The 142,243-nt window shown below is 45.8% G+C and overlaps 5 protein-coding genes across 6 annotated transcripts; 3 read left to right on the top strand and 2 right to left on the bottom strand.

Moving 5' to 3' along the window:
- Positions 1–5,240: 5,240 nt before the first annotated feature.
- Positions 5,241–9,880, top strand: LOC132080741 (LIM domain and actin-binding protein 1-like). The gene is made up of 3 exons (XM_059484015.1): positions 5,241–5,347; positions 6,754–7,045; positions 9,710–9,880. The coding sequence occupies exons 1-3, from the start codon at positions 5,271–5,273 to the stop codon at positions 9,878–9,880; spliced, it is 540 nt and encodes a 179-aa protein (XP_059339998.1). The 5' UTR covers positions 5,241–5,270.
- A 1,697-nt stretch (positions 9,881–11,577) lies between these two features.
- Positions 11,578–24,608, top strand: LOC132080703 (solute carrier family 22 member 13-like). The gene is made up of 10 exons (XM_059483956.1): positions 11,578–11,949; positions 13,398–13,501; positions 13,939–14,093; positions 14,196–14,364; positions 14,795–14,915; positions 15,548–15,642; positions 16,143–16,357; positions 24,030–24,138; positions 24,254–24,464; positions 24,582–24,608. The coding sequence occupies exons 1-10, from the start codon at positions 11,578–11,580 to the stop codon at positions 24,606–24,608; spliced, it is 1,578 nt and encodes a 525-aa protein (XP_059339939.1).
- Positions 24,609–28,036: 3,428 nt separating this feature from the next.
- Positions 28,037–35,730, top strand: LOC132080197 (solute carrier family 22 member 13-like). Its single transcript, XM_059483229.1, has 10 exons — positions 28,037–28,408; positions 29,859–29,962; positions 30,400–30,554; positions 30,658–30,826; positions 31,877–31,997; positions 32,630–32,724; positions 33,232–33,446; positions 34,196–34,304; positions 35,033–35,243; positions 35,368–35,730. The coding sequence occupies exons 1-10, from the start codon at positions 28,037–28,039 to the stop codon at positions 35,392–35,394; spliced, it is 1,578 nt and encodes a 525-aa protein (XP_059339212.1). The 3' UTR covers positions 35,395–35,730.
- Positions 35,731–42,281: 6,551 nt separating this feature from the next.
- Positions 42,282–49,770, bottom strand: LOC132077462 (solute carrier family 22 member 13-like). The gene is made up of 10 exons (XM_059479207.1): positions 49,399–49,770; positions 48,307–48,410; positions 47,815–47,969; positions 47,322–47,490; positions 46,771–46,891; positions 45,985–46,079; positions 45,474–45,688; positions 44,907–45,015; positions 44,571–44,781; positions 42,282–43,827 (listed from the first exon to the last, which is right to left on the bottom strand). Exons 1-10 carry the CDS (start codon positions 49,768–49,770, stop codon positions 43,732–43,734), a joined length of 1,647 nt encoding a protein of 548 aa, XP_059335190.1. The 3' UTR covers positions 42,282–43,731.
- Positions 49,771–51,099: 1,329 nt separating this feature from the next.
- On the bottom strand, positions 51,100–138,361 carry OXSR1 (oxidative stress responsive kinase 1). Of its 2 annotated transcripts, XM_059478654.1 has the most exons (18): positions 138,179–138,361; positions 119,368–119,480; positions 109,982–110,090; positions 99,312–99,453; positions 84,785–84,840; positions 75,614–75,723; positions 72,141–72,242; positions 69,456–69,589; positions 67,586–67,634; positions 64,944–65,009; positions 64,581–64,703; positions 60,016–60,051; positions 58,299–58,466; positions 56,755–56,831; positions 55,857–55,909; positions 55,468–55,536; positions 54,533–54,597; positions 51,100–53,758 (listed from the first exon to the last, which is right to left on the bottom strand). In XM_059478654.1, the coding sequence occupies exons 1-18, from the start codon at positions 138,246–138,248 to the stop codon at positions 53,684–53,686; spliced, it is 1,617 nt and encodes a 538-aa protein (XP_059334637.1). In that variant the 5' UTR covers positions 138,249–138,361; the 3' UTR covers positions 51,100–53,683. The 2 variants fall into 2 exon arrangements, with proteins under 2 accessions (XP_059334637.1, XP_059334644.1); XM_059478661.1 differs by lacking the exon at positions 138,179–138,361 and having other exon boundaries at positions 109,982–110,086; positions 119,368–119,422.
- Between the last annotated feature and the right edge of the window lie 3,882 nt (positions 138,362–142,243).

Genomic DNA, 142,243 nt, shown 5'->3' with positions numbered 1-142,243 from the left:
GTCACACAGAGGGAGATCAGTGTCTGCCCCTCCTCCCCACAAGGAAGTTGTAACTGCAATGAGGTCTCCCTTCAGTCTCCTCTGCTCCAGGCTGAACTGACCAAGTGTCCCAAGTGGTGTTCATAGGGTCCGAGGATGAGGGAAGAGATGAGAATGTTGACTCCATGTTTCAGAAGGCTTGATTTATTATTTTATTAATTATATTATATTAGAGCTATACTAAAAGAATAGAACAAAGGATTTCATCAGAAGGCTAGCTAAGAATAGAAAAGGAATGATAACAAAGGCTTGTGACTGACCGTGACAGTCGGGACAGCTGGGCTGTGATTAGCCATTAATTAGAAACCAATCTAATGAGACCAATCACAGATCCCCCTGTTGCATTCCACAGCAGCAGATAATCAATGTTTACATTTTGTTCCTAGGGCCTCTCAGCTTCTCAGGAGAAAAAATCCTAAGGAAAGGATTTTTCATAAAAGATGTCTGTGACAAGTGTCCTCAGCTGCTCCTCACACAGCTTCTCCTCAAGGCCCTTCACCTTCTTTGTTGCCCTCCTTTGGACATTCTCTAATAGTTTCATGTCCTTCTTGTGTTGTGGTGACCAAAACTGCCCACAGGACTCCAAATGAGGCTGTGGAGCTGTGTCCTAGAGCCTGGCTCAGACTTAGGCTGCCAGCCTCTGGGTCTGACTGGAGGTCTCCTGATTGATCTACAGGCAGACAGCTCATTGCTCAGTCCATCAGTTTATCTGAGAATCAGACGATAATTTCATTTTAAAAAATAAGTTGTTACAGTTAATGTTTGCCTTTTTTCCTCTGAGGAAAAAGAGCCGCCAGTAATGAATTAGGAGCAGGACACTGGAGAGGAAGGGACAGTTCAGAGTCTACCGCTCCACATCTCTAAGCCCATAGTTAGGTTTTAAATAGCAGCTGTCATCTTGCATTATTAACACCTTGTCTGAGGTGCTCCAGACCATGTTGGAGTTCTGCTTCCTCCCCAGAAAAGAGGTTATGCATTGCCAGAATGCACTGATTTACATCTAGAACCCCATGAATTTGAATGACATGCCAAAAGAAGAATAGGGACATAATTTTCAGTTCCACACTGAAGGCTAAGCTGGAACAGCAGATCATAATAAACTGAGCAGATCTATTTTCAGGCAATGAGAAAAAATAACTACTTAGACCTTTCTCATTCCTTTAGTAGGACAGTTGCAAAAATAAGGGAGACTTTGTCATCTGGAGATCAACTACAAAATTTTTTCAACACTCCTTTCTTCTCCCTGTTTGTTTCCATCTCAGCTTCCATCATAGGTTTGTTTCATTTCTCTTGAAGGACAGCTGTGGAGCAATTTTAGTAAGCTGCAAACAGGTTATTTGGGTAATGAAAATTACTCCACATAAACTCAAATAAACCCAAATATCCTGCACTGCCACTGCTTAAAAATGCCAATCCTATTGTTTGTGTTTCTGGTTTTACAGGGTTTCTAAATGTCTCAAAGAGCCATTTATGAGGCTAAAATCATTTAAGACATGTTTCTTTCATGGTATTTCCATCAGCTAGGAACTGAAATATGATGAGGAGACAGATGCTGCATTATTTCAGCACCATACATGGCTACTTGAGACACTGAAAGAGCTGAAGAGAAAAAACAAATGCAAAGATTTGAAATTCAAACACAAGCTGAAGGATCAGTTCACATTCCCTGCACTTCAGACTTTGCAATAATAAACCAGCAGAGCACATACAAACTTTCAGATCCCAAATGAGTTGTCGCAGGTTTTATGTGATTTTGGGGTACAAGACATGACATTGTTCACTGTTCTTTGCCCTGGTGGGTCTCTGCATTCTCACACAGCAGATATTTTCAAAAGTAAGCAGGATGGGAGAGTTGTCTGCACCAGGCAGAGGACAGCTGTTATTGTCAGAACTGTACCTCCTTGAAGGCTCAAAGGACAAGTTCAGCTCCAGGTTTGGTTCTTTTGCAGCAGTGGACAGGAAACAGGGTTCATTTGAAGTGCCCACCATAAGCACTGCCCTTCCCAGCTCTGTCGGTCACTGAGGGCCTCCCTGAGGGCATTCAGCCTTCAGTCTGAAGGATTCATGCTCACCACAGAATCACAGAATCACTGAGGCTGGGAAAGCTCTCTAAGACTATGGAATCCAACCATTAACCCAGCACTACCAATGTCCCACTAAATTCTGTCCCCAGGTGCCACATCTACACATCCTTTAAATCCCTCCAGGCATGGTGACTCCACCACTGCCCTGAACAGCCTGTTCTGATGCCTGGCAAACCTTTCTGTGAGGAAATATCTTCCAACACCCAATCCAAACCTCCCCTGGTACAACTTCAGGCCATTTCCTTTGATCCTATCACTTTTTACTTGGGAGAAGAGACAAGCCCCACCAGGCTGCACCCTCCTGTCAGGGAGCTGTAGAGAGTGAAAAGGTGCCCCTTGAGCCTCCTCTTCTCCAGGCTGAGCCTCCCCAGCTCCCTCAGCTGCTCCTCACAAGCCCTGTGCTCCTGACCCTTCCCCAACCTCGCCCCTTATCAATAACACAGGCATTTTCAGGCTGACCTCCACTGCTATTTAAAGGTTTTCAGTCACACAAGGAAAAAAAGGCAACAGCTGATAAACCACAATCCAGCTGTAACTTTCAGCACTGCAGTAATCAGCAGTGTGCTGGAAGAGCCTTCCAGGAACGCCCTGTAAATGATTTCCACAGAAGCCTTAGGATAATTTCCTTGCCCACAGTGCCATTCAATTGCTTCCAATCACCTCTCTATCTTCCAGACCATTGACAAGCTCTGAAGAGCAGGAGTGTTTGCCACATGCCAGACAAGGATCATTGAAGATAAATCCCCCTGTGAAAGAGACCAGTATCCCCTAAAAAGGTTACCCCACTTTGGAAAGACACTCCAGGGGTTCAGACCTTCATTCCCAGTTCAAAGGAGAGATCCTGCTTGTTTGCTAAACAGCTCTGCTTCCTTCTTTGCTCATGAGTAAAGGAAAGCACTTTTTTTTTGTGTTATATAACACAGACATGTTAATTTACTCTTCTCTGCCAGGGCACAGCCGCTTGTGCTGGGTGAGAGCTCATCACCAGCAGAGGAAGTTGTGCAGTCACATTGGTGAAATTCACCTTGCAAGCAGATCAGTTTTGTACAACTACATGGGCCTGGTTCAGGGTAGATGTTTTAGATTCTTTAGAATCTTTGGATTCCCTTAACTGGACCTCCACTGAGAATAGTGGGAGTTTAGACACCCATTACTTCTGTATTCACTTACACACCTATGGTCTGCTCTCTGCAAAGGACTGGAAGAGCAAAGGGGTGCTGGGATCATTTCAGACTGAAGGCAAGACAGGGATTATGTTTACATGTTTCCTTCCTCAAGATGTTAAACTCATCTTCTTGAAAATGTTGTCACAGGAAAACAAAGATGACTTGGTCTTAATGGCATGTTCAGACAAATAGAAGTTGAAAGTTAAAAAGTTAAAAAGTTAAAAATTGGTTCTCCAGGTGTCTGTTGCAAGTAAAAGATGAGGTTTTGTTCCCTGTCTCATTCTTGTTCATGTCCACTCATCTCTTGAGATACAGAAACATCTTTCCTGTTTCATAGAAACACAGAGCCAGAGAATGTTTTAGATTGGAAGGGACCTTAAAGATCATCTAATTTCAAAGCCCTGCCATGAGCAGGGACACTTTCCAGTGGATCAGGTTGCTCAGGGTCCATCCAATCTAGCCTTGAACATTTCCAGGGAAGGGGCACCCACAGCTTCTCTGGATGACAACTTGTTTACTCTGGTCACAGCTCAAATCTGGCCATCAGCCCTTCCACATGAGGGCAGAAAGTGAACTTGTCTTTTCTTTGAGCTGAAAATGCTGCAAACCAGGGTAGGAACATATGGGGAAAAAACAGAGGGATCAGAGAGCCCCAGCAAAACTGTGGCAAATAAGCTCCCTACGAAGAGGCAGAGCTGTCCTCATGTGAGGGAGTGTCAGTATGCGGCATTCACATTCTCTGATAAAATCCCTTCATCCAGGATTTTTCGCCTGGGAAGTTGAGAAGCCTCAGAGAAAAGGAAAACAATTCTTATCTCATTTGCTTCTCCTCTGTTTTGCTTATGTGGAATGTGTTTGGAGATTGTTTACCCACCGGTGATTGTTTCATTGGATTCTGCTGTGAGATGTTTTGACTCATTGGCCAATCAGGGCCAAGCTGTGTTGAGACTCTAGAAAGAGTCACAAGTTTCATTATTATCTTTTTAGCATTCTGTAAGTATCTTCATTGTATTCTTTAATATAATATAGTATTATAAAGTAATAAATTAGCCTTCTGAGGACATGGAGTCAGATTCATCATTCCTGCCTTCATCAGGACATTCCCTGCAAATACAAAATCAGTACTTAGAGCATTGATCTGTCAGAGTTAGGCTGGGCCCAGCTGTGCTCTTCTGGGGCTTTGGAAAGACCTGCACTTCAGATTAACCCACCAGCTGAGCCTCTGCTTTGCACCACAGTGAGGGGTGCACAGAGACATCCCCACTGCCACCTGCCTGCTCTGGCTCACTTGGCCGTGCAGAATACCTGGAGCTATTTCTACAGCTGGGCTGACAGCCAAGATTCTTTTTCCCCTCTCTCTCTCCACTAGTGTGGCTGGTGCTGGCAATGAGTTCCAGAGATATTCTCTGGGCTTTTCACATAAAGAGATGTTTGGGGAATCAGGCTGTGGCACACAACACAATCCAGAGAGTAAACACAGTGCAGTAAAACACCAGATCCATGGAGCTGTGGAAGCTTTACACTGTAATGAGCTTGCCTTTCCAGGGTTTAGACTATGTCTGTGTAGCAGCCATGAGATACCAGTGATTCCAGGAACTGCACAGAGTTTTTGAGTCAGAGCAACATTTCTCACCTTGCTCAAGGTTTTAAAATAATTCAACTGAATGAATCATTTACTCTCAATCAAATGAACATATTTTTTTTCATCAGAGATGCAAGGGTGTTCTGTCTTTCTGTTCTGACTGAAAATCAATACTGGCCCATCGAAGATGACAGGCAATTAGAGTCAGACAGGAATCTCAACTCTCCCAATAGATCTGCAAGAGAACAACAAGAAAACTCAACGGAAGCAGGAGATTCAGTAAATTACCTCGCAGATGCACTTCCAGCTGGTCATGACTCAGTTATTTAACCTCAGTCTCTCCTTCCTCAGCCTGTGCTGAAAGAAATGTGTGCCTCCTGCCTGAAGCCTGTGTACCCCATGGAGCGTGTGGGCACTGACCAGCTCTGTGTGCACCGCTCATGTTTCTGCTGCCGCATCTGCGGGAGGAACCTGAGGTGAGTGGTCAGAGCATTTCTTTCTAAGGGATGCCCAAGTAGCTCCCATCAAATTTGTCCAAGGGTGGTTCTGACAGAGCAGGACTCAGGAAATGAGGAAAAGGGCCAGGCAGTTTCCCTGATTCCATCTGCCTCTGCATCGTGGAGGCTGAAGTATGCCCACCTCTGGATCAGGAATCTGCATGGATGGTGGTGCAAGGGTGAGCTGGAACTACAATAAATACTCACAGTTTGGGAATACTGACAGGAGATGTAGTTGGAGGAGTCATTTGGGTGCCTCCTATGTTCATAGAATCATTAAGGTTGGAAAAGACCTCTAAGATCATTGAGTCCGACCATTTACCCAGCATTGTCCAGCACCAAATCACGTCCCCAAGCTTCACATCAAGCCAGGTAGGTTGGAAGGCACCTCTGGAAGCCTGCACCCAGACTTCTCAGGCCCAAGGAGAGCAGGAGCTCAGGAGCATGCCCAGGAAAGTGTGAATGGCTTCAAGGCTGGAGGTTACACAATCTCATTTGGGGGCCCCTTTGAACATCTGACCACCAGAGAAAATGGCTTTTCTTGCATCTCATCTCAACTCCCTGTGTCACAACTTGTTCCCATTGTCTCTCAACCTGTCACTGCCCCCCTCCAAGATCACTCCACCCCCGTCTTCTCTATAACCTCCCATAAAACAGACACACACAGCTGTGAGTTTCTCCCTCCTAACCTTCTCCTGCCTAACCCAGCTCTCAGCCTCTCCTCAGGTCACACAGGTCCCTCACCACTTCAGTGGCTTTTTGCTGGATTCCTTCCAGTACAGCAGTCTTTTTTGCTGTGAAGAGCCCAAAACTGGATGAAGTACTCCACATGGAATCCTACAAAAGTCAAATATAGAGGAACATTCACTTCTCTTTGCCATGCAGCTCAGGATGATTGGCTTCCCTATCCCCAGGGCACAAAGCTGACTTGTTTTAGCTTGTCAGTGGCTGACACAGCCACCCCTGTGAGGCTGCTTGAAATCCTGCTGCCCCCAGCTCTGCAGACACTTCCTCCCATCCTGCAGTTGTTGTAACATGGGAGGCCTGGGCACTTTTACCCATAAGGTTCACTCTGTGCATACAGGGGCAGAGATGAAGTGCTGGTGTGTACCCTGGCCTATAAATGAGAAGGGGATTGCACACAACCTGGGCTACAGCCCCCAGAGGTATTGCAAGGAAATGTTTAATTTTTCACGTTGTTTTGGTGTTTGAAAGAAAAATCAAACATATCCTGAGAAAGCCAACACCACTTTTGAAAGGTTTCATTCTTCAACCCCCTCCCTCCCTTCCCCAGTGAGAAATGGCTTTGCTGAAAGCCTGTCCATCAGAGCCACAGCTCCCCTCCCTCACGGCCACTGACAGCTGTGCCAATTTGTGTTTTCCAGCTTGCAAAACTATGCTGCCCTCCATGGGGTGTTCTACTGCCAAGTCCACTACAAGCTGATGGCTGGGGCTGGAAGCAGAGGAGAGATGGAAAGGCTGGAGCACCACAAGGTTCAGCATGGACCACAGCCCCAGGACTGGTGTAACAGGGCCAAAAGGACTGAAACAAGAGAGAAACCCACATCCTTCAGTGCACAGTGTGACCTGCAGCTGGCTGAGCACAGGAACAGCAGGGCTGTCCTGACAGGGAACAAGCTCAGAGCAGTCTGGCCACCTTCAGAACCAGCCTTGGCTGTAGGTGGGAAAGCTGGAAATGGAGTGTGCTCCTGGAAGAAGCCTGCACTGAGCCTGCAATCCTCCCAGGCTGCAGGCAGGATGGTGCTCAGGGGTCAGGAGGGAGCAGTGGAGAAGGGAAGATTCTTACCTGGAATCACCTACACCAAGGAAAGAGAGCAGGGCTGTTCCTGGCCCAAGAACAGAGAGCTGAGAGGCCCTGCAGAGGCTGAGGATGGGGATGTGCCTGAAGGGAAGCAGGGTGGGAAGGTGTCCCAGAGAGTGGCTGCAATCCAGCAGGGCCAAGCCCAGCTGAAGACAGGACCTGCCTGTGCCTCCCTCCCTCCCATCCTGGAGCCTGTGAAAGCCCTGCCTGGTGCCTCACTGGCTCCCCACCCCACACAGCAAAGCACCAAACCCATCCCCAGGATGTACCTGGGGGGCACAGGGGGCTGCACTCTGCCTGCCACAGAGGTGCCAGTGACACAAAACAAGGTCTGTGGGTCACTGAGCACACCCAGTGAAGGAGGCACAATCACAGGTGACAAACCGGAGCTGACCACAGCCACCCCAGATACTGCAGGGGCCAAGCATCACCCTGGAAAGGGGATGAATAGCACACAAGCCACTCATGTGCCAGGAGAGCCCAAAACCAGAAACACCACAAATACAGAGGTAAAATATACAGCTGAGGATGCTGATCCCCCTGAAGATGAAGCTGAAGAAGCCCATTCCCCCTCTGGAGTTCTGAGGACCTCTTTTGTATCTCCTGGTTCCCTGGAGCCAGGAGGGCCAGGTGTGTCACCTGAGATGTCTGAAATGCTGAATGAGAAATCAAAGACAAACACCAGAGAAATCCCTGGCAAACAGATGCCATTAACTCTGGGGGAAGCTCTGCAGCCATCCAGCAGAAGTGATTTGCCTGGAATTGAGAGCAAAGGGGCAGAATTTGAGAAGACAAAAGAAGAGAAACCAGTAACTATGTCAGCTTCTCTGGAAGAGCCTAGTCCTGAGCATACACCTCAGGAAAATGAAGCTGAAAAGAGCATAGTCTCCTCAGCTGGTTGTCCAGATAGGACAGATGATCATAATGCATCCTCTTTACAAGAAACAGAACCCAAGGACACGTTTGGCCCACTGAAAAGTGACACCCATGAGGGTATTTGGAGACATGATACCAAATCATCTGGCAAGGATTTTCTAGTGTCAACAGACACACCTCTGAAAGGAACTCGTGCCCCTTGCCCCTCACATGATGAAGTCAACAAGTCCAAGTCAAAGGAATCCAGGGAAGTTCTTAGTGAAAAGACCTTGCACATTTCAGAGCAACCAGACAAGACATCAGAATATTCCAAACCAAATACATCCTTGGACAAATGCAGAGGCCATCCAGTAGGTGAAGAAAAAGTGGATCTGAAACCTCCAAGGGAAAGCACTGGGCCTGTGTCACAGGCTGGGGCCCAGAGCAAGGAGGCCAGAAACAGCCAAGCCTGTAGAGAGACACCAGGTAAAGGTTTCAGGCTTGGGAAAAACCCCTTCATTACCCTTTTTGGCTCTGAAGACAAAGGCAGAACTCCCAGGAAAGAAGCAAAAACCCCAAGGAAACCCACAAAACCCCAATCAGCCCTTGCCACTTTGTTTGGTCACTCCTTAGAGAAGAAGCAGAGTCCACCAGAAAAACCTGCAGGATCCTCAGAACCAGCAAATGTTGATGGCAGCACAGAAAAGGTCCAGGGCCTCCTCAGCTCCTCCAGCCAAGCAAAGCAAAATGCCTCCAAGAATGATCAGCTGCCACAGCCTGGAAAGGTGGAGGTGTTCCCTAAACACACCCAGGAGGGCTCTGGAGGATCCTCAGGTTCTGCTGATGTCCTGTTGTCAGCTCCCATGTCATGTGATGATGAATGTGAGAGAACTGAACTTGACATTCATGACCAAGAGTCTTTAAATAGTCAGGTTTGGCAGCAACACGACAGCTCTTGGCCCCCTCTCATGCCAGCACAGAAGAGTCAGAAAGAATCTGCAGGAAGCTCAAACCATGGACCAAATCCTCTACAGCTTCCTCCAGAGCTTGTGCCTGCAGCTGACAACAGCAAAAATCTCACTGGGGAAGGGAATCACCATGGTGCTCATATGCCAGGAACCCAGAACCTGGTGAGCTTGGATGTCCAGGACACAGGGGCACAGGACAGGATATTTTTTTCACCCGGAAATTCAGAAGAGTTACCCAAGGATGCTGAGATTCATTTTGGCAACATGGATTTTCTGGGGGGCAGTAACTTATTCTTTCCTGGACAACAAGATTTCCCCAGTGTAGCAAATGAAACTCCAAATTCAGATATGCAAAACTCAGAGACAGAAACTCCACCTTTCTTTGATCCAAATCCTTTTGATTTATTCCAGGAAATCTCATCAGACACAAACACCTCACTCGAGCTCTGGGACACCTCCAGCCTCTCGCTTCTTGATGGGCAGGATGAGATTAATATGAGAGACCTGGAAGGGATTCAGGGCTGTGAACTCCTGCTGCAGGTGGATCCACAACGCCAGGCTCCAAAGGCAGCAGAAGAAATGTTTGGGATGGGTCCCAGTGCTGAAGGCTCCACAAAAAAGCATCTCCCTCCACAGGATGACAATTGTCCCTCAACATACATGTTCAGCAGCTGTGCTTCTGAAATCTCCAATCAGGGTGTCCTTGATAATTTTCATGTTGATTCCACCAAAACAGACCAGGATGCTTCTGAAAAAATGAACAGGGGCAGAAAAACATTGGGAGACAAAGAAGATTATGACAGTCTGTCTTCTGAAGACTTGGAGATGTTAAACTATGACCTTTCAGAGAAGGAGTTCTTTATATAGGTGAAAAAAAAAATTATAAAAAAACCACACAACCCTCCCTGCAGCACAAGTTTTCTGATACAGGACCAAAAGTGATTCTTGAAATCAGCTGTACAATGATAAGCAAAGAAAAGTGAAATGAGTTTGCCAAGGTCGGAAGGGCAGAGGAGGGAAATGAACCCTGGTGTCCTGAAGTCTTGGGGTGTGGGGACATTGCTAAATCTGCTCTCCCTGTGCCCCTGCACTCTGCTCCTCCCTGAGTGCCCTTTGCATAAATATTACATGACATAAATGTTATAGGAGTTAACAATTATACTCATGATAAACAAGCTCAGGAGAAACCCCAGAGGGCCACAGCATGAACATGTGCACACTGAAAAGTGCCATAAAGCATATCAGTTCACATGTTTTAATCAGATGTCTGTAAAAAAAAGATAAATGTATTAAAATTATTACTTTTTAAAACAGACGAAATGAAATGAAATGAAATGAAATGAAATGAAATGAAATGAAATGAAATGAAATGAATAAAATAAAATAAAATAAAATAAAGTATAATAAAATTATAAAATAGCCCAATAATCTCCCTGCCCCACCAGTGCCAAAAGGAGGAATGGGAGGGGACACCATGAGCCGCACACAACAGGGTGAGCCTGGAGACTTGAGATTGATGCAGAGAAGGCAGGACAAGGACAAATGTCTCTGCCAGAGCAGATCTCCCCAGCCAAGTCATCCCACCAAGAAGCCAGAGATGCATTCAGGGTTAAAGGAATCTCTGGAAGTTGTGTAGCTCAGCCTCCTGCTCAGGAAATGTCTCTGAATAACACCAAGTCCACTCATCCAAGGATGTGCATGCAGAGCTGAGTGATGTTTGGCTGTGTGGTGTGTGCAGATGATAAATGCACAGCACTGGTGTGATTTTACACAACTCTACATAACATTTACTCCTCTCTTCTTTTATTCTGAACAGCACTAACCATTGGGATCTCACTCTCTCACTCCAGCTTAGGGATGATGCTTTCAAATAAAATATTCTTCTCCTTTACTGACTCTCATAAGCACAACAGAGCTATTCCCACTCCTGAAACACCAATCCAGGTTGTGTGACCCAGGAGTAGTTTAGATCTAGTTTTATGACTAACCAGGGTTTCTACAAATGAAAACAGAGAGCTTGGGACACAGCTGTCAAGAGCAAGTCTATTGGATTACCAGGCATATTTCCTGCTCCAGAGCTCTTCTGCTTCTCTTCCATGTTCTCTCACATATCTCTGTCTCCAGGATGCGCTCTATAGTCATTAAACCATTAATGGGAGCAGCAAATTTACTCTGTCTCCATCCCCACCCCCAGAAAAATTAAACCCTCATTTGTAGAATCCTACCTTCATGCCTCAGACACAAACCCTGAGCTGCAGCACAGCTGCATTCAGGAGGCCTTGTGGCACTTGTCAGGCTGGAGAAGGACAAGATGTCCCTATACCATCCCCAAGAGTGACAGTGCTCTGGCACCTTTGATCTACTCTCTAGAGCAGGGAGGGAATGGCTGGTGACAAAGTGCAGCCTGCAGCACTGCACTGTATCATCAGAATGGACTGGTGTGCCAGTGCAGGTGCTCATTTTATCACACTGGATTAGGGCTTTAGTGCTCACACAGTTTAAACATTAATATTTGCCTATTTAAGCCATAGGCACCGGCACAGCCTGGCCACAGAGGTGCTGCCATGGCTGAGTTTGGGGACTTTTTAAAGGCTCTGGGGGAGTTTGGGCTCTATCAGAAACTGCTGATCCTGCTCCTCTCCCTCCCACTCCTTCTCAACCCTTTCCAAATGGTTGGCCAAGTGTTCATGGTGGTGGAAGTGCCTCACCACTGTGACACCAGCTGGATCCTCGCCGTGGGCCCCAACCTGACAGAGGAAGAGCAGCTGAACCTCACCCTGCCCCGGGGCCCCGACGGGCACTTTGAGCAGTGCTCCATGTTCTCCCCGGTGGACTGGGACCTGGATTCCATCCTGGCCTATGGGCTGAACCACACTGAGAAGTGCAGCAGTGGCTGGGTGTACCCCTCCGAGCAGCCACCGTCCCTGCTGACCGAGGTCTGTACCTGCTGCTGCATCTGCTGGGTGTGGAAGGGATGGGAATATCCTGGGCTGTGCTTTGGTCAGCCAGTGCCAGCTGTGGTGCAGAAGAGCTGTGGGTGAGACTTTCAGAATAATGTCTTTAGTCAAAAGTTCTTCAGCATTTTTCCCTTACATCTATGGTTATCCAGCTTTCTTTAGTCAAAAGTTCTTTAGCCTTTTTGCCTTCCCTCTATGTTTCTCCAGCTTTCTTTAGTCAAAATTCTTCAGCCTTATGCCCTTCCCTCTATGGTTATCCAGCTTACTTTCTGCAGCTCTAAAATACCTGAATGGTGTTATATCAGTGGTTCCAGTAATTTCTCCACTGTAAATGTCTTGATCTGCAGATTCCGGAGATCCATTTTCAGTTTGATGTTTGGCACTGTTTTTGACATTTCACCTGGGTACAAATCAAGACAAGTGCAATAAGCCAACATTAACCATGACCACAAGCCTCATTGCCTTCTGGGAGGGGGTGGAATATCCTGGCCCATGCTTTGGCCAACCCATGCCAGCTGTGGGGCGGTCAGGTTGAGATTTACTGCACGGCTTTGCCTCCATCACACAGATGGCAGCTGGAATCCCTGGGAGCTTGTTGCAGCAAGGCTATGGTGAGGATGCCTGGGGAGGGCACAAGCAGGGATTATGGGGGTGTGAGTCCAGCACATGTTCTGCCCATCACTTGTCCCTTTTCCACTCTCCAGACCCTTGACTTCATGATGTAGCTGCCTGGAGTGACCTTCTGGGCATCCCGGCCACAGTACCCTCTGTTCTTCTGCCTGCTTCTACTCACAGCATCTCCGTAAAAGACATTTACCTTCCACGTGCTTGTCATTGATATTTCTTGGGCCTCCAGGAACCCTCAGTAAGGCAACAAGACATGCCAGGGCATCGCAGTTGAGAAAAAGCCTTGTTTATCAGCATCCTCAACTTCTCCATTCTGCCTTTCTCCCACCTTCTAGTTTACATGGTCGTGGTCTGTCAAACACTGTACTTGATGCTCTTGGAGGTCTTTCCCACCTTAATGATTCCATGATTCTGTGGAATCATATAGGTTGGAAAAGACCTCCAAGAATATCAAGTTTGCTCTCTCTGTGGACCTTTGCTCCTTTCTCACTTTCCCTCATCCCTCCTCCCTCCTTTCCTACCTGCCAGCTCCAGCACTTTCTCACAAGTACCTTCCATGCAGCTGGGACACACGACAAAGTCCAGCTTCTGGCATTTGCAAAAGCTCCTTGGTGTCCCTGGAGCACCAAGTCCATTCCAGACAAGGCTTCTCTGCAGGTGTCAGCAGCTGCATCCCTTCCCATTCCTCCTTTATCAGTAAAAAGCACTGCTCTCCTCTTTCCACCCAGAAAGGCTGCCCAAGCCCAGAGAGCAGCTGGGGTCTGTCTAAAGCAACAGCTTCTGTGTTTTCCTTCCTCCAGTTTGACCTGGTGTGTGACAGGGCGGTCCTGAATGATGTCTCCCAGTCCATCTACATGGCTGGCCTTCTCATTGGAGCCATGGTCTTTGGGATGCTGAGTGACAGGTGAGGAAACACAACTCCTTCCCACAGACACTGCCCAGCACCCAGGGACAGCCCAGATCAGGGGGCAGACTGTCCATGCACTGAACCTTCACAGGATGCAATCCCCTTGCCTGAGATTGGGCATCTAGGCTCACATGAGAGCTCTGGAAATGTCTGAGGGTTGAAAAGAGAGGCAGATACAGCATTGTGGGGGGCTTCTTCAGCAATCACAAGTTTAGCCCCTACTGGTGTCTCAGGCTTTGCCAGAACCATGATGGGTCAACACTGGAGACACTGATTTTTCTGCACATTGTTTCTTGAGGTGTAAAGAGGAGCTATGTTCACATGGGTGTCAAATCTCCTCTGGTTCTCAAATGACTTTGCATCCCTCCTGGGCTCTTCCCTCTCCCCTTGGGGTCTCTCCCAGTACTGACTGATTCTTCCCTCTCCTTCCACAGGATAGGCAGGCGGCCAGTCTTTCTCATCTGCATCCTCCTGCAGGCCGTCTTTGGCCTGGCAACTGCCTTTGTGCCCCACTTCTATGTGTTCATGGCCTTCAGGTGTGTCGTGGGAGCTGCCGTGTCAGGAATTATGATTGTAGTCGTGTCCCTGGGTGAGTGGGACGCCCTTGCCCTGAGGGAGCAGATGTCACCTCACAAGACACAGTAACAAAAGAGAAACCAAAAAAACCCTGAACCTTGGTTTTTCCTTTCAGCTACAGAATGGGTTGGTGTCTCCCACCGGACAAAAGCGCTGCTCATCACTCACACGGCTGCCGCTATCGGGGACATGTTGGTGGCTGGTTTGACTTATGGAATTCGCCATTGGAGGCTGCTGGAGATTGCAGGATCTGCTCCTATGTTTGCGCTTTTCTTCTATATTTGGTAAGGAGGAGCAGGACAGAGATTGTGGAAGACTCAAGGAAGATGTGAGGACGTGAGTGAGGAGGAGGCAGCAGCTCAGAACCAAGCTGGGTCTTTCCCATCGGAGTGCAGGTGCTGGAGGAGCTGCTGCAGAGCTCAGCACATCTCCCTGGCACTGCACTGCTGAGAGCAGCAGCTGCTCTGCTTCAGGTCCCCACATGTGGCCTTTGGAGCCTAAATTTAGGGTGTTTAGACCCATTGATCCCTGGTCCATTCACTTTAGAGTGGGGCTTGATGATCCTTGTGGGTCTCTCCCAAGGCTGAAGGTTCTGTGGTTCTGGGATCTGATCCTGTGGTGATTCCAAGGCTTGCTGGACATGGTGCCAGAGGAAGGGGCTGTGGGGGATCTCAGCAGGACACAGCAGCATGTGCTGGCCTCCTCTCATGGCAGGGTGCTCCCAGAGTCAGCTCGCTGGCTGGTGACCAAGGGCAGAATTGAGGAAGCCAAGAAGGTGCTGCAGAAGGCGGCAGCCACCAACAAGCGCAGCCTCCCACCAGAGCTCCTGGAGCAGGTACTGGGGGGTCCCGGCCTCAGACACTGCCCTGGGCCTGGCAGCAGCTCCTGGAGCAGGGACTGGGGGGTCCTGGCCTCAGACACTGCCCTGGGCCTGGCAGCAGCCCCTGGGGCTCAGCTCATCCCAGAAACATCTCTGCATTCCCACTGGGGCTGCTCGGGCCATGGGCTCTGGGGAACTACAGCTCCAGCTGAGTTCCACAGGGACCAGGTCAGGCAAGAGGCCCAGCCTCTGCTGAGGCTCCGCCTGGAGCTTTCTGGGCTCCCCCTGGGCATGTGGGAAGGACTGAAATGCTTCCCTGGCTTTTCTCCTGTGAGCATTCCAGGAGTGTCACTGATGAGCACAGAGTCTCTCTTTAGTCTCTGGGTTTGCACGCAGAAATGCCTGAAGGGGAGTTCCCTCCTTGCCCACCCCAAAGTCCCCACACTGGGGAGATGTTCATCCTGAGGAACCTCTCAGTCACCACCCCCTGTGCTGGGCACACAGAGGGCAGTGGGGCTGCCCTCCCTGCCACAGCACTGGGGTCACAGGCCTGCCCCACTGAGGCTTTCCCTGGTCTGCAGGTGGAAAAGGAGCTGGACATGGGTTTCTTTTTGTTGCTCTGACTCCTTGTCTTCGGTGTTTTGAAGTTGAAGCCTGAGAAAGAGGTCAAGTCTGGAAGTTTCCTGGATCTCTTCAGGACAAAGAACCTGCTGAAGGTGACTTTAATCATGCCGTGTGTCTGGTAAGCCATTCCCTGGTCCCCTCTGTCAAAACTAGTAGGTGAAAGAAAAGAATTTGATGATTGACAGGAACCATAAATTAAAACGATATTTTTGTAGTATATATGTGAATGTCTTCATCTGCTATCTTTCTACCTCCACATACTGGACCATATTTACCATGTCTGGGCATGGGAAAAAGATGATTATCCATGATACTGTGGGTTTTGTTAGAAAGGCTTGAGTAATTCCAGCTTTGGCAATCCCTGGGCCCTGGAGGACTTTTGCACCTATCTAGGAGCTTTGGGTTCAATCTAGAATTTGCTGACCATATGGAGATCCATTCTGCTTTATCTCGTGCTACTATGACCCATACAACTGTCAAAGGAGGTGACTAGAACCAAAACAGAGATTGCTGGGAATTTAAGTAATTTGCATGTGTTCTAACCTTTCTAATATTTGGTGATAAACCCCCAGAAAACCATTTGATGACATGTTCTATCCTGCTTTACTTGAATTTCAGGTTTGCAGACAGCATTGTCTACTATGGGCTGAGCCTCAGCGTGACAGATTTTGGCCTGGACATCTACCTGACACAGCTGGCCTTTGGGGCAGTGGAACTTCCAGCTCGAATTTCCTGCATTTTCCTGCTGGAATGGTTTGGGAGGAAGAAAGTGCAGGGCATTCTCCTGCTGCTGGCTGGCACAATATGCCTCATCCTCACTGGCATCCCTGAAGGTGAACCTTCCCAGCCTGTGAGCAGGGCTGGGCAGTGCCCTGAACATCCCTACCCTTGCTCAGAGCCATCCTCCCACCCTGGTAGCCCCCCCCCTCAGCTGCCCCCACTGTCACAGCCCAGGCTGCTTCATCCCCAGCATTCTGGCTTCCCTCACCTTGGATTCCTTCTCGCTCGGGGCTGTGCTGGTTCTCCACAGCTCCTGGCCCTTGGCAGGCAGTGTCCATTGCCCACCACCCACCCACAGGACGCTACCACCCCCTGGCAGATAGCTATAGCAGAAGGAGTGCTTTGAAAGCCACCATGTCTCCCTTTCTCAGATGAAGATAAAAAGCAAATGCCCACTCCCCCTCATCAGTTTGCATCTGTTTGTGCCCTAATCCATGTAGATATCCCCTGCTACTGTGCCAGGGCTGTGAGTGAGACTGCAGATAACAGTGGGGCTTTGTCAGGGCGGTCGCTGTTCAAAGACTTGTGACCGTCCCAAAGAAGTGTCTTGAAAAAGACATCTCAGGAGCACCGGCATGTCTGTGCTCATGCTGAGTGATTTCAGAACTTTTGTGATCTGGGAAACGCAAATGGAGAAATGGGGTCTTTGTGCAGGGTTCTAAGAAGAACCTTTATTGAGCTTCTTCCTCAAAATAATGCAGGGATGAAGAGCCTTTCAGTCAGGGAAAGCAGGGATTTATATTTGGATTTTGAGGGGCGGGGCAGAACACCAGGCCCAATGGGATGAGGGCACAGAGGTGGAGCAAGGGGGAACAGCCAATGGGATACAGTGAATCTGCCTGTCACAGCAAGGCATGCTGGGTGAAGCCTTTTTCTTCACCCTAACCAGGTGGTTATAGCTTGAGGGGTTTACCCTCCAGGGGAGCATTGTGGGCTTCTCCCCTGTTGGCCCACCAGCCTCCACAACTCCCCCTTCTTTATTTAATAAAAAGCCTTGCGGGAGGAGGTGAGAAATTAGTATGGGGAGGAGGTTATGGAAAACAGGGAAAAAACTGGGAAGGAGGAAGACAGAGGAGGGGACATGGTACCAAGATAAGTATGAAGGTAAGTGTGATTCTGGGGAAATAACTTGTTTAAACTTGTCTGGTACTTTGCGTCGTCTGTTATCTGGTGATGGGAAGGTTGACTTGGTGTTGTAGTTGATGACGCCATCTTCGTCGCCAAGTGCTGTTCCTCTGGTCTTCTGGTAGACCTGTATTTGTCTCAGAACTTTTGTTATTGTCCGTGGAGGTGGTGTTTGCTGTGCCTAAGTTTTTGGCATTTTTGGGAGCCATCTTGGGCTTGATGGTGTTGAGACACAGGCATAGTCTCTTCCCCAGGTAATCAGTTAGAAAGGTCCAGATATTTGCTGGGTTTCAGGATCCTTAATCAGCACCAGCGGTTTCTCTTCAAGCTTAGCTCTGGCCAAATTTGAGAAATGCTGAGGTACGGGGGATGTTTGGCTCTGAGAAGGAACAATTTAGAAAATTAATAACGTAAAGAGCCTTACAGAGCCTCTCAATGGGAGCTATAATCTCTGTTCCTCCCCACTGCTGATTGAGGACCCTTTTAAGGGTGCCATGAGTCCTTTCTACAATTGATTGCCCTGTGAGAGATTGTGGTATGCCTGTACTGTGCTTTACACCCCATTGGTTGAAGAACTCTTAGCTTGTTGGAGACATAAGAAGGGAAATTATCTGTCTTGATGCTTTCTGGGACTCCCAGAGTTGTGAGCGCCAGGAGGAAGCGCCTGATGTTGAACACTATGTTTAGCATTCTCTCCTGCGTATGCTGAGGCAAACACCACACCAGAAAAGGTATCTATGGATACATGAACATATTTTAACCTCCCAAAAGATAGGAAGTGGGTCACATCGGTCTGCAACAATTGGCAACTCTCGAGGTCTCTGGGGTTGACCTGAAGCCGACGATAGAATTTGATAGGCTTGACAATTTGAGCAAGTGGCTACCACAGCTCTTGCTTGCTCTCCGCACAGGTGAAACATCCTCATGAGAGCTGGGATATTTTGATGATAGAAACCATGTGACAACTTTGCCTGGGCGAAGGTGTCAGGAACATTGGCAGTTTTAGCAGACATGGCTAGTGAGTCTGCCTTCTTGTTTCCCTCCATGATGGCCCCTGGGAGGTCAGTGTATGACCTCACATGCATTTTGTGGTATGGTTGCTTTCTGTGGGAGATGAGATATATTAATTTAGAAAGTATGCGGTACATATTTGGGTTGGAGAACTGTTTTAAAAGAGTATGTTCTGCCCTCATAGCTACTCTGGTTATGTAGGCCAAATCTGTTACCAGATTAAAAGGTTCTTGGAATTTCTCAAAAGCTCTGACGATGGCAGTTCATTCTGCAATTTGTGGGGATCCTTCCACCATTTGGACATCAGACTGCCACTTCTGTGTCCTGGGATCCATCCAAGTCATTACTGACTTGTGGGATCCTCCTAAGTTGTCAGTAAAAACCATTAGAGCTTTGAGAGATGTTCTACTATGCGTTAGTTTAGGGACCAGACTGACAGCCAAATTGAACAGTTTGTGTTTTGGAAGATGAATAGAAATCTAGCCCATGAAGCTATCTAGGGTGAACTGGAAGATCTCATTGATTCCCAGTCATCAATGGAAGGTAAATGTATGTGAACTCACACCCCACAAGCATGCAGAGGTGAGTCCTAGCCTTTTTGATTAGATTTGCCATAATTTCTTGAGGAGTGGTATTGGTCTTAGTAGGTTGATTATGGGGAAAGACCCACTCACTAATTAAAAGGGGGGTCTTTCAAACTTGCATCCCATTGAAAAATTAGGGCATGGAACCTTGGGGCCTTACCTAAGACAATCAGTTGGAAAGGCAGGCTGGCTCGTAATGGTGGGCTTGACACGAAGACAGGGCCTCCTGGACCTTGATGACGGGTTCCCAGGCCTCCGGCGTGAGGATGCATGGCAAATCCAGGTCCTCACTGCCACAGAGCAGGTTGAAGAGTGGTGCAAGGACCTCCATCATTATCCCCAGCAGGGGACGTACCCAGTTGATGGACCTGCAGAGCTGGTGTAGGTCTCACAGGGTTTTCAGGTCATTCTGGATGGCCAGTTGCTGGGGCACAATGGTCCACTCATGGATCCAGAGTCCCTGGTTAGTCCAGAGGCAGGCATGCTGGATTTTGTCTTCATGGATCTCTAACTCAGCCTCCTCAATGGCTCTGATAGTTCTTTTTAAAGTTACTTTAAGGCAATTTTCTTCAGGTGGGCAGATGAGGATGTCATCTATGTAGTGAGAGAAGACCGCATCAGGGAACAGGCCCCTCATGGGCAACAGGGTTTGGACTACATACCACTGGCATATAGTCAGGGAGTTTTTCATTCCTTGAGGGAGGACCAGCTAGTGGCCCCTTTTTAGAGGGGCCTGCCTGTTTGAGGATGAGATCAAAAACGCAAACTTGAGGGCATCTCAAGGATGGAGGGGGATATTAAAGAAACAGTCTTTAATATCAGTGATAGCAAGTTTCCAGTCCTAGGGCAGCATAGAAGGTGAGGGCAAACTGGGCTGCAGGGGACCCATGTCTTCAGCCGTGTCATTTGTTTTCCTGAGTTCAGAGAGGAGCCTCCACCTATCTTTGCCAGGTTTTTTCAAAACAAAGATAGGGGAATTCCCAGTGCTGTTGGTCTCAGTGATGTGGCCCTTGGCAAGCTGCTCCTCCACAAGGGCCTCTAGTGTGCTCAACTTTTCATTAGAGATGGGCCACTGATAAACCCTCACCAGACAATTTTGTCTCCAGATGAGTTGAGGGATGGTAGGACTGGTGTACTTGCCAGTGGCCCCAACTAAAAAATCTCTACTGGATTTTTAGAGAGGCTGCCCACTGGGATATGAGGTGCCTGCCCCGAAGGGTGGTTGGTGTCCTCACTATAAATGGCCTGATGGTCTCCATCTTGCCCACAGGACCTTCTACGACAATATTTATTTTATTTCTCATGGAAGCTGCTGCACCTCCAATCCCCAAGGTCATCCCCACCATGGGCTGTAGTTCCTAATTTGCTGGCCACTCAGAGCAGGCAATGATGGTGACATAAGCCCCAGGGTCCAGCATGCCCAGCCGGTAGATCTTCTCCCCCTTGCAGAACAGGCCACACTCAATGATGGGTTTGTTTGAGCCCACAACCTGCACCCACATGATGGTGGGGTTGAGGGGAGCCTGTTCCAGGCAGTCTCTGGGTAATAGAAAAGCCTGTGCAATTGGCGTCACAGTGGAAAGGGGGAAAGGTGGTTCAGTGCAACAGATTGAGACCAAAATTTCATCTTCGGATTCTATAGTCTGTACTTCTGATATGACATGAATTTCATCCAGTCCGTTCAAAGTATGTCCTATGATTAGGATGTTCCAAGGACCAGTTTTTCCTGTAGGGATCTTATAAAGGCCCAGTTTTTCCTGTAGGGATCTTATAAATACCTTCACGGGTGAAGTCAATTGACAGCACAGTTACCAACTGGCGCTGGGTGCCCACCTGTATCTTTCTTTATGTTGAATCTCCTGCATGTGGGGTGGAACACTTAGAGGTGGTCCTTGCTTCTCCTGTTCTTCACAAGTGGTAGGGAGAGCAGGACGGGACAGCCTCTGATTTGATGCTGTAGCATGGGGCTGTCCCACGCTCTCCTTCAGTTTCCTGGACTCTGTTAGTAACATGGCTGATTCTGGAGCCACTGATGGCTTTTCCAGTTGTCCTTGATGAGTAGTCTCTCGGGGCAGTGCTTTAGAAATTGTCTGAAATCGCTGCAGTTGAAACATCTACAATTTTCTTTTGAAGCTATTGCTGCAAAGGCTCCTGATATGCCTTCTGCAATGCCCTTTGCAACGTCTTGGGCAACAGTGTTTTCCGTAGAATTGTGTTTGGTGCAGGCTTCCACCATTTGCTCAATGGATGGTTCAATGTCAAGGGAAAGGGCTCTTATGATTGCTTTGCACTCTATATTTGCATTGGCCATGACCAGTTTATTCAAAACCTCCTTTCAGGCTTCTGGACTTTTTATTTGTCTTTCAAGTGCAACCTTAAGTCTATCAACAAATTTTATGAAAGTCTCATTCGCTCCTTGTTTAATGTTCATGAAGCTCTGTGTTGGAATGGTGCCGTCGGGAGTGAGAAGCAGTGATGATTTGGCAGCTGTGGCAATATCATTAAGTGCAGCTTCTGGTAAGTCTTTTGCTTGGTCCATGAGTTTTTGGAAGTTACCTTCTCCTGCCATTTGTTCAATTGTTAAATTTGGTTTGTTCGCATCTTTGGAATATGTATCTGCCAATGACTTTAGATATTTTTTCCACTGGCTTTCCCACAGCATGTACTCGGCTGGGGAGAGGAGGTGGTTTATGATGCTTTTAATGTCCTGGGGTACTAAAACATGAGCACAGAATGTAGCTTCAAGTAGGTTCTTAAAGAAACGTGACCCCTGGCCATGCTCTTTGGCTGCCTCACAAAGCTCTTTAAGTTCCCTGTAGGGAAAGGTCTCCCAGAAGCTGGGTGATGTTGTCCTTCTCCCCAGTTTATACACAACTAGGAAGGCCAAGATTTTTTGGCCAGTTCTGGATTCTACTCCTAAGTGGCGTTGCTCTAGGTTTTGGCCCAGCAATACTCAGACCTGGGACTGGAATCTGAGTCTGAGGAATCGCTACTCATCCTCCAAGGAGGATGGAGGGCACTTTATGACTGCATGGGGCCTTCTTGGGCAACCAGAATCCTCCAGTTGGTGAGCAGCAATGGAGGCCAATATGGATTCCTTGTGGTCACTGTCATTGCTACTTCTGGCTCCAGTGTTGTAGGAACTGGAAGGGGAGTGACCATCTGGGGAGGAGCCAAAAACAGATGGGGTACAGGAAAGGATGGAGTCCAGGATGGGGAGGGAATTCCCAACAGAAGCTGAGTGTCCCAGCGCTGTTACACCCATCGATGCAGGGGGAACGGAGAAGCCGATCAAGTTGGAGAGCACAGAAAAAGGCAGAGGAGAGGCAGGAAAGTGGCCATTTTGGGGTGTGAGGGTGGGAAAAGTTGGGCAAGGAGAGGATAAAATGGCAGGGCTGGCCATGTTACCAGCACCATTTTGCAGGGTAACAACAACGAGAAGAGACAAAACAGGGTATGCAGGTATAGGAAGAAAGTTGAGGGGAAAGTCCAGAGCAGCATGGCCTGTGCCATCCTGGCAAGGGGAGGAGAGAGATGGGGAGGCATCAGGGAGACAGCAGCAACCCTCTGCTGAATAGTGACATCCGCCTGCCAATTGCCCCTCTGGCGGGGAAGAGGGTTTAGGGGCTTGGGGAGAGGATGAAGAAAAACTGGTTTTGAACTGGGGACCCAAAACTTTTCCCAAATCATTCCCCATTTTCTTCATTGACTAAACAATAATGTGAAACAAAGGGTAAAATTTCCAAAACTAATTAGAAAGAACAAAATCATGGTTAAGGTTATAAATCTCTTAAGATTCCCCATAGAAAACCTAAATTTCCCCGCTACATGGTCACCCACAACTTGGAAAAAGATATCTCTTTGAGAAGGGCTCAGCTTAGGGCAAGTAAGATTGCTGACCATCCTCAAACTTCTATCCCACATCCAGCAGCAAAAGAGAGAAAGAAAGGCAAAAGACCCCAACATAAATGCACAAACTTTTCTTTGGGCTAGCAGTGCCCAGGGGGCCAATGAAAACCTGCTGGATGGGTGGTCAGCCCATTGACCGGCCTCCAGCCTCTTCTTCGAGGTCTTCAGAGGGTCCCAGTCACCCCTCAGAGAGCCTTCACCAAAATGCAGGAGGTTCTCCTTGGGGAAGTGGCTGCACCAACAGCGACTTTTCTCCTGCAGCGGGAAGCTGCAGGAGGCGCATCTTCAGGGACATCTTTGCAAAGGCCTCACATTGGGCGCCACTACTCACAGAGGGCATTGTTCAGAGTGCCACAACCATCCCAAAGAATTGTCTTGAAAAAGACAACTCAGGAGCACAGGCACATCTGTGCTCACGCTGAGTAATCCAAGGTATGCAGATGGAGAAACAGGGTCTCTGTGTAGGGTTCCAAGGACAGTCCTTATTGAGCTTCTTCCTTGAAAGAAAACAGGAATGAAAAGCCTTTCAGGAAGGGAAAGCAGGGATTTATATATGGATTTTAAGGGGTGGGGCAGAACACCCAGCCCAATGGGATGAGGGCACAGGGGTGGAGCAAGGGAGAAGGGACAATGGGATACACTGAATCTTCATGTCACAGCAAGGCATGCTGGGAGAAGTCTTTTTCCGCACCCTAACCAGGTGGTCATAGCTTGAGCAGTTTTCTCACCAGGGGAGTGTTATGGACTTTTTCCCTGTTAGCCCACCAGACTCCACAAGGCTTCCCAATGCTTTCCAGGTCAGGGACGTGGCATTTGCAACTAAGCACTCCCAAACACCTATGCTGGCTCAGCAGCTCACTTCAGTGGTACATCTCGAAAATGCTCAAGGCCTCAGGAGAAATCTGGGTTCTCTTTGCCAGAGAGTATTTTCCAGGTAAGGGTATGCTGGAGATCACTTCCAATGGGTTAGGTGGTAGCTTTGCTTAGCAAGTCTATTAGAAAGGGCTGTCCCAAGAAATCCCACTTCAGAGAGTTCCGGACCCAAGTGAACCATTCCCCTGGAGATTACAGTGGTCATTTCTCCTCCTCCTTTCAGACCAGGCCGTGGTAATCACTGTCTTGGCCACCATCGGCAAGTTCACAGCCACGGCCGCTTTCTCCACCTCCTACGTCTACACTGCTGAGCTCTTCCCCACCATCCTCAGGTGAGATGTTCCCCCACATCAGAGCTTCCTTCTGCCATGGCTGGAGGTGCCCATGGGGCCACATTCAGTGCAGGAGTATTGACCCCTGCCCTCCCTGTGCCCCTCTCTCCTGCAGGCAGACGGGCGTGGGGCTGTGCTCGACCATGGCGAGGGTGGCCGGGATCCTGGCCCCCCTGATCATTCCCCTGGCCCAGTACCACCGGGCCATCCCCAAAGCGGTCTTTGGGAGCATCCCTGTGCTGGTGGCCCTGTTCTGCATCCTGCTGCCCGAGACCCGTGGCGTTGACCTGGCAGATGCCACAGGGAAACAACAACCTCTAGATGAGGTGGGTACAGGGATCTCTGAATTTAAGGGGAAAAAAAAAAACCAGCAAACTTAAGGCAAAGAAATTATCAGAATCAGGGATGAATACAGTCTCATCCTCTTTCTTTCCTATCTTCAGGAGCAGAAAACCGAAGTGTCTCTCTGAGACACCAGAGATGATGACAGAGACTTGGAGAAGGATGTCTGCAAATGCCCAGAGAGCAAGCAATGATGGGCCAGGCACCACTAACAGTCTAGTCTGAGTCCATCTTTCTTGCAGCAGACCAGGGAGGCATTGCTGCCTGGAAATTGGTCTTTCACATGGTGAACACAATATCCATGGGCACAGGGAGATGAGATCTATGTCACTCTGCCTTTGGAACAAATGCACTTCCAAGTGTCCCTGAAACCCAGTTTGGTCATGCCTGGCTGGCGTCCCAATGTGTTCCCCAGTCCTTTGCAAGCTGGTACCTGTGGAACCATCCCTGTCGTGTTTTACAGCAATAAAGAATCACCAGTAGAGTGGCTGTACTGGGCAAAAGCGGGTGCTGGGTTTGTCCCTCCTGCTCTCAATCCCTTGGGTCATCGGGCTGCACCTCAGCCCAAGCCTCAAAATCTGATCAGGATGTCACTGCACCCCTGTCACACACAGCTTTTCTTCTTTAGCTTTTCTTTCCATGCGGTGTTGAAGTTGAGTTTCTACATGAATAATATAAATTATACTCTGAGTTTGATAAGAGACACTTGTAATGCAATATATGAATAATAAATGGTGTTGACTTTTTTTTTTCCTACTGTTTCACAGTTGGCCTTTTTAACTGCTCTTGGCTCTGGAGTATGTTCCTGGAAAAAGCCTGCAATGAGCCTGCAATCCCACCAGGCTGCAGGCAGGATGGTGCTCAGGGGTCAGGAGGGAGCAGTGGAGAAGGGAAGATTCTTACCTGGAATCACCTACACCAAGGAAAGAGAGCAGGGCTGTTCCTGGCCCAAGAACAGAGAGCTGAGAGGCCCTGCAGAGGCTGAGGATGGGGATGTGCCTGAAGGGAAGCAGGGTGGGAAGGTGTCCCAGAGAGTGGCTGCAATCCAGCAGGGCCAAGCCCAGCTGAAGACAGGACCTGCCTGTGCCTCCCTCCCTCCCATCCTGGAGCCTGTGAAAGCCCTGCCTGGTGCCTCACTGGCTCCCCACCCCACACAGCAAAGCACCAAACCCATCCCCAGGATGTACCTGGGGGGCACAGGGGGCTGCACTCTGCCTGCCACAGAGGTGCCAGTGACACAAAACAAGGTCTGTGGGTCACTGAGCACACCAGAAACACCACACACCAACCTCACTAGAAACAAACACCTCACTAGAGCCCTGGGACACCTCCAGCCTCTTGCTTCTTGATAGGCAGGATGAGAATAATGGGAGAGACCTGGAAGGGATTCAGGGCTGTGAACTCCTGCTGCAGGTGGATCCACAACGCCAGGCTCCAAAGGCAGCAGAAGAAATGTTTGGGATGGGTCCCAGGGCTGAAGGCTCCACAAAAAAGCATCTCCCTCCACAGGATGACAATTGTCACTCAACATACATGTTCAGCAGCTGTGCTTCTGAAATCTCCAATCAGGGTGTCCTTGATAATTTTCATGTTGATTCCACCAAAACAGACCAGGATGCTTCTGAAAAAATGAACAGGGGCAGAAAAACATTGGGAGACAAAGAAGATTATGACAGTCTGTCTTCTGAAGATTGGGGATGTTAAATTATGATCTTTCAGAGAAAGAGTTCTTTATATAGGTGGAAAAAAAAAAGCCAACAGGGAGAGCTGTGTGGTTTTTTTAACCTTCTAAAATAAGCACAAGTTTTCTGATACAGGACCAAAAGTGATTCTTGAAATCAGCTGTACAATGATAAGCAAAGAAAAATGAAATGAGTTTGCCAAGGTCGGAAGGGCAGAGGAGGGAAATGAACCCTGGTGTCCTGAAGTCTTGGGGTGTGGGGACATGGCTAAATCTGCTCTCCCTGTGCCCCTGCACTCTGCTCCTCCCTGAGTGCCCTTTGCATAAATATTACATGACATAAATGTTATAGGAGTTAACAATTATACTCATGATAAACAAGCTCAGGAGAAACCCCAGAGGGCCACAGAATGAACACGTGCAAGCTGAAAAGGGACATAAATCATATCAGTTCACATGTTTTAATCAGCTGTCTGTAAAAAAAAGATAAAGGTGTTAAAATGATTAATTTTTGAAACAGAACAAAATGAAATGAAATTAACTAAATTAAATGAAATTATATGAAAACAAATGAAATGAAATGAAATTAAATTAAATAAATAAAATAAAATAAAATAAAATAAAATAAAATAAAATAAAATAAAATAAAATAAAATAAAATAAAATAAAATAAAATAAAATAAAATAAAATAAAATAAAATAAAAAAAAATGTAATAAAATTTTTAAATGGCCCAATAATCACCCTGCCCCACCAGTGCCAAAAGGAGGAATGGGAGGGGACACCATGAGCCGCACACAGAAGGGTGAGCCTGGAGACTTGAGATTGATGCAGAGAAGGCAGGACAAGGACAAATGTCTCTGCCAGAGCAGATCTCCTTGGACAAGCCATCCCACCAAGAAGCCAGAGATGCATTCAGGGTTAAAGGAATCTCTGGAAGTTGTGTAGCTCAGCCTCCTGCTCAGGAAATGTCTCTGAATAACACCAAGTCCACTCATCCAAGGATGTGCATGCAGAGCTGAGTGATGTTTGGCTGTGTGGTGTGTGCAGATGATAAATGCACAGCACTGGTGTGATTTTACACAACTCTACATAACATTTACTCCTCTCTTCTTTTATTCTGAACAGCACTAACCATTGGGATCTCACTCTCTCACTCCAGCTTAGGGATGATGCTTTCAAATAAAATATTCTTCTCCTTTACTGACTCTCATAAGCACAACAGAGCTATTCCCACTCCTGAAACACCAATCCAGGTTGTGTGACCCAGGAGTAGTTTAGATCTAGTTTTATGACTAACCAGGGTTTCTACAAATGAAAACAGAGAGCTTGGGACACAGCTGTCAAGAGCAAGTCTATTGGATTACCAGGCATATTTCCTGCTCCAGAGCTCTTCTGCTTCTCTTCCATATTCTCTCACATATCTCTGTCTCCAGGATGCGCTCTATAGTCATTAAACCATTAATGGGAGCAGCAAATTTACTCTGTCTCCATCCCCACCCCCAGAAAAATTAAACCCTCATTTGTAGAATCCTACCTTCATGCCTCAGACACAAACCCTGAGCTGCAGCACAGCTGCATTCAGGAGGCCTTGTGGCACTTGTCAGGCTGGAGAAGGACAAGATGTCCCTATACCATCCCCAAGAGTGACAGTGCTCTGGCACCTTTGATCTACTCTCTAGAGCAGGGAGGGAATGGCTGGTGACAAAGTGCAGCCTGCAGCACTGCACTGTATCATCAGAATGGACTGGTGTGCCAGTGCAGGTGCTCATTTTATCACACTGGATTAGGGCTTTAGTGCTCACACAGTTTAAACATTAATATTTGCCTATTTAAGCCATAGGCACCGGCACAGCCTGGCCACAGAGGTGCTGCCATGGCTGAGTTTGGGGACTTTTTAAAGGCTCTGGGGGAGTTTGGGCTCTATCAGAAACTGCTGATCCTGCTCCTCTCCCTCCCACTCCTTCTCAACCCTTTCCAAATGGTTGGCCAAGTGTTCATGGTGGTGGAAGTGCCTCACCACTGTGACACCAGCTGGATCCTCGCCGTGGGCCCCAACCTGACAGAGGAAGAGCAGCTGAACCTCACCCTGCCCCGGGGCCCCGACGGGCACTTTGAGCAGTGCTCCATGTTCTCCCCGGTGGACTGGGACCTGGATTCCATCCTGGCCTATGGGCTGAACCACACTGAGAAGTGCAGCAGTGGCTGGGTGTACCCCTCCGAGCAGCCACCGTCCCTGCTGACCGAGGTCTGTACCTGCTGCTGCATCTGCTGGGTGTGGAAGGGATGGGAATATCCTGGGCTGTGCTTTGGTCAGCCAGTGCCAGCTGTGGTGCAGAAGAGCTGTGGGTGAGACTTTCAGAATAATGTCTTTAGTCAAAAGTTCTTCAGCATTTTTCCCTTACATCTATGGTTATCCAGCTTTCTTTAGTCAAAAGTTCTTCAGCCTTTTTCCCTTCCCTCTATGTTTCTCCAGCTTTCTTTAGTCAAAAGTTCTTCAGCCTTATGGCCTTCCCTCTATGCTTCACCAGCTTACTTTCTGCAGCTCTAAAATACCTGAATGGTGTTATATCAGTGGCTCTAGTAATTTCTCCACTGTAAATGTCTTGATCTGCACATTCCGGAGATCCATTTTCAGTTTGATGTTTGGCACTGTTTTTGACATTTCACCTGGGTACAAATCAAGACAAGTGCAATAAGCCAACATTAACCATGACCACAAGCCTCATTGCCTTCTGGGAGGGGGTGGAATATCCTGGCCCATGCTTTGGCCAACCCATGCCAGCTGTGGGGCGGTCAGGTTGAGATTTACTGCACGGCTTTGCCTCCATCACACAGATGGCAGCTGGAATCCCTGGGAGCTTGTTGCAGCAAGGCTATGGTGAGGATGCCTGGGGAGGGCACAAGCAGGGATTATGGGGGTGTGAGTCCAGCACATGTTCTGCCCATCACTTGTCCCTTTTCCACTCTCCAGACCCTTGACTTCATGATGTAGCTGCCTGGAGTGACCTTCTGGGCATCCCGGCCACAGTACCCTCTGTTCTTCTGCCTGCTTCTACTCACAGCATCTCCGTAAAAGACATTTACCTTCCACGTGCTTGTCATTGATATTTCTTGGGCCTCCAGGAACCCTCAGTAAGGCAACAAGACATGCCAGGGCATCGCAGTTGAGAAAAAGCCTTGTTTATCAGCATCCTCAACTTCTCCATTCTGCCTTTCTCCCACCTTCTAGTTTACATGGTCATGGTCTGTCAAACACTGTACTTGATGCTCTTGGAGGTCTTTCCCAACCTAAATGATTCCACAGAATCATGGAATCATATAGGTTGGAAAAGACCTCCAAGAACATCAAGTTTGCTCTCTCTGTGGACCTTTGCTCCTTTCTCACTTTCCCTCATCCCTCCTCCCTCCTTTCCTACCTGCCAGCTCCAGCACTTTCTCACAAGTACCTTCCATGCAGCTGGGACACACGACAAAGTCCAGCTTCTGGCATTTGCAAAAGCTCCTTGGTGTCCCTGGAGCACCAAGTCCATTCCAGACAAGGCTTCTCTGCAGGTGTCAGCAGCTGCATCCCTTCCCATTCCTCCTTTATCAGTAAAAAGCACTGCTCTCCTCTTTCCACCCAGAAAGGCTGCCCAAGCCCAGAGAGCAGCTGGGGTCTGTCTAAAGCAACAGCTTCTGTGTTTTCCTTCCTCCAGTTTGACCTGGTGTGTGACAGGGCGGTCCTGAATGATGTCTCCCAGTCCATCTACATGGCTGGCCTTCTCATTGGAGCCATGGTCTTTGGGATGCTGAGTGACAGGTGAGGAAACACAACTCCTTCCCACAGACACTGCCCAGCACCCAGGGACAGCCCAGATCAGGGGGCAGACTGTCCATGCACTGAACCTTCACAGGATGCAATCCCCTTGCCTGAGATTGGGCATCTAGGCTCACATGAGAGCTCTGGAAATGTCTGAGGGTTGAAAAGAGGGGCAGACACAGCATTGTGGGGGGCTTCTTCAGCAATCACAAGTTTAGCCCCTGATGGTGTCTCAGGCTTTGCCAGAACCATGATGGGTCAACACTGGAGACACTGATTTTTCTGCACATTGTTTCTTGAGGTGTAAAGAGGAGCTATGTTCACATGGGTGTCAAATCTCCTCTGGTTCTCAAATGACTTTGCATCCCTCCTGGGCTCTTCCCTCTCCCCTTGGGGTCTCTCCCAGTACTGACTGATTCTTCCCTCTCCTTCCACAGGATAGGCAGGCGGCCAGTCTTTCTCATCTGCATCCTCCTGCAGGCCGTCTTTGGCCTGGCAACTGCCTTTGTGCCCCACTTCTATGTGTTCATGGCCTTCAGGTGTGTCGTGGGAGCTGCCGTGTCAGGAATTATGATTGTAGTCGTGTCCCTGGGTGAGTGGGACGCCCTTGCCCTGAGGGAGCAGATGTCACCTCACAAGACACAGTAACAAAAGAGAACCCAAAACAAACCCTGAACCTTTGATTTTCCTCTTAGCTACAGAATGGGTTGGTGTCACCCACCGGACAAAGGCGCTGCTCATCACTCACACAGCTTTTGCCATCGGGCAGGTGTCAGTGGCTGGTTTGAGTTACGGGATTCGCCACTGGAGGCTGCTGGAGATTGCAGGATCTGCTCCTATGTTTGCCCTTTTCTTCTACATTTGGTAAGGAGGAGAAGGGCAGAGCTTCTGGAAGACTCAATCCTGGGGGTTTAGCTGGTCAGAGTGACCCCGAGAGCTGTTAGAAAGTCTCTTTTCCCAGCCCGTGTGTCAAAGGAGTCAGAGCTCTTCATTTCTCGGTCTCAAGGTTGTTTATTGTATCTTATCTATTAAATTCTTTCTCCGGGCCTGATGATATCTGCTCAGCAGGACAGACAGAGGCACTCTGCCTGCCTGCAGGACAGTGTTATCTTTTTATACTAAAAATGACGTGTAAAATATTTACAATTATTGTCCAATACCTACCACCTATGTTAGACAGTGAGCTTCTACTCTAACCCAATCTAAAAGTGCCAACATCACAGCAGAAGATGGAGGATAAGAAGGAGAAAGGCTGGGAATGTCCAGATCCCTCCATCTTGCCCCCTGAACCCCCATCCTGAAAACCTCAAAAATCTATTTTTCGCCCCGCGACAAACTAATTGTTATTCTACTTATACTTTTGTGGCTTGCTGATCTTCATATAAGGTTGGCAACTTGCTACATGGGTCATAATCAAACCCACAGGAGTCTTGGGCTCTGTGCCAGGGCCTCTGAGGCCCCTGGCAGGGGTCCTAGAAATCCAGGACAGCCAGAGGGATGTCTTGAGTTCCGACAACATAGCCCTGATGTGAGGGTGTGAGACAGGAGGAGGCAGCAGCTCAGAACCAAGCTGGGTCTTTCCCATCGGAGTGCAGGTGCTGGAGGAGCTGCTGCAGAGCTCAGCACATCTCCCTGGCACTGCACTGCTGAGAGCAGCAGCTGCTCTGCTTCAGGTCCCCACATGTGGCCTTTGGAGCCTAAATTTAGGGTGTTTAGACCCATTGATCCCTGGTCCATTCACTTTAGAGTGGGGCTTGATGATCCTTGTGGGTCCCTTCGAACGCTGAAGGTTCTGTGGTTCTGGGATCTGATCCTGTGGTGATTCCAAGGCTTGCTGGACATGGTGCCAGAGAAAGGGGCTGTGGGGGATCTCAGCAGGACACAGCAGCATGTGCTGGCCTCCTCTCATGGCAGGGTGCTCCCAGAGTCAGCTCGCTGGCTGGTGACCAAGGGCAGAATCGAGGAAGCCAAGAAGGTGCTGCAGAAGGCGGCAGCCACCAACAAGCGCAGCCTCCCACCAGAGCTCCTGGAGCAGGTACTGGGGGGTCCCAGCCTCAGACACTGCCCTGGGCCTGGCAGCAGCTCCTGGAGCAGGGACTGGGGGGTCCTGGCCTCAGACACTGCCCTGGGCCTGGCAGCAGCCCCTGGGGCTCAGCTCATCCCAGAAACCTCCCTGCATTCCCACTGGGGCTGCTCGGGCCATGGGCTCTGGGGAACTTCAGCTCCAGCTGAGTTCCACAGGGACCAGGTCAGGCAAGAGGCCCAGCCTCTGCTGAGGCTCCACCTGGAGCTTTCTGGGCTCCCCCTGGGCATGTGGGAAGGACTGAAATGCTTCCCTGGCTTTTCTCCTGTGAGCATTCCAGGAGTGTCACTGATGAGCACAGAGTCTCTCTTTAGTCTCTGGGTTTGCACGCAGAAATGCCTGAAGGGGAGTTCCCTCCTTGCCCACCCCAAAGTCCCCACACTGGGGAGATGTTCATCCTGAGGAACCTCTCAGTCACCACCCCCTGTGCTGGGCACACAGAGGGCAGTGGGGCTGCCCTCCCTGCCACAGCACTGGGGTCACAGGCCTGCCCCACTGAGGCTTTCCCTGGTCTGCAGGTGGAAAAGGAGCTGGACGTGGGTTTCTTTTTGTTGCTCTGACTCCTTGTCTTCTGTGTTTTGAAGTTGAAGCCTGAGAAAGAGGTCAAGTCTGGAAGTTTCCTGGATCTCTTCAGGACAAAGAACCTGCTGAAGGTGACTTTAATCATGCCGTGTGTCTGGTAAGACATTCCCTGGTCCCCTCTGTTAAAACTAGTAGGTGAAAGAAAAGAAGTTGATGGTTGACAAGAACTGTAAATTAAAGTGATTTTTCTGGTAATACACCTGTGAATGTCTTGATCTGCTGTCATTCTATACTCCAAATACATGGTAAATACCGATTTACCATGTCTGGGCATGGGAAAAAGATGATTATCCATGATACTGTGGGTTTTGTTAGAAAGGCTTGAGTAATTCCAGCTTTGGCAATCCCTGGGCCCTGGAGGACTTTTGCACCTATCTAGGAGCTTTGGGTTCAATCTAGAATTTGCTGACCGTATGGAGATTCATTCTGCTTTATCTCGTGCTACTATGACCCATACAACTGTCAAAGGAGGTGACTAGAACCAAAACAGAGATTGCTGGGAATTTAAGTAATTTGCATGTGTTCTAACCTTTCTAATATTTGGTGATAAACCCCCAGAAAACCATCTGGTGACATGTTCTATCCTGCTTTACTTGAATTTCAGGTTTGCAGACAGCATTGTCTACTATGGGCTGAGCCTCAGCGTGACAGATTTTGGCCTGGACATCTACCTGACACAGCTGGCCTTTGGGGCAGTGGAACTTCCAGCTCGAATTTCCTGCATTTTCCTGCTGGAATGGTTTGGGAGGAAGAAAGTACAGGGCATTCTCCTGCTGCTGGCTGGCACAATATGCCTCATCCTCACTGGCATCCCTGAAGGTGAACCTTCCCAGCCTGTGAGCAGGGCTGGGCAGTGCCCTGAACATCCCTACCCTTGCTCAGAGCCATCCTCCCACCCTGGTAGCCCCCCCCCTCAGCTGCCCCCACTGTCACAGCCCAGGCTGCTTCATCCCCAGCATTCTGGCTTCCCTCACCTTGGATTCCTTCTCGCTTGGGGCTGTGCTGGTTCTCCACAGCTCCTGGCCCTTGGCAGGCAGTGTCCATTGCCCACCACCCACCCACTGGACACCACCACCCCCTGGCAGATAGCTATAGCAGAAGGAATGCTTTGAAATCCACCATGTTTCCCTTTCTTAGATGAAGAGAAAAAGCAAATGCCCACTCCCCTTCATGAGTTTGCATCTGTTTGTGCCCCAGTCCATACCCCATCCTGCTGCTTTGCCAGGGCTGTGAGTGAGACTGCAGATAACAGTGGGGCTTCCCAATGCTTTCCAGGTCAGGGACATGGCATTTCCAACCAAGCACTGAAGTGAGCTGACTCAGCAGCTCACTTCAATTGCACATCTAGAAAATGCTCAAGGCCTCAGGAGAAATCTGAGTTCTCTTTGCCAGAGAATATTTTCAAGGTATGGGTACACTGGGGATCATTTCCAATGGGTTAGGTGGTAGGTTTGCTTAGCAAGTCTATTAGAAAGGGCTGTCCCAAGAAATCCCACTTCAGAGAGTTCTGGTCCCAAGTGAACCATTCCCCTGGAGATTACATTGGTTGTTTGTCCTCTTCCCCTCAGAACAGCCCGTGGTAATCACTGTCCTGGCTGTCATCGGCAAGTTCACAGCCACGGCTGCTTTTTCCACCTCCTACGTATACGCCGCTGAGCTTTTCCCCACCATCCTCAGGTGAGATGTCCCCCCACATCAGAGCTTCCTTCTGCCATGGCTGGAGGTGGCCATGGGGCCACATTCAGTGCAGGAGTGTTGACCCCTTGTACGAACATCGGGGGCTAGGATGGTTGGGATGGACAGAGATGAGAGATCTCTGAAGCCAGGTCGTGGAACTTGTGGGTTTATTGCAAAGGGCCTGGGTGCAGGGCCCTGCTGGGAGCTGCCAGGCACAGCTCGGAGCAGGCCCGAGAGATGAGAGGGGTAGAGAGGATGAGAGGGTAAGAGAGTAAGAGGGTGAGAGAGAGAGGTTCCCATTACAATGCAATAAATCTTCTTCTGTGTTGAATATTCTAATTCTCACTAACCAATCTAGTATAAGATACAAATCCTATAGCATTTAGATACAGCCTATAAGAATCATTACATTACCATACTGTGTTACATTTTAAACCCTAAAAACTCCTCTTTGGGCCCCTTCTGCCAAGCTGGCAGGGTCTGCTCTGACCCTTGGGCCTGTCTGCAAGCAGAGGGTGTTGTTTCATCAAAAGGGGATTACCTTCAGCTGGCCACACCATTGTTTTTCAGTTGTTCAGTAACTGAGGGATCTCAAAGCTTGCTTTCATTTCAATCTCGCTTATAGTTTCCATATTCTCAAAATCTTTTGCCAGGCAATCATATTATAAAGCTTACCTGTTTCATCTTCCCCAACATCCCTGCCCTCCCTGTGCCCCTCTCTCCTGCAGGCAGACGGGCGTGGGGCTGTGCTCGACCATGGCGAGGGTGGCCGGGATCCTGGCCCCGCTGATCATTCCCCTGGCCCAGTACCACCGGGCCATCCCCAAAGCCATCTTTGGGAGTATCCCTGTGCTGGTGGCCCTGTTCTGCATCCTGCTGCCCGAGACCCGTGGCATTGACCTGGCAGATGACACAGGGAACAAAGAACCTCCAGATGAGGTGTGTACAGGAAACTCTGAATTTAAGCGAAAAAATATCCAAAACTGCAAATTTAAGGCAAAGAAATTATCAGAATCAGGGATGAATACAGTCTCATCTCATCCTCTTTCCTTCTTGTCTTCAGGAGCAGAAAACTGAAGTGTCTCTCTGAGACACCAGAGATGATGACAGAGACTTGGAGAAGGATGTCTGCAAATGCTCAGAGAGCAAGTGATGACGGGACAGGCGCCACTAGCAATCTAGTCTGAGTCCATCATTCTTGAAGCAGACCAGGGAGGCATTGCTGCCTGGAAACTGGTCTTTCACATGGTGAACGCAATATCCATGGGCACAGGGAGAGGAGATCTATGTCACTCTGCCTTTGGAACAGATGCACTTCCAAGTGTCCCTGAAACCCAGTTTGGTCATGCCTGGCTGGCGTCCCAATGTGTTCCCCAGTCCTTTGCAAGCTGGTACCGGTGGAACCATCCCTGTCGTGTTTTACAGCAATAAAAATCACTGTTGCAGTAAAGACACGTTTCTTCATCCACCATATCAAAACCTTATTCTTCACAGCTCATTCATATGATTTTCTAAAAGCATTGTGTTTAATTCTAATTGGTTAGTAACTTATTGCAACTCAGTTCATTGGTTTGTAGTTGCTCATGTCCGTGCATGATAAAGGCTTTCTTCTTTACAGATTTTTCCTTTTTTTCTTCACGGATTCTCACAAGTTCAGACTTCTTATTTTCACAGGTGTCAGATGGTTCTCACAGGTAAAGGCTGCCAGGCTGAATCTCACCTGTCAGACCAGCTGTTAGCTGTACCCATCAGAAGCAGTAGGCCTGAGCTATGATTTTACAAGGACTTTCTTTTGTAAGGTTTTACCCAAATGCAATAAAGAATCACCAGTAGAGTGGCTGTACTGGGCAAAAGCGGGCGCTGGGTTTGTCCCTCCTGCTCTCAATCCCTTGGGTCGTCGGGCTGCACCTCAGCCCAAGCCTTGACATCTGATCAGGATGTCACTGCACCCCTGTCACACACAGCTTTTCTTCTTTAGCTTTTCTTTCCATGTGGTGTTGAAGTTGAGTTTCTACATGAATAATATAAATTATGCTCTGAGTTTGATAAGAGACACTTGTAATGCAATATGTGAATAATAAATAGTATTGACTCTTTTTTTCCTACTGTTTCACAGTTGGCCTTTGTAACTGCTCTTGGCTCTGGAGTGTTTTCTACACAGAAGTTGTAAGTCTGTAATTTAACATGCAGATGGAAACGAGCTTTGTTTCAATCAGACACAAACAATGCAAAAACAGAGTGTTAAAGCAGAGTGGCTGAGTTTGATAAGGACTTTTTTCAAAGTCTTCCAATGATCAATCTGCATTTATTTTCTCTACTAGCAGCTGTAGAAGCTTTCTGGATTGCATGGGAATGCTGCAATTTGATGCCAAACTGTGTGGGCATTTGGGCAGTTTTCCTCAGTCACGGTGATCCTTTTACAGCGACCTTTGGTTGGCTGCTGCCAGCTCAGTCATGACATTTTAGTGTCATCTAGTGTCATGCAAAAGGAAGAGAAGGGTGGGCTCCTGTTCTCTGCTAATTTGTTTGCCAGCAGAGGACATATTTCAGTGCCCTCTGATGAATCCATCTCCTCAAGCACATCACTACTCTCAAAGGAGAAGGCTGCTCACTCAGATTTGCTGCACCCTTTGGTTTCCAGCCCCTTTGTGCTCTAGTAAATGGTGTTTTGAGGGCTGGGGTGTCCCAAGTCCAGGCCAGATGTGCCTGGAGCTGATATTCATTTTGTGCTTTGGCTTTGGTGCACAAAATCACCCCAATTATGTGGAACTTGGCCATGTGGAACTTGGTCTAGAGATGGGATCAGGTGTTTTGCAAGATCTGGGCTTTGGCACTGGAGGGAAAGGAAGTGGGGAAGGGGCTGGAGCACCAGGAGCAGCTGAGGGAGTTGGGGGAGCTCAGCCTGGAGAAAAGGAGGCTCGGGGAGGACCTTCTCACTCTTTTCAAATCCCTGGCAGGAGGATGCAGCCAGGTGGGGCTCAGTCTCTTCTCCCAAGTAACAAATAACAGGACAAGTGGAAATGGTCCCAAGTTGCACCACGGGAGGTTTAAATATGATAATAGGGAAAACTTCTTCTCCACAGGGTTGTCCAAGACTGGAACAGGCTTTCCAGGCCTCTGGTGGTGTCACCACCTTGGGGGTATGTAAAAGACACACAGCTGCATCATTTAGGGATGTGCTTTCATGGTGGGTCTGGGGCGATGGCTGGAGCTGGTGGTCTTAGAGGTCTTTTCCACCCTAAATGAACCAATGATTCTATGGCTTCTTGCTCAGTCAGGAGAGCAGCTTCAATGCTCACCTCCTCACCTGCTCAGCCATTCCCTGCTGGGTCCCTTTTTGCTTTCTCATGGACCTAGGGCTTCCCAGCATGGGGTCAGGTGAAAGGAGAGGGTGATGTCCTCTAGGTAAAGGGGAAGGTCCAGGATGCTGACACATCTGCCCCACAGCCAGGATTTCAGCACAATTTGTTGGTGTCATTGACACTGAAAATGTGTTGATTATCTCAGTGGTCCCCGTGGGGCTCCTCTGACAACAGGAGCTGGTTTGGTCCTGCTTCTCTGTCTGGGGGTGATTTTATGATGATACTCCGCTCTTGATCATCTCCTTTATGTCCAGAAATGGCTGCTGTACTTTAAGGTTGGTCTGGGGGATGAGTGTGAGCCCTGGGGGCTCCTGCACGGGCTTTGTTCAAAGACTCACTCAAGGGCATGCTGGGTGCAGTGCAGACTGGATGTCACTTTGCTGCTGTCTTGGTTTAGAGATAAATTTAGGAGAAAACACCTTGGAATTAATGTTTCCTCCAGAGAAGGGCTTCAGTAATTCCTTTTACCAATGAGAGAAATGGATACCAGTGGGTGAAAGTGAAAAAAAAAACCCCTCTTTATCAACAAAGCAAGGTGCCTGCAAGGCACAGAAAAAGATTGAATAAATGCTAGATATTTATTTTCATAACCTTACCCCTCCACACAACAAAAAACCTCAAAATGCCCAGGGAAGAAATAAACGGGCTGGGAAGGCAAAAATGGCAGTGGCCCCTTTGTCTCAGGGAAGGGAAAAAAAAATGAGTTCACGTAGCAGCCAGATGGGAACCTGCTGAACCTCTGGCATTGGTCTCCTCCTCACAGCAGAAGAAACTGGTGGATTTTGGTGTCCTTTGTCTTGTTGGTTCAGCTTTTTTTTCTGAGGTCTCGGGGTCAGAGTAGCTCCTGTCGGTCCCCTGCAGGTCCTGGTCCATCTCACTGATTGTCTGATTTCAGACCAAAAACCAAGCCAAAAGAGTTCAAGAATAAAAAATGGAGAATCGCTGCTGCAAATCAGGGAAAAGAGTAGGGAAATAAAAAAAGAAACTTCTTGCTTAAGCTACCAAAAGAAAAAAAAGTTAGCTAAGCAATAAAGTAGCTGCCAATGTCCACAGAGGGGCACTGAGCAGTTCTGGGAGTGAGCCTTAAATTGCAACACAAGATGTGGCTGGCATGTGTATTCTATTGCCATCTCTTAGTACCAGGTGGAGCAGTTCTCTTCTGTCCATGGGGCAGTTTTTTCTTTCTCTCTCCCACAGCCAACCCTCCCTGCAGGAGATCTCTGCTGTCCATGGCCACTGAGTGTCCCTGCAGGGCTGATCCAATCCCAGCATCCCATGGGGAGATGCTCCGCCCAGGGGAGGAGCCAAGCATTCCTACCTGGATCCAATCTGAGCCTGGCACAGCACAGCAGCCTTTGCCCCCTGCACTGCCAGAGGAGCAGCTTTCTGCTGCCCTGCATGGCCAGAGGGAGCCCAGGCCCATCTGCAGCAGCCCTGGAGCTGCAGAGGAAAACTCCCCCCTTGTGCAGGATCCCTGCTGCAGCAGAGCCACAGCTGGCACTGCAGGAGGGCTGAGCCCCCCTGGGATGGGGCTGGGACACCCCCTGACACACAGGGGGCAGGGACTGCTCTGACTCTGGCAGGGTTGTTTTGTATCATTGCATTTTTATTTTAATTTCCCTAATAAAGAACTGTTATTCCTACTCCCATATCTCTTAAAGGGCCTGAGAGCCCCTTAATTTCAAAATTATAATAATTCAGAGGGAGAGGGTTTACATTTTCCATTTCAGGGCAGGCTCCTGCCTTCCTCAGCAGACACCTGTCTGTTCAAACCAAGACAGTCTTTGAAAAAAGCCCTCACCGGGGCTCCCAGGCTCCTGATCCTCCCCCCAGATCCATCTTAAAGCTGCAATGCTTTATGCCATTTCTGGGCATAAAACAGACAGGAAATAGAGCATCATCATAAAATCACCCCAGGACTGTTGCTTGGCTAGCTTGGCTTTTTTGTTAACTTAAGCAAGAAAGTGGTGGGTTTTTTCTCTTTTCCTGGCCTGAAGAGACTGCAGCAGCAATCCTTCAGCAGCTTTTGGGTTTTTTTTTTAATTGTTCACCTTGGTTTTGGTCCAAGAACAGACAATCACCAGGAGCCAATCCGGCAGGAGCTGCTCTGCCTGGCCTGACACCTCAGGAAAAGCTGAACCAACAAGAGAAAAGACACCAAAATCCACCAGCTTCATTTGCTGTGAGGAAGAGACCAACACCAGAGGTTCCACAGGTTCCCATCTGCTTTGCCCAAGCTGCTGCATGAGCTTTTTGTCTTTCCCTGAGACAAAAAAGCTGGTGCCATTTTGTTCCCCCTGCCACACAGCTGGTCTATTTGTTTCTTTCCCCAGAATTTTGGGGTTTTTTGGTCTGCTGTGGGGTGGGTGCTTGTGTGTGTTGGGGGTAAGGTTCTGATGGTTAAATATCTAGCATTTGTTCAATTTTTTTCCTTTGCCACATGGGCACTTTGTCAATGAACAATTGGTTTTTTTCACTTTCACCCACTGGTATCCATTTTCTCATTGACAGCAAAAGGGATTACTGAAGCATTTTTTCTTTAGCAGAAACACTCATTCCAGAGCATTTTCTCCTAAATTTGTCTCTAAAATGAGAAAACCTCCTCTTCCCAGCTAAACCTCTCTACCCCCTTTTGTCCTCATCACCTTGTCAAATTTTTGGCTCCCTCCCTTCAATATGGAATCATTCTTAGTTTTTCCTTAGGTCCCATTTTACCCTTTGCCCATGGCCTCACAATCATGAGAGCCCAGAACTCCCCACTGTGTGCATGCAGAAGTGTATTTGCATTCCCACAGGTTTATGTTTGCATTCCCACATGCTGTTCCAGCACCCCTGGCTCCACTTTGTGCTGTCACCTCTGCTCATTTCAGTGCAAGGCCATGTGTGGGCTGGCTAGGAGTGCCATTGAGGCACTGCAAAAACATTGGACATCGTCCCACTTGTGCTGAGCTGGGCAAAACATGAGTCAGGCTGTTCAGGTGCTCTTCAAGTGCAGGGGTATTCAAACTCACAAGATTCAGTGATCCAGAGAAGAGCAGATAAAATACAATACAGAGCTGTTGGAGTGAGTCCAGAGGAGGCCACAAAGATGATTAGAGGGATTGAAGAACCTCTCCTATGAAGAATGTTTGGATTGTTCTGCCTGAAGAAGAGAAGGCTCCAGGGAGAGATTTTAGAGCCCCTTTCATTGCCTAAAGGGGCTCCAGGAGAGCTGGAGAGGGACTTGGGACAAGGGATGGAGTGACAGGACAAGGTGGAATGGCTTAAAACTGACAGAGGGAGATGCAGATTAGATTACAGAAAGAAATTCTTGCCTGTGAGGATGGTGATGCCCTGGCACAGTTTGCCCTGAGAAGCTGTGGCTGCCTGTCCTAGGGTGGCTTTACTGTCTGTTCTGTTTATGCTGGATATTAAGTTCTGCACCTTTAGACTGGTTCTGAGAGCAAAGAGGGAGAGAAGAAGAGCATAGTTTTTTATCAGAAATTGCACTTGCTCCCCCACATCCTTCTCCTGGACTGAGTCATCTGCAGCACAGACAGTGGCAGAGAGCTCTCTGTCATGGACATATTTTATGAAAAATCCTTTTGCTAGGATTTTTTCTCCTGAGAAGCTGAGAGGCCTCAGAAACAAAATGCAAACAATAATTATCTGCTGCTGTGGAATGCAACAGGGGCATCTTTGATTGGTCCGTGTTGATTGTTTCTAATTAATGGCCAATCACAGTCAGCTGGCTCGGACTCTCTGAGAGTCACGAGCTTTTGTTATTCATTCCTTTCCATTCCTTGCTATCCTTCTGATGAAATCCTTTCTTCTATTCTTTTAGTATAGTTTTAGTATATAATTTTCTTTTAATATAATATATATAATAAAATTATAAATCAGCCTTCTGAAACATGGAGTCAGGATTCTCATCTCTTCCCTCATCCTGGGATCCCTGCAAACATGACCACAGCTCTCCTTTGCTTTTAGTTAGTTTTTAGCTAGCTGTGGCAGAAATGGTTCCTCAGGCTGTGTTTTTTCTTTTTCTTGGAGCTGTTCAGCCCTTCTCTGGACTGAAAAAGAGCACTGGGAGCTCACACCTGTGGCCCACTGGAGCCCAGGATGTGGCATTTCCAGCACAGGAGGGACTGATAAGAGACTGAATGAGCCAAGTTACGCCCCACGACAAGGACTTTCTAAATTTGCCATCTCTTCAGAACAGTGAGAGGTTTTATTGTTTAAAATTATTCCATTTTTATGCTTGTGAATAGTTTGCTTGTTATAAAATCAGCTTTTTTCACTTTTCTCCAAGGAAATCTTTTCCTGAACCAGTTGTGGGAGGGGCCACTTGAATCTGCTTTGTAGAGGGACCCCTTCGGAAGTTTCCCGCCAAATTTGCCCTAAACCAGGACATTGCCCTGTCCCTGGAAGTGTCCAAAGCCAAGTTGGATGTGGCTTGGAGCAACCTGGGACAGTGGAGGGTGTCCCTGCATGTGGCAGGGAGGTAATGGAACGAGATGATCTTTAAGGTCCCTTCCCACCCAAACCATCCAAGATTCCACGAAATGGATCTTCAGCCCACTGGAGGCACAAATGAGCAGGACGCAGAAGTACATCAGCTGTGCTTGGATGCCTTTATTTATGAAATGAGCTAAAACAGAGAGTCTGAGTACAATTCCCAAAGTGGTTCCTCCAATAACTGCACATTTGGCTCCAAGCTCTTCCCTCAGCCTTTGCCCTCAATGCCTTGTTTTCCATAAAAGCCTGAAGGAGGCACTCCCCAGCCTTTTCCAAGGAAAGGACAAAGGACTGAACTCCTTTTTTCTCAGGGTACTGAAGATGAGCACCACAGCAAATCCTCTGAAAAGCAGGGCAGAGAAAAAACAGCACCACAGCCAGTCCCTCCTGGCAGGACAATGTCACTGGCACTGATTTTATCCAAAACTCTGTCTTGATCAAACTGAACATCCATGAGGTACTTTGGTCCATGGAAAACAGGTAGTCATGACAATGGAGAGAAGAAATACTGTGGTTTAACATTTCTTGACACTACCAGAAAATAACCTTTGAGTTTTACAGTCAAAGAGGAAGAACCACCATGTGCAGGTCCCAAGCTTCTTCTGTACCCATCCAGTGGGAAAAGAAAGTTGGATTGAGGGGCCTGAGATAATATGAAAGGAAGCACAGGAAAAACACTTTTTTTTTTCTTAACAGTATAAGACAAAAGCGGTCCTAAATCTCTTAAAGACAAAATGGGTCCAGCAAAAAATGAATAGATTAGAACAGAGTAGAAAAGACTTGACATTTCCCAGAAAGATTTGTACTTTTTTCTAAGAGACCAACTGCCACAGCATCCCTCGGTTTCCTGGAATGGACAAATCAATTTGGTCCCACACTGCAGCCCAACAGCACCATTTTCCATGCCCTAAGCATCATGACAGGCATCAATTCAAAGCCACCAGCACTGAAAGGAAAATTCTGCTGCCTGTTAGACATCCTTGCTCCCTGCATGCTGTTTCTTCCGTCACTTTTTTTTTCTTTTTCTCAGCTGAGTATCTCAAATTTACAAAAAAATAAAAAGGAGTGTTTTGATGAGAGAACGGGATGATGGGATGATCTTGCTAGACAGCCACAATAAATCACTCCTTGCAAGTGTGAGATTATTTTCAGTGCTGCATCTGCTCCAGCTCTCCTGTTAGTGAGCCCAGTTCTCTCTTGCAAGTTTATTCAATGCTCTAGTGGGTGTTTCACTGGACAAAGTTTACAGTCTCACCTTCCTGGAGACATAGCAGGAAAAATGAAGAGGAAGTGCCTCCATTCTAATTCTTGATTTCTTTCTCTTTTCCCCTCAAGTAAAAAGCACCTAATTTTCCCTAGTGAGAGCACAGTTGGACACCAGTGACAGCCTGCAGTGCCTGAGGACAAGCTACAGAGGGAGATACAGGAAGGCAAAAAAGACAAGGAAACCCAAGAATTGGCAGTGATGGCCCAGGCAAAGGTGGTGTCCTGTGGAGGAGACACCCTGCCTGTCCTCTGTGCCCACAGAGCACTGGGCTGCCTTTATCCACAGCCACCTGCAGACCCAGCTAGAAGTAGGTGGTCTTCGTGCTCTCATTGTCTTGGTCAGCACCTTTTCCTTTCACCTGCCCATTCTGAGAGCTGCTGGTGGCATTTTCACAGACCTGGTGAAAGGGAAAAGGGTGTGAAAGCAAGGAAAGGTGTGCCATGGGCTGATGGCAGCTGGCCCTGAGACAAGCAGCCTTCAGCAATTTGGATCCCATTCCTGACTGTCCCTGTGGACACCCTTCTCCCTGCAAGACAACAGAAGTATTGGGGTGCAATTCCAGCTGGCCCCATGGGGAATGAGGGCTGGGAGCTATGAGAGGGTGAAAGCCAGAGGATGGGGCTACAAGGCACTAGCACTTCCCTGAGGAGGGCAGAGGGAGGAAGCACTGGCTGTTGTATCCCATGGATGGGAATAAAGGGATGTGTCACACTGATTTTTTAAGATTTTCTAAGCCTTCTGATGTTTACATTCTTGTAATGAACTTTCTCACACACTGTCTGTAAATAACTTATTGCTTTGCATTTTTTTATGGAGGAGGAGAAATTTGACAGACTGTTGGTTTGTCCAGTGTCATTGGAGAGGTGGCACTTTCAGCCTCCAATCCACTGTCATTTTTGGGAAACTATAAATGTTGGAGTCAGAAAATAAACTTCCCTTTTTCTTCACCTTGAGAGCAGCGGTGTGCATGCTCATGTTGTTTCATGTCCTATAGCGACATGGATGACTTCGACATGCAGGAATGGGTGACTTCCACATGAATTCCCTCTGTAACTCCTAAAGAAACCCCCAGCACATCCAAGGGGCTCCCCCAGCGCTGGCTGCCCACGTCCCCACCCCAGAGGCAGCACCAGCACCCACCTGAGCTGGAGGGTGGCCATCCCCTGTGTCATCTGCCAGGTCGGTGCCACAGGTCTCGGGCAGCAGGATGCAGAGCAGCCCCCCCAGCACGGGGGCACTGCCAAAGACGGCCATGGGGATGGCCCGGTGGTGCTGGCCCAGCAGCCGGACCAGCGGGGCCAGGATCCCGGCCACCCGCGCCGACACGGAGCACAGCCCCACGCCCGTCTGCCTGTGGGACAGAGGGAGCTGTGGGCTGGGGTCAGCACCCCCAGGCCACCACGGGGATGAGCCATGGGGACAACTCCTGCCCCACCACCATTACTCCTGGTCACTCCAAATGTGGGGAGAGCTCACCTGACGACCGTGGGGAAGAGCTCAGCAGCGTAGACGTAGGAGGTGGAGAAGGAGGCCGAGGCAGCAAACTTGCCAATGGTGGCCAGGACGGTGGTTGCCACGGGCTGGTCTGAGGGGAGGAGGAGAGACGGCTGGTGTGGGATGGGGGAGGGCTCAGCACCACTCACAGATGGTGACTGGGGATTGCAGGGACAACTGTGTCACCTGCAGGGAGCTGTGGCCTCTGACAGTGTCTGAGCATGGGCCAGGCTGCTCTGGCCTGGTGGCCACTTTCAGTGTGCTCTGCACCCACCATCTCACCTCCCCAGAGGATTAATTTTCCCAGAGCACAGCTCTGTTGACAAGGGGCCCACTGGACTAAGTTCTGCCCTCTGCTGTGTGCTATCAACAGAAAAATTTTCGTTTGGGCCCTGTGGGTTCAGCCAGGCCCATGTGGCCAGGGTCAGCTGAGGCCTAGAGGGATGTGAGCCACCCTGGCTGGGAGGACAGAAGAGCAAGAGAAAGGTTGAGGCTCTGTGCCTCCCTGTCCCAGAGGATGTCCTCTCCGTGTGGGATGAGGTTGTTCACCTTCAGGGATGCCAGTGATGATCAGACACACCAGGCCACTCAGCACCAGGAGAACAGCCTGCGTCTTCCTCCTCCCGAACCTCTGCAGGGTGAAGATACAAGCAAAACGGGCTGGGATTTCCACTGCTCCAAAGGCCAGCTGAGTCAGGTAGATGTCCAGGCCAAAATTTGTCACATTCAGACTCAGCCCGTAGTAGACAAAGCTGTTCACAAACCTGAAAGCCAGGCAGGGTGGCACTGAGCAGGTGTCAGCCACGAGGAAATGCTGCATTGATCTCCAATTATTTGGACCAAGCATTTCCCAAGAGATATAAAATCAGAGGAATACCACAGGCCTGCCAAAGCTGAAAATGATATAACCTTTCCCACAAAGAATTTTAAACAGGCAGAAGAAGAAATATCCATCAAGTAACACTCAAAAGCCACAAGGTGAATTTCCTGATAACTAATTGTCAATCCCTTCTTTTCTTTCACCTAAAAGTTTGGAAGAATGCACCAGGGAGTGACTTACCAGGCACATGACATGATTAAAGTAACCTTCAGCAGGTGCTTCTTCCAAAAGAGATCCAGGAAACTTCCAGACTTGACCTCTTTCTCAGGCTTCAACTTCAAAACACAGAAGACAAGGAGTCAGAGCAGCAAAAAGAAACCCACGTCCAGCTCCTTTTCCACCTGCAGACCATAAAAAGCCTCAGTGGGGCAGGCCTGTGACCCCAGTGCTGTGGCAGGGAGGGCAGCCCCACTGCCCTCTGTGTGCCCAGCACAGGGGGTGGTGACTGAGAGGTTCCTCAGGATGAACATCTCCCCAGTGTGGGGACTTTGGGGTGGGCAAGGAGGGAACTCCCCTTCAGGCATTTCTGCGTGCAAACCCAGAGACTAAAGAGAGACTCTGTGCTCATCAGTGACACTCCTGGAATGCTCACAGGAGAAAAGCCAGGGAAGCATTTCAGTCCTTCCCACATGCCCAGGGGGAGCCCAGAAAGCTCCAGGCTGAGCCTCAGCAGAGGCTGGGCCTCTTGCCTGACCTGGTCCCTGTGGAACTCAGCTGGAGCTGAAGTTCCCCAGAGCCCATGGCCCGAGCAGCCCCAGTGGGAATACAGAGAGGTTTCTGGGATGAGCTGAGCCCCAGGGGCTGCTGCCAGGCCCAGGGCAGTGTCTGAGGCCAGGACCCCCCAGTACCTGCTCCAGGAGCTGCTGCCAGGCCCAGGGCAGTGTCTGAGGCCAGGACCCTCCAGTACCTGCTCCAGGAGCTGCTGCCAGGCCCAGGGCAGTGTCTGAGGCCAGGACCCCCCAGTACCTGCTCCAGGAGCTCTGGTGGGAGGCTGCGCTTGTTGGTGGCTGCCGCCTTCTGCAGCACCTTCTTGGCTTCCTCAATTCTGCCCTTGGTCACCAGCCAGCGAGCTGACTCTGGGAGCACCCTGCCACGAGAGGAAGCCAGCACATGCTGCTGTGTCCTGCTGAGATCCCCCACAGCCCCTTCCTCTGGCACCATGTCCAGCAAGCCTTGGAATCACCACAGGATCAGATCCCAGAACCACAGAACCTTCAGCCTTGGGAGAGACCCACAAGGATCATCAAGCCCCACTCTAAAGTGAATGGACCAGGGATCAATGGGTCTAAACACCCTAAATTTAGGCTCCAAAGGCCACATGTGGGGACCTGAAGCAGAGCAGCTGCTGCTCTCAGCAGTGCAGGGCCCAGGGAGATGTGCTGAGCTCTGCAGCAGCTCCTCCAGCACCTGCACTCCGATGGGAAAGACCCAGCTTGGTTCTGAGCTGCTGCCTCCTCCTCACTCATACCCTCACACTGCTGTCACATCTGCAGGAGCTCTGTCCACATCCTGCTTACCCCATGCAGAAGAAAAAGGCAAATATAAGAGCAGATCCTGCAATTTCCAGCAGCCTCCAGTTGCGAATCCCATAACTCAAACCAGCCAAAATCATCTGCCCGATGGCAAAGCAGCAGTGAGAGGTGAGCACTGCATTTGGCCGGGAGGAGACACCGATCCATTCTGTAGCTGAAAGGAAGAAGGAAGGCTCAGAGTCATCCAAATTATTTCCCCTGAGGCAAACAGGTATTTCCCTGGAGAAGAATTATTCTGGAGGTAAGGATTAGACTGACCTCCTGTTCTGGGACACTCCCATTGCCCTCCTCTGAGCACTGGCTGGAGAGAGATGCTCCCCAAAGCTCTAACTGTGGGCTGAGAAGTTGCCAAAGTACAGTGAAGATCAAGACCTGTCCTCACCATGTTGTTTTTCTTGTCAAACACGGATATTTTTATTTCTTTGAAGACTTATCTATTGCATCTTGAGATGCCCCAGTGCAAGGGCATCCTACTCACCTAAGGCCAGTAATGTCATGGTGATCCCTGACACGGAGGCCCCCACCACACACCTGAAGGCCATGTACACATAGAAATGGGGCACAAAGGCAATTCCCAGGCCAAACAAGCCCTGCAGGAAGACGGAGATCAGAACGACCGGGCGGCGGCCGATCCTGGGGAGAAACAGGGAACACAAAATCGGTGTCTGGAGAGACCCCATGGAGATGGCAAGGAGCCCAGCAAGTTAGACAGTGATTGTTATCACCCTGGTAAGGCTCAGAGTAGACTGTGGGGTAACAAGGGAAGCACTGTGCACACATGCTGTGTCTCTCTCCCTCCACCTCCCTGTGTGGCCATGTCCTCATGGGACCCGAGGACTTTGGTCAGTGTCCCTGCAGTGAGAAGCGGTAACAAAATGCACAGGGTGCACAGTCCAGATGGGCTCACACCACCTGGTCTGTGCTGTTCTGCCTTTGCACAGACCCTGGGCAGGAGCTTGTGGCTCCTCACCTGTCACTCAGAGGCCCAAAGATCATGGATCCCAGGAGCAGCCCTGCCATGTAGATGGCCTGGGCAATGTCATTGAGGTCCTTCCTGTCACACACCAGGTCAAACTGGAGAAAAGAGAAAGAGATGCTTTGGTAAACCCACTTCCAAGGATGTGAATCCCCACAGTATGCAGAGGGCACACAAGGCAGAGGTGGGACAAGCCCTTGGAGCACTCACTGGGGTCCCTCTCCCATGTACTGGGACCTGCAGGAGTCCCCCTTGTCCAGCCGAGCCAGCCCAGGGGAGCCTCCTGGTCAGCAAATTTTGCTTTAGGTGGGCCTGGGGACAGAAGCAGCAGCTTGCTTCCTCAGACCACCTGAGCTCCCAGAGGAGAAAAGATGCAATGCTGATTCATGGGACAAGCAGTTTCTGTTAAAGAGATGTCCTGCAATTGCCAGCACCCAGAGGGCATCAATGGAAGGAGTGACATAGGAAGGATCATAGAATCATAAAATGGTTTGGGCTGGAAGGGACATTAAGATCATCTAATTTGAACTCTCTTGCCATGGGCAGGGCACCTTACACTAGATCAGATAAATCAGACCCCATCCAACCTGGCCTTGAACATTTCCAGGGATGGGACAGCCACAGCTTCTCTGTGCAACCTGTGCCAGGGCTTTACCACCCTAACAGTGAAGAATTTCTTCCTAACATTTAGTCTAAATCTACTCACCTTTATGTTAATTTAGCATCTTTCTCAGCTAACAATTGTGATGCTGGGGGTTGGACTAGATGACTTTTAAAGGACCCTTCTGAGCCAAACCATTCCATGATATTAAATTGGAAAGGTTACTCCCTGGATGCAGAGGGATGGGGAATCCCAGGGGCAGGAGGTCCCTGCAGGAGTGATTCATCTCCCCACTGGCACCTCTGGCACAGCCTGCACCCTCTCCAGGATCACACCTGGGGCTTGCGTGGTGAAGCCAAGGTCCCCTACCCACACCTGCTGTAAATCCCAGCTGCACCATGGTCAGGCACCAGCTCTGGGGGAGCTGTGGCCATTTGGTGCCCCATCCCTTCCACAGCCCAGCAGATGCAGCAGCAGGTACAGACCTCGGTCAGCAGGGACGGTGGCTGCTCGGAGGGGTACACCCAGCCACTGCTGCACTTCTCAGTGTGGTTCAGCCCATAGGCCAGGATGGAATCCAGGTCCCAGTCCACCGGGGAGAACATGGAGCACTGCTCAAAGTGCCCGTCGGGGCCCCGGGGCAGGGTGAGGTTCAGCTGCTCTTCCTCTGTCAGGTTGGGGCCCACGGCGAGGATCCAGCTGGTGTCACAGTGGTGAGGCACTTCCACCACCATGAAAAGCTGGCAAAACTGGTGGAAAGCCACACTGAGGCAGGGGATCACAGAGAGCAGCACCAGGCATTTCTGGAATCGCCCAAAATCACCAACTGCTTTCAAAATTTCCCCAACACCTGACATTGGTGGCTGTGTCTGGGACAGGACAGTGCTGGGACAGACTTCTCAGAGGGCTGGAATTAATGTTTAAACCTCAGATAAGCTCTGCAGTAATAGGCAGTCACTAGAAGTACACCATGTAATATATTAATCATCCCTGTGCCACCCACAAACATCCAGTGCTGGCTGGGGCAGAAGGACCCCTGCTTCAGGGAACGTGGGCCAGCTGCTGTGCCAGGGCCAGGTGGCATGGACAGGGAACGGACTCTTCTCCACAGTCATTACAACAGCTGCATTTGCATTTGAGCCACTCAGGAAAGCCAGGTTCAGAGGGGCCAAAATGAGACCAGAGTGATGCAGAGCTGGCAACAAGCCCAGAGGAATAAAGGGAATTATGTTAATGATGGGCAGAACAAGAAATGAGGAAGGGCAGCCAGTTCATTGTGATTCCAGGGGATGGAGATGCCATTCCCTTCACCTTCTGCAGCTTCCCTTTGCAACACAAGAAAGCCAGGCACAGGATGTCCCCCCTTCCCACCAGTTCTGGGCCACCCTGCAGCTGCTGGGGGCTAAATGCAGAAAGGACTTGGGGAAAGGGCAAAGGGATGGAGAAATCTGAAACAGGGCAATGGTGCTTGAGGCTGAAATGCCTAAAATGATCATTGAGAACACAAATCCAGCACTGCTCAGCCCATCCCTTATGGAGGTAAAGCATTTGCCTGGGACCCCTTCGTAATGTCCACGAGGTGCCCAAAAGCCACCTGGATACTCCTGCTGCCCACAAATCCATGAGAAGGGCATTGTAAAGCATGCTGGAAAACACCACGGATGCCCCACTGGGGCTGACCAGGGCACCCACTAAGAACAATTATTGTGGAGGAGGGAGTGCAGTTCATGCTCTCACCACCTGTCAGGGTACAAATCCTCCCACTTTCACACCAGCCTGTGTCATCCTGAGGCTTTCCTGGACAGGGGAAGCTCATTCCCAGTTGCACAGGGCATGCAGAGCTTGAAGCAAACCTCTTGGCTACAGACAAGCTCTCAGGGCACCATCCTGAGTGCCCTCCAGGCTCCATTTCTGCACACAGCTGATGCACAGAGATGGAATGGTTTGGGTGGGAAGGCACCTTAAAACTCATCCAGTTCCACCTCTGCCATGGGCAGGGACACCTCCCACCAGACCACATTACTCAGAGCCCCATCCAGCCTGGACTTGATCTCCCTTTCCCTACAGAGTTTTCCTGGGGGCTGTCAAACCTCCCACCACCCCAACCAAACGCTCCAGGGGTTGCAGACATCACTCAGACAAACCAACCAACCCAGTGACAAGCAAACCACACATCACACACCTGGCAATGGACAATTTGTTCTTTATTGATTAAAAATTAGACACATGCAGTAAAATACAAAGTCCAAAAAAGGAAAAAAAGCCTGACTATTTTACATCTTTCATTATAATCTACAATACACCAAAGTTGTGAAGAGGATCCGTTTTCATTAACAGAGCATTGTCCTTAAAAGTAGGAACTAACTTAAAATTACCACCTGCTTCCAGGTTCAGATCAGAAATTTGCACAAAAACCAAATTCTTAATGACACTGGAAAACAATTATGAACAGCATTGGCACTTACTGGAACAACATCAGAAAAGACAGTTGTCTAGCACTGTAATAGCCCAAGTAAATATTCTGGATCCCTACCCAAAAGATCTGGAGATCCATAGAGCAAAACCCATCAGCTTCTTCCTCGCTTATTTTCTCCATTAAAGAACTACGGAACCTTGGCTTAGCGTGAGCTCAAGCTCTCTAAGTCCTGGCTTTGGGAAAATGGGGAATAACAATAAATAGATACTGCATTGTTCCATTTGAGCAGTTTGAGTCCTAACCTTCCTCAGCACCAGTACACAAATGAATGAGGAGGTCCCCAGGGCATGCAGGCAGAGGGAAAATAATACTGTACCACAACTACCTTGTCTCTGTATCCTAAAGGCTGCCAACACATCCACACTGAGCACAGGGTGATGGGAAAAACAAGGTGCCAGCCTGCTCTTCCCAAGCCAACAAGCTCAATGGGGGACACTGCAGGGAGTGCTTTGTGTCAGGGAATGGTGCCAACACACAGCTGCCAACCCAGCCACCACCACCAACCCCCTGCTATCGGGCACTTGCATCCTGGGTTCAGCACCCCAGGATGACCTCGCTCCCAAATTCTCATCTTCCTCTCCCTCCCCTTCATACTCAGCAGCCATGGGGCTGCAGACAGCCCATGGGGACACAGCCAATATCCACCCAGAGGCTACAAGCAACAGGGGCAGTAAAAAAAGAACATGCACAATTCAGGAAGCTTCCACAGCTGCTCATAGAGAACAAGATATAAATACAGATTGTTCATCTGAAGACTTGGAAATTTAAAAAAAAAAAAAAAAAGAAAAACAAAGAAACAGAACAAAAGTCCTAATTGAACCTAGTCATTCCGCTCTGTTTCTGCATTGTTTGTGTCTGATGGAAACAAAGCTCGTTTCCATCTGCATGTTAAATTACAGACTTACAACTTCTGTGTAGAAAACACTCCAGAGCCAAGAGCAGTTAAAAAGGCCAACTGTGAAACAGTAGGAAAAAAAAAGTCAACACCATTTATTATTCACATATTGCATTACAAGTGTCTCTTATCAAACTCAGAGCATAATTTATATTATTCATGTAGAAACTCAACTTCAACACTACATGGAAAGAAAAGCTAAATACGTGTGTGACAGGGGTGCAGTGACATCCTGATCAAACGTCGAGGCTTGGGCTGAGGTGCAGCCCGACGACCCAAGGGATTGAGAGCAGGAGGGACAAACCCAGCGCCCGCTTTTGCCCAGTACAGCCACTCTACTGGTGATTCTTTATTGCTGTAAAACACGACAGGGATGGTTCCACAGGTACCAGCTTGCAAAGGACTGGGGGACACATTGGGACACCAGCCAGGCATGACCAAACTGGGTTTCAGGGACACTTGGAAGTGCATCTGTTCCAAAGGCAGAGTGACATAGATCTCCTCTCCTTGTGACCATGGATATTGTGTTCACCATGTGAAAGACCAGTTTCCAGGCAGTAATGCCTCCCTGGTCTGCTTCAAGAACAGACTACACCTAAGATGCAGAATGAAAGCAGCAGGAAGGACTGCTAAATGTAAATTAAAAGGTTCAGCCCTCATGCCATGCCTGGCACTCATGTGGAGAGAACCAAAATGATAAAGAAAAAAGAAAAAAATTAAGGCAGTTTACATAGGGAAGCTGACTTCTAACACCGCAAAGTCAAGGAACTTCTCCAAAACACAAAAACAAGGGAAAGAAGCTCTCCCTCCTGTAGGTTAAGACTCTGCTTGCTTTCTCAGGTGCAAGCATTCAAACCAGCAGTTTTAAACACACAGCCAAAGAGAAGCAGATTTCTCAGCACTCCAGGTGACCCAAACAACACATACATTGGTGTTTCAGATAGAAGGAGAAGCAGGTAAAGAACCAAAAAAAAAAAAAGAAAAAAAATCCGTTCAGTATTAAAACTTGTGCAAAAACAGCAAGTGAAAAAAAAATGAAACCACATGTAAGCAAACACTTAGGCAAGATCATCAGAGCAGTGGAACCCCCTGCTTCGTACTCAGTAGTATTTTTCTTTAAAGTAAGGCAATAATAAAATGAACATGCAGGCAATGACGTGTTGGGTCTGCATGTTTGAGATGACAGATACAAAAACATGAGAGTTGTTTACAAAAGGTGTAAACGTCATCGGTAATTTCAGGAAGGTTTGTGATCCTATTAAGGAAAATGTTAAAGCTTCTAGGAAGGGGGCTGTAGTTCAATTCTTTGGCAGTAGTGGTTTTTTTTTTAGGCTAACAGAAGCATTACAAATATGCACATGTGGGTTCTCTGTTGGGAAACATCTCCTGGGACCAATGTTTAGCTGATGCTGAGCTGTGCAAATCCTATAAGTTTGCCATCATCCGGAATTTCGGAGCCGTCGACACCAGATGCCTGAAACAGGGAAGAGAGATCCAAATAGCAACACACATGCTCTACCTTCCAGCAGAAACCACAAGCAGGTGTATCAGACAGGCTGGGGGGAGGAAGCAGCCACAGGACAGCTTTGCACTGTATTCAGCAGCTTGCACTACCCAAAGTTAGAATTGAGTGCTTTTGTATTTTTGCCCTTTTTTTATTTTTTATGTATGAAGGGCCAGAACTGAAGTTTTGCCAATGTCTGCTCTAACTAGACATTATATGTGCAATAACTGGCATAAAACAAGTGAAAACTCCTTACAGGAAGAGTAAATAAGAGCACTTAATGCTTCACTCCCAATGACCTGGTTGCACCTTCGCTTTGCCACTGTAACTCCCCCTGAATTTCACCACCTCAGGTTTTGGCTCTCTTCTTTGGCCCACCACTCTTATTTTCCTTTTTTCTTCATTTCCCCATTTCCTCCTCAGGTACAATGTATCTGGACCCTCCCTCACTCTCTTCCTCCAAAAAAGAAGTCTGTGCAGGTGCACATCCCAAGCCCTAAAATACCCCTCTGCAACATTTACATATATTAATTAACACATCATCTCATGCTTATTTATTCAGGTGCTGCTCAGAGGATACAAGCAGGGAACCTGAAGTGCCTACAGTTACACAACCAGTAAGAAGCTTTGGGAAAGAAGGGAGGATTTAGAGTGCATACATCAGATGCCTGCAGTAAACATCTACATGCAATGCCTTCTCCTTGCAAGGGACAACTGGATCAATTAGGGAACAGGAATAAATACCAGTCTGAAAGTGATGGATCTGTTTGCCTGGGGCTCTTCCACAATTTTCTGCAAATTAGCTGCAACTGAAATCACAGACACAAAGAAAATGGGCAAATATTAGGGCAGGCTGGAGAAAAACATCCCAAAGTCATTAGTCCTCTTTCTATTACTTAACAAACTTTGAATTTTTACACTGATAAGGAAAGGTTTAGATCTCAATTAGACTCAGTCTACTTAAACCTACAGCTTTGAACTGTGAAATGCTGTTATTGTTATCACATTACTTTTTCAGAGGTAGTTATTTTTCCCAGGATGTGATGGGATCAATAGTAATAAATGCCCAACTGCATCTGGAAATTGAAGTAATTCTGCACTAGCAGCTGTTCCTGTGTACAAGGAGCAGCTTTGCTTGCTGCAATTGGAATACACAGGCAGTGCTGACAGTTTAAAAGTCTCACCTGCTGCACAAGAGGATTCATTTATTTATCAAACTGCTGTTTGAGGCAGCTGTTCTCCCATACAACGTGCTGCTGTCCCAGGGCACGTGCAACTCACACTTCCTTCCCCAGCCCTAATCAAACCCAAAAAGCCTGGCTGATTCCAGTCCCAGAACTCTCCTGCACAGGACCTGTGAGCAGCACAGGCTTGTGCAGCAGTTTGGTGATGCATCTCTGTCAGATGATAATGATTTGGCTAATGCATCAATTAGACTTCATTCTGCATTACAAGGAACATTTGCTTCACAATGTTACCAAGTAAAACATCTTCTTGTGAACTGGGGGTTGCCTACATGTTGGCACAGAACTGTCAGCAGAATTGACAGCAGTTGTGCAGGGCCACTGGGGTAGGGACAAGGCCAGAGGAAATTTTCCTATCACCCACTAATCAGGTCATTTTTAACATGCAAAAAATGACTGAAATGGTTAGAGCAGAAAAAATTAATTTGTAATTACCTATTACCAGATCTCTGCCATCAACAAGACCTGCTGAAATGAGCTCCTGAGACACACCATCTGCAGTATCTGTGGGGGAAAAACCCAAGAGCCATCACCACAGAGCAGAAATTGTCCAGCTGGTGAAGGCACCACACAGAACCTTAAAGAGCTTGTACAATCCAAACAGCAGAAGGGCCCTCTACAAAAGACAGATATCAGGTGCACACCAGGTGCTGTGAATTCACTGAAGGGCTGCACTTTAGGCATATCCATAAGTTTTACAGCAGTGCTCCAAGCCCAACCACAGCAAGCTCTTTAGGAAGGCACTGTGGACAGACACTCACACAACAGCACAACACCAAACACAAAACTTCCCCTTCACACACTGGAATTTCCCAGCAGCTCACCTTTCCCTGGGGTGAATTCAAACCGAATATCATGGAGCTCTTTATTTGAATTCCTGTGGAAAGAAGAGAATTTTATATGAAAAGAGACCATTTCATGGCATGATAGATGGCCAAAAGAGAGTGCTGTCATTGAATAACCAGTCTGTGAATCCATTGCATTCTACCCCCTCAAAGGCAGAAACTCATCACTCTGCTGTGCATGTGGAAGCAGCAGTGGGGCCTCCCAGCCTGACAGAGCCTGGGGCAGCCCAGGATAGGTGAGTGCCACCTCTCTGCTACAAGGCCATGCTGTTCCACTGTCTCAACAACTCAGATCCCTCAGCAGAGATATCCTTGGAGCACATGTCAGAGGGGGAAGTACTCACTGGCTGCAGGTGCACACACATAATGGAAGTGATGCTCAGAATCCCCGCTCCAATGCCCACCAACAGCCAGGATGCCTCCAGAGATGAGAGGCAGGTTTTTTAATAAGAAACAGCAGTGTGTGTGATGAGCATAGAAAGATTCTTTTTTCTGCCTGTTTCCAGTGACACAGACCAGAATCCACTCCCTGAACTGGGTAAAAGCTCTTCCCTCTCAGAACTGGCTGGAGTCTGAAGTTGTGCATGAAGATTAAGATGGACCAGCACAAGGCCAGAACCCCTGGATCTCTGAATCCTTTGAGGGAACCCAGCTAGTTCCTCTTTCCCACTCCATGAGAGTTTAGCAATGCTTACACAAATACCAAAACCTCTTTCAATACAGGTTTTGCCAAACCAAAGTGGATGTGATAAACTGCATTTCCAGGTCTCAGTTTCAGAAGAGCAGATGAAATCCAAGCTGACACACACAGAAGAGTGCCAATGGGCCTCTCTACAAAGGCTCACATTAACAGAACAGGTCAGTTTTGTGTCCTTACCTTAACCTTAATACAAGGTTGATGGGGACTCTCATATCTTCCTGTACCGGAGCTGCAGCAGGGGCTGTAGGTGGGGCCTGCAATAGGATTACATCATTTTAAGGCAGGTTAACAATATCTTGCTCTGGTTTTAAAACTAGAGATAACCTTGATAACTTTAGAGTTGATACAAGTAAGAGTTTGACTCATCATTGGAATCATGGCACTGCAGTAAGAAAGATAACAGATCAATGAACCAGGAAAACTCCACACTTAAACAGGAGGCTCTCTGCAATTGTCTTGGAAAGAGTAAAAGCTGCACAACTTTGAGAAATGCCAGGAGACTTCAGAATGTAAAAAGATTACTTGCTTTACATTAAAACTGAAGGTTTTTGGATATTCACGACAGCTTCAAGACCTCCTGTGTTTTAATCCCTGCCCCAAACATCTGATTTAAAAACCTGATACAACTGTATCAGGAAAAAATTGAATTGGCAGATTAGCATGTACTCTCAGTTACCTTTTTTTTCCCATGAAATCAAAGGCTTTAAGAGCATCTAGCAGCAATTTTATACTTGCCTTTTTAAATTCTAATTAAATTATACCTTTATTTTAAATTCTAAATTATTCTGAGTAACTATTGGAACATGTAATCAAATAATTTCATATTGGTTAGCAGCAGATTTCCAGTAGGGAGGATCCAGGAGTTGCCCTGCACTTGTTACAGCACTTGTGATATTTCCAGTAGAGAGCTAAGTGTTATTCAATCTCCACCACAAAAACCCAAATAAAACAGAGAGGGGTCAGTCACCTGTACTGCCCATGCTGAGGCAAGGGTTTTAGACCTGCAGCAACAAGACAGACACAACACCAGGCTGATAATTTAAGCATAGAAGTCTTGACCAAGTGTTTTTCATCTAGACCATTTGTTTTTTCACAAGAGAAAAGGAAAATAGCACTCTGTTTAAAACTAGCTTTTTACTCCAAGGTGCTTTTGGCCCAGCAATGCAGCTCAGGGCTTCTGATCACAACCTGGTTTCTGTTCAAGCTGAAAACCACCAGGTCAGTGAAAACAAACAAGGGTTCATGGAGAAGCCCAGAGCTCTGCAAAACAGTAACCAGTGAGCAACAAGAACCAGAGGAGAGCCACAAAGAATAACACACACTGACACAGAGCTGTGAGGAAGAATGAATGTAGAGCTATAAAAAAGAGCACATTGATACAAAGAGCTGTAGAGAAGAAGACACAGACACAAGTTCATGAAGTTCAGCTTAGGACAAGCTACCAATAAATAAGATATTGGGCACTAGTGGCAGATATTCTATTAGTGCATGTCCCAAGTGTCACTGACACCAACACTGCTCCAGCCTTCACTGCTGCTGGTGCTTCAACTGCTGCATAAAATTCAGGGATTAAATACTGGCCTTTTTAAAGAGATGTGAAGGGGGTTGATTTAAGTATCAAAGCTATTTTAATGTTGCCAATAATATGTCAAACTTCCACTGTTTCAGAGTGTTCTGGCACATCTGGAATTGAACAGGTAAGGAAGGGTGTCTGCTCTTACCTGGGCTGCTGCTGGGGCTGCTGCTGGGGCTGCTGGAGGAGCCTGGCTGGCTGGAGGTACAGCAGTTGGAGGTTGTGCAGGTGCTTGTCCTGCAGCCTGAGGTAGTTCAGTAGGTGCCTGTGCTGGAGCATTGAGTGAAGGACCTGGAGGTTCAGCTGATGGAAACAGCTGCAAGCAAAAAGGAGTTTTAGTGAGAAAAGGAACTCAAGAGTTTTGATTAAAGCACCAGCTTTCCCAGAAGTGCTTGTCTGCCACATAAACCACTTAGAGAAGTTCAGTTTAATGTGTCCATATGTCCAGGGACCCATTCTGTCCTGACATTTGCAAGTTCTACTCACCAGTAAACCAAGACACCAGCATGGCTGTGGATCTTGGACAAAAATTCCACTCTGTGGCAAGGCTGCATGTACACAGATATATCCAGCTGGGATGAGAGCACCCTGTCCTTCAGTCTCTCTCTTCCCTGGAATCTGAGTCCTACTTGTATTTTCAAGCAGCCATGCCCTCAGAGCAGAGGAGCCCTGCTTTGACTTGTGGTTCCTTTCAGAGAACAAACCCCAGCAAAGCACTGAGATAACTATTGACAACTGAGCCTTCCACTAAGCAAATGTGAGAGTAATTTGGGTGTCAATGGAAAGTGAATTTAGAGCTCTTCAAATCACACTAGAGAAGATTTAGGATTGGACTTAAGTCTCTTGCAAAAAACAAACCAAATCAAGCAAACAAAAAAATCCATATGAAATTAATTGGAGGGTGGGGAAAATGAGCTAAATGGAAATTTAATCTCTTTTTTATCTCTTGTTATTCAGTACAGAGAAACCAATTTTGGCACAGGAGCCAAAGAACTGTCAGCTTGATGGCACTTCAGTGTGCCCTCCAGCTTACTCTGGCAGGTTGTAGGAAATATAAATCACCTTCTGTGCTGGAAACCTGGACAGGAGACTTCCAATGGGAAAATTCATCCCAAAGGGATCCTGGTTTTCAGCTTTTTTTTTTAATTTAGAATTTATGTCAAATTACAGTGCCAGAACTGTAGTCTTTCTCAAAATCTCCCTTTATAAACACTTCTTGGAAACAAATAAAGGAAGAACAGGACAGCCCAACCCAAGACTAATTTCTAGGAGACAGCTCTGTTTATCTTTCAACACAGGTAGGAAAAAGACAGACACAGCACAGTCTCTGGCAGATAAGCTGTCCCTATCACTGAAAGATGAGACATAGTAATATTCCTAATGTTAGAAACAATTCAGAAGTGAAGAAAGATGATAAATTACAACTGAAGGTGTGTTTGCTATCAAATACTAGTGCAGAATTCTTTCACAGTTCTGAGCACAGGTTCCAAACCAGAGAATTAGACAATGCAAACCAGACATCCTAAAGTTGTGTTCTGCTGGGTTTGTGCAGTTTGCAGGTTTTTTTAAGGAGGAAATGAGAAGATACTTGTTTTGCTCAGATTATTATTGTGACCAATTAATTACCTTGCAACAAACAGACTTTTGCCTCAGCAAGACATACAACAAACTTACCTCAAGAAGAGCTCTTGGCACTACACAGCCAAGAATTCCTTTTATAGGAAGCTCTTCAAACAGAGCTCAGCTAGATACTGGCTTCTACTTCACACAATATTGCTTTCAAAGGCTAATAAAGCATGTTCCTTGAAACACCAGCAATAATTAGGAGTCATCTTTTCAAGAAGCCGTTTGCAATTATAACTTACCTCGGAATTCTGTACAGGTTCTTTCACTCTGGGAGACTGAAAAACAGAGAAAAAGATGTCATTGCCTGGACCACAGTGAAGCTTACTGACTAGGAGGACTTGTCAGAACCATACTGAACATGAGAAACCCACCTAATTGTTTGAAGTTACACATGTGTATTAAGATGCATGATAAAAGGGACACCAGACAATTTGTTGTCACATTGTACCACCCAGAAACACAGCCACATTTCAAACCCTGCAGTCATTATTTCCACAGAGGCACACAATACCCTAAGTTGCTGTCACTGTTACTCATTAGCAAAATCCAGGATTCTTGAAGATCACTCAGATTGGATCAAATTACTTAAGCATCAAGATGGGAAAATCTATTTTAAGCTACTCAAGTCTGGCAGAAAAAGATAAACACAGATCTGCCTGGCAGAATTCTGCTAGAAAACAAGTTCCCTTCACTTACTTAGGGAGGTAGTTTCCAAATCAACTTGCTTAAAACATACAGAACCTTTTTAGGGTGGGAGGGAGGAATCAGCCTTGCTTGTGCTGCTTTTTAGAAGGAAATCCCTGGCCTGCTTTCCCTGCTTTTGAACCCTGCATTCTGCTGTGCTCTTTGTGAGAGAAAGCAGAGAATTGACAGGTGGGTGCACACTCAGCAGTGAAACAGAGACCAGGGAACAATGGGGAAAGTGCAGGCAAAGCAACGTGACCAACTTTTGCTTATCAGTAAAACAGAGATAGCACTGCACCAGCTGTTTCACAAGAGCAGGGGGAATTGCCAAGTATTCCTGGAAAGCCCTGCAATTAAGAGAGCCTGCAACTTTGACTTCCAACAAGTCCAATTAGTGGAGATAGGTGGGATGGTTTGGTCCATGCTGGGAATAAGAAAACCCTGTTCCTTCTCCACATAAGGGTCTAGCAGGTTGCTGTTTGGACAGTACAAACTGGACAGCAGAACATAAAAGCTCATCAGGCCCCTTCTCTGAGAGAGTTTTTCCACTAACAGTGGCCACTATCTTAATGAGTGCAGATCAAAGCAATTTATAGCATATGACTCAAAGGCTTCTTGTGAGAAAAAGTCAAGAAGTCTTACTCTCAGAACAGCAAGTTTCAGAAAGGCCTCTGGACAGGGGGAGAAGGAACAGTTCCCTCAGCATAACTGTGTGCAGGCAGTGTCAGGGAAAAAGTCACACAGTCTGAAAAGTAAAGCCTGAAATCCATCTCAGTGTGCTCAGCCTTTACTTGACAGTTATCAGGTGGGATGAAAAACGTGTCATTGCTCCCAGAGAAACAGCCCTGCTCCACACCTGCAGGCCACAGGTGCTGCAGTGTTCTTCCAGGAACAAAGCTCACATCCAAGAGTACCTGGATGCCTCCAGGAATGACATAAAAGGAAAGATCAGTGTGCTAAGCACTGTGCAGATGAGTATGGGAACACTGGCCCTGCCCCTCAGCTGACAACTGATCCAGAGGAATGACCAACAGAAGTGGTGAGAACCAGCTGAGTATGAGCCAGCAAGTGCCCAGGTGGCCAAGAAGGCCAATGGCACCTGGCTCAGGAAGGGTGTGGCCAGCAGGAGCAGGGACTGTCCCTTGTACCCCGCACTGCTGAGGCACCCTGAGTGCTGTACTCAGTTTTGGGTCCCTCAGTACCAGAAGGACATTGAGGGGCTGGAGTGAGTCCAGAGAAAGACAACAGAGCTGGGAATGGCCCTGGAGCCCCAGGAGCAGCTGAGGGAGGTGAGGGGGGCTCAGCCTGGAGGAAAGGAGGCTCAGGGGGGACCTTCTCAGTCTCCACAACTCCCTGACAGGAGGGTGCAGGCAGGTGGGGATCAGGCTCTTTTCCCAGATAACAAGTGAAAAGAAGAAATGGCTTCAAGTTGCACCAGGGAAGGTTTGGATTGGATATCAGGAAAGATTTCTTCCCTGGGCACCCTTTCAGTAAAGTGGTAGAGTCACCACCTCTGGAGGTGCTCAGAAAATATGAAGAGGTGGCCCTTGGGAACAGGGTCAGTGGTGAGCATAGTGGCTCTGGGCTATCAACAATCCTGGAGGTCTTTTCCAACCTTAACAATTTTATTATTTTATTAAACACACGGACAGAAAGAAAACAGGACAAACATTAAAAACCATTTACCTAAGGCACAAATAGGATGACTTTGGAGATTAGTTCTAACTAATTTCTGCTTGTGTAATCAAAGATGATGTGAGTAAGCAGTGAAATGTGACCACACAACTCACCACTGCATAGACTGATCAGGTAACAGAAAGTGCACAATTTAAAAGCCCACAGAGCACAACTGCCTTAATTTCAATTCAAGGTTTTAAATGCAGGGAGGAAGTTCAGAAGGTCTTTATATCCAAAAAGTAATGTTGACCCAGCAAGTCACCATATTCAGTGAATTGAGGATATATTTTTGGCTTTGGGTATAATAAATATTTGCCTGTTTCAGGTGCAGTCCTAGGAAGAGACTTGTAGAATATATGTTTGCACATATTAAATTCACCCTTTTTTTTCTGTGAAATGGAAACAAGTAAAAAATACCAACACTTCCCATTTATGTAGATGATTTTATGCAGGTTAATACTCCAGTATTTTGGCACATTAAGTCAGTCTGAAGGGCCTCCTTTTACTGCAGTAAAATGCAGGTACAGACAAAATCACAAATTGTTTTGGGTTGGAAAGGACCTTTAAAAATCCTCTACTTCACCCCTACTGCAAGGGGCAGGAAAAAAAGGTGCCACCTAGTTAACACAAGTTATTCTCCCCAAGAACTTGGTTAAAATTGCAGAGGGATTTACAGACAGGTGGAATTTATACCAAGTGTTTGAAATATGACCAAAACCACAGGATAAACACTAATCCTCAATAACACCACTGTATTCATGGCAAAAAATTGGCAGTTTGGATACAAGTCTTAGGACTGCTTGAAAAGGAATCAAGTTCAAGTACCCAGGCAGACATGTAGAGAGGTCTGAGGTTCCACAGTGCCCTTCCTGACATCCTGGAACAGGCAGGAGTGCTGTGTTACACAGGGGGTGCCTCCAAAATTATAAAATACATCTACAAGGAGGTAACTGAATCAAGACCTACCACTCCAAAATCCTCCCTAAAGGTTTGCTGAATGAGGGACCTACAAGCAAGGGCCAAGCACAGCCCAAATGAGAGTGATCAGGACAGGCAGCAGTACAAGGAAAATATATCAAAGCATCAAAATAAAAACTGTCTTGAAAAGGAACTTGTAAACATGTGTGTCAATCTGCTTTTTCCTGCCTAGGAGGAATGAAACAAGTAAGTGCTGTTCAAAACACAGTAAACAGTGTTAAGCCATGGCAGCCTGAGCTTTGAGACAAGATACAAGTTCCAAATAATTTCTGGAACAGATTTAGGGTCTTTTATAATATTGCCTCCTAAAATTTGATAATATTCTAGCCTACAAAAGGAATTTAGAAGAATTCAGCTTGTATCTTACAGCTTATTCATCAAAGAATTTCAGTAGCAGCTACCTGGTGCCAAGAGATTTTCCTTGATCATGTATAATATGAAGCTGGACACAATAAGCTCTTTAAGAAATCACAAGAGTTGCTGTCACAAATAATGCATTTACTGTATCAAATGGCTTTTAAAAACCCCAAACATTTCAGAAGATGCTGAAAAGATGCAAAATATTGCATTTAATATTCAAGTGTCTATTCAGAACAGCAACAGATGCCAGACTAATGAAAGAAAAATGAGAGAAGTTGTAAAGGGATAAATGCTTCAAACCAATACTGCTTTTTTCCCTTTCACACTGAAAAGCTTCCTCTAAACATCCTTCACTGTCTCACTAATTTAATTACAGGATGATTAAAACACAGTCCACTTCCAGCCACCTGCTGTAGTGAAAAGAGACCAGGCAAACCATTATAGCCAAAACTCACACAGGTGGCTGCTGGGGGAAGACAACCTGACAATTCATTGTCATCTTTCAGCTGATCATCATGTATTATTTCTCTAAATTGTTGGTGGGCTTGTTATATGTGTTGGGAGGGGGAAGTGGTGCTTTCTTGAGGATTTTAAAGCACAAGACTAATCCCTCCTGTGACTTCAGGGATGCTGTGAGGTTTTCTACCAGGATTAATGGATTTCAGTGTAACTGGGGGGGCAGAACCAGGCCCTGCATGTTTCAGGAATCAGCCATAAGAACAGGCCCTATTGATTTCAGCTCCATCCTGGAGAGGGCAGTAGGATAAAACCTTTCCTGACACTTCCAGAAGAAAGCATCTCAAGCAGTCAGCACCCTTAATGTGAATATCCTAGCTGCAGTGTATTAGTATTCTGAGCTGGGAGCAGGCTGTCTGAATTAACATTTCCAATTATGCTGAACATTCCTAAATGAGAGCAGCTGTGCCCCACCACAATGACAGAACAGATCAATACAATTTCTTCAACCTTCAGTCTGCTTCCTTTGCTTCAGCTCCCAACTCCAGGGAAGGGATTACAGCTTGCTGTGTATCATGTGCTCCCCAAATATTTTTAGACCTACCACAACTGGACAACAAAACAGAGACAGTGGAGTTTGAGGACCCACCCTGAGCTGTGAAATTGCTGCTCTGCCTTCCTCACTTTCCTCATCAAGCTCATCATCACTCCATTCCCAGCCACCATCTTCAGTCTTATGAAGACGCCCACTGGAGCCTGGGACTCTCCGGACCTGCCCAGCACAAGAACACAGAATTTACATCTCAAGCAAACAATTTCTACAGCTGATTTTAGAAGAAATAGCACAGAACATCTTCAGTTTCCATCACCTGCCATGGTGTCTGATTATTTTATTGAAACTAACAGCTCTACCTAGAAAAAGCTGTACTGCAGTAGTTATTATTTAAAATGTGAATACAAGCTCAAAAAATAGTACAACTGTAACAGCAAGAGCCCAGGAGGTTTTCAGTACCTTTTTGGATCTTTCAGTGATTGTTGGTGCTCTCTGCAACATCTTCTCTTGTAAAAACTCTTTATTCTGCAAAGAAAAAAATAGCAAACATTTGCATTGCTGAAAATGCAGTTCTTTGATGCCTTCACTGTTTCTGATAAAGTAACTGTTAAGTTGTTTCTAGCAGAAAGTGGTTTACATGTTTCATCCCTACTCCCCCAAGGATATGAACCACTCCCCTACTTTGGGCTGCAGTATGTGATGTTTCATCTTAAATACCTTTTCAGTTAACAGTGGCACTCTCCTTATGCAAAGTGACATGGAATTAACAACTGAGGAGCTGGATATTATTCTGATTTATTTGGAAATACACATTTTACACTGCAGTATCTGGTACCCTGCTGAGGCATTTGGCATTCTTCCACTTGCAGCTACTACACCACCTGGATTCAACCTCTTTGCTTTATCTTACTCCTAAATTTATGCCTGTCCAACTGTCAAAGGCAAACCTCAGACAGGTTGGTATGCAGGAATCCCTCTGTGCTGGAGCAAACAGAAACTGGGACAGCAAGATTTAAAGTGGCTGAAAAAATGTACAGCATTTATGTTTAGAGAGGAAGTAAATGCAGTGATCACAACAGACTGAATACCGGGGAACTGCTATGGTGCTTTATTGTATTAAATTTCCTCTTCAGCAAGCTGCTCCTGCCTGGCCAGTGTGGGCTCCTGAGAATACAATTTTCTCACTGCTGAAGTGTGGGGCCAAACTTGTGGCAGCAGGGGAAGCAGGGCAGTCCAGGCCAGCATTCTGGCGTTTGGCTGGGTATGCCACACCACACCAGTGCAGTTGGAGAGCTCTGCTGTCCCTGCCCACGCAGAGCTCCCCCAGGATGGTTGCTTGCAGGAAGGATGGAGAGCCTCAAGACACACTGTCATTCCTGATAAGTGGCTCCCAGCATTATCAAACCACATTTTTACATAACCTAGATGGTATTTAAATATATGACTCAATATAGATGTATAGAAGCTGCACTCCTCAGCCCTCAAGCTGCAGCTGTCAGTTTGGCAGTGGCTGATGTGTGACAGTAATTTAACCCCAAGTGTGAAGTGGCACACTTTGCACTCCAGTGCTGGCTGGTTAAGCAGTGCCTCATTTACAATAATGTTAATTTTCTATCACCACCCATGCTAATATGTCTCCAGCAGCTTAATGAAAGCACGAAGGAGATTTAACACACAATGAAGTGTAACATGAACCAGAACTTGCAGAACCAAACGGAGAAAGGTCAGCAATGTGTAAACCATCTTGTCACTTTGGACACCAAGTGTGCATCCAGCATACAAATGCAGACTAATCAGCTGCCTAAAATCCCACTACAGGCAGTGAAACCCCAGTTAATACTGTCAAGAGCCCAGACATCAATTACACCTGCCCTAAAGCAAACTTCTGCATTTCATCAACTGGATCACCCTCCAGACTTCCCTGGTTCACAAAATTATCAAATCACACAATACCCTGAGTCAGAAGGGACCCACAAGGATCGAGTCCAACTCCTGCCCTGCACAGGACACCCCAACAACCCCACCTGAGAGTGTTGTCCAAATGCTCCTGGAGCTCTGGCAGCCTTGAGGTCATGACCATTTCCTGGGGAGCCTGTTCAGTGCCCCACCACCCTCTGGGGGAAGAACATTTCCCTAATATCCAAACTGAACATCCCCTGACACAGCTTCAGGCCATTCCCTCAGGTCCTGTCACTGGTCACCAAAGAGATCAGCACTTCATGATCTGATCCTCATGAAGAGGAAGTGCAGCTCTCCCTGGGTTGCACCTGTAAAGATTCCTGTCAGCTTTACCAGGGCATCCAGCTCCTGTACAGATACCTGGTGTGGCCAAATCCATTTAAGCATCTTAATCTGGGAGTTTAAAACTCCCAGATTAATTGGTGATGCTGCTGTGCTATGCCAAGCATGCAGTCTCTTTTTGACAGTTTAATCTGTATTCTGTATAAATCCTGTGCACTTTGATCACAAAAAAAAATAAGCAAACAGAAAACATTCCCCATGCTCATGGAAATGCAAATCCTGCCCTGTGCTGCTGCTGTCTGTCTCCCTCAGTAAGACCTTGCACGTTGCAGATGCACTAATCCCCAGGCAGTAATTACATAATGCTTGCTGGCACCTCTCTCCAAGGCTAGAAATGAGAGTTTCCCACTGGTTTGTATCACAGCATCTTCACTTTCCATAAGGCAACACAGGATGAAATATCTTTAGGTAGCTCTTGCACAGTGGGCCTCATTCAGCCCCTCACACACAGACTGATTGGAGAGTTCACTAAAATCTAAGTTACACTCATTGCAGCAGAGACCTTTGAGGTTGGACAGGCAGCCAGAGTGGCACCATTACAAAGGAAGGACAAACCCAAAAGGCACCGAATGCTCAAGAATTCCTAGATAATTTCTGTTAACAACAGCATACACAGGAGATACAGAAGGGGGATTTTATTCTGCTCCTTCACAATGGCCCATTCAACCCACTCAGCTCTGCTGGCTCCAAGTGAAAGAGCCCACACTCCTGCCAGTAAAGCTGTCACCCACACCTATCATGCTTCTGAAAAGTCCTTTCCACAGCCTCTGCACAAATCAGTTTGGGAAGTGTTTTCTTACCTTTGCTTTTGTGAAAAATTTGTGTCTTAGGAGTTCTGCTGCTGTTGGTCTGTCAATAAAAACAGATGTAGAAAAGACAATTATAAATGCTCCCTTTCAACCCAACGGTCTTCCAGGCTGCTGCAGCTTGTTGGCATCTCGTGAGGGCATCAGCTTCTCCTGTATAATTCCCCTAAAATCAATGTATTCCAAGTAAATTTTACACCAGCAATCTTTTAAATTACTCAGTGTATTCTGAACAAGGTTTATTCTGTTCAAAAGCAATTAATAACTTGGGACTGGTGGGGAGAATTTGCTCCCATTTTGATGCTGAACTTGAGACTCTTAGATAACAACAGAATCACAGAAAGAATTTGCTCAAAATGGAAATCACAGAATCATCACTGGAGTGCAGTACTCACCCTGTGCAAGTACCAGTTATTTCAGAGATACCTGATTAAATGTGTGTAGTTAGTTCTATTAAATACAGGCAGGATGATCAATCTGGGTCTAAAAGAACATGAACAAGTATAAACTATTTTCCCCTTTATGTCAGACTTCAGAATAAATACTGGAGAGACATCCCTTAGTTGGTTTAGGAGGAATTTGCTAAAGACTCAAGCCTGCATGAGAAAGTGGCAGCTTGCAGCATTTTTCACACTGCAAACAGTGCTTAAATAGTAACAGAGTTTAATCAGTGACTTGTAAAGACCATTCATCACAGGGTTTATTTCATCACAGACTACTCCAACAAAAGGCATCCACCTCAGAGCAAGGAGCCCCTAAAATAATGAAAAAGCAATTGCACTGAATTCACTCCCATGCAATATGCCAACCCCCTGCTCCCACAGTCAGGACAACACCAGTGGCTGCCAGAAGTGCTTGAGGAGAGCAGGGCTGTGCCACAATTCAGTGATTATGCATAACCTGACCAGCACACATCCTAACCTGCAAGGATAGGATATGCTTTAGAAAGGTGAAAAAATGTCATGCTGGGAAAAAAAAAAACCAGCTATCAACTTTTATCAAGCACTCCACTGGATTCATCATGCATTTCAAGTGCAATACTTGTTAGAAGAGAGAGACTCATTGCACAGTGCGTGAGAAGCCTGTGTTCCTGGATCTGACACAAGAGGGAACTGAAAAATGTCTTCATTATTATTATTTTATGAAAGCACTTTTTCCTTTCCAAAATTAAGTCTGCTTACTGAGGAGGAAAAAAAAACAACCTAAGAGGTATTAGAAAATGGCACAGCACACACAGCATCCCCTTGGTAATATTTCCTACGTCACTGAGCAGTCAAGATACTGTTCAAGGAAGGCTGAAAGTGTCATCAGGTCACTTAAGCAATCTGTATTGATGAAAACATGTTGGTAAAATTTGTCAGTGTTTTTCCTGATTTCCCATCCAAACCAAATATTACATATAATTAAACAAGTCAAAACTACACTGAAAGCCTTCTCTGCACTGCTAAAATGTAAAAAGTTTATTTATGTAGTTTTGCAAGTACACACACATTGCCCAACCTGTAATTTCTGATTTGTAAACACAAAGCAGTTTTGACTGGGAACAAAACATGAACTGAAGTCACCTGCTGGAGGTGGCCAAGGGAGAATGGCCCTACCCAGGCACTGGACTGGGATGCACTCTCATTAACCCAAATGGAAAATGTGTGCCCTGGCCAGGCACAGAGCCAGACATTTATCCATAAAAATAAGGACAGAATTTGTTGCCACACAGCAAGACTGCTGTGTTCCTTGTGACTGAAAGGTTGGAGGGGCACAGAGCATACCAACTTCAAAAAATAGGGAACAAAATGATGTTTCTGGGTTAGGGTTTTTTTTTGTTTGCTTGTTTATTTTAATTTATTTTGGTGTGATCCATTCTTACCTTTTTTCAGGGTCTTTTTGTAGGCAAGATGAAATCATCTTCCTAAATGATTTCCCATATTTCTTCAGCATCTCCTTGTCTTGCACACCAGTTTCCAAAGATGGAGGATCATTTTGTAGTGTCAGCATTAAAACCTGAAATAATTATTGCTATTGGCAATGAGATCTTTCTTGGGTTTTGTCAGAGACAGATCTTAGGGAAAATGTATTTTAGACAAGCACTTTCATCAAGCATCTGAGTCAACAAGGATGAGTAAACAACAAAGAACCACAATTTAAGTCACTGCATTCCATCCCATCTCTTGGCCCACACTGCAGTCTGTGGGTCAAACACAAGGCTGGAATGTCTTTTCAGGTCTGTTTTGTGGGATTAAAAGTGCAAGCAGAGCAGAATTTTACCAGTTTTCCTCATTCAGGATGAGCAGTTGTGCAAAGCTTTTGATTCAATGTACCTCCCTGAGGTATTTCTCAGCTAGAAATCAAATTAAAGACAGAGGAGCAACATAAAAAGATACATGAGTTCACTTCCATGTACCAATGTGACAGCAGGTGAAGACATTTCTCACATAAGCAGCTATCAAGGCAAACTGGTTCTTTCCCCCACATCACTTAAATATGCTGAGGGAAAGGAAGAAAATTACTCATTTCCATTTCCACTTGTCACCTACATACAGATGAATATCTATTTTTAGAAGAGGAAACAGCACATAGCACATTTAAATAGCTTTCAACAGCTACATTGCTTAGGGCAGCAAAAGCCCATTAATCTAGCTGAAATTACACAGCTCATGACAGAATTCCCTGCTTTCTTCCCCACTCCTTGAAGGGTCACTTAATGCATGAGTAATTTTGCTGCATAACAAAATTAATCTGCAGTGCAATAAAATTATATTCAATAAATAAAATAGAGAAGGCTTCTTGCGGGCTGCATGACTGCAACCAAACCTCACAGAACTGGGAATTCAATTCTATCCAGCATATGACAGCACTAAGTAGGTGCTGTTGATACTAAATACTTGATGTTGGTATTCAAAGCTCCATCCTGTGCATTCAAACCACAATAAATTGAAGTAAAAATTGCAGGAGCTGCTTCAAGATGCTACCAATAATCACAGCCCAGAAGGAAATATCAATAAAACCAGCAGCACCTAAACCAGCAGCACTTTCCCCTGAACTGCTCTCTGCTCTGCCACAGCCACTGATATTGTAGGAAATTTAATGGCATTTCTGAACTACTCAGCCTCTCAACAGTCCCTGCACATAGATGACAATTCTTAGAAGTAATTCTGTTTTGCAAGAGTTAACCCTGTGCAAAGTCCATCCATTTGGCATGGATGTGTCTGTTCTGAGTGAGGAGTAGCTGGATTTCCAAATGCCATTGTGATTGTGGTGTGGGAGGGGATGCACCCAGGCCCTGAAGAAGTGACACCCAACTCCCACAGCACTTCAGCAGGTAAGACTGAAAAAATGGGAGTTTGTCCACAGTGTCACTGAATGGTTTGGGTTGGAAGAGACCTCATTTAATTCCAATCCCCCTGCCATGCCCAGGGACACCTTCCACTAGGCCAGGCTGCTCCAATACCCACCCAGCCTAGCCTTGAACACCTCCAGGGATGGTGCATCCACAACTTCTCAACTCATTCCAGTGCCTAACCACCCTCACAATACAGAATTCCTTACATCTAATCTAAATCTCTCCTCTTTCAGCTTTCAGCCACTTCCCTTTGTCCCATCACTATGTGCCTGTGTGAAACATCACTGTTGCATTACCAACAATGGAGGGACTTGACACCCACAGGCCTGATATCCCAGGTCACTGCTCTAACCATGAGCCCTGGGGGTAGAACAGGTCTCCACATGCTCCTGTTTGATCCCAAGGACCACACATTTCAGGAGGGGAACCAAACTGGTCTTCAAGAGGATGGGCCAAAGAGTCTTAAAGTTTTGTGATCAAGACAAAGCCTCATCAGATATCACAAAGGAGATGAGCAGCAGGCTAAAAGCAGCTCCTGGTCCAAGAGTCACAAAACGAAGAGTTAGCCAAACTTATAAGGTGATCTAAGGCTCAAGGTATTTGAAAAAGAATTTTGGTGTGTCATGGTTTAAATAAGAACATTTAATTCATTTCAACCTTAATAAAATACTATTGTTGACAGCACCACAGTTTCATACTGATGTGGTACTTTGAACTGGATCAGTGATTGACAGGATTGTCAGTGTTAAACAAAATTAAACATTCTTTTGGATAACTGGTAACAGGAGAGGTATCAAGAGAATGTCTGACAGGCATTAAGAAGGATTATCAGTGCAAGAGAAAGAATGGCTAGCCAAGTGTCACTGAGTGCCCATAAAGCATTCTAGATCATTATTTACAACCCTAAAAACAACTGCTGACTTCAGAGGTTTAAAACACACAGCACTTTCCTTAAGAATGGTGAGACTCAGGATCTAAATAAAAACTGCAGGTTCAGATAATGCTGATGAAGGGGGGTATTTTTAAAAGGTGACTCGATACATCCCAGAACATCATGATCCACAAGTGCAGGTTGAAAGGACAAATTCTTCTATGCAATGTGCTAAGTTGAGAGGACAAACTCTTCTGTGCAACATGCTAGCCAAATTCCTGGAAACATCCAGAGAACACACTGATCCCTTATCTTCCACAAATATCTGGAGATCTGCTCACCTTCATCGGAGGGTATTTATGGTAAGGAGCTGCTCCTGTGGCCAGTTCAATAGCAGTGATCCCAAAGCTCCAGATGTCTGCCTTGAAATCATATCCTCTGACCTGAAAAATATTAGAGGATGTTATCATGTGCCTCTTGCTGTCCTTTCACACACCCTTTCCCCACGAATTTGGAAAGACCAGCACTACAGAGATGGAAACAACACTTTCTCCCTTCTCTCCCCCAGCTCCTCACACCTTCCAGGAGGTGTTTTAGAAGTCACAGTCTGATGAAAATCATGGCTGTGCATGGTACAACCAGGACTGCTCTGCCATAAACTCCACTGCAGAACATAAAGGGGCATTGGGCTAACCCAGGCTCTGACTTCTACACAGCCACAGAGATTCATTACACAGTGCAATAAAACTCTCATAGTTAATAGATGGACTGCTACCCCTTGGGACACCTGCCTCACTACACTTTTAATCAACCTGACTGCAAATATGCTCCATCCTGCAACTTCACAACACACCAGCCCAGTAAAAGCCCCTCATTCCTGCCTGCAGACTAATGTTTCCCTCCACTAATTAACAGTAGCTTCTGCACTTGACATTAAACACAGGCTTGTTCAGGAAAATTTATAGCATTTACTTCCCCTCCTGCACAGGAAAAAATATTTCATATGCCAAAGCAGTTACTTCCTCATTATCATTAGGTAATATTTTGGCACTTGCTTTCTCCTCTGCAGGGGAGAGACATTATGTACTAACTTCAAGAGCAGCTCTGAAAATCAAAGCATTTTGGTTGCTTAGGATGGTTTGTGTTTCTTCTAACTACACTATGGAAAAATGAAAATTGGATCAGAGCAGAGCTAACAGGGTACTGTGCTCAGCTAACCTAACAGGCTTCAGAAAGACACTCCTTGTGATGCAGCCAAAAAGCAATCCCCAAGCTACCTTAAAGAGGATCTTGAATCTTGGCAAACTAACAAAAACTCCTCCTGTACTATTTGTCATATAATACTAGAGTTGGACTGAAACTTGCAATAGAGACAGGAATTTATATCTTGCACTGATTTCTTCCACTCTTCAAGCACAATTTTCATGAGCCCTAAAAGTCTGAAATGTTTCTTCAAGTGCCTCAGTTTATGGATGCCATGACTTTGAACAGATTTCTAGTCAGTTAAATAAACAAGCAGATATCTAGTAACATTTAAAAGAGCACAGGACAAGAAGAAATACACTGTAAGAGTGGTTTGTTTTGTCTTCTCACACCAGTTTTAGGTTTGGAGAATAACTTTTGGGCATTTCTTAGCTCCATCTTTCATTTATTCTTGCAGCACACCAATACACTGTACATCTCTCCATTTGCTGATAAGATTTTAACAGTTCAGTGCAAGGGTTTTTTTCATTATTTCACATAATCCTGCTTGCAAGTGAAAACTAAAAAACTCAAAACTGTCTGCAGTAGTTCATCTTGACATCTGTCCTATACATTGGTCACCACCCTGCAGACAGTTTATACCAACAACATTCATTTTTCTCATCAACTTCTTTTTTTGCCATAAATCCATCGAGTGACCATACATTAGAAGACAATGTTGAGCAATCACACATTAACATTCTGGAGGAATTTAAAGATGCTGAAGTAAACCAGATGGAATTGGTGGATAATATCTACATGTGAAAGGCTAACTTAGAGCAAGCCCTCTGTCCCTCTTCCCAGCTGGATGCAGTGGCTCAGAGTGACACCTGCTGGAAGGCAGCAAGATCATCTCATGGACACTGAATGATTTCACTCCAGCATCATCAGCATCCCATTAAAATACTGCTTTAATTTGATATTTGCAACTGGTTACATGTGCACAGCCCTGGTGCAGGTACTGCGCTCTGTAAAAAACTTACCTCCTCCTTTGGAAACACATTTGTGGGGAACCACCCCTCATATTGTCCCTGAAATCTTCATTTCCCATTTTTAGCTCCCTCTTTAAGGCATTTTTTCCTTTTGTCCTGAGGACTGCAGCTGCAAAGAGCCTGAGCAGCACCATTAGGTCCTGGCCAGGCTGCTGAGCTCTGGGCACGACACACAGGACAGAAAAGCAAGGGACAGCTCTGATCTACCTTCAAAACCACCAAATACTCTATTTTAATTTTTTTTAACTAAGAATTAAATTTTAAAAATCCAGAAAAATATGACAGTGAGGCAGCTCAGAATCAAGTTTGCAAAGACAGCCCTGACTTGGGAAATGTTGCTTTATCCTGCTCTCCTGTTAGTCCTGCACTCTGAGGAAGCTGCAGCAGTGCTGGGATGCACTGGCCCCTCAGTCCCACCATGGGGAGCCACTGAAAAGGCCAAACATTGAACAAGCCTTCATCAATAATATATTTAAGCTACTCCAAAATTATCTCTATTCCTTAGGGAGTTTTAGATATTGGAAAAAATGCACTTTAATGCACTTGTGTTTAGCTGCATTTGATTTTAGATACAGATATACATGGGAGTCTTACTCAAGATCCTCCCAAGCTTCAAAATATTTTTCTGGAAACAACAGCAAGGAGCAATGTACCAGGGTGGATTTACTTTAATAAAACAAATCCTTAAATATTAAAAAAAAAATTTGAAAGAAAAATGGAAACCCATTTATAGCCAGTTATATTTCTGCTTAGCACACCTGTCAGAAACCCAGACCTCTGTCAAACTGATTTTAAGGGCATGAGGGATAATTTTGAGAATGTTCATGGCAGTGAACATCAATGCCATCGACAGCGACTGCAAATGCCTTGGTAAGACTGTGGTACAATTTTCTCTGTGAATCTTGCTCAGAAATGGGCAGCAATTTTACATTAAACAAAGTTTCCAGGTGTCATTCACCAGAAGTCACACAGACAAAGCTTCTGTAGTTCAGTCTAGAAGCAGTGGAGGACAAAAAGTGGCATTTCTCCATGCAAGGGGAAGAAGTATTACATCTTTTATGAGATGCAGAGGAAGAAGGGAGAGAGGCAAGCATTCCTCAGCATTTAAAAAGAAGTTAAAAACCTGAATGAAGTCAAATGCAGGTTATTATACTGAATTAACTCCCCACTCTGACATATCACAACTAACTACCCCAAATGTTATGTTTGCAGATGAAGAGCACATTACTGAGCTGTGTATGGCATATTTACCATGTTTCTATTTTCTATATTTCTATTCTACCTCACATGCATGCAAAAGGGAGGGGCAGGTTTATCTTCTTCATGCAACAACTGAGCTGTCTCATCCTCACCTTGGGCAGGAGCCTGAAGAGAAGCAATGGGGCAAAAATCTACTGAACACTTTACATTCCCCAGTAAGAGTCTGGCTGCAATAGGCAAGTCAAAGAAAATCCTATGTTTAAGAAAACCCTTCAGGGGTTTCAAATTATCATCTTAGTTAGAAATAAACATAGTCATTGCTGATAACAGGGAATTCCAGGGGCAGATCAGCTCAGAGGACACTGGGAAAAACAATTCACCTGTTCCATAACTTCTGGTGCCATCCAGCAAGGTGTGCCCACAAAGGTTTTCCTGACTTTATTCCTGGTAATGTCACCACCAGTGGCCAGGAACGCACTAACACCAAAGTCTGAAAAGAAAACAAAAGCAGAATTTTTTAAGAACACATCCTGAGCAAACTGAAGGGCTGTCCCCTCTTTCCCCTCATATTCCCAGCCACCCATTAAGTACCAGACCATGCAGTCATGCATGAGGGGTTTCCTAATAAAGGAGGAATGATCAACAGTTAGCTCTGAGTGCTGGTACATGAACTGCCATTCAGCAGTTCACCATTCAATTCCTGGGGACAGCAGAGCTTTCAGCCCTGGCTGGCAAAGAGGAAAATTCCACTTTCCATCACAGCCCACTGGTCACATTAGAGCCTGCCCAGAGTGCCCCAGCAGCCCTGCTGCTGTACAAACCTGCCCTGCCAGCCAGAGCTGGATTTGCATTTGCATACACACAGAACTGCTCTGAGCCTCCAGCAGCATCCTGTAACATCCACAGCAATCAAGCTGGGTGAGAAAAAGTCCCCTGAAAGCATTTAACTGTTCTAACTGAGCTATCAGCCCTTTATTCTGGATGTTTTATTGCCAGAACATGTTTTATTTGATAATCCTCCATGGCTGAAATGCTCAGTGCTTTAACAGGACCTCAGACTGATGATACTGAATGTGCCACAGACCAGCCTGAGCATCCCAGGGAAACCTCACAGACACTGATTCACACCCTGCACAGCATCACCCCACCTGAAACACCTTTCACAAACCAGGATGCCCTTTGTGCTCACTGGTAATTGCATTTCTTGGAACAAATCACTCTTTTATGTGAAAACTATGCTGTATAACCTCATGTTTTATGTAATTAAGAATGGCATGGAAAATAGAATCTGTTACCAGCAGCAGCATACAGGGACAGAATAAAGTATGCTTGTTCAGAGAAGAGCATTACCAAAGATCTGGCAACCAAGTCATTCAAGAGAGGATGGCACTTTGTTTGGAGAAAAAATAAAAATAAAAAGCAAGTGACAGAGAAACTGTTAACACAGAACTGCTCCAAACCACACTATTTATGTATTGCTGAGTTACAGGCCTGCAATGGGCCTGTAACTCAATATATAACTCAATTCCCCATAACTTTATCCACACACACACTTTTTTTTTTTAAACACAGTACAAGCAATCAAAATCTCAGATGCCATTTTTGAGATTGGTGACAGACTTGGAGGGCAAACTCTGAAATTCCAGGGCTATTTAACATAAAGCCAGAATGTTATTGGCCACAACTGGTTTGAAAATTCTTGAAACTCTGCTGACAATGCAAAATGTAAAAGCCTTTGCCTCTGTGGCCAGAGAAGCAAGAGTTACTCCATGGTGTAAGGATGTTAAATTGGAGAATTAACTGCAACGTAAGATCCCTCCTTACGATGTTTAAATCATGGTATCCATATGAGGACTGTCCCAAGTTCCCTCTGCATCACACCAGCAGTGCAGTGAGTCACTTCTCATTAGAATTTCAATATTTGAGAAACACCTCTGAAATTATCACTCAGAAGATGCTGCAAGCTTCCAGCTCACTTCAGCAGAGACTTCCAGGAGAGGAACTCAGTGCCCACTGAAGTACCAGACATGGTAACTGCAAGGTGACATTAAATAAAGTTGCATAGAAATCACAGGGCTAAAATAAGCACTAACAAAAGCCTATCATTAGGATTCAGCTCTTGCAGATGTGCTGACCTGTTTTTTTTCTATTCCCAAAGGTATTTTGGCTTCCTGCTATGCTTGGAGTTTTAGCACTCCTAGATGGATCACTGTCTCCATCAGTACTGTAATTTGAATCTTCTGGAAACCCTTTTTGCAATAATGATTTTTGCTTTGAGATCTTCCATGTGAGCATTTACCATTTTTGCTTTTCTCAGAAACTGCAGGAGCTCCCTAAAAGATTCAGAGTAAAGCTGCCTTTCACTGCTCATTACAGGAAGTCTCCCAAGATCTATTGTTCTAAACACAAGAGCAATCAGAAGTTCTTTTAAATAAGATAATACTAACAGAAACTTGTCCAAGTGCCATCAGCATTTTATTGTGATGTGCTGGATTTGAACTTGCACATATTATCTTACCTCAAGTTTCCATGCAGTCATTTTGAGGGGAAAGGAAATGCCATTCAAAGCAAAAGCATTCCAGCAGTAAAAACACAAGTCCTTCACACAGAATTCACCACATCTCACATCAAACCCGGGTTTATAAATTCCAGATGGAAATCAGGCCCTTACATCTGCCATCTGAAGAAAGCTTAAATGGAATTAAAGTTTATTTCATTACATGGTTGATTTATTTAATGTTTTCCCAATTAATTTCCCTCATTTCCAGTGGGGTAAAACAGCCTGTGCTACTCCCCTGTAAGGAATGACTTTGGGACCATCTTCTCAAATGTCATCTTACTAACTTTATCCAAGCCCCAGCTATTCAGATAACAATGTGCCTGCCCTCAGGAAATATCTGGAAAGCAATAAAACACAACTCCAACCACAAGTTCAGGTTAAATTCCTTCTTCTGAGCAGTTGGAACCATCTGTGCCTCAGTCTCTCTGCCCCCAGAAAGGTTAAAGCAGAACTGGGTTATTGCAAATGAACTGAACTCCAGAAAATGGGGAAATCCATGAAATTGAGGATAGCTCTGAAGTGTGTACACATTTGTACTCTTCCTTGGCAGCTCGTGGTTTACATTGGCTCACTAGGGGGATAACTGGCAAGGACTGAATCACCAGAGACAGGGAGGAATTGGAAACGCTTGGGGCTGGCTTGCAATACCAGCAACCACCACTGCTGGGGATCCACCGACTGTCAGCTATCCCAAAGGAGCCCAAAAACTACAGACTTCCAGCATCTGACAGCAAACAACAGTCTCCAGGGTGTCTGGATGGTCTGGATGGAAGCGGCCAGATCTTTTTTTTTTTTTCTATTTTTCTGAAGCAAAGTAGAAAAGATTCATCTGTTGGAGCTGTTTCAGTCATTTAAACCAAAGATTGCTAAAAAAACAATACCCATAAAGATGTATATTTCCAGACTTGCATATCACAGCAAAACCAATCCAGGATGGGATTTCAATCCTGCTGATGCAGGCTCTACACAAAATATGGCCATTTTTGTCTCTTCCAGCAGAAATGTGCTGCAAACCACATATCCTACAGGACACTCTACAGTGGCATTGAAGTTGCAGAGTAGTGTTTGAAAAGCATGCCATGAGGCAACAATTCCTGACACTATGGTATCCAAATTGTCAAAACTTAAAAACTACTCTGGCCACTCTGGAAATGTAGAAATTGAAAAGGAAGAGCCAGTACAAACAACTCAGAACATAAGAGTGCTGTGGCAGGACCACATCACAACAGGCACCACTGCAGGAAGGTGTCTGAGGAAGACACATTTCTACCATATTCTAGGTTGTTTCATCCAAATCTAGATGGCAGCTGTTTAAAATAATCTCTCCTTCACCCTCTCATATTGTAACATTACCTAAATCCTAAAAAGCCCAAGCTACTACATGTAGCTACCTACAAGGTGCATAGAAGGGAAAGAAAGGAAGAATGTGCACCAAGAGCCAGGACTAAAACCTGCTGACACCAGAGGGGCTCCTACAGAGTTTGGTGTGCTTGAATCAGACCCTAAAGCAGTTTTCAACTTCAACAGGGGCAGAAAAACAGAATAATTCAATTTTGACTTCAAACTCACTTTGAGTTGTCTTTAAACAAAAAGCACTTCAGAAGACAGCACTAGATGTTATTTTCACTGGTCACTTTCCTTCTTGTTCAGTTGTTCACCATCAGAAAATATCTGTAGTTTTACTTAGTGCTTTCCTGCAAACCCTAAAGCTTTTAGAGCACTGAAGATGAATGAAGCTGGCAGCAAGAAGAGGAAGGCAGTGATAAATAGCAATTTTGTGCTGAGAACGCAGCAGGTGGTAGGACACCAGATAAAAGGAAGATTACTGGAGAACAAGAATCAAAGGCTTCTTTCCTTTTAAAGTCTAGATTGATGCACAGTGGTGTTGGATCTGTAAATGCACACTTGTCCTCATGCTTCACAAAGGAACTTCAGGATGACAAATCCCAGGCTGGGTGACGCCACCCAGTGCCCTCAGAGACGTTCACAAGTGGTTTCAACAATCAAACAGTGCAACATCTCTTCAGGAAACACAGATAGTACCAGTGACACAAAGAAAAAGTTATTTCACAACTCTGTGCTGCAGGAGAGGCCCTAGAAGTCTCTACCAATCATAGAGAAAAGTACTTTTGGCCCTGTTTTTGAAAGGCAGAAGAGGCTCCAAGGTGTTCATGATACAACACAAGCTCCTCGAGCGAACCCTTCAATCAACACTCCCCTCCCAAGTTAGATTTGTGCTTTGCCCCTTGTTCAGGCAATTTAATCTCCCAAAGTTAGAGTTTCCTAAGGGAAAGTGGGGAATGACACTGCCTGCATCATAGCTCTATGTTTATGTAGAGGGCTATTTTAGTGCCATGAATTAAGAGCAGTCAGGAACACAGCGAACCGGTGACAAGCTGGCATGGATTTGTGGAAAGTTACACAAATTCAGTTACACAAGTTTTGCCTGGCCTTAACTATCCCCGTTTTATAAATAGATAAAGAGAGAGGGGTTAGGCAATTTGCCCAGGATCAATTAGCAACTCCTGAACAACTTAGTGAAATCTCAATCTACTTCGACTGCTTGGCAACACGGCCTGCCCAGACCATGGCTGACACTGCAGGCACCTCTCGGGAGTGCGCGTTGAGAATTCCTGATTTTAAATCCTGAAGAGATTGTGTTATTGCCTCCAGAACCAAAAAATTCCACACATGGAGGGATGTGTGGCTCTCAGACAGACACTTGTATCATCACATTCAGTCTCAGAGGGGTGGGTGGCAGCATTATTTAATATCCCAGTGGATAAAATCAGGGGAAAACAAAGATATGGTCTGAATTCAGTCTCAGTAGGATGCCCACATCATGCCATGGCTGAAGCATGGCTCATACTGAGCAAGTCTCATGCATCCTGGGAGAGTTTCTCCTCAACCTCTCCCATCCCTTCCCAGTCTATCAAGAAGTTCACTTCATTTCACAGTAATTTATAGCTCCTGCATAATAAATAAACTGACAAATGCAAAGCCTTGCTTACTGTGAGAAGCCATCTCCTGGTTTATGCATCAATACTGATGCCAATGCAGTTTTATGTTGACAGAGTGTTTTTATCCGTGCACTTTTAGACTCCAGGGAGCTGATAAATGCCAGAGCAAAGAGGTTTTATGCTCTGATTAAAAGAAATGAAGTAATTGCCATGGAGAGGCTGGAACACAAAGGAACGTGGCTATCTCCATTTACATTGCAACCACTGTCAGCACAGCCCTGAACAATGGTATCTGGGAAAGAGTCCTGCTCTCTCCAGAAGGCAGATTAATCCAGTGTGAAGGAGAACACTTCAAACTGAGAAAGTGACACTGTGAATTGTAACAGGCACCAAAAACTTGGTGCCAAGCCACAAGCCCAAGTGCCCTTGGGGAAAAAAAAGAAATGTTAAGATAGAAGCAAACGGCCTCACTTTAGGTCTCACTGGTCAGCTGGATCTGTTAAAGGCAATTTTCTCCTTGGGTCAGTGGATGCACTTTTTGAAAGCCAAAGCAGAGACACAGTTAAAAATAGAGTCATGAGTAAAAATAAGACCTGGGGAGGAGTTTCAAGCTGGCAAATTTGTGCAAGCCATTAGAGGAATTTTTAGAATTCCCACTTCCAGCAGATGCCCCTGAGCTCACAGATCTCTCCATCTCTTTACCTGCAGCAACCTCAATTCACAGTGCTCCCACAGTGGCTTTCCCCATATGCACAAACACCAATTCAGGGTTACAAACAGAACCTGAGAAATGTCTGACACACCTTCATCAAGTTGCTTTTTCTGTTCAGCCTTAGCAGAATTTCACAGCCCAAAATTCACAAAAGAGGCTTTAATTTCCACTGGTTAGAACTGTGTAATAGTGCAGCAAAATTACTGCCATGAATTCCACACAGTGAAAGTTTCAAGCAGTTAAATTCACCAACACGTGGAGGTACAGTCCTGCAGTGAGGTTTCCACTCAATCTCAAATGCACCTTGGCTTTTTCCCCTCAAAGGATCTCCACATTGAGATGTACATTCCTCATTTCCATTTGAGAATTACATTTCATCAGGGACAAGGAACAGGAATTGTGTCAAGCAGGAGGAAATGCACAGGAACACAAGGTCAGAAAAGCCAAAGATTGAATAAGACCTTCTCAACAACTGTTCATAGGCAGTTTGGATAGAGGAGTGGCAGGAGGGAAGGAGTCATTATAAAAGAATGGAAGTCTTTCTTCCTTGCTACATGATTTAAATTTTTCATGTATACCAAACCAGCTCCTTGCAGGGAGGTGCCCCATTCACTCCAACCCTCAGGCTACATTCCACAGCTGATCAATCTTTTGTTTTTTATCTCGTGGTGTAACTTTCCAGAGAAACTTTAGAGTGTTTGTTTCATGGGAACGAAGTGATGTCATCCAGCCCATAATTGAAGCACTCAACAATCAACAGAATTATTCATAATATGCATTAATATTATTGTCAAAAAGCAAGTGCTTTGATCTTGCTGAAACAAATCTTATTTTATTAGGATTGGTTTGCTTCCAGCATTTTTTCCTCCTCAAAAAATTCTCCAGAAATTCTGCTACTTCATCCTGGGTCAGGAGGCAAGGAAGCTTAAGTGTCAGAAATTCCCACAGAAACGAAATCTCATGTTATGACCAGGTCAGGCTCTTCTCTATTATTCATTCATTTATTTTCATTTCTTTCAAGTCATCAGCTGCCTCCACAGAAACTGGAGTGCTTCCTGCCACTGCAGTGAACCCTCTGACCTTGGTTTAGTGGCCCTGCTGTGGCTGATGAAAGGTGGCAGGGTTGGTCCTTCTGCATGTTCAGAGAAAGAATTTGTAAAGAGGAACTTTGCAGATCTCTGAGTGCTGCTTTCACAGGATATGCAGAGAGATGAATTTCATCATTTAGGTGTTGCACATATAAACCACGAGCAGTTCAGTCTGGGGAACATGTACAATCACAGGCAAAACAAATCCTCTGAAATGCACAGAGCTAAGACCAGGCAACCTTAAATCTATTTATCAACTGAAAATTGCTCAGCAGAAAAAATACACAAATATCTATTGCTAGTGAGCCTTAATACAAAAAAGGCAAGCCCTGACAGCCTTGTGGAAGAGAAACACAAGCAGCTCTCTCTAGGCTGGCAGAAACATTCTGAGTTACAGCTTTTTGCAGCCTCTCCCAAAAGAGCATCAAAAGCTTGTGCAATTACAAATCCAACATGTTACATCTTGGTCCTATCATGGCAAAAAATGTAGGATTTCACTGCATAAAGTCTGCTCCTTTGAGCATTTTGGAAGCCACTCCCTACCTTCCATCAGCTGCCACATAACTGAATTATTTACACCTCATCAGAAATGTAACAGCAGGCATCAAGGAAACCAGGAGATTTAAAAAAGAACACAAAGACACTTCAGGTTTTTAAACAGAAATAGGTGTTATGTCCTGTAAAAGGGCTCATTGTCCTCTACAGAGAGGAGAGCTACCTAGAAAAAACTGCATTGCAACATGTTCTGCTTCCTGGTGGAAAATCTACACCTTTCATTCCAAGATGCAAAGCCAAGCATAGATATTGCAAAGGAATAAACAATGCTACAGGCACTTCTCCCCCACACAACTGTCACTGCCTTGTCCCTAAATTCCCACCACACTGGCCTGACCACTGCTGTGACTCTACCAACAGGACAGGGCACTAAAGAAGAGACCTCGTCAGACACAGACATGGCTCTTCCCAAATAAAGATGGGATTGAAAATGTTACACATATACAGGGATGTTTGCCAGGATGGCAGGAGGGGACAAAGCTCTGCTCCCCAGCTAGGTGGCACTACGACTGGAAAGGCACTACAAGATCCATGGGAAGAACACAGTACTGAGGAAAGGAGAACTGGAGAAAAATTGTACTCAGAATAGGAAAACAGCACCACGGGAAGAGAAGGAAAAACAAATATCACAGGTTCTAAATGTACTCTCCAAAAATCTTGGCTTACTTAATAGTCTGTAATAATAAGAATAATCAAAAACTCAGAATAGTTTGGGTTGGAAGGGACCTTTAATGGTCATCTTGTCCAGCCCCCTACCACGGGCAGGGACACCTCCAACCAGAAGCTCAGAGCCTCATTCAATTTTGAGTGTTTTCAGGGATGGGGCATAATTCTTGATTTCTGAAAAGAAGGATGAAGTCTGTAGGAACATGTATGAAACAAAATAAAACAGCAGGAGAGGATCAGGGGGCACAACACTCCACAAGTCCCCTTTTCCACATGGTCTATCCCCACCCAGGACTGTTTCCAGCACAGCTCTGCTGCTGCAGCTCATGTCAGCAGTGAGTGCAGCAGACATCTCCAGGCACATCTGCATGAGCTAAAGCAACTGTCTGAGCAGTTCTGCTTTGCATGACTGCTCCCAAGAGTTCCAGCTCAGCCCAGTTTGGGCTGGGCCAGTGCAGCCACTCAAACACCCTCTCTGCCATCCAGCTCAAGTGAAGCAGAGCAGGGAGCATCCACAGGAGCAGTTTGACCAGCTGATCTTTCCTTAAATGACTTTTACCATCAGATATGCCCATTTCCTCCTGATGGATGTGTCCGCCTTTCACCAGAGACCTGTGGAAAACCACTTCACAGGTCAATGATAAATCAGTGAGCTCTGGGCACTCCATTTCCAGGCCTACAAACCTGCTGATGTCAAAATCTGACTAGCTTATGCCAAGAACTTTATCTGATCTATTGATTCTGAGGACTTCACAATCAAGTGATTTATATCTGCTGATTGTCATTATTCCAAGTAATAGTATTTTAAGATAACAAGAGGTAATAAACTCTGGGTTGGCTTTTAGTTTTGGTTCGTGGTTTGTTTATTGCTGGATTTTTTGTTTGTTTTATGAACTGTGGGGCTTTTAGAAGCTAACATTTTTATGCAGGTTTCTCTCCTTGATCAGTAAACTATTTCCTTGGATATGCAGTTATGCCTAAAGTTTACTCAAAGCTACCAGGGAAGTTACCTGCAATTTGCACTGAGCCATCTTCTCCAAGAAGAATATTTCCTGCTTTCACATCCCTGCAGAAAGATAAAGGAACAATAAGTGGAAGTCATTAAATCTTTACTTCAACCAACAAAAATACATTAAAAGGTTATTATTTCTTATCCTTTGTTTGTTCTATTAGTATTTCTTGTCTCAAATCATGCAGCAATAAGGACTTAATTGTAACTTCAGTAGGCAGGCACTAAGTAGCATTCATATCATTTATATTTTAGGTACTACACACAGAGAAGAAAAATAAAAACTTTGCAGAAGGTACCCTTAAAAGTGCAAGGAAAGTGGTTTGTCCCAGGTTCTTAGAGTTAGCTAAAAAGGTGAAAAGTGAACCCAGCACTGGTCATGTACCCCTTTAGGGGGAGAGACTTCAAGAGCCAGTGAGTTGATCTGGTTCTCACCCAGCCCCACATCTCACTGCTCCCCAGCCCTGCAGAAGTTCTTGTGTTTCCTCAGGAAATCAGTTTAGCCCCATATACACTGGTGAAAATCCAGGGAGCAGAAAAATGTTGTTTGCTTCTGGCTTAATGAACTTGGCCAGTGAAAAAAAGTCTCCCTGTTATCTTTTTTTTTTTTTCTTTTAATGAACAACAACACAAGAACATCCAGCCTGTGCAATGAATGTTTTGTACTTTCCCCTTTCTAGCCAACAGCTCTGGTTTTCAGGTTAACAGCAACACTCCTCCATTCTTGAGGGGAACACTGCTTTCACTGCAAACACTTTGAAGTTTTCCAGTTTATTTTCACAGGCTGCTCCACATGCCAAGCCAAGAGAAGCACTTCACAGCTGACACCCCTGTTCATCAGCACAGGCTGCTAAGCTTGCAGTGCCCAGGAACCCACGTGGAACAGGAGTAAAAAGAGGAAAACAACCCCAAAACAAGCAGATTTTCCCTCCACTGCCTTTGGCAAATATTCCAAATCCTTTCACATACAGAAAGAAGTCCAAAGCTATTTTTTTCTCTTCTCCCTAGTGCATCATGAGAACAGAACTGGTGTGATGGCCTGGCCAAAGAGCCCCAGTCAGGCCCTGGAAATCTCCTCCTTCCTGGCTTTGCTGTTCTGAAGAGGAGGCTGGGCCACTGCCAGTTACAGGCCAGGATAATTTTAAACACATCCTCTCCAGCACTAGCATTTGTCAGACTCTTCCCAATATCCAGTCTAGGACAGTGGCATGGCAAGGCTTTTCCCCAGCACACAGCAGAAAAAACTGTCCATAAGACAGTCCCACTAAAGATGAACAGCAAACTGCAGCTGGCAGCACCTTCAGCCTTCAAACTGGTATTTCAAGTCATGCCAAATGTACACCTCTTGCTAGCGATGCCCATCCTGGAGCCTAACCCCAGTTTGAAGCACAGGTGTGAGAACAAGTACAGGAAAAATTCTTATTTGCTTTAGTAATGAAGATGTGTCACAACTTCAGAGTTTCATACAGCTCTGATAGCCTCAAGAAGCTGACTTTCCCTTCCAGAAGCATGATTTTTGTTTTCTTCTTGCAACCAGCACCTGGTAGCCATTGCAGAAAACACAGCATCACTGGATGCTGTTAAATACATGAAGGACCTGAAGGGATTAAATGCAGAATTAAGCAGGTGGCTACACTCCCCCCCTTAGCATCCATATTAAATCCAATATAATTGGTGCTGTTGAGCTAATTGCCACAAGAGATACAAACCTGACTGAGCCCTGCACTCCCACAAACTCATGGTCCATAAAAAGGAGCAATGGAAAAGCTCCCTGCCAATATTTAGGCAGAAGATGCCTTTGAGATCCAGCCCCAGGGGCACACAGAGAGCACAGCACCAAAGCCTGCTGTGTCCTAGGTGAGGAGCTGGCTCACAGGGTGTGAAATGTGCTTGGCACAGGCACCTCCAGGAATCCCCCTGCACAGCAGCACTAATTCAGAGGGAACACAGGGTGCTCAGGAAACTCTGCAATCCTACTGGAAATGTTTACCCACAGCTGATTCTCCTGTGACAGCCAGGATGCACAAGGCCCTGCCAGTTCCAGGTCATGGGGAAAGGAATAGGATGCATGAGGTTGCCTGTTGAAGTTATTAATTCTCTTACTGGAGTAAGAGTAATTTCCTTTTCCATCTGGACTCCAAGGCAGCCCAGGATGCTGGAGCATTTCCCCAAGCTGGGCCCTGCAGAATTGTGCAGCCTTTCCAAACTTCCCCTCTGGCAGAGCTGCACATGTGGCTCACCAAGCCCCCACAACACACCACACTCAGCATTAAGGAAGTGCCAGGGAAGATTTTGAGGAAAGCTAAGGATGATGTCTCAACTATCAGACACTTCACAATCCAAAACAACTCAGGCAGGTTTTACTGGTGTAGCATCAGCAGCCAGAAACCAGCAGGCATTCCCTATCACCAAACCATCCCACCACAGCAGAGAAGCTGGACAGGCTTGGAGCGCAAGAAGTAGCAAAACAAGCACTCAGATTGAATCCCATAGAAAAAATGAGCCCAAAGACTCCAGGCCCTTAACCCCCTCAAATCAAGAGGCCTGCTTTCTTTTTAACTTCAGCTTGGATTAATTAAAATTTACATATTTTCTCATTGGAAACAAAAGTCAGTAAACATGATGCCTAAAGCTGGTTCAAGAAATTAAAACAAGTCATCGCCACAATATGAAATCCAGGAGGCCAAAACAGCAAGTCAAACTACAGAATTACATCACCATTTCATGTGGCACCTCCTCACAGTGACCACCCTCTGCAAAGGCCATCACTCACCCCAGCCTGGCACACTCCACCCAAAACTGATGGGGCAGCAAGATGTCTGGGGAGTCACTGTTTCCACCGAGGAGTCACTGTTCCACAGAAGCAATTTCCAGCTTTCCCATCCCCACCCCAGGGTAACAGCACTGCAGCAGCACCAGGTGAACACTGAGCAGCCTTAACACTGGGTGAGCACTCACCCATTCCTTTAGCATACACTGCTGCAGCAGCAGCATCTTTGAAGCAGGTTCTCCTCTAAAATAATATTTAAAATTAAGTGCATTTGAAGGAAAGAGGCAGGGGAAAGATGATCAGTGCTTTCCTGTTTGTTTTCATCAGGAGATGCTTATAAACTTGTGAGCTGAATGGTGAGAAGTTTGTTACTCCAGGATACAGTTATTGCCAAGTGTAACAATCTGAAGGCACTTCCCATTAATGTGGTAATGGCCGTATCCTGGGCTGATACACCGGGAATAAATTGTGTGCCTCTGGCATAATTGCTACAGTGGAAACAGGAAGCAGCTTTAGCATAAACAATAATTATATCACATTTTAAATGAAGTTACAGAAGGCTAGAGAAAACTTTCTTGTCAATAGTTTAACAAATGCTACAATGCTCTGGACACTCCTGCTCAACAGCTTCATCTTCCTCTCTCCTAAAGCCTTCAAGAGCCTTTCCACAAAATAAGGATTATGTTTTTATTTACCTTGTACTTCACAACCAGAGTGGGAAGAGAGGCTTGGACTTGCTCCAGTGCAGAGCTGGATTCTCCACATCAGCCTTGAAAAGTTTCACAGGAGGGCAGAAACCCTTCTCCATCTGCATTCCAAACTGGTTTAGCTTCCCAGTTCGACCAGACAAGAGTTACATCACATTAATGCCTCCAGGATGGGGCTGGGCCCCAGGCATGAGGTGCTGTATGAACAACTCTCATCCCAACAACAAAATCACAGCCAAGCTCCAGCTACAGGACATTGGGAGCACAGGAAGGCAATGAGATGATGCTCCCCAGTTTTAAGTGATGTGTTCCCACACTCCCCTCAATTAATTTTTCAGTGGGGCACAGGGAAACTACATGAACTGTATCCTGAGCTTGTTCCCATTATAATGAGTCCTTAAAATCCTGCTAAGTGCTCAGATCCACCCTCATCTGTAGCCCTCAATCCTTGGCCTAACCCCATGGTGGTTGTTACAGCCACTGCAACCACAACAGAAGGGACCTGAGCAAAGAGTGTCACCCCAGGAGCTCTGCAGCCCAGCAGGGAGAAGAAAACTGTCCCAGGAGAGGGGAAACAGATAAGCCCTGTTTGCTCTGCCTCTGCTTCCACCCTGCTGGCATGTGCCTCTAGAGCACAAAGCACAGCCGTGACTCATTTGCCCATTAGATGCAATTTACATCAACTGCAACAATAAATTTTCATGGACTCCACTCTATAGTGCATAATTTGGCACGAGGAAGGAGTGCTTGGTCCTGCCAAGTTTCATTTAAAAAAAGAGAAGGTGAAAGATGGAACAATTACTATTTTCTTTTAATGGTAATGAATAACTCAAAATATTTATGCTGAATGCAACCAATTGCTGGAGTTGACATTGTTCTGAGTAATTTGTAAAATACTTCCAGGACAATATCTCTACATACAGTTAAACATGAGGCAATCTGTGACATTTTACATCAAATATTCCTCTCCCTTCAATAAGATGCTGTTACCTGTGTCACCTCTTCCCTTTGCCTTATAATCCAGGATATAAAAAGCTGGTGACAGGCAAGAGCTTTACATTTAGAGCTGCAAAATGTAAACTAGGCTTGCAGCAGTATTTTTATCCCCTCAAATGTCAGCACGTTCAGTGCAGCACAGGAGAAGGCATTCAAGGCAATTGTATTGGAAGTGCTGCACATGAGCATGTCCCTGCTCAGAAAAGTTGTGTGCACCAACATTTTCATGCCGCAGCATTGAACCTAAAGACTAGTCACCTAAAGTCCCAAACTCTTGGGTGAGGTGCAATTACTGCCTGTTACAGTGCTGTGCTGAACTGCAGAGCCAGACTGAAACATCTCCCAGAGCTTGAAGGTTTTCCAATGGCAGAGAGCTGGCAGAGCAGCTTCCATACTCCCTGCTGAGCCCAGCATAAGAGCAGGGAAGAGAGGGCCAAGTCCACAGCTTGCTCCATCCCTGCTCATCCACAGCCCTCTCAGCAGGTCCTCGTGGCCACTGGCAGCCAGGCCCAGCAGCAGCAGCCAGGCTGCCATAGATTCCAGCAGGGGACCAGCCCAGTGACATGCTTTATTGCCCAGGATCAGGCAGGCACAGCAACTGCAGCTTCCCTCTTCTCTGAGCTGCTCTGGCAGCTGCTGGGCTGTGCTAAAGGACCACGGCCTGCACACAGGAGTTGAGCCAGCAGCACAAGGCAACTCATAATTAACTCCTAAACTCACAACAGTGGAAGCAGTTTTGAAGCTACACCTTCATGGGAGCTACATAAGTGGGAATAATTAAAGGCTTTTGAATTATCATTTTAATGGCTGGAGAAAGTTAGATGAATAATCCAGTGTTACCAGGACCTATAAAACATTTTTTCCTTTTTTTTAAGCAGTCTGAAGCAAAGCTTTGAAAGGCAGAAGTGACTGACAGACTGTGGCTTTGCAAACAGAGCCATGTGAAGCCAAAGCCCACTGGAATGGACTGTCAGCTTCCATCACAGAGAGCTTTAAGAGTACAGCAAGTACTTGTTTTCTCCCTGCCCTACCCAGAAGATCCAGGCAGATCACTCTGAGTGCACTGAGGACCTCTTGGGAGAGATAACTCCATCCTGTCACCTGGCATAGGCAAACAGAAACCACAGTAAGGGCTGCATGAGAAATTAAACTCCCATTGCACTTCATTGTAAAAACATTAAATATCTTTTCAGAGGCTCCACAATGCACTCACTAGGTACAACCCCTCTTGATTTTCTGCCCTCCAGTGCTGCAGAAGTGGACTGCTGCTTTAAGTAGAGGGTTTGGGGCCCAAGAAACCATGATTCAAATTTGATTTCTTTTAGGTCAAGTCACTCTGGCAGCTCAGACAAGGGACAACTCGCTAAAGAAAGCTGCAGGAGATCTGCCTGAAATTCACTGTCATCTTGGTTGTCTGAATAGCTGCAGGGTCTGGAAAGATGCTGAGGCAGTACAGAAAGAGTGGCAGACCCTGGGCTAACTGAGTGCAAGCCTCTATTATGAAGTGAGACAGGCAGCAGTGTGTCACATCCCTCACTGTGTCCCTGTCTGTCACACACACACCGTTACCGCAGCCCCAGCAATTTTCCTTTATCTCAGCAAATTGTGTCCAGCTCACACTTCTCACTCCTGTGCCAGCTTTGTCTCTGATGCTTTGGTGCTCTCATTAATTCCTTCTCTTCCCACGTGGTTCAAGCCTAATAGAGATTAAAGGGAGGTGTGGTTCAAGGACAGACCCTGCCTGCCTTGGACTCCACCTCCCACCCATGGCCAAGCCCCCAGCCCAGCAGCAGTGCTCAAGGAACCTCAAGTGCACATCAGTGTAGGGCAGTTGCTCCAGCTAAACCCAAACCCTTAAAAAACAGTTTTCAGACACATCAGAAAACAGCGCTACAAGCACTGGACCTAGGCCTGCCTCCCAACATGGAGATGATCTAACCATACCAGTGCTCACAGCACCACTTCCTCCTACAAATGAGGCCTTTGCTTCACACATCTGCCCCAAAGCACATCACTGCTGTGACATCAGCTCATGGCAAGGAGGACTTGCCAAGCAGCCCACGCTTCTAACAACCTCCAGCAGTTACTGCAAGAGAGAAGCTCCATCTCCAGCTTCATACACCACTTTTAAAGTTTCCCCTATTCTGTCAGAACTTCCCTTTCTTTCTCTTGTATAAGGAAAGGACTCTGCCCAGCAGGCTTTAAAATCAAGCTTTCATATGTTGAACAGCAACTAAAAATGTAACAGGACTTCTTTCACAAATGCATTTATTCACCCTGTCCATTTCCTGACCCTGCTTCCTAAGGACTGCAGTGGGGACAAGGCACAAAGCCCCTTTAACACCTGCTGCATTAAAAGCAACCCACAGAGTGAGCTGTGGAGTCACAAGGTCTCTTCCTACCCCTGGAGGCCCAGATATTTTTGGGACACCCTGCCTTAGTCATTGGTAACAGAGGGAAATTGTCAAGTTATAACGTGGTCTTATTTCAGCATTTCATGTCAAATTCTTTCATGTGGAAGGACATGGGTTTGCTTCACGTGGCAACACCAGTGACACCACCATGCTGCAGGATCTCCTGCAGGTCAGAATATTGTAAATGCAGGTCCACCAGCAAGGGGAGAGAATGATGCATCTGACTCATGTTCTCAGAAGGCTAATTTATTACTTTATTATATATATTATATTAAAGAATACTAAACTATACTAAAGAATACAGAAAGGATACTTACATAAGGCTAAAAAGATAATAATGAAAACTCCTGACTCTCTCCAGAGTCCTGGCACAGCTTGGCACTGATTGGCCAAAGAGTGAAAACAACTCCCAGCAGAATCCAATGGAACAATCACCTGTGGGTAAACAATCTCCAAACACATTCCACATGTGAGCACAACACAGGAGAAGCAAATGAGATAAGAATTGGTTTCCTTTTCTCTGAGGCCTCTCTCTGCCTTTCAGCCTCCCAGGAGAAAAACCCTGGGTGAAGGAATTTTTTCAGAGAATGTGAATGCCACATCAGAATACGTTCCTAAAGCATTCACAAATAGCAATTTCCAAAAAATTACCACATGTACATCACACCAGTTTGAGTACAAGCTGCATCAGGTAGCAGAAGGAACAGGAATGTCTGTGATTCACAGAGCTCCCTGCCATGATGGAAAGATGAAAGCCATTCTGGCAAATACACAACCAATTTGGATCAAATTAGGCCACAAAATATTGACAAAGGGGAGCTGAAAAAGCTCTCCATTTCCCAAAGGCAATCAGCATCCTGCTCTGGAGCAGCAGTGAGTCTGTCTCTGTACACACAAAGTCCAAGGCATTCCCCATGCAGCCAAGAGCTGTCCCCATCTACAAAGTCACCCACAGCTCCTGCTCAGCCATGGCTGCAGCATGACACAACAGGAGGAAGGCAGGACAGCCAGGGCTCACAAGAAACCTGTCAAAAAGACTTCCTTCTCCAAAATCTGTAAGGTGACAGTTTTAAGCATGACCAGCATAGAAAGAAAGCCCTCTATTTAATCCAGTTATTCCCAGAAAATGAAGAAAGCAGTTATAAAATCAGGTATCTGTGCAAGGGAAACAAGTCCTTACTGCACTCCCAATCTCACTTGGTGATGTTTCCAGGCTGCCATGAAGGGATAGATTTCTCTGTAGCAGTTTTTTGTTTGTTGTCCTAAATGTGTGTGGATTTTGTCTAACTTTTGTTTTTTAAAGCATTCACTTTACTTTTTAATATCAAAGTTTTATTAGAACTCCACAAGGCAAGATATAATTCAATTTTGTAAATAAAAACAATATTTTCTGATGCAGCCTTGCAAGATTTTTCTAGTGTGTTTAATATGCTACCACACAAATTTAGGAAGTGGCCCTTTTCTCCTGCTTTACCATAAGACATGAAAGAAAAGACTGCAGTGGTCTGAATAAATCTTAAAGCACCTCTACATATGCAGCTTTTAGGACCTATGAAGGCCAGAAATTCTGCACCAAACCAGGGAACAATTTCCAAAGTTGTCTTTTTGAAGTGAGTTCTATTCACATCATGTATCACCACAGCAGAACAGATGAACAAGACAATTTAAACAATTACTCTGCTGCTGGAGAGATGCTGCAAGAGCCCATATGGGTGACCTAGTCTCAGCAATCTACAGCAGATAAAGGCAGTGACATGAGAAAGATGTCACAAACAGTGTTGTACACGTGGGAATGGCACTGGCTTTCTTCAGAGTAAAAGCTCAGAGCCTGTTACATTTTCACTCAATACATTTAATGCTGCAGACACTGAATGGTTATTCCCCCTGCAAACACATCAAATTCAAATACTCCTGACAATTTGAGAATTGTTAGAAATCACCATTACCTGAGTGTACAGCTCAGTCATGGATCACTGACCAAAATCTGTCACTGCTGTAGAACCTTTAGGAGATCACCCAACCTCTATTTTCCCACTCTTAATCATATTTTTCCTGTTTCTCATCTCTATGTAGCAAAGCAGAGAGAAAAACACAAAAACTCCTCTCCCTTTTATAAAAGGCCAGAGCAATTAGAGCAATTCTACCAGTTCTACCAGTTTGGTTTTCCTTTGGACTAACCCAAAGTTACTTTGAGTAACTGCAGGACACCCAGTGACAAAGTTCAGAGGCAGCTCCAGGGTGTGAGGAAAGGACAGGGGGACAAACACCTGAGTGCAGCAGCCACACCTTCAGGCATCACCCTGGAGCCCACCTGCACCCCTGCACTGCAGGGAGCTCCCAAGAGCTGGGGCATCACCTGGAGCTGCTGCAGGGCCCCCAGCACCCCTGTGATTTCTGCAGCAATGACATTTTACCATCAGAGGTTGAAATCCCAGGTTTTTACACTTCAGAGCAAAGACTGTCTTTATTCACTTTGAGGCAAACTGTCTCCACAGGAGTTATTGTTTCTGGCTGTCTGCAGATTTGGGATTACATCTGGTTTGTATTATCTCTCCACAACCACAAGGAAGTTTCTTTTTTTTAAACAATGAATTTCTGGATGATGCAGTGGAAGAAACAGCCACCAGGAAAGCATGCTGGTTTGCCAAACCACCACAATACACCCCAGTGTGACTGTGCAGAGACTGGGGATTCAGTGCTCCTTGGGCCCTTGACACTGCAGAGCAAGGTGTTTATTTGGGGAACAAATCACCCAGCACAATCTAGAGCAGCCTCTTCTCTTTCTTCCTACTGAGACATACAAGATAACATTTCTATTCTTCTGGCTTTTCAGTTATTTACAAATTAAAGCTCTAGAATTTCTACTAACTACCAACTCTAAAGGTTATTTCTACCCATCCCATACTATAAGAGAGAAAAGACCAAAGTACCAAAGTACACCTCTCTGAATAAAAAATTGCACTTCCCACAGCTAAGCAACAGCCAATTTTCAAATTACTGATGTCCTGACTGAAAATCAAACTGGAAGGTAGAGGTGAAAAGGCTCTGCATGCTGTTATCCATTCCTCAAACCTCTCCTACCTAAGTTCACTTCCAAAACACACTCCCCAAAGCAAGATCACAGCACTGCAGAGAGGAGGGCTGGAAATTCTCCCACAGAACTCCCACAGAAACATGAAAACACACTATTCCAGAGGCACACTGGAATCCAGTTTAACCACAATAGCTGCCAGCATGGCTATCAATGCATTAATCAGCTACACGAAAATTAAACTTGAATCCTGTAGGACAGCCAAGTTCTGCCAAAATGCATCCAACAGCTCCTTCATCTTAAATCAAAAACTTGTAACTGGAGGTGAGCTCCTGCAAAAATCCCACATTGGTGATGTGTATGTGCAGACAGAGAGATGCCCATTTTTCACAAGTTATTTACTCTTAGTATGGGTAAAGAGGCAAAAAATTAAATTGATTCCCTGTCAAAACAATGCTAAGGTCCCAAAAAAAAAAATTAAAATTAACCTATGTGGCATAAAAGCACAGCAAGAATATTGATTCCAGGGTCTTTTCAAAGCCACATTCAAACAGCTGTCCCAGTACCCTGCTGCCCACATTCTGATTTTGAAAAGACACCAAAAACACCCCAAACATTTTGTGTGGCAGCACAGGCTGATCTAACCCAGCATATAAAACATGTTGGTGCTCCTCTCACTCTGTAATAAGTAGAGCAGCAAACAAACTAACAGCTGGATTGCTGCCATGCCAATAGTTCAAGTGCATGCAACTCTAAAGCGCTTCCCACAAAAACAGGACAGAATCACATTTATTGTGCTGCAATAGGAGAATCTGGTTATATTTAAGCAGTGTATTATTTCACCTGGACTAACTAAAATATTCAGTTACACAACAGCTAATCATGAACAGAAGATAAGCTCAGAGATAAAAATAGGGAGAAAGACAGAGAGACCTTGTAACAGTTAATCAGCACGATTCATTTGTCAGCCTGCCATACGCAGCAGCACCTGAAAAAGAAAGCCTTGAAGTTCCCTCCAATCAATCTTTTTAGGCAATAAAACCTCTTGGGTTGGTTTTGCTTTAGTTTTATTTCTAAGTCATTCATCAAACTCCTGCTAATCCCCAAACACACAGAGGAATCAGAGTCTAAATGGGGAAGAGGTACAACATACCCTGAGTGTCACCCAGCCCAGATTAGCCTGGCAACGACCCCTGACAGCACTGTCAGTCCTGTTTGACTTCCCCACAGAAATGAGCCTGAGCAGATTGCTGCAGGACAGCCTCACCCAGGGCTCCCCAGCGTGGCTCTGTGTCCTCAGAGCTCTGGCTGCTGCCCAGGCACTTCCCTCACTGAACATGAGCTGGATCAGTGGCACTGCAAACCCTCCCTGGGATCACCGTGCTACGCAGGAACCACAGCGGGGACAGTAGCAGCTGGCACCAGAGAGGGGACAGAGACAGGCCAGGGAGCTGCCAGCTCCCAGATAAGGCTGGCACTGCTGATTTTGGAGAAGATGGAGACTATTTGTAATCAATTGTTGCTGTGGTGTAGAGTGTTCATGAAAATAAAACTGATTTTGTCTTCCCCATTGTCTTTGCCATAAGGCCTCAGACACTTCCCATCAGCCCTTGCAAGATGAAAGCAAAAAAAAAAAACATCACTTTGGGCAATGTGGGAGACTTCAGCATTTATTCCTGAACAATGGTGTCTATTCAAGTTTCAAACCCGCTCTGGCTGTTAATTAGGAAAGTAAACAAGAAAAAATTATAATTTAAGCCTTCACTAGATATTTGGCTTTCTAATCTCCTCTAGAGAATACTGACAAACTCGCCTCCTGTCCAAAGCAGGGATTTGCACTTCCACACCAAGACAGCTCCCCAACCCTTAATTGGAAGTGCCATGAAGTTCAAGGCAGGCGTAGGCAGAGCAAGATTCAGCAGCAGCAAAATTTTATTAAGCCAGTTTTTCACGTGTTAACTTCATTTACCCATTTAAGATTATGCATAATTTAAAAGTATTGAGCAGCTCCACTGACAGAAATATGTTCTCTGATCTCAGTGGTGATTTACAGCCCCACTTCTGGTCTACAGTGCCCACAAAATTACATTTGGGACCCAATATTCATCATTTGGGCTATGCCACTGGCCTGCCTGTCCAACTTCAGATGTGCTAATTACAGTCACTCACTCATGCTGCGTCTCTAATTTTATCAAGTTGTTTTCTCCAAGGTGTAATATAAGCAGAGTTTGGAGATTTAGTGTAACCAGCTGAACATTTTTTATCTGCTGGATGGCTGCTTGCTTTGGGCTGGCTGTTCCAGGTCTTAACTAAAGCCCTTCAGTTTTGACCCTTCACAGCTGATCCTGCTCTGGCCTAATGTTCACCCCAAGTACAGCTGCCCCACACTACAGATACAATATCTGCACTTCAGCCATCACTTGATGTGCTTTCCTTTAGAGCCAGATACTTGAAGCTGACCCAGGGGAGCAAAGTTCAGTTATTTTAAACACTTCCTCTGAGAGCATCCCAGGCATGGCTGCAAGATTTCCACCTGCCTTTCCCATCAGGCATGGCCAATGTTATGACTCCTAGCATGAAGCAAAATGGGAAAACCATACAGATATTCCTACAGCTGAGGAAAGGTCCCAGCTGCACTGCAACTTCAAACTGTGTTTTCCTCAGCAGCACACACACATCTGGATAAAATGGAACTCAGCATAATGAACTCCATTAAGGAAACATGTTTCATCCTCAAAGGCATGACAGCTTGCTTTGTATCACAGGTAGGAAATCACACAACCTTCCTTCTGTATCCCACTTCTCCAAACTTCCCAGACTGCTGTGCCCAGCACAATGAGATAATCCAAATTCTTTTCTGTGATACAATATTACACAGCTTTTGGAGAACCCCAAAATATAGGGATGAAACACATGCAAAGGGGCTGATGCATAACCACAACCTTAAGCTGCAGCAATGACACAGCTCTGATTTCTTTGCTGAAGTTTGGGCAATGAGCAGGATGAGAATGGTCACAGCAGGTTTGACCCAGTTCAGTTCTAAACGATTCAATATCAATCATATTTTCTTCAGACCAGTAGTTTGAATTTTGTGAACATACTATTTTTGCTGAGTGCAGTAAAAAAACCACACACACCACACACATAAATTTATTATCTCTAATCTTTACCACATTTACTAGTTTTGCTTTTCCACTCCAGCCAGCCAAATGGAGAACCACCTCTCCTCAATACATGAAACATTATGCAGTATCTTCCAAGAAACTGAGATTTAACAGGTTTCTGCTGCTTTAACAGATATATTTCAATTTCACTAGACCAGAAGATAACTGAGTCAGCCAAGCAAACCTACTGCAGGTCACAGATGAACACAGTTCTGTCAATTACTTATGGCAAAGTGAAAACTTACAACCATGTAATTGGCAAGCAAGTTGGTTTATTGCTTTACTCTAAATTCCCAGAGCTGCCTCAAGTCTTATCTCAAAAAACAAAGTTAAGCAACGAGCAACCAGCTATGAAATCAAAACTGGCTCCAATGAAGACAATGATTCTTGTTAAATCAGAATTTCAGTTGAGACTGGAAACTGAAATTTGAGACTTCTTTCAGGGAGAAGAATTCCACCTGAATCATTTCCAACTGTTTCTTTCCTTTTAATCCAAAATAACCTACAAAAGTCAGTCAGTTTGATTGAAACTATGAATACTTCTTGTATTTTCTAATTAAAATAACATTTTGGCAAAAAAATTACCTCTTCTTGTGCAGCTATAAGAAGACAGAAACTTACTCCAGCACAGCAGCAGCAATGCTTATAATGGCATTGTACCAAAGGAGAGCCAAGCTCACAAAATTCCCAAGAAAGAAGAGGCTGTTCCAGTAGCAGTCTGTGGCTGGGATTGTGTACATTACCCACAAGCAATATATTCTATTTTCAGCACATATTTAGGATTGCAAATCTCAGTCTTTTTAACACAGAACAGACCAACTTAGCATCTTCTACTGAACTACACCACACCTTGACACCAGGAGAGAGGAAAATGTGATTTAAAAACACACCCCAGTCAAACACCAGCATAGAAACCCATGGATTTCAGTGGTCTGTCAAATCACAGGCCATTAGTTAACTGGGCTTTGCCTACAGAAGAAGTTTTTCCATTATTTTTATTTCTTTTTCGTTAATAAAATTACTCAAATTCAAATGTTATTATGTTGATCTTACAGTTAACCTCAAAAAAAAGAATCAGAGCTGGAAGGACTTTTTATTAAATTGCTCAACTCTGCCTACAAAGTGCTCTTGGTAATTTGTAGCTCTGCAAGAAACAAAGCCAGTGGAAGTTTTCCAGCTTTCCATCAACTACACTTTGCAGCTGAATGTTGACATTTAGAAAGAGATTCCCTATATTAGAACTTTCAACACCCCAAAATTTACCCAAATTTGGCCTAGTCATTGAATACAGACATAGTATATAGAATACAAACATCTTAATTCCGCATTTTAATAAAGCTCCCACTTTTACTTTCCTCTCTTCATGCCCTCAGCAAGTTATGGGATGAGACTGTGCTCAGCTACTCTGTTTCAATAACATTTTATGACATGAGAAAAACAAAATACCTGTGGATTTGCCCGTTTTTATGCAGGTAGTCCAGTCCCTCCAGCACCTCCTTAAGGATTGTGGCTATACAAGCTTCATCCAAGACACCAGTCTTGTGTTCTCCTTTGGCCACAATGTGCTTGATAATATCCAAAACAGAGCCTAGAGAAGAGTCAAACACCTTAGTTTAAACTAGAAGAACTGATTCACAGTTAAGTGTAATTTATCATTGGTTAATATACAAGAAATTCACTGATGATGGTCAGGATCAGAGTCAGAAGATGAAGCTTTTGCTGCAGGAAAGCAGAGGCAACAAAGAACCCCTGGGGGCAGAGCCTGTAAAACCCCTGTGAACACTGAGAAGTTATTTGAACAAGCAAAGTGTAAAATGTACACACACAACATTTGGAAGGTTTTTAAGTAGACACTGATGCTAGAGCTGGCTTAGTGCTGAGTACTGGAGAAGCTGAAGGGGGAAATGGAAAAAGCAGGGGGCTGCCAGGACTCAAGCTGAAGGTAACAAGCTTGATAAAATTAGACACTCTTTTTCAGCTCCTAAAAATTCTGTGCAGAGGAATATCAGGAAAAATCTCATCTGTTATGGCTGGTACAACCCTAACAGGAAAAAAAAAAAAAAGTGGAAATCATAAAATAGAGAAGAAATGTGGCTGAGTTGTGACAATAAGTCCCTTCTTCACTGTGTACAGAACTGGAATAGCTTAGATCCTTCCCTAGAAGCATGTTTAGTCTCTCTCCCCAGCATGGTGTGAATTACATCATCTTCCAAGACAAACCAGGCTTTAGAGAGCAAAGCACTTCTGCACACTGCACCCAGGAATGAACGGAACCGGTGACTCGCAGCAGCCTCTTGTGCAAGGCCCAGCTTTCCACAGGCACTGCCTGCTGCCCTCCTTGCATTTGCAGCTGCACTGAAAACACTTCTCAGAACTTTTTATTGCTCCAGCATGGATGGCTAAGCCTCTTTTCCAAAGCCTGTGCCATTTAGCCCCTTCAAACTTGGGTTTCTATGGTTTAATGGCTGGATAGGGACTAGAAGGGTTTTTATAGCTATGGGCACAAAGCAGTGTCAGCAGTACTGGGAGGTTCTTCAAGAATGAGAAAAGCAGGCACAACTGGAGAACATAAATTGCAGCTTTGTTTGTCTTTGAACAGGAAACTTAGAGGGAAAGAACATCCCAGTACTAACTCAGCTAGTTTAGAAAAGCTGGGCTCAGTTTTAGAAAAGTTTAGAGAAGTTAATTCTTCTTAACTCACAATCAAAAAAGTAAGAGAAAATTCTTTTTGGATTTAAGAACAGAAACTCTCATTAATGTGGCCCATGGGAGAATTAAAAGTTTCACCTTGTAAATTCCTGAAGCAAGTGAAAAATACAAAAGAGGTTTTTAGTTTGATTTTCTTCTCACCCTTCAGGTTCAGGTGGACAAAAAACTCTTCCTCTTTAACATTTATTTTATTAACTATCCCAACTGAATTTCTAGGCTAAAACAATTGTGCAGATCAGTTTTCACTTAGAAGAGTATTTTCCTTTTGGACTCCCCTACGAAAGCAGAAGCTGCAAGGTTTGAATACAAACACCATGTGCAAAGGCTCATTTTGCACAATTCAAACTGCACAGGAAACAATTACATGGGTGCACAGTGTCCCTTAGCTAGTGCAAAGCAGTATTTGCTGAGCTCATCTAAAAGCTTGCAGAGCTATTTCTCACTTCCATCTTCTCTGGCCCACTGGCACCAGCTTCACCTGGACACCAAGACACCCAGCAAACCCAGTGGAAATAAACTGAGGGATAAATTGGCTGGCCTGAACAGCACCTTCAGCTTCCTCTTACGAAAAAATCTTTGTTTAGTTCAAGATATTTGCAGATGACACAGTCTTAACACAGAAGACTCCAACAACAAAAACAGAAAAAAAACCCAGAGGAAAATGAAAAAAATTACAGAATTGAAGTTACATAACTGCCCCAACATTTTATGCAAACATACTCAGTGTTCAGCCTTCCTTTACCCCACCCAAGCAGAGAAACACTCTCATGTTCAGTGAATTTTGACATGGGTCTTACCCAAAGGCTCCACCCAGATGTAACTCAGGTTGTTTTGACATTTGTTGGACTTCCTGCATCCGAACAAGAATATCTTTACTGAAGAAAGCTAAGATTTCAGATGTTGGAGATGGACCCCTTCACTGAAATTCACCTTTATGTTGAGAAAAGCATCTTCTGTTGTGTGTCATAAGGACTCACCTGGCCTTCAGCCTATCATGTTTTCACATTTAAAGAGTACAAGCTTACAAACTTTGAGGCTTCTTATTCTGGACAAGAATTTCTGTGACATCAAAAAAAATCCCACCAAAGAAGCCCCTCCACATCCACTGTTCAGGTTTTTCCTCTGAAATGTGCCTAAATCTGGAGAACAAACTGTCACTTGTTTTAGAAGTCCAGTGAAAATATGTGGTTCTTCACGTACTCGTTTTGTCCTCTCTCCACCCACGGCTCCGTTAGCAGACTCGGTTCACAAACATTTCCCTTCTTCTGCAAAGGGCTCAGGGAACATGAGGAGGCAGATCATATGGTGTACTCAAATTCATTTGGTCAAAAAATCCTCTATTTAGCCAAGTTAGAGGTTGCATTTAACCCTGAAAGGGGGGTGGAGGGCAGACAGACAAGAGGGCATGCACAGAGGCAGCCCTGGTTGTGAAAAGGCTGATTCACACCCAGGCTATATCTGCTCCCAGTCCTGCCTGACACTTTTTAAGCACATTTATTTTAAAACCACTTTCACATTGAGATGTTCATAGAAGTGGGGGAATTTGTCAGTCCTCTGCAGAAAGAACAGCAAAAAGGGGTCAGCAAAATGCCCACTGCAGGAAACAGCAGAGAAGCAAACCAAGAGCCACCCTTTTGCTGGAAAAAGTGTTCTTAGGATCATCCTCCTTTGTCTGCTCAGGGATTGGCCACTGCACAGCACCATAAAACTGTGATTTTTCCAACTCACAAATCAATAAGTTTGGGAGTTGGCTCTGACTCACAACTCAACTACAACTTCATTAAGCACAGCACCAGGGAATACAGAACAAAGCCAAGCTGCATTTCCCAGCACTGCTCCATGGAATGTTCCAGCATTCTGTCTCAGGAAGCCTGGCATGGAGCAAGAGAAGAACCAAATCCCCAAAGAGAAAGGAGCTGCTTTGAGAGGAGAAGTCATGGGAATTTCACTGTCAAGGAAAACACCTCCTGCTAGCAGGGCAGGATTGGACTGCAGCATGAGGCTGAGCAATCCCATGCAAATTTGATACCAGAGATCTGTCTGTGTCTGTGTGTGTGTGTGACACACTCACCAGGGTAAGGCCTCCCCTGCCTCAGGACACAAATTCCCACACCAACTCCATTAACTGGACCAAGAGATGAGGGAATCAGAGTCTAAAGGGGGAAGTGACTGTTCTGCACAGTGGCCTGTTCCCAATCCAGCAATACAATAACTGCTAAAATTAACTGGAAACTAATGCAGCTGAACTGGAACCAGGGCCTAAACCACAGCAGAGGATGTGCTTAACAAACTGACCACACTGCTGGGAAACACCAGCATGACTGCACAGACTGCCAGCTCCTGAGCCAGCTTCAAACCAGTTCAGGAGTAACTGGGGAAGAGAGAGCACATCCCAACACAGCTGGATCTCTGCTTAAATACTGTTTCACTATGGATTTGTGCTCCATGTGCAAACTGCTGTATCTCACTTTAAGACAGAACCTAGTGGCCAGAGGATGAGGTTCACACTGAAAATAAGGCTCCCTGCTCTGTATTAACAGTTACAAGATTTTCAAGGAGAAAACAAATCCACTACAACGTTCCAGAAAAGAAAAAAATATCTTTGGCTCCTCTCTAAAATAAAACCTCTATTTTAGATAATGCTATGAAGCACTCTGGTGTCTATTATACATGGCATTAGGTTTGATTACAACAATTCCCTCATTATTTTTCTCAATAAAAATTCACAAGTAGCAAGTATGGACCCAAAGTACAGGAAGCTGAATCCTAAGTCAGAGAAAGATATAAAAAAGAAATTAAGTTTGGCTGAGACTGACTGGAAAGCTCTTCCAAGCCCAGAAGGGTCACGTACCAAGAAAAGACAAAACAAGACACAGAAAAAAGGGTCAGAACTGGAGTCTAACCATAAATATAAATAATGCTGTCATTAACAAGGATGTTTAAAGAAAGCTGGTGATGAGCAACTGATCTCAAAGCCCAACAGAAGACAAAGGAAAGCAGACAACATTTAGTGATTGATATGGAAAAAACGCAGCTAAAACAAATTCCTGCCCATCAAATACACACTGTGCAGCACATCAACAGGAAGCCTCAGAGATACTGTGCAATCTGATAAAGCATTTAGCATGGCCTGTCCTTCATCATCCCAGTGTCTCAGTGTGCTCTGACACCAATGCTCATGGAACTGCACCTCCTCAGCAAAGAGCAAGCTCTCAGTGCACACTGTACAGCAGCTGAGAGGGAAGTGGCTTTCTGCTCAAACTCACAAGTTCCCACTTTGCTCCAAAGGCTGCTAATGCTGTAGCTCCTAAGGACGAGTCAGAAGGAATCTGTACACACTCACCCTCAGCTGAGAGAGCCCAAGCTGTAACTGCTTGTAAGAGAAGGACATTCATGTTTTGGATATTGACACCAGGCAGACCAATTGCAATGGACAGTCCTGGATCCCAGCAAAAGCAGTCCTGACTTGCACCCCACACACATCCAGTAAAACTGACTCCTTCAACACCATGAATTGTGTGAATTAGCAAAGATATCAGGTTACCTATGGTGACAAAATGAGATTAAAATTCCAGGGTTCACCACCTCACTGTTGTGGCCCTGCATCACTTCCAAAGCCATGCTATAAAATGGGATCACTGCAGTAACTGGAAATCCAGTTTTCCAGGCAGGGTGGAGACCAAAGAGCCAGGAACTCCTTGAACCAGCTTTGCTGCTGCAGAAAACTTCTGTGTAATCACACCCTCGGGGCAAGAAGTCCTAATTGTTCCACTGATTCACTTTCAAACCACCACAAACACTGAGGCTTCCTGTTCCAAATCCAGAGCATGATTCCTTGACCTCACCTACACCAGCAAGCCAGTGGAATAGTATTTAGGAAGCCTGTTTCTGACGTTTCTCCTCAGCAGAGGAAGAAAACATCCACACTCATCAGTGACACTGCTTAGGGCTCCAGCACACTGGGGCTGAAGCGGAGAAGGGCATGAAAACCTGAGCAGAAAGGAAAGGTTGTTTGGAACAAGATCAGAGATAAATGCAGGAATATTCCAGCTGGAATTTTACATGCCCCCAGAGGAACAAAAAAATGTACAGCAGAGCTGGTTGCTATGGGAACCATATCTTGCATGTTATATTATAACTTAAGTGACAGAACCAAGATACACTTTAGGTTCAATGCAGTGAAAACTCCTCTTTAACTTCGTCTAGGAGGCAGAATGGGAAAATTTAATTCTCTAACTTCCAACCTGGAAAAAACAACAACAACAAAATAAGCAGGTAACACTATCTGCATTGATTGGCCATTTAGAGGCCTGGCACAAACAGGATTGGAAACAGTGCTGGGGAATCACCACACAACTTTGTGAGAACCAAAATCTGCCCCAAACCTGACAAACACTGATGCTGAACAGGCTGAACTTTGAGAAGGGGGAGTTGGCAGAGTCACTGCTGCTTCTTTCAAGACATCTCAGCATTAGCCAGTGGTCTCAGTGAGCCTGGATGTCATTAGAGCCAAGAATTAAATCTGCACCTTGTCAGTCTCTGGCAAACAGATGAAAAAATGCATAAGAAGGAAGAACTGTTTGGATTCAGTTCTTCTGGGACTGAGGAATACAGATACAGCCAGAGAGTAGCAAAGTAAAGGAAACAAGTTATACAAAACAAAGGAAAAGACATTAACCCTGGTTCAACCTCCTCAGAGGAAAGCTAAGGAAACATCCACTTCTTGCCTCCTTCCCCCCAGGCATGTGCATGGATGCAGAAGAAATATGGGAAGATTAAGGCAGAAAACAAGATAATACAATAAAGGGAGCAAAACAGCCTGTTGCTGTTGTGATCAAGACATTTCGAGGAGAAAATCTGAACACAAACTAATTTTTCATGCTTTTCTTATTACAGTTAGGAGTGGCAATGTACCTACACACATTGCATCATGTACAATCCCTGCCATCCCCTGCTTCTGACTTACCCCATCCTTAATTGTTTGAAATTAAGTTGTGTTTCTACAAATAAAATCAAAATCCCTCCAGATGAATTAAAAATAGCATATCTCTCTCCTAAGAAAATAATTCAACATAAGCACAAAGATTTCTAAGGGCCTGTGGTTTATGCTTTGATCAGAACTCTCTGTTGGAATTAGGAGGAGCCAGATCAGAGATTAACACAGCAGAAGCAGAACAAGATGTCCTAACTCCCTGGTAGAGAACTAAGATTTGCCTACCTCTTTTGGTCTGACATTCTGAACTTCAGATCAAAGCGTGAAGTAAGAAGTTGATTAGCTAATCTTAAAAACTTTTGGAAAATAAAAGGTTTAACTATTTCAATACAGCAATCTCCTTAGCAGATTTAATCTTAGAGCAGAGGGCAGAATATCCAAGAGTCCTATCTGGAAATGTTTCAGCATTTAAAGGATTTGCACAGTTGAAAAATATTTTGGAAGTTTTATCTGCTGCAGGCTAGGACAGGAAAAATTGTTGTGTGATGTAGCAAGTCACCAGGGGCAGCTGTTTCATAGAAGCAACTGTTTTATAGAGTTATCCACAGCCATGGGTCACCTGTGAAATGAGAGCTCTTGTTAAAAGCAGGGAGAATTTAGAAGAGCAAGCAGGTCACAATGAGTAAAAGCACAAGAACAAAAGCACAGCTGCTCCTCTTCCTGCTAAAGGAGTTTGAGAGCAGGACTGGCTTCAGCAGGCTTTAAAAAGGCACGAGTAAAATTCCTGAGAGGAGAATGCCAGGGAGGCAAAGAGCAGATCAGCAGCTGTCTAGAAATAGCCACTGGATTTTAGTTTGGAGTCTGGACTCAAAGGCTGGGGTGTCGAGTTCATGCTGCTAAGCTTAGAACCCTACAGAACTCCCAGCATTAGAGAAAAGGCTCTGCAGCTTCTAATGAAGGGAACAGAAAGAGCAGGCACCTGACAAAGCTGACACAGACACATCACCAGCCAGAGAGAGGCTGTCAGTAACTGCACACAGCAGCAGCAGCCCTTGTCCCCACCACTGCATCTCATCACAGCCACGTTTGTGCCATCAGCAGCTCCACACCTGCTCTGGGCTCAGGGCTGCCAGCTCACAGGGCTCTGAGCAGGGGCTCCCACCAGCCTGCCTGGGCTCTGATGCTCATCAGCTCCCCAGGGCTTCCTCCTGGCTGCTGACAACTTGCAAATATAGACATCTCCCATTAGCAGAGTACAAATAGTTCTGTTTCAATGACAGTGTCAGGCAGGTAATTCAGGACCTTTGAGGGCACCCTCTGGATGTCAGAGGAGCAAGGCACTGTTAGACAACTGTAATTTGTGGATTTAAACAATTTTCCCTTAGAGACATCTCTAAAACACTTGCATGTATGACCAGGTTAGGATTTTAACAAAAGACTGCAGCCAGAAAATAAGCTAAATTACACTTACAGCAACAACAAAAAAGGTTTGCATTACAGATTGGCTGTCTTGTGGACTGTTTGTCAAATTAATAAGGTCACTGTCTGTAGGCTGAAATTAAAACTAGTTTCAGCCTGAAATCACACACCAGCACACACTGACAGAAAAGAGGCAGTAAAATTCTGAACTTTACCCAGAATAAATTATCATGAACAAAAGCCATGATCAAAATACAGAATGGACATCAGAATGTATTTCATATGTACTTACTGAGATTGGGATGTACAAATCTTTTTAAATAGCTAAACAAAATGTAAGTGTTAGGCTGTACTCTATTTTGGGTCTGTTTTGGTGCAGTTTTGTGTTTGTTTGTTTTGGTTTTGTTTTGGGGGGCTCTTTCTTTGCTTTTGTTTTCTGGTTTAAAAACCAGCTCAAAGGTTTTTCCTGTTGAAATCCAGATCATTATTTTTCCCACTGGATGACAGATGACTACAAAACAAGCCACTTTATTACCGATAAGAACTAAGCTGGAAGGAATGAGAGGCAGTTTTAGAAGTGTCTCTCGTTACATAAATCACTCAGCCTAAGACCAACTGAAAATAGGCTCATTAAAAGTGAATGAAAAAGCTCTTCAGTCAGAAAGCTCCAATCACAAGTTTCTTCCCCCATCCTTAAGACTGTGCTGCAGAATCTGCCTATGAGAGCTGAGATCCCTGAAGCACAGATATAAAAAAGTATGTAGAGAAGTAAAAAGTATAGAAGAAAACAGCTGGAAAATACCTCACAAGGTATCCTCCTGCTTAGAAAGTGAAAGGTCATTCTCAAAGTCTTTCTATTTACTTTAGCAATTCCTCCAGCCTTCAAATGATTCCTCTTAAGTGAGAAAATGTAACACTGACTCTCAGAAATGTTGAGGAAGGGAAGAATTACACTCTTACTGCTGTCTTCTATGGAATGACCCTACTCTTCAACATATGCAACAGAATGAGAAGCAGGGAAATTTCCTAGCACTCCTTAACTGCAAATCCCCCACTAAATGCCAGAGCTGCACAAGGGTCAATTATCAGGCTGAAGAACATAAAAGCCCATTCAAAGGGAATATTAAATGAGAAGCAGGTCATCATTCACACCAGCAACAGGCTGGTTCTGAAGCAATAATTATTTTTCCAGAAATTTTCCAGTGTATTCGTTACATCTGTGTTGCCTTGATAATGATGGTCTGACTTTTCCCCAGCTTTACACAAAAAAAAAAAAAAAAAAAAAAAAAACCACAAAAAAAAAAACACAAAAAAAAAAAACACCTCCACACACAATTGAGAACAAACAGAGACAACATTTGGAGGGTCAATGAGGAGCCATGACAGAGAACTGCTGTGAAGTGATGGAGGCAGCTGTGCATTTTCTTCAGAGAGGTTGTGTACTCCTGGAAAAGGCCAAACCCATTGGTGCTCCTCTCCAGCACCCCTGAAATGCCATTTCCTGGTGTTGTGGAAACTTTCCCATAGAGACTCTTTCTATACACCCAGCAGCACTGCTTGCTCTGAGCTGGCAGGGGATTCTTTTCCACACACAAACAGTCATCAGTGCTTTAATGACCTGTCACATGTCCCTCTAAGGAAACACAGGGTATTGCTTAGTGACACATGAGCACATGAGACATTAAAAACCCTTTAAGACAGACTTAAGGCTGGCATGGAGTTTGATTTCTTCCAAGAGAACTGCTAAAATTCTCTAAAGAACACCTTCAAAGAGACATGTTTTATGGTCATTGTTGAGCTCTTGTGCAAAATGCAAACAGGTTTAGCCAGATTTTTCCACATCATCTCCTGGCATTTTACAGTCCACAAAACTAAGCCAAGAACAGAGAAGCCAGGTTGGATTTTTTTCAAATCTAAGAAAATAATAATTTTTCTTTTTCAGTTCTCAATTCCTGTTTGCTGCAGTGCCAGGAAAATGAAGTCTTCCTAAAGACAGGCCCAGGATTTAGCAACAGCACTTTGTGTTAACATCCAGAACTTGAGTCCATTTCTTGTCTCAACTGTAAATTAAACAGGGATCCTGGAAAATATTATGACTTCAAATAAAACATTACTGACACAAAATTTTCAAACTCACTCTCTCAAAAAAAGTTGTTTCTCCAGTGTCTGAGAGAATAAATCCAGAAAAGGGAAGTTTTGCTGGCTCTGTGTTAAGCAGACAGTGATTTTCAAAAGCCAGTTAGGTGTTGCTACTGATGGACATAACATGATAAGTTTTTCTGAGCTGAATGGGTTGCCATCAAATATTATTCACACAGAATGGCTGGGAAGATTCCTGGTGGGAAGGGACCTGGGGGTGCTGGTGACAGTGGCTGAACTCAGCCAGGAGTGCCCAGGTGGCCAAGAAGGCCAAGGGCACCTGGCCTGGGCCAGGGCAGGGATTGTCCCCTCTGCTGGCACTGCTGAGGCCACACCTCAGATCCTGCAGGCACTTTTGGGCCCCTCATGACAAGAAAGGCTTTGAAGGGCTGGAGTGAGTCCAGAGAAGGGAACAGAGCTGGGGAAGGAGCTGGAGCACCAGGAGGGGCTGAGGGAGCTGGGAAAGGGCTCAGCCTGGAGAAAAGGGGGATCAGAGGGGACCTTTAGGATCTGCAGAGCCCCTGATAGGAGGGGACAGCCAGGTGGGGGTTGAGCTCTGCTCCCAGGAACAAGCAGTAGGACAAAAGGAAGCTGCCTTGACTTGCACCAGAGGAGGTTTGGATTGGATATTAGGAAACATTTCTTCATGGAAAGGGCTGTTCAGCATTGGGACAGGCTGGCTGGGAGGTGGTAGAGTCACCATGTGGATGTGACACTGGGGACAGGGTTTTAGAGGTAAACTTGGCAGTGCTGGGGTAATCATTGGCCTTTCTGATCCCAGAGGTCTTTACCAACCTAAACAACTCTACAATTCCTAATTCATGGGTGGGAACCCTAAGAGGTAGAGAAGGGAGAGAGGAAGGAGGGAGGACAGGTTTTTCTGCTGCCTTTAGGGTAAAGAAATGTGACCACTCACCTCCACTGAGTAACTTCATCACCAGCCACAGCTCATCTTTCACCACAAACGATGTGTAGTAAGATACAATGTTGGGGTGATGGCACTGACTCATGGCTTGAATTTCTTTCTGTAGAGAAAAATAAAACATCAGCAGTTGGACACAGTGGTAATTACTCCTCAGGCACACAATTATCTTCTCAAGACACAGCAAGGGTGCAAAGAAAAAGGATACCTAGAAGGTAAATGTAGAAAATCCAGAAATACTCTAAACATTCAGGCTCCATCATACTAGAGCCAAAAGGTATTTTAGGATGTTCTTCCTGTCTGTCTAGAGAAAGAAAAAGTTAACCAAAAAACCCATGGCAAGGATATCAAAGTGGTGGCAATCAAAATTCCTGCACACAGCTACAATGGAATATTCCCAAACATTCACTCTGTTTGTGACCTAGGAAGTTCATGCTGACTTCTCCTTTCAGTAAAACACTCTGCAACAGATGCTTAATCTGTTGAAGACTATCGTTTGGATGAGAAAGGGAAATATTGGCCTCTGGGGAAAAAAGGCCTCTTATTCCTAAAGTTTGTTCCCAGCAGGAAAGCAGATGGCTCAGCTCAGTTAGGGTGAAGGCACAAAGGACAGCTGCATCCTTTGTCACGCTGGAAGAGGAGAGAGATCATTTTGAGATTACAAAGTCAGTAGCTACTTCCAGTCCAGGACAATATGAAATATGTTCAGATGTTAAATTGTTTTGAGTTTTGACCGTGCTTAGTCTTAGTTTTGGTTATGGAGGGAACAACACAACAGAAAACATTGACTGATTTCGTTATGCAAGCACAAATCACCACTTTGGACAGAAAGCCTCCCAGTTTCTTGGCTGTCCATAGACAAAAGCCATCCCCTGAGCCAAGCCTGGCACCCTGCACTGCACCCAGCTGAGCTTCTGTGCTTCTGCCAAGTGCCCCAAGCTGACAAATTGTGCCCACCCCAGACACTCATCCTCCCATCCCTGAACTTTGCTGTCAGCTGCACCATTCCTCCACAGGACACCCAGGAGGAGAGCAAGGCCCTTCACCCCTGATCCTTCCCTCCCTCTCAGCACAACACTTCCCTGGGATGAAGTACAAGAAAGAGCTCTGAGGAGAACTCACCCGTGCCCAGGACACCCCACAAATGCAGCACATGTTCCTCCTGCTCCTGCACAAAGCTCTGCTTGTGACTGAGCTCAGAGCAAAGCCACTGCTTCCCCTTGGCAAGGCCTGAGCTGGCAATCACAGCTCCAAAGGAACAGGCTCATGTTGATTTATCCACTTAGCACTGCTTTTCAGGGAGTAGGTGCCTTTGAGGAATCCAAAGCAATTGGTTCCTCTTTCTGCTTCCCCAGGAGAGGCACCAACTTTCCAGGAAACTTAACAAGCAGATTAAAGAAGAATCCTTCTAAACAGGAAAGGATATTTGAAGAGGAATAAGCTATTCATCTCCATGTAGCATACTCTGACTAAAAAACACTCTGTGAAAATAAATACAGCCTCAAACAATATATTTTGCTTACTTTGACAGCTCCAGCTCCCTTCCTTGCAAACTTTCACTTGTGTCAAGTCATTTTTCACAAAGGAAATAAATCAGCAACTTTGGAGTTTTCTGTGGTTCTCTGTAGTTCTCTCTCTGACAATTAAAATTCACTACACAGGATCAACTGGCACCAGAGGAAACCAAGGTGGAAAGCAGCAAGCAAGGGCTGGTAATCCATCCCATCAGCCAGACCTGCCCAAATCCACCACTCTCAGAGGAGCTGGCTTTGTATTTTCTCAACTAAACTGTTCAAAATATTTTGAAGCCGTTCCCTGGGAGATCAAGAGAGTAATATGAGAAATGTATACAAACATTGCATATTTAATATATATTTGTGTATGCTACTGGAGTACAGGAGGCAATGAGACAAAGTCTGGACCAAGTTTACTTAAGATCCTAGACCTAGATTAGATTTTTACCATTTAAGCAGCCCCATACTACAGAAATTTCCAGGCATTTGGTGACAGTTAACATTTTATTATTATTTTCTAAGAACTTCCTCTCTCATTCACTACCACAATCTTCTTCCTGGGCTGGGAAACACAGCTAAAAAAAATAGCTGATATCTGTCATGTGCACCAAAGCATAAAGAGGGAAAATAAATAATCACAAACCTGATGTGTGCAATTAAACACCTCTGTCAGCCAGTGGATGTATAATACAAGCAGATTAATCCATCTCTCAACTGTGTAGCACAGCTCTGAATAATTAATTGCATCACAGCCCACGATTTTCAGTGTTTTTACATTATTACCAATCAGAAGGAGCAGCAGCCAGGCTTCCCTCCCACCCCCAAACCCCCATTTCATTTTCAGCATTTTCCAGGCTCATCTCACACTGGCTACATCAAAGCTTGGTTCCTGCTCTCCCCCAAAGAAGGCACCAACATCCTGAAAGCTCAGCCCATACAACTGTTTAAAGTGATAGTGGCAAATCACAGGGGTTTGTGGTTAAAATGCTTCCTGCATAACTGAACCCAAGCCAGTCCTACAATCCAAGCCATCCACAGCCTGCTGCAGCAGTGCCAGTGCAGGGGCTGAGGGCTGCAGCTAAAGCAGGGATCCCACTCAGGGATCACTGGGCAGCTCTGCTCTAAAACAGAGTAGGAAATGATAAAATGCAGCAAAACAGCCATTTTGTACAGTAAGCTCAGCTTTAATACTATTGCCAAAGCTTTTGGGAGAGTTTGCTGCTCTTCAAACACAACAGTCACAGCAGGTAAAGGTTTCCTCTTCCCACCTCCCTAATAAGATTGCTAGCCCCAGATAACAGAGCTACAACTGTGCTTCCCATATTTTCCCCAGCATCAAAATGGTATTGGAAGACTGCAAATAAAAATCTCAGTGATTTGCACACCTCTGTAATAATTTATCTGGGCTGCTCTATTCCCTGTCTGCCAGCAGCCATGGGTCACTTGGTACAGACCCCCACAGATGCAGGGGGTGAGAAGCAGCTCTCCCACCCAACCCCCTCACCCTCCATGGCCTCAGTGATGAGAGACAGCCCTGCTGCCAATTCCCAGAAATTCCTCTGCTTTCTGCTCAGCTGTGGAGAATGAACTCCCGACAAAAACAAGTCTAGACACAGGCAATGGTTTGGAAATGGTTACATGCTCACCCAGGGTGAGATATTTTTAATATCTGTATTGTCAAATACCAAAAGCAAATAGACTGGGATTAGCTCTAAATGCCTCCATGGCTTCCATTAAGGGTTCTAACAAATGTTTTCAGTACTTCTACAGGCAATAAAAGAAACATTTCAAGGCTTGCAAAACAGTCATAAAAGTGCAATGAAGTATAATCTAGAATCATAAGCAACCTATTAGTCTCCTGTAAGTCAGACATACTTCTGGAGATCAGCTATTTTGGAGGAGGGTTTATTTGCCCAGTGACACACAATTGAAGTTGGAATTAATAGGAGCAGGTAAGGCTGTGTTTTAGCTACCAGCTCAAGTTTCCTAATGGTATTTTCTTTTCACATCACCACCTTTTACTCTGTGTTTATCTGCCCCTGAGGCTTGCTTCAGAGGCACTTGCTCTCAACTACCAGGATTAAAATGATGCTTTATTTAGTTTTACTTCCTACATGTTGACATGAACTCCAGAGATAGCAGAGCAGCAGAGTGCTTTCATGTGGCTACCTGCAACTTCAGAGGAGTCCAGAGGGCTGCCAGCATGGTAACCCTGTTTGAGGGGAATCACAACCATAGGAGAAATGGGGAGGGAAAGCATGGCTGGAGCATAAAACAAAGCAGGTCAGATGTGATCACCCCTTGAAAGCACCAATGCTCCAACTATGGCTGGCAAAGATCTTATGCCATGAGATTTCAGCTGGGAGATAAGGCATTAAAGCTGCTCTTCATCCTTTTAAAGCAGGATTTAGAGCTCCAGTCCTATAGGCAGCCACAACCATTCACATTCTGCTCCAAGAGAAATTTTAACAGTTTAGCTAAAAGGTTGTAAAACTGACAATAATAATTCATTTGCCTTTTGAGGTGGCAACATAACTAAAATAAAACCAAACCCAAACATGTTCTTCTATCAAAATTAACTCAATAGATATTTTTAAGAAGGTGGGGGAAAGCACAAAATCAGAGATTGTGATTCAGCTCCCACTCCTTGGATTATCCAGTTCAACCCCTTGCCTTAAGTGCTACAGGAGCTAAACTGGCACGAGTAGAGAGGAGTTAGATCAGCCCTAGAACAACAGTGGAAAAGAAACAATTCTGAAAGGGATAAACCCAGTTCATCCATTAAGTAATCTTCAGTCATGGGAACAAAATAGTGCCATGGCAAGTCATTCAGCAGTTGTCCATTTTAATGGCTGCTCTTCAGCCTCGTTCAGTCATTCCTTCTTTCAAAGTCTTCATCATTAGTGACAATGTACTGAAGGAAGCAGGTGTTCCTGAACTGTTGTGGTGCAGCAATTCCTACATGGCCATTTTTTATTGGTTTCAGCCCAAAGGCAGATGGGTGAGTGGCTGCCTCCTCTCACAGACACAAGCCAGCCAGCTTTGCCCACATCCCAGCTAACCCATCACTGATCCAGCTGTTCAGATCAATACCAGAGCTTACAGCTCAGCAATGCTTTCAGTGGGATTAGTGCCCACAGACAGCTGCAAACTCTCTGAAATTCTTTACATGCACCCTCTCATGCTCATCCACTCCAAGAGAAGGATGTTCAGGATTTCACCCACCATTAATTCTGACGTTCATAGTGAACTTTATACAAAAAAAAACAAAACAAAACCTAAACCAGTGCAGTAATTAAGACTTCTGTTGTTGCTGCTTTGATAAACAATACAACCAAGCTGCACCCAGCACAGGTTTAAGCCTTAAGCTGCAATCCCAACATGCAAGGAACGTGTAAGTCAGCAGATCGAATAACCATGCACAAACCACATATCATTTATCAGATTCCCTGGCACTGACACTTGGGCACTTCTTTTCCCTGGAGCAAGCATGAAGGTCTCAGGCCTGGAAATGGAATGATAATGGCAATTCCCAGCAGATGACAGGCATGGATGAAACATCTGTACTACTTCCACAGCAATCTGCTGCTTTGTCCCCAACAACCTTATAGTCTGGTTAAACCACAGGTAGGAAGTGCTCCATCAGATCAAAGGCAGCTCAATATCCTGTCCAAGTCTTCAAAAGAAGGTGTAAAAACCCTATAAAAAGCAGTTACACAATTATCTGCCCAGAGGGTAGACTTCTGACTAAGCCTGGGCAGTTAACAGTTGGCTTATGATTTAAACCAGGGGAGTTCATAATCCCTTTTTTAAATCCTATCTAATTTAACCTTCTCAACTATAGGTTGATTTATTTAATCTCATGCAATGTTTGATCTCCATGCTATTGGCAGCAAGGTCCCTGGGTTATTTCCATGAAATTCTAAAGGACATTTCTGTTTAACTGCAGCTCAGTTTGTTCCCTCAGCCTCCTCACCTGCCCTCTGGCCACAGCACTGAAAGAGCAGCACCTTCACCTCTTGTGTGCAGCCTGCCAGGCCCAGGGCAATCCGTCTGTGGAGCAGGGAGAATTTGCAATCTTTCCAGGAACAGCAACACCACATCTCCCATGCCCTTTCCTGAGCCTGTCTCCTGTTGAATCATCCTAGGGAATAAACAGGCAGCATTTCCCCTAGCTGGGAAAGCCCAATGTGAAATATCCCATAGCTTCTGTTTCCCTCTCTGCTGTTCAACATTGCTGGTAACTGCTAAGCTGACAAGCCACGTCATCTGCTACTCATGGAGAGAAAAGTCTCCATCTGGATGAAAGAAAACTCAGCTTTAATTACATGAAAATGAAGTAGAGTTTGTAGGACAGAGGGGGGATTTAAGGCCTTTCAGATCAGTAATTCTTTAAAACAAGAAAACATTTATACAAGAAAAAGGTTGGAAGCATGGTTATTTTGAGGCAGATGTTACACCACTGTTTCAAGGATTGGCAACCAGCATCCCACAATGGAAAAGAGAGCAAAACACAGCTCTGAATGGTGTGCAGCTGTGAAATACAACACATGAGCAAGCAGACTGTTTGCAAACCCACACCAGTGTGGTTGTTAACTACTGTGGGTTGCAAGACAAATAAAAAGTGGAACTTCAGCAATAAATCAAAAAGTCCAAGACCATTTGTAGACAACAATACATATATTTGTATTTGACCACCTCTCCCTGCACTCCACTCCCAGTCACACCCCTGAGCAAGAATCCCCATAAGCTACACTGTGCTTTTCTGTCAGCTGAATCCCACAGGCAGGCTGGGAGAGATCTGTGAGCATTCAGAAATGTACAGGAAAAAAGCTGAAAATGAGGCATGGAAATAAATTCCTGACAAACACCACCTAATTCAGTAGCTGGGTTAGAAGGAGGCACAACTCTGCACAGCATTACTCCTGCTGTCTACATTCTTTACAGCAATTTGCCCTTGACTTGGCCTGCTCATGATTCAACAAAGCTGGCCCTTCCTGCATTTTCCATACCCCAGAGCAAGAAATAAATTTAGTGCATTAACCTGGAATGTCATACAGTATATGCAAAGTGTGCAGTTTATTCCTGACCACCCACACAGCTCAAATGTACATTGAGATAAAAGGATCAAGATCAATACCTTTAATGAGCCAAGTCACAGCACTTAGTCTAAGCACAGCATCTCCAAAGCAAGGATGTGATCCCAGATTTCCTGGCCTTGGGACACCTGCTAGGCTTAGAGGAAGCTAAAGGCCACTCATCCATCCAGCTGGTGATAGAAACACTCTGCATTTCCCACCCCAAACTAACCTTTCTCTTCTCCTCCATCCCAAGAACTACAAGTGCAAACCCCTAAGCAGCACAGACACTAAAAGAGGTGTACAAGAACCAAATCACCTTTTTAAGGATGGCAGTATGGTTTGCTGATCTCCCTACCCTCTCCCTGTTCTACCCTCTTGGCTATGCAGCTTCTGGGAATAAGGAAGCTTGCTTCAACAGAGAAATGTGAGGCACTGCAGAAAAATAATAATAAAATAATTTAAGCACAATTTTCCCTTTGCTATCACACTGCCCAATGAGTGGACAGTGCTGTAACCCAAGAGCCCTCACCTGACCCCAGGCAGGAAAGCAGAGTTCACCATAAGCTGACTGCTGTGCCCAAATGCCTTCAGAGCAACAGAAGGCCCATGAAAGCCCCAGTCTGTGATTTTAACTGCACTGGGGGAGAGGAGAAAGCAAGGCAGGGACACAACATACCCCAGTGTGAATTCATCATATCTGCCTTTGTATTTGCTTCTTTAAACAATTGTAACCTGCAAGCACCTACAGTTAACTTTGGAGGTTTTTTTGTGGGGAAGGCACAATCCTGCAATACAAAGTTGTTGCTCAGAAAAGTTAATTAAACTAATGGGGGAAACTGCCATGAAGGGAGACTACAAGACTGCAAAACTTGAGAATATTTATTTTAGGGTAGAAGCAGATATGGAAACAAGATGAAAAGAAGTGAAGCACACAGAGCTGGGAAATCAGGAACTTCCATTCTTTTGGCTCTTGCACTGAGAAACACTGGTGATCAATAGACTGACAAATTCAGAACAAACCCAGGGAAAACACTTTTTCACACAACACAACCACCTCAGCAACCCCTGCCCCTGGAAGCTGCTACAGCTCAGAACCATCTCATGCCCCTCCACCCTTCCATGACTTTCAAATTCAAGAACACTGACAGCTGCACACTTAACCCAGAGAAGGACCCACACCAGATCCAGTCACAAAAGTGGAAGCTCTGGAGAGCTGACAAGAGCAATACATTGCAGACCCACCCATAACAAGAAAAATAATTGTGAGGAATGGGTCAGCCAGAGACTTAAAATGTGCAATTAGAAGTACTTATCTAAAATTACACATCAAGTCTCTGCAGTGTCTCTTTCTGAACCTGATGTTTTTAGTCAGAATTGGCAATTACTCAAAGAATCCCAGTCTCAATTACTACACCCTGACAATGCACTCAGGAACAGCACTGAGGCAGGGCAGTATGGGCAAGCCACACAAAAGGCTTGAAAAGGACACCAAGGGTTGGTATAAGGACAAAAAGACCAAGTGTGAGAAGAGATCTTGAATCCCTACACCAGCATGAGCCATAAGAGGATTTGAACACAGGCCCACACACAACCCTGCTCAGGAGCACTGGCAGCCTGAATGGGGCCCTTCCTCTCAACCAGGGCAGATTTGCACATACCCATAACAACAAAAATACCATCAGATACTAGATGGAAACTGGAACTGTGGCTCAGGTGATCTACTGAAGATTGTACAAATGCAGAGGTAGTAGGACTCCCAAATTCTGTTTCTGTTCTACCTTCTAATTGCAAGCACCAAAACAAGTGCCTGAGGTAAACTACAGCAGCTGTCGAGGGGGGACAGAAAGACAAGGCAGGATTATAAAAATCCTAGAGAGGTGCTTCAGAAGAAAAGATGGTACCAGGCCTCATCTCCATATTGCCAGTATTTACTGTGGAAAATTTTGCCCCAGAGATCTCTTTCATTCTAGTAGAGACACCTCAGTGTTCACAGGAATCTCTGTGTCTGCCTTGTTTAAATTCAGAGACCTCCCAGATGTGAGGTGAATGAGAGAACCACTGCACTACAGAGGCACCAGCTCACACACAAAGAGAAGAAAACCAAACCCATCAACACAGGAGCCAGATGAGAAAAGGGAAATTTCAGTTACCACAGCTACTGCAAAATTAAGTTTTTCATTGAGACAACCTTGAGAAAAGAGACACAGAGCAGCAGAAAATTACAGCACTGCAGCTCCAAAGGACTCTGTCTCCTTTCCTGAACTCAGAATTATGGGGATTTCCATATGGCAGCTTGCAGTATGTCAGTGATCCCTTTAGCTGGCAACAGTACCAGAAAGAGATTAGGAACAACAGCTAATTCATTCAGTTTTTCTCTTTACAGGTGAATGGGAAAAAAATGTAAAGAACTGCAGGAAAGGAAAAGAAAGCAAAGCCATTTCCTTCAATTTTAAATGTTCTGAAAGCATGCAGCTCTGGATCCCCCTCAAACTTCAGGGCTCTTGTGGGTACAGCAGAGCTTCACACTTGCACATTAACTCAGTTCAAAACAAAGGGATTATACAAAGTGCTGAGCTCTAAACAAACAGTCTGAAGTTTTGCAACAGTTGATCTTTTTAATATTTTAAGTACCATGTCCCACAACCAGGACAACTGAGCTGCCAATTATGAAGTCAGTCGAGCTCCCTCACCTTCACCCCACTTCAGGAAAGGTTTTAAGGCACTTGGCAAAGAGATATCTCAGAAATAACTGGAACACAACCCCCAGACAATTGTGATTGCATACCAGGAGTTCATCCATGCTCGTCTGACACTTCTCCAGGTTGATCCGTTTGATCGCCACCTTCTCCTTCTTGGGAGCGCAGAAAGCGGCCTGGACCACGGCAGTGGCTCCGCTGCCTGGGGGAAACAGAGAGTTACCAACACCTCACAGACTGCAGCACCAAGGGAGGAGGCCAAACTAAATCCTGAGTATAGCAAAGACAGCAGAGCCAGGTGAAAACCAGTGAGAGCACTGCAAGCATTCCCACTGTGCAGCTCCCTGGGCTGGTTCAGCCACCACGTCCAAGTGCTGGGCAAACTGAAGGAAAACAAGCGGATCTTTATGGTCCCTTCCAGGGATCATTACAGCTCTGCAGCCCAAAAACCCTCCCCAGACTCCAGCTTCCTTATAAAAGAGTGATTCTACTCATGTACTTTTAAAGATATGTCACTGAGGTCACACAGACTTCTAACCTGATGTGTTCACCCAAAATGTCAGAACAAGCCACTCTTTGCTACCAACGCTAATGAGATTTTTCAAATATTTTTATGCACTAACTGCTGTTCTCATCTCTCCTCATTTTATGCAAAGACACGAGGTGGGTTTCATTCAAACAGGTTCAGCTCCAGCTCTCACACTGCCTCAGTTTCTGGGCTGAAAACCACAGCCCCAGAACATTTAAATTCCAATAGGGAAAAAATAGCACATTTTAACATACAGCCCTTCAAACTGTCACAAGTAGGGAGTTCTGGATTTAAAGTACCCAGCACCATCATATCCTTTGGCATGCAAGGGAGTTTGCAATAGTGAGACTTAAAATCTATTTGATGTTAAGTTCACTTTTGTTGGCTTCCAGAAGCTGTTGCAACATTCACCTCTCATCAACAGGACACCTTGTTGTTTTATTTTCTACCTTCTTCATGGTTCCCCACATTTACACACTTCACTGGAAAGGAGTAAATCCACTGTAATAAAATAGGGATAGAAATGTGGAATATAGCTCAAATGTTCGTATATGTGGAAAATAGCTCAAATGTTCATAAGGCAAATACCTAAAAATTTTTAATAAAAATAAAGAGAAATTAAAACAACTATTCTGCATTTTGGTGTAACACACCTATTTTAGCAGATTTGCGTATTTTTAACACTATTCTGCAATTCAGGTAAAGCACATTTTTGCAAGCTTTGTGATTTTTTCTAGTACATTCACATGAACTGGGAGCACAAACTTTCATTTTCAAACAAAGACTACTGAAGATCCCTACAGTCACCATCAAGTGTCTTCTTACACCAGGTTCCAGGTGAGGGAAAGAGTTTGAAACTCAGCCCTGAAAGACAAAGGAAAACTGCACCATTCTGAGTCAATAAATTGAAAAGCCCTGAACTGTGGGACTCTGCACCTCTAATCTTCAACCAGCACCTGCTGCAGTGGGAGCTGCAGGACTTTGACTTCACTTTATATGGCATGGCCAGTGCACCCTGGACATCAGCATCAGCTTGCCAGGACTCCCTGTACTCAGGAGTTTACATTTTAATGGCAGAAGTGTGCAGAACACAGAATGCTAATGTTGCTAAAGCTTTATTATTTCCCAAAGCAAATGGGTTTTTAAGAAGTTCAAGACTGAGGCCATTTATTACTTGCACACATATTGTTTTTCAGAGACTATTTACAGCACAAGGCAAAACAAAGTTATTAGGAAAAGGACAGCAATAACAGCAAGAATATTTACAAAGGGCTTTGAAAACAAAGTTTGAGTGCTGTAAGCAGGTTCTAGAGCAAATAACAGATGATGGAGAGGTCTGTGCAGATATTTAACAGAAAGTGCTCAGAAAGAGCAAGGAGGGGAGGTTTTGACAGCAGAGTTTGGTCAGACTGCCAGGAGCAGGGCTGAAATACACAACATTAAGCACAGGACAAACACCCCAAAACAAACCTCCATATGCACTCCCTGTAGTCACTGTGCCCAGCAGGTGCAGGAATCCAGCATGGAAGCAGCAGTCCCAGCACAAATGAATTCCCACTCACTGGAATCCTGGGTGGCCCTGACCTACTCCTCTCCCCTCAGTAGCTGCTTCTCTGGGTTTGTTTCTGCTGCTGCTTCGATGGGGGGAAAAGTAAAACCACAAGGGCTCAAGACAAAGAGAGCAACACACACAAAAGTGGTGACATAAGGCAGGAGTGAGTTTGCACTTCCTAGCATTGCTGGTCTCCCCACAGCAATGGCCTTTTGGAAGGCAGAACAAAAAACAAACACTGTATCAGGTCTTTGGAAAGAGTTGGATCCCAGAAGAAATGTTGCTGCTGACACATCCAAAGTGCCAGTATTATGATTTCTCTCTTTGGATGTCTTAGTGCATAGTAATAGAGGCTGAAAACACAAGCCAGATGCTGGAGGAATCTATGACTGTGCACCTCAGAGGACTGTCTTGTCATACAACCCTTTTCACTCCCCAGCTGGATTCTCAGTGTGTATTTATACCTCTAAAGCTACCTGTCCTCATAAGCACAGTGCTCAAAGACTCTTTCTGGATATCTCAGACACTCAATAGTGTCACCACACTCCTGCTTCCCCCCACAGCATGACATCCCAGGATTTCTGTGCCAGTCAAAGCCAGTTTGTGTAAGCACAACTGGCAGAGGTGCAATCCAGATGCAACATCATTACTGTGAACCAAGTCCTTCACAAGATGAAGTGCAGGGCTTTAAAGAAGTCACCACACAAAGAATAGCTTTGTGTTTTATTCTTTTAGGATGCTACTACCAGAAACAATAGATGCAGCCTAATTAAAAGCAGGACCACTCAAGCTCCTTTCCAGTCCTGGAGTCCAGGGGATCAATGCTCAGTAGGACTTGAGGGCAAAAACTGCTTTTCACTAAGGGCTGGACAATGCCCCAGCCTACAGGGACCCGATCTGTTAGGAGTGGATGGCATTATTTGAACAGTAATGAAATCCCAAACTAAATCCTTCTGGGCACATGGCAGGGAATCATCTGAACTCGAGACTCCTCCCATTTAATTCCCTGCTGCTCCTACTTTTCTGGCAGCTCTCTTTAGTTCGATCACCACCTGCTCTCCCCACTCCCCCCTCTCCTGCTAATTCGTCATTTCTTTCAGCTCCTCTGTAGCACTAATTACAGAGAAACAATGAAATCTCAAAAGCGTATCAAGCGAGGATTAAGGCAAGCTGCAGCACGATGTGCCACAAGCAAGCTGCTCTTTGGTGGCAGCAGCAGCTTCTGGGACCAAACAAAGCCTGCCTTCCATGCTTCTCTGGAGAGTTCAGGAAACATGGCAACGTGGGCACTTCAGGCTTTGCAGCCACACAGTTTGTTTGTTAAATGCCAGGGTGGCAAGAGAAAGAAAGGAGAGAAGCTGCAGCAAGGATGCTGAACACACTGCTAAGTGAAAACAAGCATAGGGAGAGATGACACCAACAGAGAGAAAAAGAAAAAGCTCATTGAGGAAGTTATCTAAAGTTTAGGAGCAGGTAACAAATATGTGGGCAACAGCAGGAAGAGAAGAGATTTCCTGGGCTGCTGTGGACAGGAAAAAGCCCAAGGGCAGTTTGTGCCAGGGTAACACAACTTGGACAAACCAACTCTCCCAGCAGTCCCAGATCTGCCGCAGTCCCGATGCCGTGGGCAGCACAGGGTTAATTAAAGTTCCTGTGCTGGGTTCCCACTCACTCCCAGCTCAGACACCCTGATCAAGGTCAGGGCTGAGGCTCTGCCTCTTTCGGAGAAAATTTGCTCCCTGGTTAATCTCTCCCAACAGAACAGCTTAGCAAAACAATGAAAAGCGGGCACAGCCAAATGCTTGCTGCTTTATTCCTGAAAAGCAGGAGATCATTCTGCTGAAGGATGATGGGGAGGAAGGAGACCCCAAATGGGTATTAAGATCTGCTTATTACCCCCTGCTTTTGCCTCTGTAAGGCTCTCAGATATAGTTCCAACCCTTAGGACAGCAGCTGCAAAATTCCTGCATAAGAGGGTCACGACCTACTTTAGAAAACACCACCTTAAGAGGGAAACATACCCTTTGTAACCCCTGCTTCTTTCATGTTTCTACGATTAAATGGCTCTTTCTGAAATAAAACCAACCTCTGAAAGGATTAAAATAACCCAAATAAAAAAACCCAAGCACTCAGTTACTGAAGCCTGATTTTCCAGGTTGTCTCCTCTGGATCCATGGTCCCTTCAGCATCCACAGCTCCAGCCTGAACTCCTTCAGTTGAGACACGCTCCCCATGAAAGCCCAGCACCAGCTTTCAAAGGAGGCTGGATTCCATCTCAGCTACACTTCCACAATTTACATGAAGCTTCCATTTTTGAAAATAAAGACAAACCTGCTGAGATCTCAGCTGAAGTTAATGGAAGCCAATTATTTCAAGGCTAATTGGAGGAGTGGAAAGACAGGGGACTGACCAGAGGACACAGCACGTCCCTACACACTTTGTCTCCAATTTAACTGAATCTCTGCAGCCACATAAGGACATTGCAGCTCTCCCAGTAAGACTGGGATGAATTGCACCCATGCCTCTTCCCAGGCAAGTGCAACTGAAGCCAGAGATCCTCTTGGCAGAGAGATCTGCTTAAGCAATGAACAGTCATGCCAAACAGTCACAAGACAAGCATCAAACCCTGGCTCCAGGATAGTGTTCTCCTACCACGTGCAACAGCACTTTGAAGTAGTTACATGGTAGGAGGACTCACAACACAGTGTTGCCCCAGCTTTAAATTTACTTCAGGCACCCTCAGAGATGTGAAAGTTTCCCTTCATTGCAACTCAGTTGCTCACAAAGCTGTTACAATCAACAGGGGATGTGTTCCATAACAGTCTTGTAGCATCAGTCCTTACCCTGATCAAATAGGTAAGTATCAAATCTCTTCTGAAAAGGAAATATACTTTCCCAGGGTCAAATGAACATTACAAACCATTTAGGTCTGAAGGAACCTCTAGTCCATCCTCCTGCAGAAAGCAGGATCAAATCCTGCTTAGATCAGATTCCTCAGCATTGAATTCAGTCTAGTTTGGATTTTCTTTAACAAGAGATATTTCTACAATCTCTGGCCGTTTCTGTGTTTGACCACCCACATGGTAAGCTTTTTTTCCCCTTGCTAACTAATCAGATCTCCCAGTTTTTTCCCCCAACCTTGGCCTTCCACCTCTGTACAATTCAGCTTCATCTCCTCTAGAACTTCCCACTGGATAGCTGAGGACGGCAACAACTCTTCTAAGGCTGGGGAAATGCTGCTCTCCACCTGCCCCATAAGTCACACTGCCAAGTCTCCTTCAGCATGGGGCAATGCTCAGCCAGACACCTCCACAGAACCCTGCCCTGCACACACACGACCTCTCTATTTTTAAGCGAGATCTGGACTCCATCCTCCACTATCTGGAGTGCGGTGCCAGAAAGCCGCTGCTGACGCAGGCTCTGTTTGTAATTGTGCCCCCGGGTTTTCCTCTTATGAACAATGCACACAAAACACTTCCCTGCAAGGCTGCTCTGCACCAAGCTGTGACTTTCAGGTTCCAGGTACCCCCAAGCCCAAGAAACCTTCAATGCTTTACAAGCCAGGCTGGGTGTTCCTGTCTCTGCAGGCTCACTCCATCTCTGGATGCTTCAACTCTTTGAGAGCCTCATGCCAAAGAGCTGTGGGAGCCCTGCTCTGATTACTCATTCCAAGGACAATACAGCAATAAAACAAGAAGCTACAAGACTGGGAATAGAACTTCTTATGCATTCTTACAGAGCACAGGGAAACACACATCTAATTAAACCAGAAATTAAATAGTGGATTGCAAATTCAGACTGATCTTGCATTGTTTGGTCCATTTCCTATGAAGGCAAAGTGATGCCTCTGTTTTAGGTCTCTCATGTGAGAAGAGGCAAAGAATGAACTGCTTCTAAAAACAAGCTAGCAAAAAAAAAAAAAAAAAAAAAAAAAAAAAAAAAGCCTACTCTGGAATTTCCAGCCAACTCAGCAGGGGGTGGGAATACTCCTTTCCCCAAGCAGGACTTGGTAACAAGAGTCCATTGGATGTCAAAGTCTTGCTGGCACAAGCCCCACGATTCAGGAAGAGTGAAGTAATGCAATGTTAATGCTCCTTGAATATGATTTTCAAGCCATCTCCCCACTACACACCAAATTCTTACTACAAAATGGAAGATACCATCTACAATAACAGCTCCAAATAGCATTAATAAAATCAAAGGGAATTCATAACAGGAGTCAGACATACTCCTAGTATTGCCACAGAGGGGGCAAAAAGTCTGCTTACCTGTGGGGAGGAAAATGCTTTCACAGCAAAGCTGAGAAAGCTTTGTCATCTGCTGAGCATGGGACTGCAGAAAGAGTGTTAACAATTCTAGGAGTGGAGTTAAAGCCCCCAATCAGCAGGAGGATCACTGGGTGCTTCTAGCACTGCTCAGAGTGAGCTCAAACACCCAGCTGGCTGAGTGCTGCTGTTGGAGACACTGGGAACAGCAGCAAAACCAGGAAGGGAGAATTCAGCTGGGTTTGCTCTGTGGTTGGGAGGCCTGTGGTAAACTGAAGCAGCAGCAGAGCAATAATCCATGGCCAAGACACGAAGAAGTTACAAAAACAAAGGAGTGAGCACAGCTCTCCTCCCACAGCAACATGGGAGTGCAGACATGCACCTACCCTCAGGAAGCTCCCAGGGCTGCACCAGCACAGCCACACTGACACCTTTCCACAATTCACACCCAATACAAATTTACTGTGAATAGTGTTGCCTATTGAGAGAAGAACAGGGCTTTACATTTCTTTACAAGCTGAAGGATGACACATCCACAGCACAAGCACCTGGTTTAAACCCTGGCAGAGGCAGTAAGAGGCCAGGTTTAACTTGGTGCACCTTCTCCCAGCTCGAGTCATGCAGTGTTTGATCCACAGAAGAGATGGAAAGATACTGTGTAGAGAAGGGGGAGAGAAACACAGTGCAGAGAAGAAATAAATCAGAGAGGCATAAGCAAAGGCAGAAAGTGAAAGCAGATTTAACTGGAAAGTTGTGAGGGAGCCAAATTTAAAGCCTATATGGGGGATGGAGGAAAACCAGCCATCCCCACAGACATAAGTGCACACTACATATGAAGACCTGCACTACATGCATGCTACAGTGCTGCAGGCAGCTGAAGAGCTGAACTCTCACATTTACAAGGCAGTGACTACCCTCATATTTCTGATGAAAAGGCTTTAGGAACAACAGCTCAACCCTGATGTAAATAAATCATTTTAAAACTTTGCATTTCCGTGTGGTCAATGTCAAAATGTCACCCTGCCCTCCAGCCCAGCCTAACTCACACCCTGCATGCAGCAGGTTCATTTGTGGTTCAGGCTCACCTTGAGCACAGCCCAGTGCTGGGAACACTCGGCTGGGTTCAAGCCAAAGGTGGCTGCAGGTACAGTGAGGCACAGGGCATGTGCTGGACAACACCCTGAGCAAGGCAAGGATGGGGAGGTAACAAGTCCAGGCAGAGAATTAAGACTTAAATACAAGTGACTTCCATTTCACACCAGCACATCTGATGAGTACAGTCTAAACCTTTTACTGAAGAATTGAAGGAGGAAGAGGAAAAAGCAGTTTTCACTCCTGAATTCCTGTTTCTTTCATTTAAATTGCAGGTGTATTGCTTTGCAATCTCTCTGATCATTTCTTCCAGTACATCCATAGCTCAAGTAGTTTGAGATTCTGTGCAAGTTGTGAGGCCAAAGATTTCAAATAATACTCACAATACAAGAGATTTCTGTTATTAAGACACCATTATGTGTCTTTCTCAAATATTGAGAGTCTTTGCTTAATTTATGTCAGCACCTGCAGTGTCCAACAGACAACTGATATTCCAGCATTAATCAAGCATGCTCAAAGAATTCAGAGAATAAGGAGGAGCATATTCTGAAAGTCTGCTGTCCAATTAGAATTAGAGCCAAAACATTTGAACAGCACATAAACTTGCTGACAGTGAGTTATTCACCATCTTGACAAGAGCTCTCACAGTTGAGAATACCACTGAAAGCCACACACCATGTCCAGAGCTCAGAGGTTTGTGCCCATGTAAGACAATGTATTTCTCAAGATTCCTAGTGCTCCATGTACAGTGGAGAAGGATGATAAGGCAGCAAAGATCACACAGTGCTGCCAGCACTTGTTAAAACACGCTGCCCCTCCAGTGTCCATCAATACAGAAACACTCAATGCTGCAGACCTATTGCCCAAGTCTTTAATTCACGTCTCAGACTCAGGGGAAGGAATACAAACCCAAATCCAATCACTTGTAAGAAGTCCAGTATTATTTTCAGAGCCATCAGGAACTGATGGGCAATACCCCCAGCTAGGTACCTCTCCCATGGCCCCACTGAACTCTAAACTATAAATAAATAAATGACATTGATTTCTAAGCTGGAGGGAGGTTAGCTACTGTAATCTAAATGACTCAATGCCAAGGTTTCTGCAGAAAGGAAGGGGAGTCTTGTGGAAATCTTCACCCCACCCCACACTGCATTGCTCTCTCACAAATCTTTAAGTATCTCTTAGGCCCTGAACACAGAAAAATGTCATCTGTTTTCCACCTTCAGCAAACATTCAGGTTGAGAATCCTCCCAGACTAAGCAGGGAAGTGACAGGCTTGGAGAGAAAATGGTCAGCCTGTCAATATAAAACAGGCCAGGACTGGAACACAGGGAGAGGAATAGTGTTGGCCATGCAAAGCATGTCAGTAAGATACGTGACAAAGTTGTCACTGGGTCACTTTGCTGTTTGAGTTCATCTGCAGTCACCAGCCCACACACACCCAGCCAAGGAGAGCTTTCCACTGCCTCCCTGGGAGAGCTGCAGTGCCCCAGCATCAGAGCCCAACCTGAGCAGGACAAGCAAACAAAGACCAGGGGAAAGCCACTGCCACAGAAGGCATCGGCAGAGAGAAGCATTGCCAGGGAGGAGCATCAGCCCATCTGACATTGCTCCACAATTTCCACTGCAAACACCAAAGCACGGACGAGAGGGTGGCAGAGGGTGCTGCTCTTGGCTGCATGCCTGACCCCTGCAGCCCTCAGGATATCCCAGATAAATCCAGACTAGCAGACATTCCCATCATGCCTTTAATAAACACCCTCCAGCTGCCCAAGGCACCCAGGTGATTTGGGGAACACCTCAGAAAGCATTTTCCCCATGGCAGTCACCGCAGAAAGCTCCAAGGGCCAGTTACACAAGTCCTGCGTGACCTGCCACATTTACTTAAGATGCTATTAGCATGCCTAAATTAGATTTTTAGTTTGAAACCAATTATATTTATTTGATTTTGTGCCAACATCTCTGGCTAATTTAAAGGGCACTGCAGCTATGCAGTGCTAATTCTACACGATGGAAAGCAGGCTCAAACATCTCATTTCCAAACACAGCAACTTCAGTGGAGAAAGTTCATCCTTCCCTTTTAATCACTGTCAGTTGCCTTTATGGTATATGCAGCAATGTAAATATCATGCTGGCTGTCATCAGGTATTACCAAGGCTCAAAACACAGCCCTGGTACAGTAGCCAAGCCAGTGCTCTCCTTTCTTCCCTCCCAATTTTTATCTCTGAACTCTGTCTCAAATGTAATTGTCAGCTGTAGAGGATATTTTATTTGGCCACGTTTCCACGTAACAGAACAATCTGTCTGCTTACAGTGCAGATGTTTGATAGTACCGTGGTTATTTTAGGTAAATAAGCTTTTAAGTATCAGATAGATCTTCTCTCAAAGGCTATTATCCTTTCTTCTCAGCAAATATCTTGATCTAATAAAAGATTTTCTGCATCTCTCAGTCTGTTCAGCACAAAAGATTAGCCCACTAGTTAAAAATTACATTCTTTAACCAAGAGTAACAAGAACCATCCTGAGCCTTAGGATGTGGACAAATAACTGAGCTGAGGTTGCCAGTTCATCAGGCCCCTCAGCTGTTCCAATAAGATTTGCATTGGTGACCTGTCCAACAGGAAACCTGCTCATGCTCAAGATGCTTTTTCCAGTATAGTTTGCTGCAAGTCAATACCAAGGTATTTATTAGCTGTTAATACCAAGCTATTTATTAGACAGCAATTGGCATCCTCAATGACTATTTTTACTTTAGTGAAAGATGGAACTTATGGCTTCACCTTTCAACTTGCTTCTGCTCCTGGGGGGACCTTATTGTCCTCTAGAACTCCCTGAAAGGAGGCTGGAGCAAGGTGGGAGTCAGTCACTTGTTACCTGGGAGAAGAGACAGGACGAGAGGAAATGGCCTCAAGTTGCACCTCAGGAGGTTTATATTGAGTATTAGGAAAAACACCTTCACTGAAAGGGCAGTCAGGCATTGGAACAGGCTGCCCAGGAAAGCGGTGCAATCACCATGCCTGGGAGTGTTCAAAAAACACTGGATGTGGTACTTGGGGACAGGGTTTAGTGGTGACCACAGTGGTGCAGGGTTATTGACTGGACTTGATGATCTAAGAAGTTTTCTCCAATCTGAAGGATCCCATGACTCTGCAATTTTATGACAACTTTGCATGGTGAGAGACAGAAAGGGTCACAAAGAAGTGGCCTAAGAAGTAAAGACGTAACACATCAAGATTCCAAAGAACTCCATTTCCATTGGTAGATCTGGAGGAATCACAAACTGGAGACAATTGGATCACCACCTTTAAGGTTTGGAGACAGCACAAACTTCAAGGTTCAGCTTCCCTGCACCTTCAGAGGGAATTGTCCTTGCAGACACAGCCTGAACACAAAGCAAGTGGTGTAAGAAAAGCACCAAGCCTCAGCCACATGCAGTGACAGACAAGGCATTGTTACTGCTCACTGTGGTGGGGAATCCATGAAGCAGCTGCTCCATCCAGCAGTGGCAGGGTCACAGGGAGGTTTGGGTGTTTAACAGAACGTGTGGCAGTAATTCCCCCATGTGCCATTTCCAGCACAAGCATTCATTAATTCCCTACAGGGATTATACACTTTGGCATCAGCCAGAGCAGGGGACTGAACTCCACCGCCCTGGGAGTCCTCACTGGCTGTGTCTCAGCAAAGTGACAGCAGCTTTCTGGGTTTGTTCTGAAAACTGACATCATTAAATCATCTCTGTGGATTTTGCAGGAAAGGTGCTTACTCCACAACAAGAACATGGTCTTTAATTGATGAATTTTCAAGACATGGAGATAACCCAATACTGTGCTCCTGCCTGAAGCTGGAGACAGCCTGAAATTGCCAGCTGCAGTTTCAGTTCCCCGCTTACCCCAACAGGTATCAGCTCAGAGCACAGCCGAGCCCATAATTTTGCTAAGAAAAATATTCTGTAAGTGCTCTCATGCCACAGCCATCATTGTGCTCTCTCACTTTTCAAACACCATCATTTTCCAATAGCCTCTGCACTGTTTGCAAGGCTTCCTTTTCAGAAAGAAAAGCTGGAATGAACCCCAGAACTTAAGGAAACAGGCTTAAAATCCCCTGAAGAGTGAAAATGAACAAGAGCCTAGCTCAGAGAGAATCAAAATTGAAAATGCACAACCTGTCCAACAGTAACTATGGAGCTTTCATCCAATATTTAGTAAACCATCAGTATGTTTTTTACAAAATATGTGTTGAACTGCCCCGAGATGCAATCATGTCACACCCTGCCACAAGCACCTCAACACAACTCCACATTCACAAAGAGCTTTTTTACACATTTTCCTACCTGACAACACCCTGCCCAGTAATGAACAGTAAAATTTGTTAATTAGCTCTGCTCTAAGGCAAAAGCCAACTTCAGTTCTTCCACACACCAAGCCAGCAGAGGATACCACTGGGAAAGCCACGTGCTCACTCAGATCTCACCAGAACTGAGGTGGGTACTCAAGGTCAAATTTTCACTCTGCAGTTTTAACTTGATTCAACTCTGTGGATGGAGGAAATGGGAACAGCATCCTCCCACACAGCTTTATTAATAGCAAGGTGCTAGCAATAAGAGTAAATTTGTCCTTAAATTACCATTCATGACTATAAAACAAAAAAACTCTGGCAAAACCCAAGGAGAGTTTACTACAGTGAGAGATGATCACTGAAGTATTTCAATTCATGCTGCTTGTACCTTTTCTTTCCAGAATGAATTTACATGGGCTCATTTCCTGCCCAAAGGAAATATCCATTGGGAGAATGCTATAAAGTCAGTCTAGCATGGAACAGTGAAATGAAAGAAAACACTAATTTTGTTTCTCTCCCTCGCCCCAAACTCTCAAGATAAGGCAGTTGGAGCAGAAAATTGAAATCTGGCAAAAAATTAAAACCTCATTCAGAAAAACTTTTTTGTATTCCCTTACAAGTGCATTTTAATTTGACTGAGTTATCAGACTTTGAAGGTGTCGCTTCACAAGCTGTATAAAACTGTAAGGGATGGGAGGTGAAAGAAGATTTGCCTAACATGGAAATTTGGTGAGAAAGTGAATCAGTGCTCTGAATTTATTCTGCACTTCATTCACAGATGGGATCTTTAAGAGTGGAAGAGAATCATCCCCTGCAGACTCACCAGTGTGTAGAACCAAAGTGGTCTCAGAAATCCTGGCAAGGCACGTTAGACTCCAGTTTGATGGAGGCTGATACATAACCAAATCTTTTTTCCAGGATGGAATTTCTCTTCATTACAAGAAAATTCACATTAAACAAGAATTCTGTGTGCAGTGGTGCACACCAGGAAATAATAATCTTTAAGAACCTCAGGGAGTGGTGAAAGGATTTGGAAAAAAACTTTGCTGGTTGTTGCAGCTGTTGAGTAGTTGTGAAAAGAAGTACTGGATTTTTCATTTGTGCATTTGTATCACCACAAATCTCTACCTGCTTTTCCAGTGTGACAGGACCACCTAATGTAGTTAAAACTAAGAAATGTGCAGGCTGTGATGATTAACATGAAAACCCCAGTCATGAGCAGTGTTTCAAGGCAAGCAAGCTCAGATAAGGGATCAAACTGAGGACTGACAGAACCCCACACTGAGGTCAGGCCCTTCATTTATGTTCATGCACACAAGGAACATGAGAAATCTCACTCAGTACCAGTCAGGCACCTGTATCCCTGCCCCACTCAGCTGCAGTTACACCATTTGCTAAATGATCTTGTCCTACTCAAGCCACACAAGTTGGATTTTGTTCCTAGTCTGGCTCCCCTCGTTAGCATACACATTGTTTGCTACCAGAGGTAGCCCATCTCTCTCACAGGAGCCATGACCTTGTGATTACAAGCCTGGGCTGCCTGTCAGCCAGGCACTAACCCTGTCTCCAAGGCTTTCCCGTGGCTGCCAGGAACAGAGACTGAGCTCCACGTGGTTTTTACAAACGTCAAGGCTCAACTCCCTTAGGTGAAGTCACAGGAAACTGCAGCAACTTGGAGAGCCAAGTCCTTCCTATCTGCATCTCAGTTGTTTGATTCTAAAGGAAAGGCAGGATAATAGGCTGGACTGGTCTGGAAAGCCCCAGCATCCTGATATTTCAAAGATTTTGCAACGCCAAATTCCACTGCTCCAACAGCTATTCTTCTACACCCACAAAGCCCTCAAGTCTGTCTCTGCCTATTAAGAAAGTTTAATAACACCAAATTTACAAGCACTCCATTAGCATGTCCACAGCTAAATTTATTGTGCAGAGATTTATGATGGATATTGTCCATTTTTGGGGAAATCTTCCAAGAAAATCTGATGAAGACAAAGTTTGTTGCAAGGCACTAATACAATTAGCAATAAGTGTTATTGCCATCATTTTAAAGAGCTCCATCTTTTAATAAAAGATTACATCTCCAGACTGGCTTAGTGGGCAAGCTGCTAACACTCAGAAAGAAAAGAGATGCTGCCAAGTTTAAACAGACAAACGTTCTGGGGAGGAGCAGATTCTCCAAGATTCCATCAGCTGCAGGAGCAAGAAGCCTCCCAGGCATGCATTTGTACAGCCCTCCCTCAGGTGTGCTCAGCAGCACAGCACAGCCACGCTCCCCAGCAGCAGCCAGGACATTTGCATTAAACTGGAACTATTTGCATGGATTCTTGAGAAAGGGAAGTGCTAAACATTAATGGGCCCAGGTACCCAACAGTACTGGAAGCAGCTGCTACACAGAAACCAGGCCCAGGGAAGGTGAACTCTTCCACATGAAACACCCTGGGTGTTTTCTCCCTAATGCCCTGGAATGGCTGAAAGCAGCAGGATCTGTGTCTGCTCTCCCCTCCAACCAGCAGGCAAGGCTAACAACCCTAATTCTTCCCAGCCAGCCTCCTTCAGCACTGCTCGCCTTGGTAAGCCCTCATTTTGCTGCCTTGTGCTTTTTATCCTCCTTCCTATAGCACACAGACAACAGAGGCACTAAAAACAGGCACGTGCACAAGCAAACACCTTTTGCTTTCACTTCCCCAGGGGTGAAAAGTGACTTAGTTCAGCTCTAATTCCAGCAGGGCAAGGATATCAAAGGCCTTAAAGAGATGTGTCAAGTGTCCAGAGGAAAGGGAGCCTGGATGCAGGAGCAGCTTGGTTATTCTGTTGCACTCAGGATCACACAAGATATATTTGTCTACATCCAAGCAGCAGAAACTGGTACAGAGCATCTCCCACTTCAATTCCCAAGCACACCAAGTACTATGAATGACCACTCATTTTTTAACTTATCTGCAATGGCCCAAAGTTAATTTAATGTAACTTTTAACGTAATATAAAACAACTAAGGCTTTTCCACCAACTTCACGTGGAAAAAATGAGCACACAAAGAAAGTCTTCAAATGAATTAACCAGCCTGAGCACTGGGAATACAGTATAGGAATCAATTTTGCTCAGCAAAGCTGGGGGGGAGGAGTGGGAATCCATGAGGAAATGCTAAAACAAAACATATGGCACCAAGACTGAATCCTAAACACTCCGTTTAGAGCTCAGGCAGTTCTATTTTGTACAGTGTAACATTTTTCTTGAATGGGTTTTAAATATCAGGCGTGTGAAACTGGCTGCAGCCAGCACAGGCACCACAGCCAGCAATGAACACCACGCTGCAAAAAAAACCCAAAAACCCAAGCCCTGAAGTATCATTGGACAAGAGCCTCCCCTTCCAGCCTGATTTTTACATCCAAAGCCCCTGATTGCTCCTGGCCAGCACCTCCAGGCTGCTCTTTTTCAACAGCTGGGATTTCTCTGCTCAAGACTCCTTCACAAGCACCAGACAGATGAGCATGGACATCTTGATAAAATTTGGGAGAGCAGACACCTTAATTCTAAGAAGTTCCTCTCTACCCACAAAAAAAAGTTCTCCCACACAGTGCTGGGATAAACACAGATAGAAATCTAATTTTCAGCCCCAAAAGATCAACGTGATCACATGCAAAACCCAACTCCAAAGCTACTTGAACCACAGTCATTAAAAAAACTAATCATTCCTAAAATGGTGACTTCAATTTTCAATTTAGCCTTGATTTCTGATGGGATAAGAAACTCCCAGCACATCTGTTCGTGCAGCCTGCAAAGGAATCTGTCAGGGGAGAGAGGGCACAGGAGCAGAGCCTGGGAGCACTCCCACCACTAATTTATCTCCTGTTTCTGGCATGGGCTGCTCACAGCACAGGGGATGCTCCTAAATCACACAGCCACAGTCAGCAGGGCTCTAATCTTTCCAGAAAAGTAGCAAAACGAGAATGACCCAGTTCCAACCAACTTCACTCCTGCTACCAGCATTTCCAAGAGGAATTGTGAGATCCAGGGGAACCTGAATGTGTGAGGATCTGATCAGCACAAGCAGCATGAGGTCGATTTTTTTTCAGGCTTCAAAAAGAAGCCTGCAGTAATTTATATGCAATCCACGCTCAGAAGACCAACCACCTTCACAACCACAGCACAGACTATATTCTGCTTTTTAGATAAAAACTGCAGCATCTCCAGAGGCCCTATTCACCTGCAGAACTCTGGCTACTCTGGGGGTACATTTCTCTGAAATGCTTTTAAATTGCTTCCTCTACCCCACCTGCATTTTATCCTTTCTTAAAATGAAATCAGATTCTCCTCTGATCAAAGTTCCTTGATTAAGAATATACCAGAAGTTATTTAAGCCTAAGGAGGCTACTCAGCAGTTATTAACACTAACCAAGCATAATCAACACGGATATTAATCCACACCTTTATAATGGCATGAGTCATCCCCAGTGCTGAGTAATCCTTTTTTATTTATATATAGTATTAGCCAGAATCAGGGAGCAGTTTTACAGTACAGGGTCTCTTTGCAGGTGGGAAACTTGCTTTTTCTATTCCTGCACTTGAGTGCTGTGGAGCCATCCACATCCAATAAAAGTCACATATGGCTATTTTCAGGCCAAAATAGTACAAATTAAAGAACTGGACTACAAATGGATTTCCATTATTCCATGTGAAAAAAACAGCTGAGCTGGTAACCTCAAAATTTACTCTGAATTTTAAGACTAATGTTGTTTTTTTTCATCAGGAAACAAGTTAAATCCTTTAAAAGCACCAGTACAAGGTTCATCTCTTTCCACAGCAGAACGTCTCTTTGTTCCGTGCTGAAGAACCTTTACAGCTCCTCAGTTATAAAGAGAGCTCAAAAAAAATAAAAAAACTCAACCAAAAAACCCTTGAGGTTTACAGGAGACATGAAGCAGGAGGCAAGGCAGTCCAGCTCAGTTAACACAGTGACATTTTGTCCCACAAATCATATACGTGCTAGGAAACTTGCGTCACATCTCCATGCAGGCCGCTGGCAGCCACAGCAGTGTTTGAAAGGAGCAAAGGGGGGGCAGGGGACAGCAAAGTTAAAAAGAGAAACCATATGTTTGCAATATACACATCTCAGTGTAGCTCCATCACATGCCAAATGCCAACACAACCCTTCGGCAAGCAGGCGACATCCAGACACTCAGTTTGCGGAGGGACAGGGAAGATACAGAAGAAATTCAACACTTCTTTACTTTTTTGCAGATTTCTCCCTGAGTTCTGTCAGTTAACAGGAGACAACATCTCTGTGTGTCTCGCAGCATTCTGAGGCTGTGGGATGTGCATCTCCAGCAGCAAGTTCTCCCAAGAGCAGAAGTGTATTTACATTCCCTCTTGTTCCATCCCCAGCTACAAAGAGGCATTTGCTCCTGTCTTGGATTACTCACGTCCAAATCCTTTCTTTTTGCCACCACAAAACACCCCTCTGCAGGCTCTCAAAAGAAAAGGAAGAATTTCCTATGAGAAATTCAGTTCTCTTTCCACAGGAAATCGGTGGCACCTTCTCCCCTTTCCTCCCCACACCTGTATCTCCTGCTCCTCAGGGAGGCTGAACATCCTCCCCCCAGGGCACGTTTTCCAGAGGAGATTTAAAGGGTTGGGCTGTAGGATTACACCTTCCCTTGGTCTCCTTCCTAAAGCACTGCTGCTGCCTCTGAGCAGAGGGAGAGGACAAAGCCTGGTCCCACAGAGTACAAGGGATTTCCAGAAGGATTTCCCCCACTCCACAGCTTTAGTTCCTTCCTACTTTTAAACAATGCTAAGAATTTAATCTCTTAAAGCAGCATTTTCACAAACTCTCCAACCCTGAACAGAAAACAAACCTCCCCACGAGGCAGAGATGGAAAGCCTGGGCATGACAGTGCTACGTCATCCAGAAACTTCAAATAAAAGCACTCCACAAAGATTACTCAAAGAATTAACCTCCTTCCTAAAACCCTTTGGCCGGGAGCCCGCCCTGCCACTCTCCTGCTTCATTCCGAGTCTCCGGAGGGTGAGACGGGAGGCACCGACCTTAGAGTCACCTGTGGCACCACCTCCGATGTGTCACACACTCGCCCTAGAGCAATATATCCCTCATACACACCCCAACAAAATGGTCGAGACAGCCAATAAATCAGTACAGCGGCAGGCCTTTGGTAACTGGACAGCTTAACGCCAAGAGAGAGTGAAGAAGGAAAAGAAAAATCATTTAATGGAGAGAGCAAGGAGTGGGGCCTCGAGCTGAGGACAATGAATGAAAACGCACGGCAGCAGCAAAACCCCAGGGTGAAAGGCTCGTTCGGCGGCTCTGCCAAACCCTCCGTGCAGGGACCAAAGCAGCGCGGGGCTCCGAAACTGCCGAGAGGGGTGATGGCCCCAAAATGAGCCGGGGTGCCCCAGCAGGAGACAGTCCACGCCAGCTCCGGAGTTCACTCCCGCTGAGTGAACCTCAGCCCCAGCACATCCCAGACCACACCGTGGGGGAAGCAAAGCCCCCCAAAGCGGATCCTGTCCGAGGATCCGAGCGGACCCAGACCCTGCCCAGAGGAGCGGGCAGAGGCCAGGGAGGAGCCCCCGGCCAGGGGAGCGTCCCCGCCACCACCACAATCCCTTCCTGGCATGGGGCAGACCCACATCCCCTTCCGCGGGCCGCACACACAGGTGAGGAGGGGCAGCAGCCTCAGCAGAGGGGTCCCACAGAGCCCCTCAGAGTCCCCAGCAAGGCGAGGGGACAGAGCCGCTCATATCCTTCCGACATACGTGGCTGGAGGGGGGGCGGTCACACCGTCCCAGCCCGTGCCGGGCTGTGTGCGACGGGACCCCTCCAGATGAGGGGCACCCCAGACCCTCACACCCTTCAGAGAAGGGGGACAGACACCCCCCTCAGCTGAGGGCCCCCCCAAACCTTCACACAGCTCAGTGTGGGGGGACGGACCCTCTCACAGCCTCACATGGCTGAGGGAGGGGGAAGCCACACAGTCCCACTCCTTTGCGCGGTGTGTGACAGGATCCCCCTCAGTTGAAGGGGATCGGACCCCCCCTTCCCTCAGCGGACTCACACCCCCACATCCGAGGGGCACCCTGCACCCTCCCGCACCCCAATGACCGCTCACCGATGACCTCCTGCAGCTCGTAGTCATCCTTGTTGATGGACCAGGGCAGCGCGCTGGGCTCCTCGGCCATGGCCGCGCCGCGCCCGCCGCCCTCCGCGCCGCGAGGGGGAGCGTCCCCGAGGGGCGAGGGAGCGGAGAGGAGGCGCTGCGGTGTCCCGGCTGTCCCCGAAGCACGGCCGAGTCCGAGCCCCCTCCTCCTCCTCCTCCGCCTCCTCCTCTCCCGCCGCTACCGCCGGCCCAACTCCGGCCACCGCCACCTCCTGCACCTGCCCATGCCGGGAGCGCTAACGTCACCGCGTGCGCCCCGCCCGCCACGGCAGGGCGCCGCCCGACGCCATCTTGAGCGTGGCGTGGCAACACCCCTCCCGCCGCCAGAAGGCGACTACGCCACGGTTTTCTCGGTTATCCCCACCGGCCTCAAGGGACGGGCCGGTAGGGGAGGACTCCAAGGCGAAGTACGGAGGAGGAGCCCCTAAGGAAAGGGCGGGGATGCCACACACAAGATGGCGGCGGCGAGCATCATCCCCGCCCTCAGGCACAAGGCGGGAGCGGGTGCCTGTTTAAGAGCAAGGAGGGTCACGATTGGCTGGCTGCTGCCGGATCCGCTGCTCCTATTGGTCGAGTGGCTGTCAATCATGTGCTGGCGTTTCCCGGGTCCCTGTGCCCGAGGGGCCGGGCCCCGCTCCTGCCGTCAGGGGATCCGGAGCCTGCGGGCAGGAGCGGGGCCCGGCCCGGCCCGGCCCGGCCCGGGCGCTACAGGGATGCACGTTCCGTGTTTAAAAATAGTGTGTGAGGGATCAGGGGGCCTGGTATGCTCGCAGCCCCCCCGGATGGGCAATTCTCTGCTCCATGCTGCAGTTCCAGCGCTCGTGGATATGTCCAACACCCTCATGGAGGTGTCCTGCACGTTCATCCTGCGGTTTAAGGCTCCACACCCGGAGCTATTTTAGCTGGATGCACTCAGGAGTACATCTGGTGGTCATTGAGGAAAAGAAATTGAAATTTGAAAGAGAGCGGAATCACGAAGGCTGATGTCACTCTCTAATATATATACATTTGAATTGTTTATAGTTTGTGGATTATTTTTATTTTCTCACCTGAAAAGAGATAAAACAGCATCTCACTATTGCAATGCAGGAGTGTAACCATCAGGAGAACCGACTTGGAATCCGAGTATCAGGTTTCATCCTTTGCTGGTCACTGTTCTTCTTGTGGCTGGATGTCAGGCCCTTCTGTGGGTCAAAGAACAACAGTTACATGTATTTTTAGTTTATTAGGGCAAATTCCTGAGATTCCTCTGGTCAACCAGGCTTTGTGGAGCGCCACTGCCAAAGGCATGGTCTGACCACAGTGCTTTCACTCGTGCTCTAATGCAGGACACCGGCTCATTCCTTTTCTCTTTTTTTGTGTTCTGCAAAAGCCCCACAGCCCCATCTCGATCACTGCTGTACAGGCTCTGTCATAAGGCAGAACCTCCAACTGAAAAGCTGTTTGTTTTCCTGCTTGTCTGTGTTAAACATTCCCCTGCTGAGCCATTTTTAATATTTGCTAAATATGCCTTAATTACTGCTCGGAACCATCTCTGTGATCTTTTAACCATGTTATAAAAGGAGTTTATATAGCAATTAAAAACAGGTTTTACCCCAGAGCAGGCACCGGGGTAGCCAGTGTCATATTTCTGATAGCTAACAGCATGGTAAAAAATGGATCTGAGCCAGGCACCAACTACAAAAAGAGGCTTATACACTTAATTTTACCACATGCTTTTAAATTCAGAACCATCTTTTGGATTCTCTTATTCTGGGCTGAAAAATCCTCTCCCTGAAGGCAATGCTAAAACTCTTACTGCTTTAGACCACTGGGGTAGGATTAGGACCACAATGTGCCTTGTTCTTTAAGAATAACCACAGGCTTTGATCAAAATTAAAATTTAAAATGTTCACTGGCAGGACCACTAGTGGCCACGTGAGCATAGAGAGATGAGTGCTACATTTTATTTTTCCAGCTCTGCCATGAAAGATGCATTTCCATATTTTTAATCCCAGATCTCTCATTCAGTCATAGACTCCAGGTCTCATAAATTTTGCAATTTTTTTTTTAATGAACTCAGCATTTTGAGTCTCTCAAAAGTCAGGGGTTGCTGTTGCACTCATTCATTTAGTGGGTTGTTCCAAGCTGAGTCTGCTGAGGGATGAAAACACGGAGCTGGATTCCACAAAGCTTTTATTCCTTAGCCAGCTTCAGACTTCCAAGCAGCACCTTCTCCTCTTTCATCCCTTCTGCTCATCCTCTTTTCCCTGATTTTCTGAATTTTGCCTGTCTCGTGTAGGCTGTGAGCTCCTCAGGGCAGAGGCAATGCCTCTATTTATAAAAGAGCTGTGAAGTGGTGCTGCTGAATCAAGTGCTCTTTTGTAATAACAAGAAATTTTAGTGGAAATATGAAGTGGAAAAGCAGCTTCCTGGTGTATCCACCTCCGCTCTGGACCGGGCTTTAGGGGAGACTGAGAAGTGGAAAAACTTCAGATGCCTTTCAGGTGGGAAGGCTGCAGCCTGAGAAAGAAAAAATCCCTGAGGAAAAAAAAAATAATAGACATTCCAGCGCTGGGTTTCCTGCATTTTTTGATTTCCAGTAAAACACCACGGATCAGGGCAGGCAGGGCGCTCCTCCTCCATCAATTCTGCAGCAGAATGGAGGCTTTCTCCTGGCTCCTGCATTTCACTGATATCCTGGGGCTGGTGTTGCACTGCCAAAGCCTTGGCACACCAGGCACACAATGCATGCTCACACAAAATGCTCCCCTTCTCGTCAGGCACAAGCTTTCCTGCCTTTCTGGGCCAATTTCTTATTGTTCCAGTGAAACTTACTGGCACTGTCCAGCTCCTAGCTTGGTTTTTCCATCCATGTAATATTGTAAAAATGATGTTTAATACCCAGATTGGTTTTCAATGCTCAGCACACAGACATTGCTACTTTTAGTAGCTGGAAGGGTCCTTGATGGGTTTTGTCACCTCTGCTGTAAGACAAAAAGGAACAAACTTTTTAGCAGGGCCTGTTGCAGTGGGACAAGGGGCAGTGACTTTAAACTGAAGGACTGCCAGTTTAGATGAGATATCAGACAGAATTTTTTTATCATAAGGGTGGTGAGGCACTGGCACAGGTTGCCCAGAGAGGTGGTGATGCCCCATTCCTGCAAATATTAAAGGCCAGGTTGGATGGGGCTCTGGCAAACTGGTTTGGTTGAAGCTGTCCCTGGTCATTGCAGAGGAGTTGGGCTGAATGGCCTTTAAAGGTCCCTTTCAACCCAAACTATTTTATAATTCTGTGATCATCATCACAACTGTGAACATAAACTAACTTTTGGCTTTTTACAGAAAACTAATTTCAACTCCAGTTTGTGTATTGATGCCCTACAGATTTCATCTTTCTGGTCATGTAGCCTCTCAGATATATAATTTTCTCCTTGCTAGAGTTGAAGCCAGAGTTGCTCTTTCAGCCCAGCCATGCAGAGACATTTGCTGTCACAGTTTAGCTGTGTTCAGGGCCGTGGCATTTGTTGCCATGTTTATGGTTTAAGGCTCTTTAAGGCACCATAAACCTCTGTGTGTAAGAGCAGTGGCTGCCAGGGCTGGTGCAGACAATGGCACCAAATGTGCCTGGGGAGCTGCCTGGTACAGCCTGGGCTGAGGGAAGCCCATCAATGCCTGTTTTATTGCCCATGTCCTCGAGCAGAATGCCTGACCTTGTTCCACTGCAGAATTTGCCTGCTGTTCTCTCTTCATGGAAACACTTCCAGGCTTATTGAAGGGACCTCACTCTATCAAACTGCAGCTGATTACTTAACTAAATACAAGGCAGTTTCCTCTCCAACAAACAAAGGCAGGCACTGCACTTGATCTCCAGGGGTTTCTCCTGGCAGCTTTGCTTTGGAGAAAAGATGTGAAGACCCTGCAGTGGAGGAAGGAGCAGTGATTTCAAACCCTCCAAGTGGAGCAAGCTTTTAATAATAGTTGTTTTCAAACCACAAGCTAAATTCCAGTCTAAACCACACCAGCAGGTTTTCCTAA

This window comes from Ammospiza nelsoni, chromosome 1 (genome assembly GCF_027579445.1).
Source record: "Ammospiza nelsoni isolate bAmmNel1 chromosome 1, bAmmNel1.pri, whole genome shotgun sequence".
In the NCBI taxonomy this organism is placed as follows: Eukaryota; Metazoa; Chordata; class Aves; order Passeriformes; family Passerellidae; genus Ammospiza; species Ammospiza nelsoni.
The sequence above is the reverse complement of the archived record's forward strand: the minus strand, read 5'-3'. Positions and strand labels throughout refer to the sequence as shown.

Excerpts from the sequence above, each read along its gene's own strand:
- LOC132080741 (XM_059484015.1), top strand. The coding sequence starts at position 5,271 with ATGGAGCGTGTGGGCACTGACCAGCTCTGTGTGCACCGCTCATGTTTC. Across the intron at positions 5,348-6,753 it reads ATCTGCGGGAGGAACCTGAG|CTTGCAAAACTATGCTGCCC; the intron begins GTGAGTGGTCAG and ends TGTGTTTTCCAG. Across the intron at positions 7,046-9,709 it reads CTTCAGAACCAGCCTTGGCT|GGTGTCCTTGATAATTTTCA; the intron begins GTAGGTGGGAAA and ends ATCTCCAATCAG.
- LOC132080703 (XM_059483956.1), top strand. The coding sequence starts at position 11,578 with ATGGCTGAGTTTGGGGACTTTTTAAAGGCTCTGGGGGAGTTTGGGCTC. Across the intron at positions 13,502-13,938 it reads TTTGGGATGCTGAGTGACAG|GATAGGCAGGCGGCCAGTCT; the intron begins GTGAGGAAACAC and ends CTCCTTCCACAG. Across the intron at positions 24,465-24,581 it reads AACAACAACCTCTAGATGAG|GAGCAGAAAACCGAAGTGTC; the intron begins GTGGGTACAGGG and ends TCCTATCTTCAG.
- LOC132080197 (XM_059483229.1), top strand. The coding sequence starts at position 28,037 with ATGGCTGAGTTTGGGGACTTTTTAAAGGCTCTGGGGGAGTTTGGGCTC. Across the intron at positions 31,998-32,629 it reads CACCAGAGCTCCTGGAGCAG|TTGAAGCCTGAGAAAGAGGT; the intron begins GTACTGGGGGGT and ends TGTGTTTTGAAG. Across the intron at positions 33,447-34,195 it reads CCTCACTGGCATCCCTGAAG|AACAGCCCGTGGTAATCACT; the intron begins GTGAACCTTCCC and ends TCTTCCCCTCAG.
- LOC132077462 (XM_059479207.1), bottom strand. The coding sequence starts at position 49,770 with ATGTCAGGTGTTGGGGAAATTTTGAAAGCAGTTGGTGATTTTGGGCGA. Across the intron at positions 45,016-45,473 it reads CATCACTGGCATCCCTGAAG|ACCAGCCCGTGGCAACCACC; the intron begins GTGAACAACCTC and ends TCCTCCCCTCAG. Across the intron at positions 43,828-44,570 it reads ATGGCCACCCTCCAGCTCAG|GTCTGTGAAAATGCCACCAG; the intron begins GTGGGTGCTGGT and ends CCCTTTCACCAG.
- OXSR1 (XM_059478654.1), bottom strand. The coding sequence starts at position 138,248 with ATGGCCGAGGAGCCCAGCGCGCTGCCCTGGTCCATCAACAAGGATGAC. Across the intron at positions 69,590-72,140 it reads ATAAATACCCTCCGATGAAG|GTTTTAATGCTGACACTACA; the intron begins GTGAGCAGATCT and ends TAATTATTTCAG. Across the intron at positions 58,467-60,015 it reads AACCTGTACAGAATTCCGAG|CTGTTTCCATCAGCTGAACC; the intron begins GTAAGTTATAAT and ends TTTTGCTTGCAG.